We start from the raw sequence: 142372 nt of genomic DNA, 5'->3' as shown, positions 1-142372 counted from the left end.
CAAGGGATTCTCAAGAGTCTTCTCCAACACGACAGTTTGAAAGCATCAGTTCTTTGGCACTCAGCCTTCTTTATGGTCTAACTCTCCCATCCGTACATGATTACTGGAAAAACCATAGCTTTGACTACATGGACCTTTGTCAGCAAAGTGATATCTCTGCTTTTTAATATGCTGTCTGGGTTTACCATAGCTTTTCTTCCAAAGAGCAAGTATCTTTTAATTTTATAATTGATATTTATTTCCCACCAAAATATGTAGGCTTCACCTGGGATAGTCCCCTAACCAGCAATGAGCTCACCACCACTTCCCTCTATAGAGACCCAACCCACACTTCCGGCTGAGCTCTTCTGTCTCCTACCCCAGACCCTGGTTGAGGCTATGTTGAAGTCCCAGGGAGGCCCAGCTACTGTCTTCCAAGATCACAGCCAACAAGTATCTCCTCCCTCTCCAGAGAGGGTTCCAAGCTTGCTTCTCCTCGCCCTGCATTCCAGCTAGTCACACGCATGCCTCGGTGCCCTTCCTGGGTGGTGGGTTCTGGAGAACGGAAACCCAGCCTTGTGGTCTCCATAGCCTCCACACCCCCATGCCTGGGGTCCCCTCACAGCCTTGGCAGTAGACAGCCACAGAGCCATCTCAAGGAGTGCGTTCCAAATAGGCTGCGGAAGGTGCTTCCTAGGGCACCATTCCATCCTGTGCGCAGAGCCGAGGTCGAGCAAATGCCTCCATGTAGAAAACGCTGTTTAGAATGCATTACGTGCAGGGGTTTAAAGAGATGCCCGCTGCTCAGTGAATTTCAAAAAGGAGCAAGTGGGTGATGAATGGCCTTGGCTTCCTACCAGGCTAAGGAGCGAGGGGCTCTGTCTGTCTGTGGTAAATAAAGTGTGGACATATATCACCTATGGAGCCCTGCTGGAGGGAGAGCCTGTTGGACAGGGAAGCGAGGTTCCCAGTTCATTTGAGCATCACACAATGAGGCTCTCATTTTGGATGAATCATGAAAGGAGTCACAGTGGTGATGGTGGGGTCCCCTCACCCACCATGGGAGGAGGCAGGGTCTCAGCTTCATGCTCCTATGTAGAGAGGAACTTCTGGGAGGCTGCCTCAAAGCATGGACAAACGGTGATTGCTTTTTGGGTTTTTTTTTTGCCTTTCAACTAGAGTCTATGTTTAAACTTTCCCATCCAGGACAGTGCTGTGAGATGGGTCTAAGGGCTTCCCTGGTGGCTTAGATGATAAAGAATCTGCCTGCACTATGGGAAGACCAGGGTTCAATCCCTGAGTCAGGAAGATCCTCTGGAGGAGGGAATGGCAACCCACTCCAGTATGCTTGCCTGGAGAATCCCATCAACAGAGGAGCCTGGTGGGTACAGTCCATGGGGGTCACAAAGAATCAGACATGACTGACCGACTAACACTTTCACACTTTAAGCCAGTTTTAACCTAGCCTCGCTTAGTGCGGGGGTGGGGAATAAGAGTTCATCTATAGGATATTAATACCATCCTTCAGTTTCCCCACCTGCTGGAGCTCTGAGAGACTAAACCAGCGCGAGCTGTGAGCATCTGCTATCCACCACGCTCTGCATCTGGAACATTGGGTTAGGCACGGTGGGGTGAGGAGGAAGGGTGTCAGGGGGTCTGTACACACGTGTTACTATGAAGCTGCACAACCCCAAGTCCAAAGTGACAGGCTCGACCTGAGAAGATGAACTCAGGAAGGAGCTTGGTCCGCAAGTGACGAGGCAGAATCGGGAGATTTGCTCTTGCTTCAGGGACTACAGCTGGCTGTTCACAGGTTTCTTTCTTTCTGAATTACAAATCTGTCCCCGAGGTTCCTCTGGGCCCCAGGGAACTCGGAGTTGTCACGGGGCTGCACACAGACACAGAACTGAGATAAAGGATGAGCCCATCCTGCCAAGGTGAGCGTAAGTCTAATCACCCTGAAGCAAGTGATGCGGGCAATTATTCATACAGACTACTTCTGCAAAGACAGACAGCTTCTCATCGGGGATGAGGAGGCTGGGTTGATGACCTTGGGCAAGTTATTTGCTTCTGGGATCCCTCACCCCGCACCCTATCTGCAGACGAGACGCATATGCCAACCAGTGCCCGGTGAACCCTCACCACGCCTGCTACTGCAGTATTCCTACCCACGTCTGTTACTCAAAATGATGAATGATGCATGAGTGTCATGCTTCATCCCATGCAGATGGGCTAGCCCCTTGCTTAGCTCCCCTGGGCGAGCAACACTCACCACTCGGTGTTTGCAGGCCAAGGCAGGATTTCTGGCTGTGCTGCGCATTGGCACCATCTTGGTTTGCTGAGCTTGGGATTTTCCTGGTGGTTTAACGCAACTTTGTCACCTTTTTACATTAAGACAGAAGCTCTGGTGTTGTACTGCCCGGTTCAAATTCCAGTTTTACCACCTAATACCAGCATAGGGAGTGACGCCCCCTCTGTCTCAGTTTCCCTGTCTATACCATGAGGATGAGGACAATGTAAAGCACTTGATATGGCACCAGAGGGATGGCCCTGGTGATCCAGCAGTTGAAAATCTTCCAATGGAGGGGATGAGGGTTCAATCCCTGGTCAGGAAACTAGATCTCATGTGCCACAGGACACCTAAGCCCACTAGAAAAGCCAGCACATTGCAAGGAAGAGGCTGTGCAGCCAAAAAATAAGTAAATAAAGTTAACATTTAAAAAGAAAGAAATGGCACTGGACATAGAGGAAATCCTAATAACTTCCCTTCTTATTGTAGCTGTTACTGTTATCTTTCCATGCAATGAGGCTGCCTCAGTTGGTGCCCCAGAATGGCGCAGGGAAGGGTCTTATCTGCTCCTCCTCGCTGCCTGAGGTCCACAGAACAGAGCGCAGCAGCTCCTGTTGTTCACCTCTGCTTGGCGACCTTGTAGGGACTGCCTCCCTCTCTCCTGGCTTCTGGGAGAAAACGCAGCTTTCAAATCCCCAGCCATAAATCCCATATATGAGACTGCTGGGTACCTAAGATGCCCTCCCCCCACAGGAAGAAGAGGCCTCAATGGGCAGGGATGGGGGTGGGGGTGGGAGGGTTGTTCAAAACTGAGACTTTCCCCAGACTTTCCCTCTTCCTGAGGTCTCCAAGACCATTGGGTAGGAGCTGAAGTGTTAGTTGCTCAATCATGTCTGACTCTGAAACCCCATGGACTGTACCCCATCAGGCTCCTCTGTCCATGGGATTCTTCAGGCAAGAATACTGGAGTGGGTTGCCATTCCCTTCTCCAGGGAATTCCCTGGAGAATTCTTCCCGACCCAGGAATTGAACCCACATCTCCCACATTGCAGGCAGATTCTTTACCATCTGAGCCACCAAAGAAGCCCTTCCCATGATCCCCCCACTCTACTCAATGCTTGGGGCAGGGGCTGCTCTCCACCATGGCAGGGGGTGGGCATGAGCCAGGTGCTGTTTGAAACACACGAACACTACTCTCTCCACAGGTGAGTGGTAAGCAGCGAGAGCTGACGCTCCTTTTGCCGTATCAAGTTTTTCCCCAATTTGATGCATGTTTTGCTCTTCTAGCATATTGCAATTTGGATGCTAAATTTTCGTCAGAAGTACTCAATCTGTATTTAGATTTCATAAAATGTAAAGTGGAAAACACAGATCCATGCACCCAAGTTGTTCCAAACAAATTTCAAGTTTCCCAATAACCGAGTCGAGTGTTAGTTTTTAAATTTTCATTTTAATTAAGCAAAATGAAACATCTGCTTACCCGGTCGCAGGAGCCACGATTGAAGTGCTCAGAAGCCACACGTGGCTGGTGGCAGCTGGTGGGCTTGATGGTGCTGATGGAGAGAGTTCTCTCCATCATCATAGAAAGCTCTGTTTACTGGACAGCCCTGCTCTAGATCAATGCCCTGAGGGCCCCAGGGAAGATGCAGACCCTGACGGGCAGGTGGGGGGTGGGTGCCGAGAGTCCCCATCACTGACAAGCTCCTGGCCAGGTTCACAGGCCAGGCTCGGAGTAATGATGCTTGAGGGACACCCATGCATCCTGCTCCAGCCCTGCCTCCTAGGAAAGCCATCCACCCCTCCCCCACTTCCCCAGGGCTCCTGCCCTCTTCTAGTCAGGGCCAGCAAGGTCTCCAAGAATTTCTGTGAACAAGTCATAAGATAGGAAAGCTTGGGACCTCCCTGGTGGTCCTGTGGTTAAGAATCTGTCAGACGGTGTGAGTTTGATCCCTGGTCAGGGAACTAAGATCCTGTGTACCGCAGAGCAACTAACTTTAGCGCTACAACTAGAGCGGTCATCCACAATGAAAGATCCCACATTCTGCCAAAATGATCAAAAATCTTGAGCGTAGCAATTAAGACCTGGTGCAGCCAAATAGATGAATATTTTTTCAAAAAGAAAGACAGGGCTTGTACAGGTGATTCACAGTGGCCTGTGCCTCCATCAATGAGCAGCTGTAACTTTTTGCAGTCCTTTTGTGCGTTAAACTGAAAGATGCCTCTTTGTAACTTACACCCTCCCACCTTCCTTCTGCTCCCTGGAGCTGAGTGGAGCCAAGTTGTCTCAGCTGCACAATAGCCCTTTAAACCTTCGAAGGCAACTATCACATCTCCTTACAGCTTGTCTGTTTAGGACCATGGGAGGAGAAACCAGTGAGCAGCTATCAGTCATTCACACCCTAGTGAGAATGTGCTCATCTGCTTGCTTTCCTCTGTGTCTGGCAGGTGAATAAATGGTCCCAGTTCTCTGGGGACAACTTACCCCAGGCTGCAGGGCCTGCTGTTGCAGCAGGAGGATCAGTGTGTAGTAGGACAGCAACAGAATCAGGGGGTTTACAATTTCTGGCCAGCTGAGACCGGGATGGAGGTGGAGCTTCCAGAACCCTGTGTGGTTGGTCCTGATGAGGGCGGTCATCCCCAGCAGCCTGCATGCACAGAGCCACCAGGTGCTGCCATGGACCTCCCTGGTTGGGCACCCCTTCTGGGAAGCACCTACACCTTAGCCTTCTCTGCCCTCTAGAGTCCTTTCCCTGGGGGTGGGGGGATGATCAGACTCAGGGTGGAGGGTGAAATAGGGCACTCCATGGGGCCCTGGCTGCCTTGCAGCAAACCTGCTTAGATGGCCTTTCCTCCCCACTGTGCCCCAAGGGCCACACCAGGAGTGCCCATTGTGTGTTCCCTCAGCCCCCTCCCCAACTGTGGGACTCGTCACGTTGTCCAGCTGCTCATCTGCCTCCCCCGTCAGATGGTGAGAGCCATCTGCCTTGCTTGTCAGTCTCCATCCTCCTGGAGGGCACTAGAAGCCTGTCTGTAGGTGAAAAACCTCCGCAAGGCCACATCTCTCTTGTTTGTCTCTGTATCACCTGGGCCAGCACCTGGGACGCTATAGGACTTGATGAGGCTTGTGGAATGAATGATTGACAGCAGACAGCCAAAATGGAGGTAGGTGGGGCTGCTCTCCTTCTGAACAGAGGCGACTGTGGGCACAGACCACAGATTCCCACCCAGGCGTGGCGTCCTCCCAAGCTGACCACGGTCTTAGCATCAGCCTTCAGGACAAGGAAGCTGATGGACACCTCCTGTTCTCACTCTCTCTCATGTGGTCAAGAAGATACCAGTGGAAGAAGGCTTTGCTCGCCTGAAGCTGGTCCTTTTTAGGGAAAGGAAAATGCAGCCATGGCCATTTAAAGGGCAGTACCCACTCCTCAAGGGAGGCTGGACCCTCTGCCATCCATGGTAGGGACAGTCTGGTCAGTACCTGGCGTAAATGTCGTCGGGAGGCACGCAGTTCTGGAAGAAGGGTAGCTGGTAGAGGTACAGGCCCCCCAGGTGGCCGGCAGTGAAGATGGCCATGAAGACGCACAGGGTGCTAAAGGCCACGGTGCTCAAAGCCCGGCCGCACGCCCACCAGGAGCCCAGGCCCAGGAAGGCCCCAAAGTACACGGCAGAGGTCATGGAAGGGGAGATCATCCGTGGGGAGACAACCCCCACCGACATGATGGGCAGCCTTGCCTAGCCTGGAGCCCCAACTATGTCAGTCTAGGCCATGACTGAGGCCTAGACTGGCCACCACAACCACAGGCCCCAGAGAGAAGGGGGGATGCTGTAGACCCCCAAGTTTGGGTTTCCTTGGGGTGGCTCAAGCTCTTGTATCTGATCAGCAGTGGGAGTTGATAGGCCACACCCCCATGGACATTCCACGGAGCCCAGGGCTGTGGCTCTCCGTCTCTCTTCTGCCCTGGAGACCCACAGTCCAGTCCTCAGCTGGGCCTCTGTGTCCCCTTTCTCTCAACAGCTATGGCCCCGTCCCCTGAATGCCCCCAGCCCCCCAGCCACCCCAGGGTCTGTCCCCCTCCCACGGGGACCTCTTGCTACCTGCTGCACCCGGTAGAAGGGTCACCAGGACCTTCCACGTGGTGGGGAAGAAGGGCTCCAAGACACCCTTCAAGCTTGATGTGAAGGCAGCAACTTTTAGGACCCACTCCTCCCTTGTCCCCTTGGCCTCCGTAGCCTTCTCGCCACGAAGGTCAGAGCACCAGCTGGTGACATCGCCCTCAATATCGCTCTCACAATGCTGGAAAAGTCAAAGGAGAAGCCAGAAAGAACCATGGGGTCCTTCCCTGCCTGACAGATGAGCGGCTCTCTGACCTGGAAGGGTTTGGATCAAGCATCTGCGGTGCAAGCGGCCCAGAGATGGTGAATGACTTGCTGATGGCCACACAGCAGGTTCACACTGGGATGCAAGCCATGCCCCTGGGAGCCAGTCTCAGCACAACCTGCACTCTGCTCTTTGCCTTCCTCTTCGCCCTCTCATGGTGATAACCTGACTGTGAGGACAAAGCCTTGCTGAGAGGACTTCTAGCAAATTCCTAAACCTGAGGGTGGCCTTGGGGGATTTCAAGAGGTGTCGTGACCTCACCCAAGTCCATCTTCCACCTGGGCCTCTGTTACTACCCCAAATGGAAAGGGAAGTCACTGTCGTGTCCGACTCTTAGCGACCCCATGGACTGCAGCCTACCAGGCTCTGCCATCCACGGGATTTTCCAGGCAAGAGTACTGGAGTGGGGTGCCATTGCCTTCTCCGTTACTACCCCAAAGTGAGGAATAAAAGCCAAAAAGTCTCCCGGTCCTTCCAGAAACACGTGCTCAGTCACTCAGTCATGTCCAACTCTGTGACCCCAGCCCACCAGGCTCCTCTGTCCATGGGATTTTCCAGGCAAGAATACTGGAGTGGGTTGCCATTTTTCTTCTCCAGGGGATCTTCCCAACCCAGGCATCAAACCCACATCTCTTATGTCTCCTGCATTGGCAGGCAAGTTCTTTACCACTAGCGCCACTTCCAGGGATATCTGCCCTTAAATCCCCTGTGTGTGTGTGCACTCATATTTCAGCTGAAAGAATGAATCCCTAACAGTGGAACTTCAGTGGTATGGGGAGAGTCAGGGAACTTCACCAGCTCAGGAGGTATCCTTCCCAGCCCCCACCCTAAGGACCATGCCCCATAAAGTGGGCATTTCAGGCGGCAAGGGAGCCCCCCCAGGCTGGTTCTCTGCTGCCAGTTCCAGCCTCACTTCCAGTGCTCCTCCTCTGCTACTTACTGGGCAGCTGGTCCAGTCCTGCTTTGCCCAGGTGCTGGGACACAGAGCTCAGTGGACAAGCTGCCGCCGGGGGAGCCACATCCTTCCGGGAGGGTCAGGGTGCCTATCTGCCTCAGAAGTGCTGACGAGGCCTGCAGGGTGGACCATTTTTAACTTTGAGGAACTCTGCATTTCTCCTTTTTTTGTGGGAAGTGCTGATAAGGCCTGCAGGGCTGACCCTTTTTGAGGAACTCAGCATTGTCTGTTGTGAAGGCCACTCAGCATCTTGTGGGGCGCGTGGCCCCAGCCACCTCCTGGCACCCCTTCTCCTACTTACCTCCATGCTGTGTCTCTCTCCCGCCGTCTCGTCCTCCTCGTGGTCCATGGTATCGAAAGGGGAAGGTGCTGTGGTCCCAGGAGGCCTCACCAGCTCATGGCCCAGCTTGGAGGTGACCAGGCCCACACGTGCCATCCCAATGTCTGGGGCCAGGAGGCGCACAACGTCCTTCACATCCACCCAGCTGAACCTGAGTTGGGGGTGAGGGGCTGAGAGAGGGTCTAGCCTGGTTCCCTGCCCCCTCCCACCCACAACCCCCACCCATCAGTTTTGCCCCTCTTCCAAGAAGGCTGACTGTGTCCCACCTATCCTAGGAGGCTTCCCTTTGCCTCTTGCCAACCCCCAGCCCTTTCTGGATCTCCCTGTCACTTGGTTATCTTCCTCAGGTATGGGGCTTGCTTCCCCCCAGGACTCAGGTCCTCTGGGAAAGAAACCAGCCATATTCTGCTGTCTGTCTCTGAATACTTGCTTGGGTCTGGGCATCTAGACACTTCTCAATCAACAGGGGTCAGTGGTCTGAGTTTCCCCCCTGCAGCCCACCCTCATGCCCGAGTCCCCCTCACCTAACGATCCCCAGATGCTGGACGGCCTCTTCCCAAACAGCACCTGCGGAAGACACAGTGGCTCAGGCTCCAGCCTCCAAGGTGCTCTGGACACTGGGCAGCCCAGGCAGGGCTGGCCTCTCCCCTGGCCACCTCAGGACACTTAGGGACCTCGGCCCTCCCAAGAGGATGGGGATGGTCTTGTCCACATTTCCTCCTGGTGCTACGGGCAGGTAAGGGAGCATCATGCCCTCATCTCTGCCCACGACTGGCTGGTTCTTGCTGACAGTCAAACACAGACTCAGGCATCACCCAGGGCCAGAAGGGGACCCAGGAGGGCTAGTTGGGAGGGGTCTGAAGTGGAGGCAGGCAGGGGCATCTCCGGACTGAATCCTGCAGAGAAGGGTGGGGAATCACCTGGGAAGTGGTGGGGTCCCAGAAGCCAAGTGTCACCCCCGTGGATGCTGTCCCAGACAGGAAGTCAGAAATGGCCCCAGGAGCATGCTCTTTAGAAATGTAGGAAGAAAGGGCTAAAAGCACAGATTAGGGACCAAAGGGTGGGATAAAGGACCATCTCTTTCATGAGGAGCAAATGGAACTCTTCAGCTTTTCAATTATGCATGTGCATTACTTTGATAAAAAGAAAGAGCTAGAGCTGTGCTAGACTTCACGTGATGGGAGTAAGAGGTTCTGAGATGCCGAGATACGCAAGCAGGTCACATCAACTGCATCTGAGGGTCATTACTTACAGGCTGGTGAGACCATCAGTTGAGCATTCTAGGCCGTTAAAAAGAACGAGGTAAATCGGATCTACTGAGCTGGAAAGTTGTCTCCAGTGCCTCACTTCCCAGAGCCTGGTGGACTTAGTGACCTCATGCCTAGGCACAAGCATGGGAAAACACAGAGGGTCTGACCCACACAGCCCGGGAGGACCAGGTGGTCCCCAAGCGGCCAGATCATGGACGCTTGCCCTTCATGTCTTATCCATTTCATCCAGGGTTTAAATTTTTTACAGTAAGTGTGGATTTCTGTGGAATCAGAACAGAGCTTATGCCATAAAGATTTATAAAAATCAATTCAGGGGAAACAAATGTAACGTCTTATTTTGACTAGACCACCACGTGACTCAGGAAGCACTGGGGGTGGGAGGGTGGGAGGAAACAGGAGAGACGGAGGCACCAGCTTGGTGGTAAGGGAGGGGCTGTGAGAACCAGATGCATAGGGGGCCAGTCCCCTGTCTCTTCCCATCCTGGTGGTGATCCACATGTCCCACCAAATCACGCTGGAATTTCAGATGAACAATGGATAAGTTCCAGTACGTGTCTGTCCCAGGAAATATGTGGGACATCCTCATATAAAAGTGTCTTTCTTGTTTATCTGAAATTCTGATGTAACTGGGTGTCCTGTGTTTACATGTTCTAACTCCGGTGACCCTGTGACTTGGGAACCTGGGCTCTGGGAGGACGTGATGAGAACTGTGCGCCTTCCTCTGAACAAATGCCCAGCCCCCACTTTGCAAACAATTCCAGGGAGTTGACAGAACCCTGTGCAAACCCATCCATTGGTTTGGACCAGGACTCAGGAAACTTATTCTATAAAAGCACCCGATAGTAAAAATCTTCAACAAAAGCAGCGACGCACAATACGTGTACCCCGCCGGGTGTGGCCACGAACCGATAAAACTTTATGGGAATTTCAAATTTTAGTTCCCGTAAATAATTTCCTTGGGTCAAGAAAAATATTCTACTTTTGATGTGGTTTTTCTTTTTTTTCTTCTTCCCAACCATTTAAAAATGTAAAAATCCTGCTCGGGACTTGACCCTGGGGCCATGGTTTGCCCACCCTGGGTCTAGAGCCCCCAGCTGACTCCCTCCTTGGCTCCCATGCCCTCTGTGTCCTGCTGCAGCCCTGGTGCCCCATGAATGGAGAGGGCACGCGTGGTGCCCCCATGAAGCGCAAGATCTTTCAGAAGTGGCAGGGAGGGCTTTTAGGGAGACAGTTGTCATGGACGGAATAAGAGCTGGTACCAGTGTGATCTTTCTAATGATTAAATCACTCGTGGGTCCACAGCCTCGGAGTCCTTGCATCCAAGCTGCTGGGGGGCAAATGGGAAAGTGGTCTTTACCTTCGGGTCCCAGGGAGATAAAGGCAACCTGTAGGGCGCCCTGCAGCAGTAGGAAGAGGACACTGGTGGCCCACACGGCTCGCAGGAAGAGCTTGGTGCTCCCTGGAAGAGAAGAGGAGTAGGGGAATACAGGACAAGGGTGCCAGGCAGCCTGGGAAGGCCCATGCAGCTCCCTTTCTGATGCCAGGCTCTGTCCTCAGCTCTCACTGGATCCCTGGTGATGCATCCCCAAGCAGGTGGTGGCTTAACTGGGGTGTTGAGGAAAAATGAAGTGGGCCGCCCCTCCTATTTCCTGTCACCCCGTCTCCTGAGCTGTAGGACTCACAGGCACTCAGCATCCAGCCCAGCTCCACTGGACCCATAAATTTTATTATGTGGGGCCATATTGGATTTGTGGCCGTGCACATCACCACCTAGAGACACGTGACTTCCCTGTGCAGGTGTTGAGGGGGAGGGCACAGACTTGCTGGTGAGCACAGCAAAGCCTCTCCCAAGGTCAGTCCCGCTCCTCAGGGACATGAGCCCAGTGGCAACAGTGAGCTTTTCCAGAGGCTGGCCATCCTCGGTTCGAAGGGTGGTCTTCGCAGGCAGCGGGACCTGGCTTGGCCTGAGTCCTGAGCACCTGGGAGGTGCCCAGAGAACACTGGTCGAGCGAGTACATTATTTAATCAGGCCTGAGATTCAGTCCTTCTTGTTCAGGTCGCCCTCGGGGAGCCCAAATGCTCTTTTTTTTTCAAGATGTGGCCTGAGAAGGTAACTGCTCCTTAATGGCCTTTCCTGATGAAATAAAAAATGGCACTGTCCCCTCTAAACTTTTTTTTTTAACGGGACTATAAAATCCCAAATGTAGGGATTGGTGCCTTAAGTGAAGAGTAAGAACAAGCTCCCAGTGTGTTCGTTTACTGGGAAACGAGGATCCCTAGGGCCCTGGGAATATTCTATATTCATCCATCGCTCCCATCACCTCCGAAGGACTTTATGACACAGATGCTTCGGTCCCTCTGCCAGCTTTGTAAAACAAGGCATCGAAGAGTGTTTGACATTGATCCCTGGGAAGATACTGAGGAAGTTCTCTGGCTGCAGCCAAGACACATTAAAAGGCTATTTTTTTAAAAGCTGGATGACAGAGTCCACAAGTATGGCATGTGATTTTGTTCACCTCCCCTTCCCAATCCACCTGCTTGCCATCGGGGTCGCCCTACCTCTCATGCAACCAGCCGAAGGTGCCTGCAGCAGTGGGCTGAGCAGAAGAAACACCAGGTAGACCACTGAGAAGCCATTGTACCTGGATAAAACAGCTGAAGGACGGCGGGGGGAGGAAGTGAGCTGGGTCTAAGGTACCCTGAGAGCCCCGCAGTGGAAATGAAGACAAACAGGAGAGTGAGCAGGGAACAGATGTGCTGAAATCTCATTAAGAGGGTCTTAAAAATCAACCTGCCAGGATTAGGTGCTTGTTCTTTCCAAGTGGTTTTTTGAATTCTTGGGTTTTTGTTTTTTTTTTAAGAAAATAAATAATTCTATAGATCCGTCTCCCCAATCAGTTGCCTGCCTTTGAAATTAACCATTTCTCTGGCTCTCCTTCTGATTGGGATCTTGTCCCCCCTCAGTCTTTCTTAAGTGCTATTGTGCCAGGCGCAATTCGTTCAGCCACACACAATGTAACTTTGAAATGTGATGGAAAAAAAATTAGCATTTTCAGTGAACTGGAAAGAATGCATCTGATTTCAAAATGTGTACTTAAAAAAAAAGAAAAAGAGCACCCAAATTGATTCTACCAACTATGGTGCCTTTTTCTGCCAAGCCAAATCTGAAATGCATTTTTGCAAAGGGACAACTTTATTTACGAATTTTTTTTTTAGAGGAAGGAAATATGAAGATCCAGGCACAAGGAGAAAAAAAAAAAAACATCTTGAGGATTTAATATAGCTTGGATTAATCAAAGCGCCAGCTTTTAAACTGTGTGCCCCCATGGAGGGGTGAATTAATGAGCGATTTATACAATGAATATATTTTTTTCTTTAATTATCTAGGTATTTCAGATGAACCTGCTTTTTCTGACTTGAATTCTCCAGATACTTCTCTGAAATTTTAGCTTCACTTTGCATGTATAATTACAGCCTCAAGTTGTTCAGAGAGCAAGTCTCCAGGTGGAGGGAAACTTATCTGGCCCTCCTACCCTCATGCAAATCAAGCTGGTTGCTCACCACTCAATCTCAACTCTCCCCTGAATCCTTCTGCAATGAAGAATCCATTTTGAAATTATCGTTTGATCAGGGTTTCCAAGGCTGGCTTGGTGGGGAAATGAGAAGAGGTTAATCAGAATCCAGGCGCTGGACCCCATGCCTGGAAACTCAGAACCGGCAGGTCTGGGGTGGGGCCTGGAAACATGTATTTCTAAAGATCCACCTAGCAGAGTGGTCAATAACCCCTTCCTGCCTCTGCACTCACACACACAGCGAGAGCAAGAAGAAAACGCTCAGTTAGACAAGTTCACTTGTCTGCTGCCTTTCAAGGGCAATCTGTAGACCCAAGGCTGAAGCTGAAGGCTGAGAAGATAGATTTTCCCCTCTCACAGCCCAAACTCAGTTGCAATTTAGATCTCCAAGAAATGGCAGGGGTTTGGGGGGGAGCGGGGTAGACTATGGAAACAACTTGTGTTTGCAGCCTGCATGGCTCCCTAACCACACTGGGTTGGTACGCCATCGTTGTCCTGCCTTCCAGAAAATGGGGAGGGGGCTGGTGGCACATGGTGGTGGAGTTCCCAGCCCAAGCCCCCTCAGGGGTCAAAGTCAGCCTTATCTTCCCCCTGCAGCTTTGCCAAAATGGACGGCCAGGTTGTGAGAATCAAGGGAGGAGGACCACCGAGGCAGCTTGAGCTACCGGGAGCTCAGGGCGGCAGACATTAACCAGTGGGATGTCCCTTCCTCACTCAGAAACAACCAAGCCATCTTACCTGAGAGCAGGGAACACGGCAGCAGGACCCGAGGAGAAGCCTGGACATCACCTCTGAAGCCATGGGCTCTGGGCTGCCCTGCGACACCTGCATCTTTGCAGGGCGTCCTGCCTGTCCTTTCCTCAGCACCCTGCCCGCCTGGCAATGGGTGTGGAAACATTCCATAGTTACGGGCAGCTGCTCCCCCAACCCCAAGAGGCAGCCAGAGCACCTTCAGAGTCTGGAGGGGTCTGCCTCTGGGGCCGACAGCCCAGGGATCAATGTTCTCGATGCTGAAACAGCCACCTGTATACACTCACTCACCAGCATTTATCAAACACCTACTTTGTGGTGGGCACTGTTCTAATGACTGGACTTCAGCAGGGAATCAAGGAAAGCTGTCTAGTCGGTGATGACATGTACGGCTTCCAGTATTCGGTAGTTTTTGACCCATGAGGCCAGCTACCAGCCCACTGGTCCCCAGCCTTGGCTCTCCTCGGGTGCCCTCTCAGGACAACCGTGCCTGGCCTGGCCCCTTTCCCTTGTCTTGCCTCTTGGGGTGGTCCCTGCTCCTCTGACTCTGGAGTCAGATCTGGATTTGAGTTCTGTCCCTGTGATCTTGGTCTGTGTGGCCAGGAGCAAGCTGCCCACCTTCTCTGAGCCTCTGTCTGCCTGTCTGTGAAAGAGGATCATTTGAGCACCTTCCTCATGAGATCCAGTGGGGTGATGTGTGCACGTCGGTGGTCCATGCTCACCATGGTGCCAGCTGGGCTTATTCACTGTTTCCAGGGATGAGCTGGAAACCCCTGGACACACTCCACTCGTGTCCATCTATGCCCAGTAGCTTCCAACACTATCTAAAACCTCAAAGACCTACCAGAAACTTCTCCACAAACCAGCCAGATAATCTAGCTCCCCAGGCACCTGACTTTCCTAAATTCAAACCTATATCAAAGTTCTTTTCTTTGTTATTCAGTCTCTAAGTTGTGTCCGGCTCTTTGTGACCCCATGGACTGCAGCACACCAGGCTTCATTGTCTTTTACTATCTCTCAGAGCTTGCTCAAACTTATGTGCATTGACTCAGTGATGACATCCAACCGGCTCACCCTCCGTTACCCCCTTCTCCTTAGGCCCTCAATCTTTCCCGGCACCAGGGTCCTCTCCAATAGGTCCACTCTTCATATCAGGTGGCCAAAGTACTGGAGCTTCAGCTTCAGCATCAGTCCTTCCAATGAATATTCAGGGTTTATTTCCTTCAGGATTGACTGGTTTGATCTCCTTGCTGTCCAAGGGACTCTCAAGAGTCCTCTAGAACCACAATTGGATTAACTAGGCTTTCGATAGAAGAAAATAACCAACCAGTGAGGAGATGACCATGAGCTCATGCACAAGGTCCATGCTGTAACCAGCTCCAAGTGAGCGGGCACTTGGGGTATACTGAAGGTAGACAGTGGACTGGGGTCCTGTGAGACGCTGCTTACATGCACCAAGCAGTAATTCCACTTGGCACTTTCAGCCCGCCCTGCTGAAATTCCAATCGGGAAAAACCCTTAGGACCTTCTCCCTTGGAGCCCTCCATGTGTTTCCACAGTGTGATTTAGAGCTCACTTGCATCTAAGGATCCTATAAAACAGTATTGCCATCTCACTGGTTAACCAGTTTTTAGATCTTCTGAGGGGAGCTTTGTCTCAGGACCCATGTCTGACCCTAGCTGTCTGCATGGTCTCTGAGAATGAGCTGCAACCAAATGTTGATCCAGCTGAATGCTGGAGGTTCAATAGACTTACCTTATCAGCTGGAGATTTGCAGCACTTAGACATCAGAGTGGACAATACGTTCTAGGACAGAATGGAAAGTACCTTCTAAAACAGAATAGAAACTGAGGGTCATCGTCTCTGAACAGAGGTGGACAGACCCAGCCAAAGAGCACAGTGTACTTTGGGGCGCCTGCCCCACCCACCTAAGCACAAGACACCTGGATTTTCTCCTCAGCACAGTAATTAAAATCTCACTACAAAGGCCCGTTTATTTCCTTCTTTCTTGATCCGATTGCATGAGAGTCCAGGAGACCAGGTCATCAAACGTCAAACAGATTTGCAGAGGAGAAGGGGCCGTGTTGTACAGAGCTGTGTGTCCCCAGCTTCAGTGCCCAGGGATCTAGCTCTGTGCTTTGTGCTTATCTGCAGGCTTAGCTGTGCTATTGTTCACTCAATACTGTTTTGCTCTTGCGTTACTTAAATTATTTGAAAGGGAACTTTGACACTCCCATAGTGGATGGAAAAATCTATACCACTTGCCACACATAGGAAATATCCATAAAAACAAGTCCATGCTTATCAGCCTAATAACCTAGCCAGATATCAGCCTAATAACCTAGCCATAACATAGCAGCCAGAAGCAGGTTAAAGGGGTTTAAGAGTTCTAGAACAAGTCACCACCCACGACTAGAGGCTGTCATCAACACGTTGTAATTTGAAGACAACCAAAGATCACAGCATATTAGCAAAGCAAAGTGTCTTAGAAAACAACTGCAAAATGAAAAATTCCAAGATGCGGAGAGGGGCCCAGGTTTGCCCAAGGCGATACACTGGAGTCGGTTTCATAGGAATTCATCATCCTTTCCGCGTGATATGTTTTTCAGAACAAATTAGCATGGTGTGTGGTTGTTTTCTCTTTTTAAAGGAAACTTAATTTTATGTATTTATTTCTGAGCACTTATTTCTGGTTCAAAAAAATCAAAACACAGAAAAGGCTGTGCTGGCAGCACGTCCTGTGGGCTCTCTCCTCCTGGCCTCCCCCTTCCCCTCCTGGGACCCAGCCAGCCCGGTCCACTGGTCTATACAGACTAGGTGTACACAAGCCAACGCACACGTGCATATTTTTTCCTTTCTTTATAAACACAGATGGTAGCACACTGTAAACACTGCTCCCCACCGGGCCTCAACAATGTGGCCATGATGACGCATCTCCTCTCACTGTGCAATGCATCTCCGGGTCTGTTTTTAGCGCAACATGGTAATTCCATGGGCAGGGGAGGAATGGGGTTATTTTAACTGGTTCTCTATGGCGGGCATCTACGTGGTTTCCAGTCTGTTGCTATTACCAACCGATCCTCAATGAACAAACCTGTTTATTCATCACCGCCAGCCCGAGCGAGAGGACAGCGGCAGAACAAATTCCTGGCAGTGCAATTAGCATGTGTTTCAGAACACTGTTTTGCAGGTGTTTGTAATGTTCCGTCCCCGCGGATTGGAGACCTGGGCCAGGGAGGTCAAGACCAGGGGACATGAGGGCCCAAGAGTTGCTTTTTATTTTCTCCATTTCAAGAAATTGTCTCTCCCAGCCAAGGTCTTTGGAGGAAAAAAAAAAAGAAAGGATAATTCAATTTGAACTGCACACCCCCTGACTAGGTTCTCTATGAATTATGGATTTTTAAAAAGACAGAAAGGGAGGTGAGATATTGAATTTCCAAACTGGTTTTATCTTACTCAATTTAAAGTTCATCTCCTGATTCTTGTGTAGGTGTTGGCGTGCCAAGTGGCCACAGCCCTTGTCCCACAGCCCTTGTGTCCCGGCCCTGTCCCAATTAGTCGGGGGCTTTGTTTGCAGGGCCAGCAAACACCGGTTTGCCCTGTGGTCACTCAGCTGGAGCACAGCCTGCCCGCCTGTCATTATTTTTTGAGAAAGTGGAGCCCCAGTCCTCACCACCTCCTGGTGAGGCTCATCCAGGGGACTCCGGGGCTCGCAGACCATCGGGAGTTCCCTGCTTGGGTGAGGGGCTGTGTCTCAGATTGGATAGCCACAAAGGGAAGACTTTTGAAGATGGAAAACACAAGCAGTGACTCAGAAATGCAGCAGACAAGCCTCCTGAGCCAGGAGCCTGTACCACTGCTCTGAGGCCTTCTCGTTAAAACACCAGGCATGCCTAGCCAGCCCAGTGGCTCTGCACCAGCGTGATCTTCAGCTCCCCCACTGCACCATTTGGCCTTGGCTAGAGACATTTCTATTTGTCACGGACTTGGGGGAAGGAGGGGTGGGTGCTATTAGTACATCATGGGCAGAGTCTGGGGTTGCAGGTGCTCCTAGACACCCAACAGTGTCTCTGCCTGCCCCCTCCATCCTCAGAGCAGGGAATATCCCACCTGAACATCAACAGTGCCCCAGTGGAGAAATCCAGCTCTTAGCCTGGCCTTGAGATGAAATCAAAATGATCTGAGTGCTAAATGCTACCTTGGGAAGGTGGAAGCCCCAGTTCTGCCCACCCTGAGCATAAGAGATTGTGGACCCCACTCTAGTTCCCAGTTTTGGGCACATAGAAGACCCTCCCTGAATGCCAGTCTCCTGAATTTCTAGGCTGCAAAAATGTACACATTACATCAGAGGGAAGATGGATACATGGGAAAAGCAATAACTCAACACTCTCAACAATTCTTCTCCTCTGAGCTCAGAGAGCCTCTTTCCAGGACACTGTTACTTTATATTCCTACAATATCACTCAGGAAGGATTGTTCTTCTCAGTTTCCAGATAGACATATTTTCCAGAGAGCTGTTCCTGACAGCTAGTTAGTGAGGCAACCGGATCAGAATCGATAAGTCCTGGATCCCTTTTTCCTTTTTTTTTAACAAAATGAAAACAGTTCTTCTCGGATTATTAAAATGATACATGCACCTTGTTCCTTACAAAACTCAGACAGTACCAAAAACACGAGGAAGAAAAATAAAAAATTACCCAAACCTGTTCACCAAGAGATAAACAAATGTAGACATTCTAGTGCTTATCTTTCCAGCCCTTTCTCTGAGCCTGAGCATAGGCATATATTTTTACTGTTTTACCCACATCAGGGTTTCCCCACCTGGATGCTGCTGCCATTCTGGGCTGGATAATTCTCTGCTGTGAGGTGTCCTCTACATCGTAGGATGTTTAACAACATCCCTGGCCACCAGATGCTAATGGCATCTCCCTACCCCTGAGCAGTGACAACCAAATCTGTCCCTGAAAGTGAAAGTGTTAGTCACTCAGTTGTCTGATTCTTTTTGACCCCATGGACTGTAGCCTGCCAGGCTCCTCTGTCCATGGAATTCTCCAGGCAAGAATACTGGAGTGGGTTGCCATGTCCTTCTCCAGGGGCTCTTCCCAATCCAGGAATGGAACCCAGGTCTTCCGCATTGCAGGCAGATTCTCTACTATCTGAGCCACCAGGGAAGCTCAGAACTGTCCCTAGGCATTATCAAATGTCCCGGGGGCAAGAAGGAGCCAGACTGCCCTGAGTCAAAAACCATGGATATCAGTGGAATCCCATGCCAAGCGTTGGGATACTTGGCATACACACAATGTTGGGAGAGAGAAAATGGTGAAGTTTATGACTTCCGTGTCCTTTGGCATTAGCGTCAGAATTGGGCATCAAAGTCCAGCTCTGGTATTTACGAGGTAAGAGCTCTAGGAAATGAGCTGGCTTCTCTGAGCCTCAGTTTCCGGTCTGCAGACTGGGACAGGGATAGGACATTGTGCCAGGAGTGATCTCGAGGGGCCCATCCACAGACCTCACCCAGATTGGTCCCGTGTATGCCTCTCCCTGCACTTCCTGCCGCAGGGACCCCAGGACCAGAAGGAGGCTGGCCCCTGGCCAGGAGTGGGAGGCAGGCTGAAGGGTGATTTATTGCAGGCACCTAGGCGAGGGGAGCAGTGAGGGGCCTGGCGCAGACGGCGTCGTGAGGTTCTGTTTGTGGGCTTTGTTTTTTAATTCAATTCTTTTGGAAAACAGATAAGTGCACGTCTGCTTCAATCTAGTATACTAGGTTTTTTTCTTTTCGTGTAAACTTTGGTTTCTTTTGAGCTTCAGATATTAAAAAAAAAAAAAAAAAAAAGACAAATGTACTAGATCAGTGGAGGTTTAAGCAAATTGGTTTATTTCACTGCCGGGGGAATTGGGCTGGATGAGTCACTATCCTAGACTTGTCGGATTCCTACCAAGAAGTGCATGGTTTCCATGCTGATGAGGAAGACGAGGCCTGCAGCCTCCTATGGGCCAGCAAATCAGGCCCTGAGCCCATGGGCCCTTCGGGACCCTCCTTTCACGACCCCAAGTGGTCTTGGCTGGGCCTCTGCTTGCTCTGGTCTATGGTTGTGCTAAGTCCCTTCAGTCGTGTCCAACTCCTTGCTACCCTATGGACCATAGCCTACTAGGCTCCACTGTCCATGAGATTCTCCAGGCAAGAATAGTGTAGTGGGATGCCATGCCCTCCTCCAGGGGATCTTCCCAACCCAGGGATTGAGCCTGCGTCTCTTATGTCTCCTGCGTTGACAGGCAGGTTCCTTAACACTAGTGTCCCCTCCCTTGTCCATAAAATGATCCCGCAGACAGACCTGATTGTGGCCCACCCACTCCCTCTAGCATCAGTGCACCCTCTACCTTCAGAACACTAAGCTCATCCTCTCCAGGGGCTCCAGAGCCTTGAACTCTGAGCCCTGCCCACTGTTCTGCCAGCTCACCTGGCTGTCCGTGAGCCCTGCCTGCCCCCGGGTTCTCCCTCAAGGGGCCTTTGCACCTGCTGTCACACAGCTCTGCAGGCGGAGCATCCCAGCTCCCAGCCTCGAATCACCTCGTGGGGTGGGGTCTGGGGGACCATCCTGGCATGCACCCACATGTGCAGCAGTTTGGTAGGTGCTTCTGTGATCAACTAGTCTGTCTCTGGTTCGGACACAAGCACCGCCCCCCTCCCCGTCTAGTTTTGTTCTCTGTGGCATCACCAGCGTTTCACACGATGCAGGGCACAGTCAGTTAATACAGTTGGAAGGAGGGAAAGTGACCCTCGCATCTTTGAAAGAGAGATTTTTCTTTTTTACCCTCAACATCTCACTTTTCCACATTCAAGTGGGACTTGTAACATAAGCTCTCACCGTGCCCCAGGGCTCCTGGGCCCGAGGTGAGCGTCTCCCATTAGTGATGGGGAGCCGCATCCATTAAGCCACCTGCGAGGGCCGGCGGCCGCCAGCCGGCGCGTGGGCGGAGCGATGACTCAGCGCTTCCCGGCTCGGGTGTCCACGCCGCCGCCCGCCTTCCCGGGGAGCCGTCCTAGCCAGTAATGGAGAAATTATGTGAGGCGTAATTTATAGTAAAAATCAAATGAACATTAATTCTAGTGAGTCACCCATGCAGAAAGGGCACCGGCGGCTGTGGACGTGGGCTGCGGGTGAGGACGGCTGGATGTTTAATCAGAGGAAGGAGAGACTGTGCTGCCTGGTACCTAAAGTTTGGGGGGAGGGGGTGGGGACTCGAGCCCCTTTCGGTGACCACAGCCGCACATCAGCACCATCCCCGGGCTCCTGGACTCGGAGGGGACGTGGCCAGTAGCCTTTCCAGCTCCCTATTTGACAGGTGAGGACTCGAAGACCAGAGGGAGACTCTTAACTTGTCAGATGTCTGGCCCCAAAGCACCCTTCCCGACCTCGCCCATCCCTGCTGTCTCCTGGGTGGTCCCTCTCAGCAGTCCCCACCGTCAGGGCCTCCTGCACCCAGTGCTGTCTCTGCATTCCTCTCCCCTCCTCCTGGCTGGATGCTGCCACCTCTCAAGGGGCAGCTCCAACAGCTCCTCCCCCCACTTGTGTCCCGGCTTCCCCTCTGGCCTGAAATGGCCTTCTAGAAGGAACTTTCCAAAATGCAAATGGGTTGTCATTTGTCTGAAGCACTTGGGTAGTTCTTTCTTCCCTGCCCCCTCAGTCTAATCCAAGCTTGGGGTGGGACTTGGAGAGGGAGCGGCTTTGCAAGGTCAAGGCCCTTCCACTCGCTGCCCCCTCCCCCATGGGCACACTTCCCTTCTACCTAGTCATCTGGCTACCTCCTCATCTCAGGTACATGCCACCTCCTTCAAGAAGCCCTCCTTGCTTTCTCCTGGCCAAGACCCTGCTATACCATGGCCAGGGTCTGTGTCACACCTGGGCTCTACCCTCCATGAGAACAGGCTGGTGTCCAACTTGTCCTCCCCTGTGTCCCTGGGGCCCAAGTCAGAGCCTGGCTTGCAGTGGGTGTGCTTATGTCTTTTCACACTGTCTGCAGGGAGAGGTGGGTAGTGATTGGCCACAGAGAGCTGGTGATGGTGCTGGGCAACCCCGCTCTTCTTCTTCTGCCCAGAAGGGAGCTGGTTCTCAGGAAAGTTGAGGGGTGCCTTTGCTCACATGGACACCCCCTGCCCTGCCATCACAGCCCCTCCACCTGGCAGCACACCACACCCTTCCCCCCAGCCTTCCTCACATCCCGCTTAGATGTGAAGGAATAGGTCACAGATGACCACTTCCGCAGGTGGGTGCGAGTGCCCAGGATAGGGGCACGTCCTCTTTTTATCAGATGTCATTAGTCCCAAGTCAGTGATGAAAACATCCTGCTTCTTGAGAAAGGGAAAAATTTGGGGAAGGGGGATGTTGGAGGCAGACAGGGCCTCTCCTAATTTCCTTTTCCAAGCGTGTGCTCTGAGTTTTGTTCATCTTGTGGAAACTCCGACCAGCTGCCAGGAAGCCTGACCCTATGGAGTCCTGGCTATGGGGCAGGCTTTGCCAGGGAGCTGACCAGGAAGGCTCTGCAACTAGTGGTTCTGGCCCAGTGAGGTTGTGGCCTTTCCCCCAGGCTGTCCTGGTGGGCATGTTGGGGGCACCTGGAAGCTGCCAGGGTGCAAGATCCCACCACACCTGTCCTGTGCCTTAAACACAGAACCAACAACCACTCCTCATTTGCTCGCTGCCTGTCTTTGGTGCTGAAGCCCCAGGTGCCTCCTGTACCCTGACTTCCCACTCTCACCCACAGAAACCCCCTCGTAAAGGACTGTCTCCCTCGCCTCTTCTACCTGGATGTCGGCTGTGCACCTGCTGGGTGGCGGTACACCTAGGACTTGGGCCGAGCAGGGCTGAGCCCCACCGTGCAGCCTGCATCCTGGCGGAAAAGGACCCCCAAGCCCTGTAAACAGGCGAACTTTGAAGTGTGATGCAGAGACAGAGCAGCAGGAGCTGATTGGAGTGGGGGTGGGCGGAGGGCCTCGGGTGGTTCTCTCTGCAGCGCCTGGCTCCGTCCAGGAAGGCCTGGTCCTTTGTCACTCTTTCTCATGAGGCTGGGCCCAAAATTATCTCCATATGTATATATATCCATATATATTATATGTATATCCATATATATATATGGATGTATGTAAATTATGGTGTCATCTATCTTTATTTCTGTATTGCTTTTCTTTTTTTTTTACATTTTGAAGTGCCTTTATCTTTTCTTAAAGTTTTATTACAGTATAATTGATTTACAATGTTGTGTTAGTTCCAGGTACACAGCAAAGTCATTCAGTTAGATGCATACATCTGTTCATTCTTTTGCAGATTCTTTTCTCATGTAGGTTATCACAGAATCATGAGTAGAGTTCCCTGTGCTCCACAGCAGGTCCTTGTTGCTTATCTACCTTATATATAGTAGTGTGTGTGTGTTCATCCCAAGCTCCTGATTTGTCCCTCTGCCTTTGGGGAAGTTTGTTTTCGATACCTATAAGTCTGTTTCAGTTTTGTAAATAAGTTCATTTGTATCATTTTTAAAAAATTAGATTCTACATGAGTGATATCATATGCTATTTGCATTTCTCTGTCTGGCTTACTTCCCTTAATATGATCATCTCTAGGTTCATTCATGTTGCTGCAAACGGCATTATTTCGTTCTTTTTATGGCCAAGTAGTATTCCATGGTACATATATTTGTTGTTGTTTTTTTAATCACTAAGTCATATCTGACTCTTTATGACCCCATGGACTGCAGCACACCAGGCTTCCCTGTCTATCACCAACTCCCGGAGTCTGCTCAAACTCATGTCCATTGAGTCGGTTACGCCATCCAACCATCTCATCCTCTGTTGTCCACTTCTCCTCATGCCCCCAATCTTTCCCAGCATCAGGGTCTTCTCTAGCGAGTCAGCTCTTTGTATCAGGTGGCTAAAGTATTGGAGCTTCAGCTTCAGCATCAGTCCTTTCAATGAATATATTCAGGGTTGATTTCCTTTATGACTGAGTGGTTTTGTCTCCTGGCTGTCCAAAGGACTCTCAAGAGTCTTCTCCAACACCATAGTTTGAAAACATCACTTCTTCGGAGCTCAGCCTTCTTCATCTACATCTGTACATGATACTTGGAAAAACCATAGCTTTGATTTTACAGACCTTTGTTGGCAAAGTGATGTCTCTGCTTTTTAATATACTGTCTAGGTTTGTCATAGCTTTTCTTCCAAGGAACAAGTGTCTTTTAATTTCATGGCTGCAGTCACAGTCCACAGTAATTTTGGAGCCCAAGAAAGTGTCATTCTTTCCACTTTTTCCTCAGCTACTTGCTATGAAGTGATGGGACCAGATACCATGGTCTTGGTTTTTTGAATGTTGAGTTTTAAGTCAACTTTTTTCACTCTTTTCACTCTCCTCTTTCACTTTCATCAAGAGGCTCTTTAGTTCCTCTTCGCTTTCTCCCATTAGGGTGTTATCATCTGCATATCTGAGGTTACTGATATTTCTCCCTGCAGTCTTGATTCCAGCTTGTGATTCATCCAGTCCGGCATTTTGCATGATGTACTCTGCGTATAAGAGAAACAAACAGGGTGACAAATATACAGCCTTAACATCTTCTTTCCTAATTTGGAACCACCCTGTTGTTCCATGTCTGGTTCTAACTGTTGCTTCTTGGAACTGCATACAGGTTTCTCAGGAGGCAGATAAGGTAGTCTGGTATCCCCATCTCTTTAAGAGTTTTCCACAGTTTGTTGTGGTCCACATAGTCAAAGGCTGTAGCACAGAATATATTGTATATATTCACCACATCATCTTTATCCATGCCTCTCTATATTTCTTTTTTTCTCTATCGTAGTTGATTTACAATGTTGTGTTAATTTCTGCCATATAACAAAGCTATTCAGACATAGATATATAATGGAAAAGAATATGAAAAAGAATGTATGTGTATGTATATTCTTTTCCATTATGGTTTATCACAGGATATTGGATATAGTCCCTGTACTCTACGGTAGGACCTTATTGTTTATCCATTCAATGTTGAGTAGTTTTCTGTACACTTGTATTTTATCTTATTTGACTGCACTGTGCAGTTTGCAGAATCTTAGTTCCTGGACCAGAGATTGACCCAGGACCGTGACAGTGAAAGGCCAGAATCCTAATCACCAGACCACTAGGGAGCTCCCCGTACACCTAAAGTTTTAGACTTACAGAGAAACTGCCACTGCGTGTGCTCTGCACTGTCACGTGCCAAGGTATTAATAATTCATCACAACTAATGAGCCAGTGGGGCTGCCCACTAGTGGTAAAGAACCCGCCTGCCAATGCAGGAGACATGAGAGATGCGGGTCCGATCCCTGGATTGAGAAGATCCCCTGGAGGAGGGCATGGCATCCCGCGCCAGTATTCTTGCCTGGAGAATCCCATGGACAGAGGAGCCCGAAGAACTACAGTCCATGGGGTCACGAAGAGTCGGACACAACTGGAGTGAGCGCGCGCATGTGCGCGCGCATACACACACACACACACACACACACACAATGAGCCAATACTGATACATTATTATTAACTGAACTCCACCCATTATTCTGATCTCACTAGTTTTTCACTCATGCCCCTTTTCTGCTCCAGAATCTCCTGGGGGACCCTACATGACACTCAGCCGTCGCGTCTCCTTAGGTTCCTCGTGACTGAGATACTTTCTCGCATTTTCCTAGTTTTTGATGACCATTTCAGGGGTGCTGGCAGAGGTTGTGTAGGGTACCCCTGACATCTGGGCCATGGGTTTGGGGGAGGCCTTTTCATCGTATCCCGTCAGTTCCAGGCTCCCAATGCGGCCCTGCCACTGATGGGGGGCTCGGCTTGGATCGTGACGGTCCTTCCCGTCCTTTCTACAATGGACTCTGGGAGCAAGTCCCCTTGTCCTGCCCAGACTTCAGGGCTGGGGAGTTGAAGGGGCATCTGCATGAATTCTCTGGTGTTACTAACATCCGTGTGGCCTTGTAGATGTTGGTTTTATACACTGGGTTATGACTCAGTTCTACTTGGCTAGTCAGATGGTCCTAGTCTGGGTTCCACACTTGTCCTGCAGTCCTGGTCCCAGCCCAGGAATAAGCCCTTTTTTGCAAGGTGCCTGGTTCCTTTTATTGGAAAATGGTATTAGAAGCCAAAATCTGAGTGTAGGGTGTGGTTGTTGCTGCTGGGTGTCATTACTTCTCAGAGTCCTGGATAGAGCTGGGAAACCTGTGTTTGTACCCTAGCTTGTGTTGACACACCAGCCCCTATAGACACACTGTTCTGGGACCATCTCTTCATCCATCAGTCTCTACATTCAGCTAAACATCCTCAATCATCAGGACCCTTGAAGGGCATTTTTTTTCAACTTTTTATTTTGTATTGGGGTATAGCCGAAGAATTGATGCTTTTAAACTGTGGTGTTGGAGAAGACTCTTGAGAGTCCCTTGGACTGCAAGGAGATCCAACCAGTCCATTCTGAAGGAGATCAGCCCTGGGATTTCTTTGGAAGGAATGATGCTAAAGCTGAAACTCCAGTACTTTGGCCACCTCATGCGAAGAGTTGACTCATTGGAAAAGACTCTGATGCTGGGAGGGAATGGGGGCAGGAGGAGAAGGGGACGACAGAGGATGAGATGGCTGGATGGCATCACTGACTCGATGGACGTGAGTCTGAGTGAACTCCGGGAGTTGGTGATGGACAGGGAGGCCTGGCGTGCTGTGATTCATGGGGTTGCAAAGAGTCAGACACGACTGATCAACTGAACTGAACTGAACTGAATAACTGAACTGATGAACATTGGAGTGCGTATATCTTTTCAAACTCATGTTTTCTTCTTCTGGGTATATACCCAGGAGTGGGAATCCTGGATCATATGGTAGCTCTATTTTTAGTTTCTTAAGGAAATTCCATACTGTTTTCTGTAGTGGCTGCACCAATTTACATTCCCACTAACAGTGTAGGAGAGTTCCCTTTTCTCCACACTCTCCAGCATTTATTGTTCGTAGACATATTGATGATGGCCTTTCTGACCAGTGTGAGGTGATAACCTCACTGTAGTTGTGATTTGCGTTCTCCAATAATTAGCAATGTGGAGCATCTTTTCATGTGCCTGTTGACCATCTGTATGAACTATGTGGTCCATACAAACCACATTTGGAAGAAATGTCGATTTAGGTCTTCTGCCCATCTTTCGATTGGGTTGTTTTTTATGACTTTTTTAAACTTAAAAAATTTTTAAATTTGTATATATATGAATCACTTTGCTGTACGCTTGAAACTAGCACATTGTAAATAACTTATATGTTTTTCAGATTCTTTTCCCTTGTATGTTATTACAAGATACCAAATGTAGTTCCCTATGTTCTACAGTAGGTCCTGCTCTTTATCGACTTTTATATAGTAGTGTGTCTGTGTTAATTTCAAAGTCCTATTTATCTCCCACCCCACCCCACCCCACCCGCTTCAGTAACCACAAGTTTGTTTTCTGTGTCTGTGAGTCTATTTCTGTTCTGTTAATAATTTCATTTCAATCATTTTTTTAGATTCCACATATAATATGATAGTAATAGTTGTCTTTCTGACTTTCTTCACTTAATATAATAATCTCTAGGTCTATCCACATTACTAAAAATGGCATTATTTCAATTTTTATGGCTCAGAAATATTCCATTGTATACATGTACCACATCTTCTTCTTTATCCATTCATCTGTCAGTGGACATTTAGGTTGCTTCCATGTCTTAGCTATTGTAAATTATTCTGCATTGGTAAAGAATCTGCCTGTAATGCAGAAGACCTGGGTTCGATCCCTGGATCCAGAAGATCCCCTGGAAAAGGGAATGGCTACCCACTCCAGTATTCTTGCCTGAAGAATTCCATATTCAGAAGAGCCTGGCAGGTTACAGTCCATGGGGGTGGCAAAGAGTGGCACATGACTGAGTGAATGGCACTTTCACTTCCATGAACATTGAAGTGCATTTTTGTTTTTGCTTTTTTAAAAAAATTATTTTATATTATAGTATAATTGGTTTACAAAGTTGTTTTAGTTTCAGGTGTACTGGCCAGAACCTGAGTGCCAATGCAGCAGACTCGAGAGCCGTGGGTTCGATCCCTGGGTCGGGAAGATCCCCTGGAGAAGGAAATGGCAACCCACTCCAGTGTTATTGGCTGGAGAATCCCATGGACAGAGGAGCCTGGCGGGCTACAGTCCATGAGGTTGCAAAGAGTTGACGACATGGCTGAGCACACCCAAACTTGTACAGCAAAGTGATTCATTTATACATATACATACATCCATTTTTTCAGAGTCTTTTCCCATATAGGTTATTTCAGAGTATTGAATAGAGTTCCCTGGGCTATGCAATAGGTCCTTCTTGATTATCTATTTATAAATCATAGTGCATGTATGTTAATCCCAGGGGTTCCCTGGTGGTTCTGTGGTAAAGAATCTGCCTGCGAATGCAGTGCATGGGGTTGCAAAGGAGTCTGACGTGACTTAGCAACTAAACAACAACAAATATGCTAATCCTAACCTCCTTATTTGTCCCCCCCCCAAAAAAAACTATCCCCTTTGGTAGCCATAAATTTCTAAGTCTGTGAGTCTTCTTCTGGTTTGTAAATAAGTCCATTTGTATCATTTCTTTTTAGATTCTGATGTAAGTGATATCATTTGTCTTCCTCCGACGTCACTTAGAATGGCCATCTCTAGGTCCGTCCATGTTGCTGTAAATGGTATTATTTCATTCCTTTTTATGACTAATACTCCATTGTGTACATGTACCACATCTTCCCTATCTATTCATCTGTTAGTAGACATTTCGGTTACTCCCATGTCTTGACTATTGTAAATAATACTGCTAGTTTTTCTCCGGATATATGCCCAGGAGTGGGATTGCAGGATCATAGGGTAGCTCTATTTTTAGTTTCTTAAAGAATTTCCATACCGTTCTCCACACTGGCTGTACCAGTTTACATTCCCACCAATAGTGTAGAAGGGTTCTTTTTTCTCCAAACCCTCTCCAGCATTTTTTATTTGTACTTTTTAATAATGGGCACTCTGACCAGTGTGCAGGGATACCTCGCTGTAGTTTTGTTTTGTTCATTTATTTGTTTGAGCCGGGTCTTAGTTGCAGCACGCAGGACCTAGTCCCCTGACCCAGGTCAAACCCGGGCCCTCTGCAGTGGAGCACTGAGTCTTAACTGCCAGACCACTAGGGAGTCCCATCACTGTAGTTTTGCTTGCCATGCCTCTAATAAGTAGTGATGCTGAGCATCTTTTCATGTGCCTATTGGCCATCTGCATGTCTTCTTTGGAGAAATGTCTGTTTAGGTCTTCTGCCCATTTTTTGATTGGGCTGTCTTTATGATATTTTTTTAAAACATTAAAAAAAATTTTATTCACATAGATACATGAATCACTTTGCTGTACACTTGAAAATAACACCACGTTGTAAATTAATTATACATATATATTCTTTTTCAGATTCTTTTCCATTATAGGTTAATACAAGATATTGAATATAGTTCCCTCTGCTATACAGTAAACCCTTATTATCTATTTTTTCCTTTAACTAAGACTGCAAAGAGAGATGATTTATTACATACATATAGTATATATACATTCAACCACAACTGAGAAGAGAACTAGTCAAGAATGGGACTGTCACAGGTCCAAGGCAAAGCCAGGTGGATCTCGCAGAGGTGGTTGAGGTGATCAGAATGGCCGTAAATGTTCCAGACCCATTGAGACAAGTTCTAGACAGTAGGTACGCAGTCCAGCAATTTGTACCGTGTCCCTCGCCTCTGACCTCCCTGTTTCCGCTTCTGTGACTCCCATGGGTGTATCAGTGTACTTGCACCTCTGTCTCATCTTTCTTCTTTTGCGCTTCAGCCTGCACATCCTCTTCTTCCTCCACTTCACCCTCTTGGCGTGGAGGTTTCTCAGAAGATGACACTAAGGCCTAGAGTTATCTGTTTTATATACAGTGGTGTGTAGCTGTTAATCCTAAACTCATAATTTATCTCTCTCCCCCTTTTCACCCATAAATTCATTTTCTATGTCTGTAGGTCAGTTTCTGATTTGTAAATAAGTTGATTATATTACTTTTTTAGATTCCACAATATGTGATGCATAATATTTATCTTTCTCTAACTTCATTAGGTCCATCCATGTTGCAGCTAGTGGCAAGAATTCATTCAGTGTTATGACTAATACTCCATTACCTACATACACACATATATAACCATCTTCCTTGTGCATTCATCTGGTGATGGACACTTAGGTTGCTTCCTTTTCTTGGCTGTTGTAAACAATGCTGCTGTGAACAGTGGGGTGCATGTATCTGTTCAAACTAATGTTTTCTCCTTTTGGATGTATACCCACGAGTGGGAAGGCTGGATTATACGGTAGCCCCATTTTTAGTTTCTTAAGCAAACTCCATACGGTTTTCCAGAGCAGCTACACCAATTTACATCCGTACCAACAGTGTAGAGGCTTCTCTTTCCTCCACAGTCTCCAGCATTTACTGTTCGTAGACTTTTTGATGATGGCCTTTCGGACCAGTGTGAGGTGATACCTTATTGTAGTTTTGATTTGCATTTCTCTAATAATTAACAACGTGGAGCATCTTTTCATGTGCCTGTTGATGATCTGTATGGACTGTGTGTTCCATACAGACTATATTTGGAAGAAATGTCAGTTTAGGCCTTCTGCCCATTTTTTTCATTGGCTTGTTTTTTATATTTTAAAAAACTTTTTAAAAAATTTAAATTCATACATATATATCACTTTATTATATACTTGAAACTAGCACTACATTGTAAATCAATTATACATATACATTTTTTCAGACTCTTTTCCCTTATAGGTTATTACAAGATATTGAATATAGTTCCCTATGGTCCACAGTGGGCTCTTGCTGTTTACCTATTTTTATATAGTAGTGTGTGTAATCATGGGAAATAGACGGGGAAACAGTAGAAATAGTGTCAGACTTTATTTTTTTGGGCTCCAAAATCACTGCAGATGGCAATTGCAGCCATGAAATTAAAAGACACTTACTCCTTGGAAGGAAACTTATGACCAACCTAGGTAGCATATTAAAAAGCAGAGATATTACTTTGCCAACAAAGGTCCATCTAGTCAAGGCTATGGTTTTTCCAGTGGTCATGTATGGATGTGAGAGTTGGACTGTGAAGAAAGCTGAGTGCCGAAGAATTGATGCTTTTGAACTGTGGTGCTGGAGAAGACTCTTGAGAGTCCCTTGGACTGCAAGGAGATCCAACCAGTCCATCCTAAAGGAGACCAGTCCTGGGTGTTCATTGGAAGGACTGATGTTGAGGCTGAAACTCCAATACTTTGGCTACCTGATGCAAAGAGTTGACTCATTGGAAAAGACCCTGATGCTAGGAGGGATTGGGGGCAGGAGGAGAAGGGGATGACAGAGGATGAGATGGCTGGATGGCATCACTAACTCAATGGACATGAGTTTGAGCAAGCTTCAGGTGATGGTGAAGAACAGAGAAGCCTGGCATGCTGCCGTCCATGGGTTTGAAAGAGTGGGACATGACTGAGCGACTGAACAACAAAAGTGTGTATATGTTAATTCTAAACTCCTGTTTACCCCCCACCCCCAGCCCCGCTACCCCCTTTGGTAACTGTCAGTTTTTTTTTCTATGGCTGTGAGTCTATTTCTGCTCTGTAAATAATTTCATTTCAATCCTTTTTTTAGATTCCATGTATGATATCATATGATAGTTGTCTGACTTTTTTCACTTAATATGATAATCCGTAGGTACATCTGTGTTACTGCAAGTGACATTATTTCATTTTTTATGGCTTAAAAGTATTCCATTATATATATATACACACACACACATATATATATAAATATGCAATATATCTTCTATATCCATTCATCTGTCAGTGGACATTTAGGTTGCCTCCACGTCTGAGCTATTGTGAACTATGGTGCTTTGAACATTGGAGTGCATGGGGTTTTTTTTGTTTTTTTCACTTAAAAAAATTTATATTGTAGTATAGTTTATTTTGAAATTCCCTGGTGGCTTAGATGCTAAAGAATCCGCCTACAGTGCAGGAGACCCGGGTTCGATCCCTGGATCAGAAAGATCCTCTGGAGGAGGGCATGGCTACCCACTCAGTATGCTTGCCTGGAGAATCCCATGGACAGAGGAGCCTGGCAGGCTACAGTCCATGGGGTCACAAAGAGTCAGACATGACTGAGCAACTAACACCTTCACTTTCAGTTTATTTTGGAGCAGGAAATGGTAACCCACTCCACTATTCTTGCCTGGGAAAGCCCTTGGAGAGAGGAGCCTGAAAGGCTTACAGTTCCTGAGGTTGCAGAAGAGTTGGACATGACTTAGCAACTAAACCCCAACAATATAGCTGATTTACAATGTTGTTTTAGTTTCAGGTGTACAGCAAAGCGATTCAGTTACACATATATCCATTCTTTTTCAGATTCTTCTCCCATACAGGTTATTTCAGAGTAGCGCTCCCTGTGCTATACAATAGGTCCTTGTTGATTATCTGTTTTATATACGCCTGCATGCTAAGTTACTTCAGTCATGTCTGACTTTTTTGACCCCGTGGACTGTCTAGCCCACCAAGCTCCTCTGTCCATGGGATTCTCCAGGCAAGAACACTGGAGTAGGTAGCCATGCCTTCCTTCAGGAGATCTTCTCAACCCAGTGATCAAACCTACAGCTCCTGCATTGCAGGTGGATTCTTTACCACTTCAGTTCAGTTCAGTCGCTCAGTCGTGTTCGACTCTTTGCAACCCCATGAATCGCAGCACGCCAGGCCTCCCTGTCCACCACGAACTCCTGGAGTTCACTCAAACTCACGTCCATCGAGTCGGTGATGCCATCCAGCCATCTCATCCTCTGTCGTCCCCTTCTCCTCCTGCCCCCAATCCCTCTAGTATATATATATTAATCCCAACCTCCTTTTGTCCCTTCCCCTACCCATCCCCTTTGGTATCCATAAATTTTTTTGGTTTGGTCTTTGAGTAGGCCTACGTAGGTCTTTGAGTCTGTTTCTGGTTTGTAAATAAGTCCATTTGTATCATTTCTTTTTAGATTCCACATGTAAGTGATAAACATTTGTCTTTTTCTGACTTCAGTTAGTATGATCATCTCTAGGTCCATCCATTTGCTGTAAATGGTATTATTTCATTCCTTTTTATGGCTAATACTCCACTGTACACATGTACCTCATCTTCCTTATCTGTTCATCTGTTAGTGGACATTTAGGATACTCCCATGTCTTAGCTATTGTAAGTAGTACTGCTACAAACATTAGGGTGCATGTATCCTTTTGGATAATGTTTTTCTCCGGATATACGCTCAGGTGTGGGACTGCAGGGTCATATGCGTGTTGTGTTAGTTGCTCAGTCGTGTCTGACTCTTTGGAGGCTCCTCTCGCCATGGAATTCTCCAGGCAAGAACACTGGAGTGGGTAGCCTTTCCCTTGTAGCTCTTTTAGTTTTTTAAGGAACCTCCATACTGTCCTCCACAGCGGCTGCATCAGTTTATATTCCCACCAACAGTGTAGGAGGGTTCCCTTTTCTCTATACTCTCCAGCATTTATTATTTGTAGGCTTTTTGATGATGGCCATTCTAATCAGTGTGAAGCGATACCTCATTGTAGCTTTGATTTGCATTTCTCCAATAATTAGCAAAGTGGAGCATCTTTTCATGTGTCTCTTGGTTATGTGTATGGACAATGTGGTCTATATAGACCATATTTGGAAGAACTATTTAAGTCTTCTGCCCATTTTTTGATTGGGTGTTTTTTTGTGATATTTAAAAAAACTTTTTAAATTTGTTAATTCATGTATATATGAATTACTTTGCTGTACACTTGAAACTAGCACTACATTGTAAATTATACATTTTTCAGATTCCTTTCCCTTATAGGTTATTACAAGATAGTGAGTATAGTTCCCTGTGCTCTAGAGTCCTTGCTGTTTACCTATTTTTGTATACTACTGTGTATATGTTAATTCCAAACTCCTATTTCTCCCCTGCCCCCAGTCCCACTATCCCCTTTGGTAACCCTAAGTTTGTTTTCTATGCTTTTCTATGTCTGGGAATTTGTTTCTGTTCTGTAATTCTGTCTTTTTTTTTTACATCTCGCATATGATATCATGTGATAGTTGTCTTTCTTCAGTTAATATGACAATCCATCTATGGTGCTGCAGATGGCATTATTTCATCTTTATGGTTCAAAAATATTCCATTATATACATGTACCACGTCTTTATCTGTTCATCTGTCAGTGGACATTTAGGTTGCTTCTGTGTCTTAGTTATTGTAAATGATGCTGCTGTGAACGTTGGAGTGCATTTTTTTGCTTTTTAAAAAACATTTTATATTATATTGTAGTATAGTTGACTTACAATGTTGTTTTAGTTTCAAGGGTACAGCCAAGCGATTCAGTTATACATATATCCTTTCTTTTCAGATTCTTTTCCCATATAGGTTATTTCATAGTTTTGAGTAGAGTTCCCTGTGCTATACGGTGGGTCCTCGTTGATTATTTTATACATGCATGCATGCTAAGTCACTTCAGTCATGTCCAACTCTTTGCGACCCCATGGACTGTAGGCCACCAGGCTCCTGTCCCTGGGATTCTCCAGGCAAGTATACTGGAGTGGGTAGCCATTCCTTTCTCCTGGAGATCTTCTCGACCCAGTGATAGAACCTACAGCTCCTGCATTGCAGGTGGATTCTTTACCACTAGTGTATATATTAATCCCAACCTCCTTTTGTCCCTTCCCCTACCCATCCCCTTTGGTAACCATTAATTTTTTTTCTACATCTTTGAGTCTGTTTCCGGTTTATAAATAAGCCCATCTGTATCACTTCTTTTTAGATTCCATATGTAAGTGATAACATTTGTCTTTTCCTGACTTCACTTAATAAGATCTCTCTAGGTCCATCCATGTTGCTGTAAATGGTATTATTTCATTCCTTTATATGGCTAATACTCCACATGTACCACATCTTCCTTATCTGTTCACCTGTTGGTGGTCATTTAGGATACTCCCATGTCTTGGCTATTGTAAGTAGTGCTGCTACAAACATTGGGGTGCATGTATCCTTTTGGATCATGTTTTTCTCTGGATATATGCTCACGTGTAGGATTTCAGGGTCATATGGTAGCTCTATTTCTGGTTTTCTAAGGAACTTCCATCCTGTTCTCCATAGTGGCTGCACCAACTTACATTCCCACCAACAGGAGAACATTTCCCCTTTCTCCACACTATCCAGCATTTATTGTTTGTAGACTTTTCAATGGTGGCCATTTTGACCCGTGGGAGGTGTTACTTCACTGTAGTTGATTCGCATTCTCCAGAATTAGCCATGTGAAGCATCTTTTCATGTGCCTATTGACCATCTGTATGGAGTAAGTGTTCCATACAGACATTTGGAAGAAATGCTGATTTAGGGCTTTTGCCCATTTTTTGATTGGGTTTTTGTTTTTATGATATTGAGTTGCCTGAGCTGTATATTTGGAATTTAAGCTCTTGTCAGTTGCCTCATTTGCAAATATTTTGTCTTGGTCTATAGGTTTTCTTTTCATTTTGTTTCTGCATACCTTGTTTTCTTGTTTCTTTTAGGCTGCTTCACTTTTCTGCAGAATTTATCAGTTTCTAATGAGGCTTATCTTCAGTCTTACTCTTGACCTGCCCCAGAACCTCTGGTCTCCCTGTCCTGTCCACCCAAGTGCCTTTCTGCCTGGTACCCTGCTGTGGGGGCACTTGAGCCTGGTTGGTATTAACTGCTGGAGCAGAAGAGGGACAGCCATCTCCCAGGCAAACCCCCAACATGAGGTGACTGGAGGCCTGGCACTGTTCCTACAGTTCCTCCTCAGCTCCCCTTCCCAGCCTGTGGAGCCAGGCCACACCCAGCAAGGTTTGTGAATGGGCACTGGGCCCCAGGAATTGTACATCAACTCTAATTGCTGTTGTGATTGGGTGGGGGGGTGGGGAGCGGTCAGTTTCTCAGAGGAATTAATCTACTATACTGGGAACAGGGTGTCCTCCTCCTGCCTCTGCTCAGATCGCTGCATCCTGGGCCACCGCTCACCCCCACACCTCCCGCCCCTGCCCAGAGCGTCCCATCAGCTGTTGGGAGGCCACTCTGCACTTTTCAACTTCGCTGCCTCTTGCACATCCTCAAGTGTCTGAGTCTGTGTTCTGTGCCTCCATTCATCTGCCCACCCATCCCCTCATCCAACCATCACCTCAATGCCTACTCTGCTCTAAGTGTGCTCTGGGATGTAGTGTTAGGCTCCACGAGTCAGGAGCGCCTGCGGGAGGGCAGACCAGGATCTGTGTGCACGCGGTCTTGCAGGGCTCCCATGTGTGGAGCTGCGCTCCATGCACAACGAACAAAGAGAAAGAGACCCATCTACTCATTCTAAACAGGTTTATTAGGCACCTACTGAGTGCCACGTGTGGAGAAAGAAGCTGGAGGGCCATTCAGTCGGCACAGCAGCTCTGGCCATCCCCTGGGTGCTCATCCAGAACTAGAAGCCATGGACAGCAAATAGGCTTCCCCAGAGAGATCAGACGAAAGGGATGTGATGTCCAAGGAGGGCTGGACGGTGAGAGAGGCTTCCCAAGGGTGGGGAGGGCTGGCCAGGCCAGGGGTCCAGTTGGGGTGAGGGAGAAAGACCCCAAAAGCGGGTGCACAGGCAGGTGCAGACCGGCCGACAGCTGCAGGCTAAAGAATGTGAGGAGAATAGGGAGCTGTGGGTGCTCAAGGCCAAGGCTGGGGTCAGGGGCCTGCGCTCTTGGGTTTTCATCTTGATGCTCACTGGCCGCCACAGGGCAGTTGACCAGGTCGGGCCTCCATCAGGGAAGCAGGCAGACACGCGGCCAGGCCGGGCTGGCCTTCCCCTCATCCAACCCCCCACGTCCTAGCTCCTGAGTACACAGCCTGTGGGTGCTGCTCTCTCAGACCCTTCAGGAAAGCCTCCGCCCAACCCTCTGAACCAAGCACAACAGGATTGGGGGGGGCCCTCCGGAAGGGTCCTTCATGGTCACTTTCCACAAGGCGGTGCCTGACGCCCCTTCCCAGCCCTGCCCACGTGGGGCCAGGTAGTGCCCAGGTGGACATGGACCCCTCTCCCCAGCCCAAGTTTTCACACCATCATAAACCAAAGAACCCCTACCACCCCTTCAAACATGCACATGGAAACGGGCCTCCCAACTGCCCGCTTCCCTTCCCAGCTCAAAGGCGGCACCATTAACTTTGAAGAAACAGCCTTTGAACGTGGGCTTGGCAGCAGGCTCAGGGCACCATGGGAAGCAGAAGAACTTGACCGTGGCTCTGCCGTGGCCTCAACATTTCACTTCCAAAGGCTTTTCTGCGAAGGTTCTGGCACTGCCTTGGTCTGAATGACGGGTGGTGTTAACAATGTCGTCCTGCACAGGGGGCCCCAGAGAGAGGGCCATGGCCATGCCCAACCCCCACCCTACCACCCAGTGCCATGGTGATGGACAGAGACCCTGCCCAGAATCCAACAAAAGCTGCAAATGAAAATGGGGCTGGCAGCTCACCCAGGCGCCAAGCAAAAGGCTTGTCCTTAGCAGTCACAGGAAGCCCTCTTCGGCCTGTGCTCCTGTGTCCTGCCCTGCAGGCTGGCCTCCGTGACAGGTCCATGAGACTGACCATGAGGACTCTGAGCTGATGGGATGGACATCCTGCTGGGAACAGTCTCTGGGGTCTAAAGAAGAGTTAGAAACCCTCAAACGCAGCCAGACCTGGACGAGGGGCCTGGGAGCAGCCAGGACGAGTGATGCTGGCTGTGGCAGGGTGGCAGGGGGTGTGTGGTGGTGCTCTGTCCTCCACAAATCTGGCGCCCCGGGTGAGAGGGGTGGAGGACAAGCCCGTGGCCACCTCAGCCAAGGTCACTGCACCCAGTGGGCTCGTTTACTATGCAGCAGTACAAAGTGTGAGCTCTAGGGCTGTGCTGCTGTTAACTTTTTATTTTTAAACAGATGGTCTGGAGTTTCCTGCTTATCAACTAATACAGCTTGGCAATAAACTGGTACAGTAAATCCTCGTGTCTCGGGGTGGCTATGGGTGACGGGGCACCATGAATTAATCAAGCCTCTTAGAGAAGCCCAGTCGTGAACCTAAGGTCAGCTGTGATAAGGTATTTCTAAGAGGCCCGTTGCTGGCCCAGACAGGACCCCAGTCTAACTGATATCTGCAGACCCTGCAACATGGAGACCCTTAAGTATAGGTGGGTTCTATTGGAGGGTGAAGACCACACCTTACCTCCCAGGACTCTATTTTCTGAGCAAAGCTCTCCTTCAAGGGCAAGGTGAGATACCCATCAAGAAGAGGCTGAAGCACTAAGATTTCACAGCAAGGAGGGACATTAAGGAGGCTCAGTAGTACCACACAGAGTAGTGTCAGGGCTTTGTGGGGGACACAGCTGCTGATGGCTCCAAGGACACTGAAAGCAGAAAGGCTTGGGGGAGAGAGAGATAAGGGGGCAAAAGGTTAACACGATAAGCAGCCCCCTCACACACCACAACATGCCCACAGCCCCCAAGGTCACACCTGGATGGATCTTCAACTTGGTGTCCTTTTTCCATTAGCCAAAACAGCCCTCAGTGCAGCAGACATTTACGGGTGATCTTCAGGCTGCTGTCTGCTGATTTAGAGAAGTAGCCATGATTTTGAAAACGGGCCCCTTTCTCAGGTGAACGCGAGCAGGCTGTAATGAAATGGGCCGAGTGGAGCTCTCCCAGGCCTCCAACATGATCTCAGACAGATCACCTGTGTGAAGTTAACTCCTGCGGGCCTTATCCTTCTACTTGGCCAGAGAAAGGAGTCAGAGTCGTGAGGCCCTGCTGATGCTATAGAGCAGGGGTGGGGTGGGGAGCTGTATGGCGTGGCCTCCTTCACAATGGGAGGGAAAAAGCTGGTGGAACCCATGATGCGTCGTCACCCAACCATCATGCAGACAAGGAAACCCACATGGGTCACGTCACCTACCTGAGACCACAGGGCCACAGGTCCAGAGCAGGTCCAAGAAGTGTCCAGGGTGGGAGAGTGTGGGTGGGCCTAGGAACCTACCTTGGAGAGTCTCCTAAGAAAGCGGCACCACCTGTTAGGCCTGGGGCACTTTGTGCCAAGGCTGTAACCCTGGCAAGGTCAATCACCCAGAGATCAGTACTATGGGTGGGGCTCCAGCGAGATCATGGGGGTGTCCAGGAGCCCCCATCATAATGGACACACTGCACCAGGCACCCACCCACCCCGCCCCCCACCCAGCTAACCCCCAGGTACCTGCTGTTCCCATTGGGACTAGAGGTGGTGCTCGTACTGATCTCTCTCTAGGATCACTTTCCTCACTGGTCAGAAAACCCGGGAAAATCTGTATCACCCTGTTTGGAAGATGAGGATGAGCGGCCTCCTCAAAGGGGGCCAGAGGAGGGGAGGCACTGCTGGTGTCCGTAAGGCCAGCGGGGTACCCTCCCCACCATGTGGGCTCCAGGCCCCAAGGAACCAGCTCAGGAAAGACTGAGCCCCAAGAGCTGAGGAAGGGCCCAGAAGCAGCAGAGACCCTCTACTACACAGTCCACAGAAGGTCTCAGAGGGAAAGCCTCCCAGACACTGGCTTCTGGAAGCCACCCCAGCTCCAGCCTGACCCACCACCTGAGTTCAAATCTGGGCTCCCCCACTTTCCTCCTGTGTGGCCTCAGGAAAGTTATTTGACCTCTCTGTGCCTCAGCTTCCCTCTGAGACTACTGTGAAGATTGAACGAATGAACGTATTCTCCTGGGACGGAGAAGGCCCCGCTCGTTGCGTGTGCTCACTTGTGTCCGACTCTGGGACACCCATGGACTGGAGCCCGCCAGGCTCCTCTGTCCATGGGATTTTTCAGGCAAGAATACTGGAGTGGGTAGCCATTTCCTCCTCCAGGGGATCTTCCCGACTCAGGGATTGAACCCGTGTCTTCTGCATTGCAGGCAGATTCTTATACCCGCTGAGCCACCAGAGAAAAGACTCATCAGAGGGGAACAAACAAGGCAGGAGGAGAGCTTCCCTAGGCCAAGCTCCTCAAGGAAAGAGGACCTCCCAATCCCCCAGGAAGGTGTCCCTGAAGGCCTAGCAGTAGTCACAGCTGCCGTGGCTCTTCCCAGGGGCCTGGACAAGCAATAGTGAAGTCGGAACCACAGAGGACCAGGAGTAAATTCTGCACAGGAATAGGAATTACTCGAGAGCTGCCCACAGCCAAGGCCCTGAAGGCCCCAAGAGACCCCCTCCAGCACAGCGCCCTCCTCCTCTCCCTCCCCTGTGCCTTGAGCCACACCCAGACTTCAGCCTTGCCCCAGCCTCCTTGGTGCCTTCCTAACCACAGCTGAGAGGCCCAGAGCTGCACAGATGTTGGTGTAGCTGTGGTCACTACCCTGGCCCTGTGGAGTCTGTTCAGACTGCTAAGCGGCCACTGGAGAAAACCAGGCCACCTTGCTGGCCCCATGGGCTCAGCAAAGGCCCAGGGAGGGCTCACTGCCCCCTTCTTCCACTGCCTCCTCGCCAGGCCAGGCCACTCCAGGCAGGTCCATGAGCCCAGGTCTCCTGGCCCAATGTCAAGGCAAAGTCAAGGAGGCCCTGGGCAGCCGCTCAGAGGCTAATTCTGATGGCCCTCATTCCTCCCGAGATAATAATAGCTCCACTTTACTGCAGGAGGCAAGTGCAGATGCCTACAGAGGCCAGGCCTGCTCAGCCTTGACTGATGGGGCCAGGTGGTGGCGGGTCTGTGGCTCACCGACAGGGGGCGGCCGCCCCTCAGCTTCAGGGCCTGTGGACAGTGGGCCCCAGACACCCAAAGGCCCCCTTAGGCCCAGAAAAGTCAAATCTCCAAAGCTTTTGGGAAAATCTCCTATGATCGAAACGTTCGCGACGAACAGAAGTCAGACTTTAAAAAAATCTGTGCGGATGAAACACATCCTGGGTGGGTTCAGGCCTGGGGGCAGCGTCCAGCTCCCCTCTGGGGTGGTGGGCATCCACAGATGAATTTCTGCTGTTAATAACAGCGGTGGCACTTCGGGGCCTGTGCGGGAAGGGAGAAAGGTCCTAGGCAGAGGAACAGCTGCCCAGGGGGCACTGGTGGGGCGCTGAGGCAGGTGCTCAGGTCTGTTCTACAGCCAAAACCAGGGCCTGAACCAAAGCTGTATCCCCACTCCCCTCTGAGCTGGGGGTTGGGTCCTGCTGACCTCCCACCTCCAGACCTGTCCCTTGTGGGCCGTACCCTGTCCCCAGCACCCGCTCAGAGTCCTCACCTGCCCCTCCTCCGCTTGCCAGGACGTTTAGCTCACTCACATGACCTTCTCGCTACCTCTTCACATGCTGGGCTGCTTCCCAGACCTAATCCTGCCCTGCTCTCCTGACCATATCTGGCCATGGTGAGGCGGCGGCCTCCAAACCCTGCTGCCCCTCTACCCTGCCATGACTGGGCTTCCGTGTGTCCTGGGACATTAAAAATATCTGTGCAGCCTTGGCACATAAAAGCCCAGTGCCCCCAGCTGTTGGAATACAGGGCCTCACTGGCCGGCACATGCCACCGCTTCCAATAAACGTCAGCTGACCTGGAACGCGGTGGCCAAGCCCTCCACCCCATCTCACAGCTCTTAACTTGGCTCCTGTGTCAAGGGTATTGTCAGCCCAGCCCATTCCCGACCCTACAAGGAGAAGACAGGCGCAGGCTGGGGGCCTCTGCGCCATCTGTGTGCCCGGGACACAGAGCACATGCCTGGAGTGTGGTGCGGTATCCACCACAGCTGTCCCTCTGCCTGGCTGCCGACCCGGACGGGCCCCATGGCCCTGGGATTAATAGAGCACAAGGGGGCCCGGCAGCTGGCGGGGGCAAAATCTTTCCACACGGACGGTGACAACTGACATCACGCTGATTTGGGCCCCGTAGGCTCCATGTGTGCATTCTTTTGGAAAGACCACAGCTGCAACCTGCCTGCTCACTGGAAATGCGTCCACTTCGCTGGCGAAACAGAGGACATTTCCAGTGAGCAACTGGGGGCCTTTAAGAGGGAACTCAGATGTTGGGTGGTGGCTTTGGGAGACTCGGGCTCGCAGGAGTGAGGTCTGCTCCTCAGGCCAGGTCCCCTCGGTCTGTGCCGTGGTTACACATCTTGTGGGGAAGAAGAAGGGAAAGCAGGTTCATGACCTGACATGCTCACCCCCGGGGAATGGAGGAAGAGGGTGGCCTCAACAGCCCCCAAAAGAACTCAAAAAGAGTAGGGGTGAAATGAGATGATTTCTGGAATTGAGATCCTTTAAAGTCCACTCAGAGAAAAGGTAGAGGCAATCGAGGGAAGCAGGGCAGTGGGGCTGATGGCCATGCAGACGTGCTGGGGCCCTGGCACCCTCTCTGCCTCGGGGCACTTGGAAACTTCCATAACAAGTTTAAAAATATACACGTCAAAAAAGTATTCAACAGAAGTTTGCTGAGGGCCTAGTGTGTGCTGGTACTCTCTGGCAGAGAAGGGAGTGAGGCCTGGCAGGTGACGGAACATCGGGTCCCCTCCTCGCGTGCCCTGGATTGGTGTCAGATGTCCCATTCCACTGGCGCATACCTTTTAAATTCAGTGTTTAAAAATACCACAATGAGCCTTGTAACCCTCCAGCTGACCCAAGAAAGCACAGGCGGTAACCTGATCAACTGGACCCCCTGTTCCCCTGCCCACCTTCTCATGGAGGCAGTGAAGATGTCACGCGAGTTGATCTGGGTTGACCATGTGCTGCTCATGTACAGCACTTCGCCTTTATCATGCATAGACTGCTTGCTTTTGAACTTCACTATGTCTGAATACGGCCTTTCAGGCACAGGCTCTCTTTCCTGGCATTTTCTGGCAGTCGGTCAAAAACAGAAAGCGCAATGGAAGACCCGCTCCCCCACTAAACCCCTGAGTGAGAAGGGCAGCCACAGCCCTCCCAGGCCCGGGGCGCTGCTTGTGAGGCAGCTCTGCTGAGGCCAAGGGCATGGGGTGAAGCCCCCTGTTAAGCCTCATTCTTGGCTGTGTCTGCAAACGGAACTGAAGTATGTGAAGTGACAGCAAATGTCATGGTAAAAGCAGAGCAAGACAACTGCGTCTGTCGATGTATTACGAGAAGGCAAGTGTCACTGAAAGCAGACCCGCCCCAGCCACTGGGTCCCGGTGAGACTCCACAGGGCGCTGCAGTGTGGGAGAACTCTTCTTACCACATGTCCACCAGGAGAGGCCTTCCCTGGTTCTGGCGTCAAATCTAACCTGTCCCCTTTGATGGTGAGGGATACAGGAAGACCACCTGTCTTCATAACCCCTCTGGGTTCCACATGAGTATCTATCAGGGAAAGGAGGGTGCTGGACTGGATGTAGGCAGCGTCTGGGCTGATTTCCAGAGACGAGGACCACCGCTATCTGTTTTAAGAGCTATGCAATGATCTTGGCATATTATATATGTATTTAAGAAACACTCAGCCAGGAGCTAAGTGATGGTGGTATAACTGTCCTTTAAAACCAAACTCATTTATGTAAAGAAAGCAAGTGAACCTAAAGAAAACCATTCCATGGCTAGAGTGTGGCAATATGGCAAAATCATGAAGCTACAAGAGCAACAAGTTTGAGCACAAATGATCTCGACACTTCTAAGAGACTGCAAAAGCTTCTCTAATTTCTAAGCTGCTACTGAGCTCAGAAAGTTCTGACTACGTTATCTGCTTAGAAGTGGCCATTCCACACAATAGGCAGCTACCTGGCTGGACTGAGCCTCCTCGGCTCCCCGTCCTGTGCTTTGGAGCATTTCCACAGCTCTGCCAGCACAGAGCCCACCGCCCACCAAAGCTGCTGCTGAAGGAAGCCCTCAACAACAGGGCTCAGCTCTTGGTCAGGAGCCCCAAGGAACCTCTTGGAAAGCTCCCGTTTTTCTCTCCTGAGTTTGCTCTTTGCCCCAAGTTTCCATAGTGACTTCAGAAAGAAACAGACAAGCACATTACTCTTCATGCAGGCAGTTCACCCAACTCCACAAGTGCTCTCAACCACAGACCCTCTCTCATCACACACAAGCCTATTTGAAAAATACTTTGAGATGGGAATGACTTCTTTTAAACATGGTTAAAAGTAATTATATTATTAATTGTATTACCTCCCTTATGCATTTTAGTGCCACATTATTAATACTATTAAGGGAAAGCCAGGGGTCACCTGTCATCTCAGCACCCTTCTCCTCATTAGCACTGCCTTCCACACTCAAGTATGTCCCATTTGGATGACAGCGACACAGTCACCCTAGTTGTGCTCCATGACGAACTTGTCTATGCCTGCAATGAGTGGCTGGGTAGGAGCAGGGGGAGGACAGAGATTCAAAAGGCCGAAGAGCATTGTTTAAATTGCGGCCATTCCGAACTTAAACTGTCCAGATCCAGGATTAGGAAAAGAGGTCTACCGCCTGGGTTCAAAACTATCAGCTGCCACGTGGTAGCGGAGTGAACAGTGCTATTTCTACAGGAGCTCAGTTACCTTCAAGAAGAACTAAAAGTGGCCCTGACCGCAGAATACACGGCCTCTCTCTTCTCAGATCTTTTATTGAGGTTTTTCTACCCTCTGTCTTCGTGGCAGACTCTGAAATAAACTTCACTGAAATTCAGTGTTTTTTCTTGATCCATTAGAGACAAGAATAATGAAGGCCAGGTCACGACCCCACAGACCCAGCCCTAAGCCCTCACTCCCACCCTGGGGAGGTCTGGGCTTTCCAAGCCCGAAGAACAGGGTGGTGTGGAGAGTGGAGTCACATGTGCTGCTGGGGATCAAACTGGTGGCCTTGTATTGAAGGGCGGCTGAGCCAAGGCCCCGTGTCTACCTGTGACCCAGGTAGACAGTTAGATCTACCTCAGCAGTCGCAACCCTAGAGAAGCCCCTGTGAACACATACATAGGAGCAGATTGAAAGGACAGGGGCGATGGTCTTCTAACAGGGACCAAGTGCATGGGGTCGGGGGTGGGGGTGGGGTGGAACTATCAGCATGTTCTCTTCAGACAGAGATGATGACTGACAATCTAAGAGCCAGGCAGCTTCCGTGACCCAGCCAAGGGTCTCCAAGATACAGGGCCAAGTGAAAAGCCACAAAGTGGCATAGACATTACTTCCATTGTTTTTTTTAAAGCAATTTTTCTGTGGAAACTGGCCAGTATGTGAAGTTGGTAACCTCAGGGGCATTCGAGAGGTGGGTTATGGAGACAGTCACAAGTTGAGGGTTATTAAGGCAGACTTTGGCCTTTAGCTCTAGTTAGTATTTTAAACTTCTTATGTAATGTACTAGTTCATATATTCTACTTGTAATTAAACATTAAATATCTCAAAGTAATGCCAGAGAGGAGCTGCTGCTATGTCACAGGTTTCATGAAGCAGACATCTTGAGAAAACTGACTTGTCTTTCTTGTTCCTAACTTCCATATTTGGGGGACAAGCTTTAAGTAGTTAACAGGTGCTTTTGGAGTTGGGTGAATTTTTGAACCACCGGCAGAAATAAGTGTCACCAAATTATCTTCACTTTAACCTTGCCCAAGCCTTTCCTGGCTGCTGGGTGGACTCTGCCAGGCTTGATTACTAAGGGCAGGTATAGTTCTATTTCTAGCTTCCAAACCACTTCTGGTCAGTTCCTGCTCTGCTCTTTCTTTAACAAAAAGCCGGCAGAATGTCAGTTCTACAGTGATCAAGAAAAGAATGCGAAGCTGGGAACTGTCCATTTGGATGCTCACAGAAAGTAGATCTGATATCAAGGGGCTGACATCCGAGCCCTCAGCTTACAGTCTACGTCTCAGGGAAGATGCCTCACTTGTCGGAATGAACAATAAACTAAACCTGAATCACAAAAGTTCTCATCTAAGAGATGGCTTTGCCATTCCAAGCAGGTCCCACCTCTGAGCCTCAAGTCTCCCAACCTGTACTGCCAAGGAGCTAAGATTTCATCTCTCAAGGCACATGAAAAGATACCCAATATCACTGTTGCTGCTAAGTCTCTTCAGTCGTGTCCGACTCTGTGTGACCCCATAGACGGCAGCCCACCAGGCTCCCCCGTCCCTGGGATTCTCCAGGCAAGAACACTGGAGTGGGTTGCCATTTCCTTCTCCAATGCATGAAAGTGAAAAGAGAAAGTGAAGTCGCTTAGTCATGCCCGACTCTTCGTGACCCCATGGACTGCAGCCCACCAGGCTCCTCCGGCCATGGGATTTTCCAGGCAAGAGTACTGGAGTGGGGTGCCATTGCCTTCTCTGAACATCACTGTTAGGACAATGCAAAACAAAACTACAATGAAGTACCATCTCACACCAAAGAGTCTACAAATGACAAATGCGGAGAGGATGTGGAGAAAAGGGAACCCTCCTACTGCACTGCTGGTGGGAATGTGCATTGATGCAGCCACTTATGGATAACAGTATGAAGTGTCCTCAAAACACTGAAAACAGAGTCACCATATGACCCAGCAATCCCACTCCTGGCCATACATCAGGAAAAGACAAGAAGTCCAATTCGGAAAGATACATGTTACACTATTTACAATAGCCAAGACATGGAAGCAATCTAAGTTTCCTTCAAGAGATGAATGGATAAAGATACAGTACATAAGAGGCCACTAAGACACAAGACCCAACTTGACTGGCTGCCCCAACTTTACATTAGGTTCTTCTTGCCTCTCTGGGGGAAGCACAATCGCCTTCTTGGCTTCTTGACCTTGACCACCACCACCAACTGAGCTGCAGTCAATTAAGCTATCATTTCAGCAGCTCAATACCAGTTCGCTTGCTAATTCCTTTCCTCATTTCATCACCTTCACAACTCTGGAGGGTAGGTTTCTTTGGACCCTAGAAGGACCTTATTTTGCAACTGTGGAGGCAGAAGATGGGACAGGTAGTGCCACTGGTTAGCTATGAAGCAGGAGGCAAGATGTATCTCCAGCCCCAGCTGTTCCCAATACAGCTTCTTGTCTCTCATCCTAGCCTTTCTGTTGAGTTCCTCTCACAGGATACCATCTTATTTCCTTTTATTTTATTATTATTTTTGTACACTTTTGGTCATGCCACACGGCATGTGGGCTCTTAATCCCCTGAACAGGGATGCATTGGAAGCTCAGAGTCTTAACCGCTAGACCACCAGGGAAGTCCCTGTTTCCTTTTAAAACCCACCTAAGTAGCTTCAGACAAAAGACATTGAGAAAATCCCTTTAAACAAAGAAGCACAGTGAGGATGCCCCACTGCACCCATCTCCTCTAGAAAAGGAGCAATGACTCCTGTCTCTCACATAGTCTCAGGAACATGCCAACACACAAAGGAAGGGTGAAGAAGCCAGGAAAAGAGGAAGGAAGAAATAAAAACATGAATCTAACTACATGACAAGACTAACTAGAAGAAGACAAAAGGATAAACCAAAATTTATTTTTAAATTAAGAAGAAAGCCCAGAATTACCAAATAACACAGAACTGTGAAGTCCAAAAGAACATGAGTTGGAAGTTCCTGATTTTGACATTTCAGAAAACGCTAAAATGTTCAAATTACTATGGAATGCCAACCTAGGTTGCCAACGAGGTTTTTTTTTTAATATGCTGTCATTTAAAAAACTAAATAAAAACCAAATTTTAAATAAACTTCTAAAAAGTCCTCTAATATCTTCCAACAAAAAGCCCCAAGTTGCTATCAATTGTCACCCAAAAAGAAATGACACTGAAATACCGAAAGGTAGGAAGCTTCTGCAGCCTCCATCTCAAGGACAGCCCCTTCCCGGAATACGCTTAACCTGACGGAAACCCCACGACATCATCTTGATTTCTCTCACTCCACTGTGCGTTGGCATCTGGCAACCAGTGACTTAGCAGGACTCTCTCCTATGTACGGGATTCTCTTCTACAAACCTTCCCACATCCACCTCTCAGCGTTTGCTGGAGCAGCTCCTGGATGCCTCATAAACCAAGCAATTGTAAAGGGAGCAAAACAAGAGAAAGATGCACAAAAATCAATACCATTTCTATAAACAATAATCAACAGCCTGAATATAATGATAAAGCAGATTCTGCTCACAATAGCAACAAACATATCAAATGCTTGGGAAATACTTGATACATATTCATATATCAAACTCCACAAAGGATATATTAGAATTATATAAAGAAAACACAAATCCTTAATGTATGAAATAGAAACTCAAACGAAGAAGAGACCAAACTTCTGGCTGAAGGCTTAACAACGCTATTTCCCAACTTAATTTATAGATTGACTCAAAATCCAGTCAAGGCATCACCAAGGTCATTACAGAATTTGGTAAGAATGATTCTTGAATTCTATAGAGAAATAAATGGGCAAAACAATCAGAGGATTCTGAGAGCACACAGAAGATTCTTGTCCCAGAAGATCCTGAACTATAGTATGAAATGATGATTGTTAAGGCTATAAACCAACTAAAACACTGGGAAAAGACACCACAACTTAATACAGCAGAATCAAATTCGTTACCAATAGAATAATACACGGGCCCCACTACTGTCCCCGTAGTCTGAAGACAGAGTGATAGTTTTCAAAACCTTCTTGTCTCAATTTGGAACAGGACATTTTAGAGTTTCTAAGTATTCTTGCCTGGAGAATCCATGGACAGAGGAGCCTGGCAGGCTACACGGTCCATGAGGTCGCAAGAGTCGGACACGACTTAGCGACTAAACCAAACCAAGCAATACCAGAAAATTTCAAAGTGACAAAGATGAAGATTTCTTGGCAATCTAAAAAAAACCCTTTTGAATTCCTGTGTGTTTCCCTAGGGTCATCTCAAGCCCTACCTCCTCATTCCTAGGCTGTCCAAATCACAATTTGAAATTCATTAGATTCATCTTGTTCTCTCTGAGTGTGAGGATGGGGTGGCAGAGGTGCTGGCACCGGGCGCCAGAGAATTTTCCAAGTTCTTTAGTCAGGGGCCCTGGCCCACCTGCCTGGCATCCAGAAGGCCCCACGCAGCCCTCAACTTCCCAGCTGCACAGATTGTTCCAGAAAGTAATTAGGAATTCTCCAAGTCCTCACTTGCCACAAACCAATCAAACTCAGCCATTTGGAAAACAAGTCTTGTTTTTCCTTCTCTCACCAGTGAAGAGCTGGGAGGGAAATGTCAGCTCTTTCAGGAAGAAATTTCTAGACCAGCAAAGGGAAAACCTCCCAATTTACAATGATTTTAGGCTTCCCCCTCAAAAAAAAAAAAAACCCCAAAACAAAAAACAGATGGAAGTGAGAGGGTCCAGAAGTCATCACCAGTCAAGAGTGAGCTTTCACTTCTGATCTAAGAAGACCTGCTCTCTCATTCTTCCAGTTCTGGGACATTTTCATTAACCCCAGCAGTTCGTGTCTAACTGTGGGCCTGCTGAGACCTGTATAATCCTGGCCCTGGAAGTGACCTTGTCCATCCTCTGGCCCAACATCTCAGGACGAGCAGGCACAAGGGAAGAAGGGGAGGCAGGTATCCACCAGAAGCAGGAAGCAGAGGGCGGACCCCAGCAGGCCGGGGACCTGCTCATAGGGTGGCTCATAGGGGTGGCAGGTCCAGAGCACCTGCCACCCCTGCCTGGCTGACAGGTCCCACAGCCTACAGACACTCGCATCTGTGTCAGTAGGATGGCCCTCCCCTGACTGCCTTGGGGAAAAACAAAGCCAAGTGCAAATAACAAACAAATACCTTAGAATCCTCCTCAACTCAAGCACCACCACCATGAATGAGGCTGATTCCCTAGTTATCAGAACAGACTGATTACAGAGCCCAGCGTCATTTGCCTGAAGATAATTGCCTCAATTCTCCACTTCACTTTGCCCATATAGAAACAGTCCCAATCTACCCAAGCCTCAGTGACTAGGCGTGTAAAATTGGTCTAATCACATCTTGAAGAGCTTGGGCTCAAATGATGGCTCCGAGCGCCAGCCTGAACCATGACACCAGCAGACTCTCTCCCTCCCTCTGGCGCGCCACTGCCTCACCCCGCCCCCAGCCAGGACCAAGCCTGGAGAGGTGAGTCAGACCCTCAGCAGAGCAGAGAAAAACAACGTGGAGGCTCTCTGTTAATGCCAGTGGCCAGGGGACAAGGTGGGAGTCAGGGTGAGCTGAACAAAAGCAAAGCGGCGTGCCGAGGACACTCCTGACGGCTGAGCGTCCTCTGCCATCAGTAGCGCTTTCACCCACCGCCCACCATCCCCACGAGGGGCTGCCACGGAGGGCAAAGGGTGCAGCTCACACTACATCACCTGGGCCGTGGGCAGCGCTGGCCATGGAAAAGCACCAGGCAGGCTGGGGCAGGGCAGGTGACCGAGCCCAGTCCTCATTTCTCCAGGACAGAGTAGGCAGAGAGCCAGAGTCCAATGTGAACCTGGGACCACACCACACGAAAGCTAAGAGCCAGAGTCAAGACAGAGAAAGGGAGGCGTCCCGCCTCAGGAGGCCCTGGCCACCCAAGCTTACACCCTGCCTGGGGGAAGGGCCTTCCAGACACTTTCTGTTCGATCAGTAGCCTAGAAATTGCTCCGCCCATGACAGGAGCAGGTGGGCAGGCGGGTGGATGCAGGGTTGGTGGGAGAACCTCGAGAGAGCACAAAGCTAAGGCGAACGAAGGCCACTCGTGAGAGGACAACACCAGCAGCGCTGCACGGGGACACACAATAGAGAATCGCAATCCCAACAACAGAAGCCAGCCAGGTCAAAAAGATGATGACTTCCTCCTGTTGTCTGCTTCTGCTCTGGATGGGAGTGCTCCCAAAATCACAAAATCAGGGGCCTGGCCCTGTGGCCCTTTCTACTGGTGAGAGCCAATCAATGCCGGTACTGCTTGAGTAAGTTACATGGTGCCCAGAGAAGCGAGACAAACCCAGACCTCTGTAGGGGGCAGGCAGGAGGGCTGACGCCAAATTCCCAGGGCTGGAGGGGTTGAGCCTTCTGGCTGATTGCCACAGTCAGGGGCGAGTAGCACTTCAAACTCCCTGAATTCATTTCTACCCAAAGGAAAGTTTGAAAAGCTCTCCATCTTCAAAAATAACCTTTTCGAATGATTGTCCAAAAAATATGTTCAAGAGTGATTGTACCCACTTGCCTGGAGGAGCAGAACCGATCTTTTATCTTCCGTCTCATCTTGGAAAATGTACTGGTGTTGAGGGGACCTGTGACAATGCCCCAGCAAGCCTTCTGAGAATTCCTGTGAGTCATCTGTCTCCCCAGAGGTACCAGAGCAGGGCTTTGCACACAGTAGGCACGTGGGTTGAAAGCCTTCTAATGGGCTCCAAACAAAAGAAAAGAAAAGAAAGCCTCAAAGTCAGACGAGGGAAGACCCCACCTCCTGCAGAAACCCACCAGATGGACACTCCCTGACATAACCACTGCCCGCTGGCTTCCCTCCCTGGTTTGCCCATCTGGGAAGGATTGAGGATTTGCCACCTGTTGGCAATCCACTCTCTAATAATTGGGGGCGTTTCCCACTGACGTGCATGTTGTCAAATGGCAGGGCTTGGTCCCCTCTCAATCACCTCCATCTCCCCACAGGCCTGGAAGACTGTCCTGGTCATAGAAGTGACTCAATGTGCAATTGCTATACAGCTAATTTCATTTTTAATTTCTGAGACAGCTCAGGGCAGGGAGGCAAAGAGGCCCAATATAATGAATAGACAGACGGCTAATTTCTCTGCCAGTGAGTTGTGGAGCAGAGAGCCACAGAGTCCCACCTTGGTTACAAAAGGCCCACCCACCACTGGCTGAGGCTTCCCAGTTAACACCTGTTTGCTTGTGTCCTAAAACTGCCACCCAGACATTCCTTCCTGCCATTGAGCCACCTGCACTTTCATATGCCTCTGAAATAGAAGCCGAGTTGGAAGAACACGTCCATTGATAGAGCCCTCAGCTCCTCTCCCAGGGCCTCCAGACCCCTTTCATGAAATCAGATTCTGACTTGAAAAGAACTCAGTGAGCGTGGGGTTCTAATCCACCCGGCTCAGGAGTCCTGGGGAAAACATCTCCAATATGTGGTCCTCTGTCTTTTGATTTAATGCTGCTCCTGACAAAGAGCCAACCACCTCCTGACAGCCGTTGCATTTCACAGTCCTAATTGTTTGAATACTCTTCCTTGGGCTGAGCTGACATAGCCTGCTGGAACTATGTTCTGTAGGTTCTAATTCTACCCTCCCAAGCCACATAAAAGACATCTTAGTGCCTCTTCCCCAGGATGATCCTGTAAAGGGCTGGAGACAATACTCTTCAGAATGAACTGGGAACGGCACTTCCCTATCCCATGGGCTCAGGGGCCACCCTCCGGCCGAGCCCCGCAGGTGACATACATCCACACTTTATTTACCACAGACAGACAGCCCCTCGCTCCTTAGCCTGGTAACAACCCGAGGTCGTTCATCACCACTTGCTCCTTTTTGAAATTCATCCTGCAGCAAGCACTTTTAAAGTCATACACGTAATGCATTTTAAAGAGCGTTTTCTGCACGGAGCCATTTGCTTGGCCTCGGCACTAAGTGCGAGATGGAACAGTATTTTAGTGTGGTCCTCCTGCTCTCGGAGCCCGTGTCAAATGAACGCCAGAAACGTACCTGTAACTATACATGATTGGGGCTCTAAATGCGGTGCTTTGTTAAATGTTCGTTTGTTGATTAAAATGCATCTTGCAAAGAAAGTGCATTTCTAATGCAGACTGTAGTCCAAAACTATGTATTATGTAATGCACATTTTTTAATAATGCAGGCAATCTCGTGTATCTGTATTAGTGGATCAGCTCTGAGCTGCCATCTCCATTACAGGCAGAAAGCACTCCTGCAAAACGAAGTACTTTCTTATGTCCACTAAAGAATCATAATCCCCCTCATTGCTGACAGCTGGCATTTGTCTCCATTGAAAGGGCATTCAGCAGCACCCACATCTGCCTGATTTTTTCCCAATGTGCCCTGAGAACCACTTGAGTGATGTCTTTATGTTCCACTCACTGTCAGGGGGGCTGCACTGATTGAAAGAAAGAAAGCAGATGGGTCAACGTGAGCAGAACCTTTGGAAATGTCTCAGGGTGGGGCTGAGAGATCAGGATTTGAGATCTATAGCTCCAAAGGACCCTGTCCCCTGTCCTGTAATAACATCCATATGTCACAGATCCAGGCATCTGTGACAGTAAACCCCTTTCGGTCGCTCTGGACCAAGGAGGAGGAAGAGAGCACGACAAGAATGCAGACATGTGCCCTTTGACGAGGTTTGCAAATCGATTCCACTTTATTAGACTGATCAGTATTTTAATGCTACAAATGAACTCAATGAACTCAAGACACAAGACAGGCACTGCTGAGAAGCCAGGTCAGGAACATTCAAGACCATTCACAGCCAAGACGCAGATATAAAACCTTCACATGTCCAAAACAGTGGCTAGGATCTCACTAAGGTCTTAACTCTGGGCTTCACAGCTCTAAGGCGAACATGGAAGGAAAGGGGTGTGTGCCCCACCATGCTGAGGAACCACTGTGGATGCAGGGCACTCTACTGTGGACTACCACAAAAGGTAAAGCAGAATCACCTCATAGAGGAGGGACCACCCTGATGGTCCCGTGGTTAAGAATCCGCCTGCCAATGTAGGGGACACGGGTTCAGTCCCTGGTTTGGGAAGATCCCACGTGGCATGGAGGAACTAAGCCTGTGTGCTACAACCACTGAGCAACAGAAGTCACCTCAATGAGACGCCCAAGCACCATAACAAAGAGTAGCCCCCGCTTCCCACAACTAGAGAAAGTCCAAGTGCAGGAATAAAGACCCAGCAGAGCCATAAAGAAAGAAAGAAAAGAAGAAGAATTACCTCATGGACTCTTGAAGTCTCTGCCACGTTGACTCAAAGACAAGAAAAACCACCTGTGCCACTTGGAAGCTTGTTGGTACTTGCAGACTTGAGGAAGATGGTTTTGCTGAGTTGTACCACGGGTGGACCTGTCACTAGGGCAAAAGGGATGCTCTGTATCTGAATAAGGTGGGCAGAAGCAGCAGTCAAGTTGCAACTGGAACCCCTGAGCTTCCAAAGTACTACCCTTTCCTAAGCAAGGACCACTCCAGGGACCCCCTCCAGGAGAACATGGACCTCGTTTGATTTTCCAGGGCCAAGAGATGGTCTCATCTCCTTTGGGGTTCAACGATATGACCTAGGGGGTCTAGCTGTCCCGTAGCCCTAATACTCTGGTTGACCCAATAAATTTTCTCATATTGTAGAATGCATACTGAATCAAACAATGCTGATGGGTAAGGAGTGAGTCCTGAGTGGTTTAATGCTCTGATTAACATAAGATTAGTCCTAAAGATTCTCTCCTTAATATGAGATTGCCTTTCCTTTCCTCTTCTTCCTACTCTACCACCTTCAGCACCTAGAACAGAGGTTGGCAAGAGCTAGGCATTCAATATTTGTTGAATGACTGCACTTTGTTGAAAACCTGTTTATGAAAAGAGCTGTGAACGGTACCCTGCGGTTTCCTTGATAGCCGAACGCCCTGCAGCGCCCTCCAGGGTCGGCGAACTGGTTTGCACGTACTGAACCATCAGCACAGATCTTCCTTGAGGGATGTTCTGGGCAAAGAGAGACTTTCAGCCCTCGTTCTGCGCTAGAGCTCAGGGTGGCCCACCAACGGGTTTGGGGACGTGTAAACCATCACCTCGTCTGTCTGTGGGCGTCCTTCTTAGCGAAGATGCTTATCTAACCATTCCGTAATTAATTAGTCGCTTCAGACCGCATTGGGGAAGGATCTGGAAACGTCTCAAATTACAGTTTCTAGACCAGATCTGCCAAAGGTGTCTCACGATTAATGATTGCCTGAGATTACCCTTTTCCAACTATAATATTAAGCCCTTGGAAAATGCCCTGGACTGGATAGTTAATAGTGACGTACAGACGCTCATTCCTCCAGAAGACAGAATATCGGCAAATTTTTTAGCTGCTTCAGGCTTTGTTCAATTTATCAATAACCCTGGAGAAGCTGGGGAGGGGTCCGGACACCATGGAGAACCCATGCCCCGCTGCGCACACACTCTAACCTGTGGCTCGCTGGCTCGCTGGCTCGCTTGCTCCATGGCACCCGCCTGGTCCCCCCGCCGCTCGCGTCGTCCAAAACCTTTCAAACAAGGTTCCCTCCTGCCACCTGCCGGTCCACTAGGGTCTGAGCCGAGGCTCCGCGCCACCGCGCAACGCGCGGGGACCCGCCCCCGCCTCCCTACTGCACATGCCCGGCAGAAGTCCGGGCGCGCAACTTTGCAGAACCTCTCAGCCCCGTCTGTCTTCGCCTCAGTCTCCTCTTTCCTCTCCCAGGCGAGAGGACCAGCGGAGACACCTCTCCGGAGTCTTAGGCTGCAGAGTCTAAGACTTAGAGAGAGGGGCCCCGGAGGAGACGGACTTTCCCACCCCTTTTCCCATCCCTTCTTTATGCCCAGAGAGGCAAGCAGAGGTGCGGAGCTTTAGAAAGTTGAGTGGTCAGGAAGGTAGGTGCTTCCCTTTTTCCCCTCGAGCCGAGGTGGGGCTGGGACCGCCGGACCCAGCTTCTTCCCTCGCGAGGGGCACCTTTTTCGGCTCTAGCGGCCGATGCGCTTCGGAGCTGCTCTCTGCAGAGCCAGAGGGTGGGTCGGATTCGCCGAGTGTGCGTGAGGATGGATCGTAGATCCCGACCTCAGCTAGGGCGCCGAGCTCGCCACAATTACAACGATCTGTGCCCACCCATAGGCCGCCGGGCAGCCACCGCGCTCCTCTGGCTCTCCTGCTCCATCGCGCTCCTCCGCGCCCTTGCCACCTCCAGCACCCGCGCCCAGCAGCGCGCGGCTGCCCAGCGCCGGACCTTCCTGAACGCCCACCACCGCTCTGCAGCCCAGGTATTCCCCGAGCCCCCTGAATCTGACCACGAGGACACAGATTTCGAGCCCTCCCTTCCCGAGTGCCCAGAGTACCAGGAAGAAGAGTTCGACTACGAATCCGAGACCGAGTCCGAGTCTGAAATCGAGTCCGAGACCGAATTCGAGACCGAGTCTGACACCGCCCCCACCACTGAGCCGGAGACCGAGCCCGAGGACGAGCCGGGCCCCGTGGTGCCCAAGCGCCCCACCTTCCACCAGTCTCTCACCGAGCGTCTCAGCGCCCTGAGGCTGCGGAGCCCCGACGCCTCCCCGAGTCGTGCGCCGCCCAGTACTCAGGAGTCTGAGAGCCCCAGACAAGGGGAGGAGCCCGAGGACAAGGATCCGAGGGACCCCGAAGAGTCAGAGGAGCCCAAGGAGGAGGAGAAGCAGCAGCAGCACCGCTGCAAGCCCAAGAAGCCCACCCGCCGCGACCCATCCCCAGAGTCCCCTTCCAAAAGGGGGGCAATCCCCATCCGGCGTCACTAATGGAAGACGCGCCCCGGATTCTCCTTGTGTTCTTTGACCCAGGTTGGTTGCCCACCGTTAAACTGGCGAGTCTGGGGTCGGTGCAGGACCGGCGGGAGGAAGGGAGGGAGGAAAGGCAGGTTAGAGGGAAAGCGGGAAGAGAGCGGGCTCAGTGAGCCAGCCCGGGAGGGGCAGGGGCACAGGGCCAACTGGGAAGGGCTCCCCAGACCTCCCCCAGGGTGCCGGTGGGCGCCCAGGTGGCTAAACGCTTGTTGGACGGTGGGGCGTCTTTGCGCCCCTCTGGAAACAGCCAGAGGTCTCCGAGCTGGTGTCCAGGACGCGCGACTGAATCCCGGGCGCACCCCAGGTTTCGAGCTGCACACCCAGAAGGCACGGGTAAGTCACTTATTTTACGTGCATTTTTCCCTCCTAGAGAAACTAGTCTCAAACCAGTTGGCCATGGCGGGTGCCAAAAACGTGGTTCGGAAGTGCTCGCGCCAACTTTCGGAAAGCAGGGCCGCTGCGCTGTAGCGACACTGTTGCAATGTGCGAAAAGTAATCAGGCAGGGATTGGGTGAGAACTCCGGAGAGTTGCCTGCTCCCGGAAAGTCTCTCTCGCGCGCGGCGATTAAAGCACTTGGAGCCTGGAGCCCAGGACCCGTTGCTGCCAATTTGGAGCCGCGGGACCTCAGCGCCAGTGCCCCTCGCGGCTGTGCGCCAGTCCTGGCCGCCACAGCCCGTCCCCGGGCGCTCGCGGGGCCAGAGACCGCTGCAAAGAGCGTGCGCACCTGCCTGTGCGCCTCGTAGCCGACCTCTCCGAGCCAGCCGGCGGTTTCCCACGAATCACCTGTGCTTGGAGGGCAAGCAGAGGAGGTACGGGAGTCTCAGGAGGTGCCCGACGGGCTACCAGGGTTGGGGGCACGGACACAGTCGTGTCGCGGTATCGCCAACCTTTTGGCGCAGCTGGTCTGATGGCGACGCTGGATACATCTTGGCTGGAGAGGTCCCGGGCTTTTTGCGCAGCTGCCTGGGGATGTTAGATAGTAGCTAAAAAGTCAGCGAGGTGGTCACGAGCCGAAAGGTAAAGCGGAACAAGGAACAGGCTGGAGACGGAGTCGCGCCTATCATCAGGGAACCCCACAACGCACCCGTAAAGAGCGCATAGCCAAAGAGCGCATTCCGAAGAGCGCAGCACCCGCCGAGCTGGGGAAAGGTGTAGGAGCCGCCGCAAGTCCCTGGGCAGTTAGTTGAGAGAAGGAAAGGGCCAGAGGCTACGGCAGCCTCAGGGAGGGGAGGGCAGGCGGCACGTACCGGCCATTTTTGGCTTGGGTGGGGCTAAGTTTGGAATCTGTAACCTGAAGGCAAAGCTGGAGCACGGAAGCGGCCGCAATCCGGTAACGCATCTTCGGTGCGTAAAGTGTGCCTTTCTCGCCAATCCTGGGGGGAGAGACTGGTTAGTGAAAATGTATTTACAAAACCTCCCCCGATTTGGAAATTGATCTTTTTCTTGGTGCGCGTTCGTCTCGTTTGGTGCCGGTTTGAGCTATTCAGATGAGAAGAATTTGGGGGGAAAGTGAGGCGTTTGGAAACTTGAAAAGGCGGGTCGGGTTCTTAGACTCCTAAAATAAGGTTTCGGCGTATATTCAGAACATATCTTAAGGGGTCTTCCTTCCAGGTCTCCGCCCGGGGGAAGGCGTCGCGCAGCCCCAAAACTTAGCTCTGGTGGGCTGCGGCGCTGACTAATAGCTCTTGGATGCTGCCTTGATCTTACCTAGTAAACAGCGGCGAGGGGGCTTCCTTGGGCAGCGGGGTAAGTGTCCAGAAGTCTGGAGGCTGCCTAGGACTTGGGGGTCCGGCATGCCCTGTCTTTGGCTTGAAAGCATTAAACTACCTAGGTGAAATGGGGGTCCCCAAAGCTAACGTTTCTACTTAGTGTAAAAACGGCGGCGCAGTGTTCCTATTGGAGGCATTGGACGTGCTGGCTTTTTCTCTGTTTTTGTCTTGGAAGCCTGAGCTCACCCAGTAAAAGGTCTCTGGTGAATAGGCGGCTGCGGTCAGGATGCCCTTGGCTTTTCAGTGTGGGGGCTGCCCTCCCAGGTTGGAGTCTAGGGGAACTGTTTTCCTGCAGAGCTGGGTTTTCCATTAGAGAAACATGTTGCTTTAGCATATAAAAGTTGAAAAAAAAGTCTTCAGTGCAACGCCCACACCTGTCACCCCAGTCTCGGGCTGTTTTTTAAACAGAAGCCTGCGCGGGAGAGGGTGACTTTCTTAACTGTAGGCATTTTACCAGGTTAGTTGGGGCGGCTGGGTCCCCCCTTCCAGGAACGCACTGTGGGCCATCTTTCAGACATTCCTCCATGAACTACCTGATTGAGAAAACCTGTTACCCTCCCCCCACTCAGTTCCCTTCCCCCACCCCCTCCCTCCTTCCATCCTGATTCCAGGGTGGAAGAGTCATTAGGAACATACAGAACACCTGAGGAACATACCAAACCCCTGTGAGGAGGACCCCCACCCCACGGAGAGGGGCTTTTGCTACACACAGGATTCAAAAAGCCCTCTTTCTACCTACGGCACTAGTGTTTAGCTGCCTTTCTCTGCCAGAAGCGTTTCTGGCAAGTTCTCCAAGCATTCCCCACTCTCTCGTCTCCCAACTAGCCCTTTGTCTTGCCCTGCAGCACTGAGGTATTAGCATTTGAATGGCCTTATTTGCCCTTGCAATTTAGGAAATTGGCTCCCAAAAAGCAGCCCTTAGAGTTGACCACAGGGGTGAATTACCAGCCAGTTACTAGGTTTCAACTGGAGAGGAAGAAAGGAAGAGGAAGGGAAAACTAGTAAAATAAAGCTGGTTAAATGGTCTGCTCCAATATTCAGGATTTTTTGTTTTGCTACATTAATCATTTGCTTAATAAAAATGTGCTTTTTCTTGGACAAAAGTGTTCTTTTAAGTGAACTTGAGTTGGAAAATCATGCATCAGTGTTCAAATACTATGTGGTGTCAACAATCTGATGCAGGTTTATTTCTGAGGTTTGGCAAAGAAAACATTTAATCTGTGTTTATCAGAATTCGGGAATTGGGAATTTTAAAGTTTGGAATTGTTTTAAGATAATGTCTGTTTAATGCACTAGAAACTTTTCCCCTGGAACTGCTATCACCCCTTTACTCTTTAGCCTCAGTTTTAGCAGTTTTGATAGAAGGTTTAATGAGGAAGAAAGCTGAAACGTCAAGGCTGGTAAGAAATGAGCTTTAAAAAAAAATGCATGGATTTTACTCAGTTTTTCTATATTATCACTGCGCTTCAGGTAAAGGGAGGCTACAGAGAGGAAACTGAGCAAAAATCTTGGTGGCTGGGAAAGTATGTCTCTTAACAGAAAGATTACAAACAAATCACTATAATCAAATCAAACTTCCAGAGTGATGTCATATGCCAACTCAAGGACTGCCCTTCCCTTAAAAATTGTCCAGCAAAAAGGCGATGAGATTCTCAAATTACATCTTTAATCCCGTTTTAGAATGAGGGCTGGAATTCCTCATCCTGTTCTTCGGGTTTGCCATTAATGTCGCTGTTTTCTAAATTCTGATGCCCCAGAGCTGGACAGCTGGGTCTAAGACCTCAGGCTCATCGACCACACCTGCCTGCAGGCTGAGGTCAGGCCCAGTGGTCTCTGCCTCAGTTTCTTCATATGGAACATGAAGGAGCTGAAGAGTGGGTCCTAGCATCCCTTTCTGCTCCCAGTACCTGCAGGGTGACTAAGTAAAGCCCAGAGTTTCCCAGTTTGACTCAGATCAATGATTTTAATGCTAAAGGAGCCCCACCCCCCCAAATGAAAGGTTGATAAAATAAAAACACCAGTTGTGAAGAATTCTTTCTCTTTTGTGTTTGTCTAATTTGATTTTCTCAAATCTGATTTTGCATTAGGGGCAAAAATGGTGCAGAAGCAAGTCAGAAAAAAAAAAAAATCCGTAAATAGGATTTAGAGAATTCAGGCAGACAGGTTAGAGAATTCGGGATTCCACCACAACCTCTTACTAACAAGGATGGGGGGTGGGGTGGGTGCCTAGATTTCTGAAGAGCAGCTGTTAAGCTTAAGAGTTACTGTCTGTTGTAGGTGTGCTGTTGCTCATCTGCCCTCCTTCATCGCAGGGTCAGAAGATAGGCTTTTCAGGGTGGGGGCAGGCAGCCTGGAGATGCTCGCCGTTTGGGGAGAGAGCAGACAAATACTCCCAACCTCAAACTGACCACAAGTGCAGAGTATATGTTCTAGTAACACTTAAAAGTGTCCTGATGAGGACTGACCTGAAAAATTGGCTCAGAGGCTGCAGCTAATTAGGATAAACCAGTTTTCTTTCAACCTTCCCCCCCCCCCCCCCCATGATCGTTCCCTCCCAGGAGCTTTTTCAGACATTTTTTTCCTGAATTAGTCCTCATTCATGAAATGTGAATACCACAGATTCAGAGATACACCATGTATCTGCCTCTCTACTGTGGGCTCCTGGAATAGCTAAGGTTTTTTTGCACTCTCCCCCAAACCAATCTTAACTCTGTTGCAAATGCATGAGATTGTTTTTTTAAAAGTGTTTAAGAAAAACTAATTTATGTCAAATTAAGTGATTTAACATCCCATTTTTGTTCTGTATTTTAACCTTGTTGGGGGGGGGCTACGTATTACAAGGCTATATATAACATGAATTTTACTGATGTTTGTTTTCTTTAAATCTCATGTTTTTTCCCCCAAGACCCCCCCCGATACTGGTGCTAGTGAATTCACATGGCAGAGAAGTCCAAGTGAACAGCCTAGTGACTTAGTTCTTCCAAGGCCAAGAGTATGCAGTGCGGGGCCACTGTCACCTGCTGAAAGCACCCAGCCAATAAATGCAGGACACCTGAGAGGAGCTGGCACTGCAGCACCCCCACCTCCCCATTCCAGGGCATGCAGTGCTGTAATTCAGTGGGAGATTTGAGGACTACAAAAGGAAAGTGTAGGGGAAGTCAAAGGAAAAAGGAAAGATGGAGGGAGATGAGACACCTGAGAAGAAAGGAGGCTGAGGTTTGGAGATGGGGATCACAAAACCTGTGTTACGGCTAGAAAGAACAGGCTGAAGCAAGAGATTTGGGGAGGAAAAGGTTTAGAGGAGCCTCCATGGCAGTCTTCAACATCAGCTTAGTATTAGGAAGAGCGTTTTTCACAGCTGAGGGTGACGGTGGGTTAGTCACCCTACAGTCACTGTCCCCCTGAGAGTCTCTTACAGGCCTGGCCCAGAAATTTCAATTTCATAGATGCAGTCGAGCTGTCATATATACACCTCAAATGCTTCAATCAAATGGGAAGATTTACAACCTAGGAAACCTTGCTTTATATGGTTTAAATCCTAAGTCCTGGATTCTGGATCAGGGAGAGTCCCTGAATCTCAAACTTGAGGGGTGTGAGGATCACAGAGTCCAAGACTGCCCCCCACCCACCCCCAAGCTGAAGAAGACAAATTTCTCCTCCCCCAGGCAAGAGCCGGCTTCTGAGTGCCCTGGCTTATGTTGCTGTCTCAATTAGATTTCATTAGGAGACTTTGCTCTGGGTAATTGAGGTTGTGCACAAAGGTGAAATATACCATTCCCCTTACAAAGTCAAGAGGAATAAGTCATGCAGCCAAGAAGCCCCTCGGGGCCTGGAATTTCCACCAAGAATTACCGAAATTTCAAATAGAGCTTCCACTAAAGCCAAATGTCTCTTCTGGGATTTCCTCCCACCATTCCTACCCCCAACTTTTGCCCCTCTTAGTCCCCGTTCCAGGGTGACATTGTTCCTCTAATCTGGAATAGCCACTTCCTCCCCTGGAATTCTCAGCTGCACCGTCAGCCAGCCTAGAGGAGGAATCCACAGCTCCGTCCAGGTGGCTGTAAAGAATGTCTGGACCCACCCTACAAGCCCAAGGGGGTCAGGTGCCAGCCTCGTGTCTGGCTGCAGAATGGGGTGGCCGTTCCAAGATCAGGGCCACCAAGGACAGCTAATGAGCTGAACGAAGGGGCTAGCTGAACGAAGAGGGCTGGATTCTTGGTGGGAACCCTTGGTCCCTGGGGCTTTTTAATCTGAGATCAAGTCTTTTCACACCTCTGGCTGCCATTGTCTGTAACATCCGCTCTGCGCCTGCTCCTGAGCCTCATCCATTGGAGACATTTTCCCTGCACTTGGCATTTGCTGAAATAGCTTGGTCACGCAGACCCTTCTGCAGACAGCAGTAGACTGCTGCTGCCTCCACCGGCTGAGGCTGGCAGAGGAGATGCTGGGAGGTAAAAGGATGGGCACAGCGAGTCCTAATTGAACAGTAATTAATTGAACAGCATCAAAGTCTTATTGCTACTCAGTCAGCACTCAGAAAACATTTGTCACTGGGAGGCTGAGAAACATAATCGTTGCCTGAATTCTCTTCCCTTTGTCCTTTCATTTCTGCCTTTGCCTTTTCCTCACAACTGGTGAAAAGATTCTCCTTTCCTCACCTGACAGTAACCCACTGCCAGCTAATGACACATGGGGGCTGCAGAGAAGGCTTTGCAAACTGCCCCACTGCCAAGCATCCCCCCACCTTCCGGGAGGAAATGCCACCACCAGAGGAAGAGGGATCGTTAATTTGTCCTGGTTTCTGCTCTCTTCTCTCTTGCCTACCTCTCCTCCCTCTCAAGGGACCCTTTTCCACTTTGCTTTCTCTTTATTGGATACAGGGATGAACTAAAACAGAAAGCTGATAGGCAGCTACTTACAGTCTGGATAGGCTTTAGCAATGAAGAAGAACTTCCAGACGTAAGTACACTGACGATCGTTCACTGATTATGACGTGTGCTGCCATGGAGGCGTCAATAGAGCAGAAGACGGAGTTGGTGGGCGGGCGGGCAGGGAGTCATGTGGGGCCGCCAAGGAAGGGGGCCACGTCCCTGCAGGTGACATTGGTGCCGTTTAAGAGTCAACAGTGAAGAAATACTGTCTTTCCATTTGGGGTTACTTCTTTACAAAAAGCCAGCTCATCACTCCTGTGGCACCTGGGCTGTCAGGTCTGAACAGACTGACTTCCTTAGAAACGCAGTGTTTGACTGAAACATGTGTAGTATTTCCCATCCTTTCTCAATGCATGAAGTGTAGAAACCCTATTCTTTTTAAGTAGTTGAGGATACACAATTTTCAAGAAACCTCCAGCTGGCTTCTGACAGCCCAGGCTTTCCTCCTCTCAGAGTACCATTTCACTGCAGACCCTAGCACAAGCCCTGCTGGGTGGGCGCCAAACCCCAGCCTGCAGCTTCACCCCAGTTCAGTCTTTCTTCAGGCACCCTCCCTAGTCTCTGCCTTCCTCTTCTGGGCTACATGAACCCATTAACTAATGTTCCTTCCTCCTTCGTGCTCATTTCTAAAAATATTTACCTTTTCCCTGACAGAAATCCATTCAGAATTGGAAATGATGCCTAAGGTGATACTTTGCAATTATAAAATCATAGTGGCAGATCTTAAAAACTGTGCCCTCTGGCCACCTCCATCCAGGTCAAGGCCATGTTTCTATCTTGGCCAACAAGGTCACCAGCCCTGAATGGGCTCGCCAGACAGTCCCACCAATCTGAGTGGCCACCAGTTAGCCCCTCTCAGCTGATCACCCCCAGCTCTTACCATATGGGTGTCTTGGGTCCCTGTGGCGAGGCTACCCAGCTGCCTTTCAGGTTAGCCAGCTCTTCCAACATCTGGCTACCCTTCTGCTAGTCTCTCAAGTCCCACTTCTGATTTGTGATGAAGCTTCAGCTCTGATCCCCACTCATCCAAGAGATTTGGGGTTTTCAGATTCTAGTAGCCAGTCACTACAGTGAAATAAACAAGAGTGGACAAAAGGGGGACACTGGAATTAAATGCCGCAATCTTTTCTTCCTGATCCTAATTTACCTTCAAATTAAGGTAATTGCTACTTGAGTCTAAGGGTCCTTTCTCAGCCCACAGCAGTGGTTTCAACTGGGGGTGGTTTTGCCTCCCAGAAGACACTTGGCAAAATTTAGAGACATTTTTGGTTGCTACAACGAAGGGGATGCTACTGGCATCTAGTGGGTAGAGGCCAGGGATGCTCCTAGACATCCTCCAGTGCCCAGGACAGTCCCCACAGCACAGAACTCCCTGGCCCCAGAAGGCAACTTGTGTAAAGGCAGAGAAACCGCCATCTAGACGAGCTATGCTGACCAATTCTTAAATTCTTCCCTCTGGCGGCTCCCACCCGGCCCTTCCTAGGCCCAACACTCTTTCCTGTTATGTCCCCCCTTTTTCTCTCCAGTGCTCCAAGTGTTTGAGAGTCTATCACCAAATTTATTTCTCCCCTTGAAGATTTTATCTGATCGAGTGATTTCATATCCTAATAAGGATAACTGTCACTTTGAATTTGGGGTCTTGTCTTGACTTTGGTCCCGTCCTCCTAAATAATAGGCTGAAAGAAATCTCCACCCAGACTGTACCTCCTTCTCCCCTCTGTCAGGTCCAAAACCAGACTGGCTAGGCACCATGCCAGCTTTTCTCCAGGTCCTGACTTCTCCATCCCAGGTGCCAGACCTGGGCTCCCCTGCCCCTTGCATGTTGCACCGGGGAGTTGCTGGAGGGTCCTCTGGGATCCCTCTGAGTCCCTTCCTCCAGTCTTCTTGCCTCCTTCACTGTGCCTGTTTCTCTCTCCCTTAAAGGTCATGACCGGCCAGGGCCTCCTTTGTTCTCTTCGGCAGGGCCATCCTCCACACTTCCCCAATCCCGCCCTAAAACAAGGCTCAAATCCTCACTTGGAGGATTAAAAAAAAAAAGTTCAATATCTGTTCCATTTCCTACCAAAGAAGCCTCCAAACTGCTTGCCCTGCTATTCCATGGCATCCTCAGAGAAACACTATCAGTATTCCCTGCCTCTCTCTCCCACTGTTCCCCCAGGCCCGGCCGGGTGACCTGTTCTCTTTATCTAGCCGTGTGCCACGTTTCTTACTATTGGATCTTTGTTCGTGGTAGGCCGAAGTCTCCCATCCCCCCACTTTTGCTCACAGCCTAGCCATCCATCCCTTCGTGGAGGCCCATCTGCAACTCCATTTTCTCCATCAAAGTCCCCCCCGCCCCCGCCCCGTTGAGGGGTCTTTTCTTTCATTTTTATGTTGCTTAGCCTCTAGGAAGGAAGATACTGTCGGCCTGATCCTCATCCCATCAGTGCGTGTGCTCTCCTGGCAAATAATCCAGGTGCTACAGGCTCCTGGGGATGCAGAACAGACACTCTGCACCCATTCCTGTTGAACGGTGCTGTAGGAAAGAGCCTCGGTGACGTGGGCTGCGCGCGAGGCCTGGCGAGTGTAAACCGTCCCTTTAGGGCCCCCATCGCGGCCTCCTTGAGGCTCCAAACCGCGACGCCTACTGACCTTCCACTTCGGCAGGGCTCAGCATCCCCACGACCTCAACTCCTTATCCATCTGGGGCTGTTCCTCTGCATCGGGGCAGTGAGCCCCCTCTCTCCTCAGGGTCTTGGCCCTCTACCTGCAGGCCCTTCGCCGCCTCCTCGCCTCGCCCTGGCAGCGGATCCCTCTTAGGGGTTTGCCCACCGCCATCAGCGAGAACGAGGGCTGCTCCCTGAGAGACCCCACCTCCCCTTTCAGCCTCGGTGACCTGGGGCATCAGGAAGTGACCCCACAGCGCCAGCCGGCCTCGTGGCAGCCCAGGCCTGGCCGCCATACGCCCGCCCACCAACCGCTCTTAACCACCCCAGCGGCACAACCTCTTAGGGCGTTCCAACGCGGCGCCCCCTATTGGACCTCCCACTCATATCCGGTTTCCGGTCTGACGCCCCCCGCTCATTCGCTAGGCAGCCTTGATTGGCGTGACCCCAGCCCAATGGCTGACCCAGCACTGGGGTCGGAGGGGAGTGAGTTGACTGTTGCGACCCAGTTGGCACATTCCGTGGATGCTCAAAAGGTTGAGCCGTTACGTGTGGGGGTAGTTGTCCAAAGTTTGGACCAAAGTTCAGTGTTGGTACTTGGAAGTGTGTTGACCCGAAGAGCTGAGATTATACGCCCTTGGGGTGGGGGTGGGGGGCTCCAAACGTTACCCGGGGTCCGACTTTGTCAGTTTTCCTCGGCACAGCTCATCCGCATGGGTGGTGGTTTACGGGGGGCAGTGATGCGCGGTGGCTCTGACCCCCTCGTTCAAAGAGGGATGTGTTAGGTTTAGCGAGGTGGCAGTGTGTGTGCGTACGTGGTTCGCCTGACTGTGGCTCGTAGATACAGCGATCCAGGCGATGCGACCTAAGCGATGCGCCCCGCTTGCCGCAGCCCACCTTGCACGTACCCCGCCATCCCTCCCCACGCCCTAAGGCCAAGTGATCACCTCCTTCTTGCCCAGCTACCTTCCATCTAAAAGTGGCTCATGGGTCCATGTCACCCACTGGCGAGACAGATATGCTTGAGTCCCGGGTCTTACATGAACCACACGCAGCAAATTTTTCCTGGGGCTCAAATCCCTCCGCAGACCCCCAAACCTTGATCTGTGTCCATGCACACGCCAAGCCCACCCAGGTGGTGTTGGCATTTATCCCTGCCGGCTCTGAGCCCACCACGCACTACAGCGACGGCGATGGGAGCTCAAGCCGGACGAGTGCCGGGTTTGTGGCCGGACTTAGTGCCGCCTCAGCGGGCTCAGGCATTCGAAAAGTAAAGCAGCTGTTCTGGGGGACCCATAGCGAGACGAGAAGAACTTGAAGGGGGCTGGAGAGGGGCTAGAGGAGCTGACTGATCAACCCCGCAGCCGGTGCCCGAAGCGGGGAACAAGCGCACAGCGGTCGCAGCTGCCCGCACGGCACGGTTTGTATCTTTGGGTTCGGTGCGCACGGGGTTTTTCAGTCTCCGAGACCACCTTAAACCGGCCATAAATCTCAACTGAAATTCCATTTAGCCCTTTCCCAGAACAACAGGACCTCTGGAACTCTGGGGCCTTCAGTCTGTGGGGTCCCTGTGTGCGTCCCGCAACCCCCAGTTCCGTGCCGCGGCAGCTACCGCTTGGGAGGGTCTTGGTAGTAGATACCCAAGACCCTCTTACTCCCTTGTATTTATCGTCGTCCCCATGAACGGGGAAGAACCCTGCCTGCGTCACCCTAGGCCACTGCAGAGACCCCAGAATGTGGTGGGGATGGGGGACATTGATGTGCTAATTTATAGGAGCCAGCCTCGGCAACCGGCAAACAAAAGCCGTAGAAGCGATGTAAAGTACCCCCAACACATTTTAAAAACAAATTGCATGCTCACACTCGTCAGCCCCTTTGCCCTCGCCACTTGTCTGCTCCGCCGGTGGGCTCACGACCACCTGTCGCATCCCCGCGCGCTCCTGCACCCCCTTTGCACGCGCCCGAAGCCTTGCGCTCCAGACTCGGGACTTAGGATCTGAGGATGCCCAGGGCTGGGGGCTGCGGCTCAGAGGTTCAGGGGTAGTTTGGGGTTACGAAACACTCCTGCAGTCCCCCCTCCCCCCGAGGAGAGTCTGTTGGGTCTGGGAGGGAGGGGTTCAGCTCCTGCGCTCCCGCAGCCCGGGGCCCACGTCTTGCGTCACGTGTCCTGCAACGCAGGAGAGCGCTCTCTCTGACCAGGGGAGAAGAGAGGAGAAACACTCCAAATCAGTCAGGGAGAGGACTGGAAGGAGCCAAAACGTCCCTGCGAGGCCTGCGCGCATCAGCCCCCTTACCCAAAGTCTGGGGCTCCCGGAGCCTGGCGCCGGCTCCCAGAGCCATCTCGACACTGAACCTGCGTCCTCTGGTGGCCGAAAAAGAGCACGACGAGCGATTTTCGGACCGAATCGGCGCGCTCCTCTGATCCAAGCAGGCGGGGCTGGCCTGGGACTGAGCAAAAGAGAAAGAAGGGGACAAGTAAGGCCAAAGGTGGTGGTGGTGGGGGGGGGCAGGAGCAGCCTGAGGGGAGAAAAAGTGATCAGAAAGGAGCCAAGACTCAACCAGCAAAAATAGACTTGTTTTTGCCATGGTCTGGGGTTCAAGGCCTTGAACCCCTGAACCCCTAGACCTCACTAGGGTTGGAAAGTGAGGTCGGAGAACTTTCCAGCTGGTACTTTGATTTAAATTTTTTGAAAATATTTTTTTCACCCTAGTTCGGTTGGGTGCTCCGTCTCACGGGGCCCCAAGTTTATTTTAAGAAGCCGCCACCGTGTTATGGGCGTGCGCAACTGCCTCGACGGCAATAATATGTCAGGACAACGCAATAACCCCCCTGAACTCGGGGAACAGCCCGAGCAACCACCTTTGGAGGCCCCAGGGGCAGCTGCCCCCGGTGCTGGGCCTGGCCCAGCCGAAGAGATGGAGACCCCACCGCCTCACAGCGAGCCCATCCCCATCGAGACTGAAGGCGAAGCCTGTGGACCCCCAGAGGTCTCCAGACCCAACTTCCAGGACCTCGGCCAGGCCATCAAGGAAGCTGGAGCCCATGGAGGGTACAGCCCACCTCCCGAGGAAGCCATGCCCTTCGAGGTCGAGCAGGCCAGCTTGGGAAGCTTCTGGCCTACCCTGGAGCATCCTGGAGACACCACTGGGACCAGTGCAGGCCTTGAGGCCTTCAGCCCACCGGTCATGGAGCCCGGAGCCTCCCCTGAGGCCGTTCCAAGCCTGGGAAGCTACAGCCCTCCACCAGAAGAAGCTATGCCTTTTGAGTTTGAGCAGCCAGACCAGGGAGAGAACCAACCTCCCTTGCAGGTCTCAGACCTTGCTCCAGGAGGCCCAGGTTCGGTGGTCTTCAGGGCTCCTCCCGAGGAGCCCCGAGCCATCAGACCTGAAAACGCAGGCATCAGAGGAGGATGCAGCCCTCCCCTCGAGGAGGATCTGCCATTCGAGTTTGATGGAGCAGCCTTGGGGAACGACAGCCCACCTCCTGGGCTCCCCCGAGCTATCCCACAGATCGACGGCGGTGGGGGCAGCCAGATCACGACAGTCGCGGTCTCGAGTGCGATCCTCCTCACTCCCGCCGCGAACGAGCCCCCCCTCTGGGTCCCCGGCATCATCGGCAGCCCATCTCGAGAGGCTGTCAGACCTCTTCCACACTTCGCGGGAGACAGCCCCCCGATGGAGGTCTCCAGACCCCCGCGCGAGGTTGGCAGCGCCCCCGTTGGGGTCGATGACGCTCCCGGCGACATGGACAGCCCCCCAGTCGCGCTTGATGATCTGCGCATCGAGGTCTCCGGAGCTCCCGTTGAGAGAGAGCAAGCAGAGGGAGAGAGACCCCCAGCCGAGGGAGAAGCAGCCGAGATGGAGGGAGGCTCAGCCACCACAGCCGCAGAGGGAGGCAAGGTCCCCGATCCCGGGGACGGAGCCCCTGCCGCCGCCACCGAGGCAGCACTGGCCGCTCCAGCCGCCGAGGCAGCCTCGGCTGCTCCAGAACCCCCTGCCGCCGGAGCAGCCCCTGCCGCTCCTGCTGCCCCAGCCGCTCCTGCCGCCCCTGCCGCCCCAGCCGCTCCTGCCGCTGGGGCAGCCCCGGCCGCTCTTGTCACCAGGGGAGCCCCTGTTGGCCGGGCGGCTCCTGTCCCCCGGGCAGCCACTGTCCCCCGGGCAGCCACTGTCCCCCGGGCAGCCTCCGTCCCCCGGGCAGCCTCCGTCCCCCGGGCCACTCCTATCACCTGGGCAAAGCCCACCTCGGGAGCGCGACCCGAGATCAGTTTCCTTAGACCCCCCAGCCCGGAGATCCAGGCTGCCGATCCGCCTGTTCCGCAGCCTCCGCGCGCATCTGCCTGGCGGGGCAGGTCAGAGCCCAGCTGCTGCTACCTCTACAACGATCAGATATCGGTCAGCAGCGACAGCGAAGACGAATCCGACGATGGGACCTTCGGATGCCGCCGCTGGTTTTCGTCCAAGCGAAACCGCCGCCACCGAAAGCCCCGGAGCAACTTGCTCCCCAACTTCCTCGTCAGGGCCTTCCGAGGCTGCGTCTTCGGATCCGAGAGCCCCCAGTTCAGAGGCTCCTTCAGCCCCAAGGTCAAGAAGGTTGCCTTGGCGGAGAAGCGCAGACAGGACCGCAAGGAAAACGCGGGGAAGCGTGGCCAGAAGTGGTCCGAGAAGAGACACAGCCAGTTCACCAAGCAACTCCAGAACAAGAAGATGGACAACTCGCATACGCAGCGCATGCTGTTTCTAGGTAATGCGGCGGACTTTGCCCGTGGGGAGCAGGGCCACCCTGGAACCCCGGGAGCGGGTGGCAGGGCTGCCCGATGGGCCTCCGGGCCTGGCGGCGGGAGGGGGGTGTCTGGGCCGAGGCGGGAAGAACCTGCCAGAAAGTTCCAGCATGGGGCCCTAACTTTGCCCTGGGAGCGGGAGGGATCTTGGGTGGGCTTGGGTGGGGGAGTGTGTGCCCTTTGGGAGATAAACATGGCGCAATACAACACTTGAGGGTCGTTTCCAGCTGGACAAACCAGTGCCAGCGATCGTAAGACCACGTCGGCGAGTCGTGGGGTGGGGGACGGCAAGAAAGGCGGGGGCTTCAGGTGAGCCAGGAACTGCGGGGCGGGGTGGTGGTGTCTGGGGGGTGGGGCGCTCAGGGGTCGCTCATGCTAGCTGGCTGGGGCCATCGGTGGGTTGGGGGTTGATGGAGAACGTGCGTCCCTGCCTCGCCCAGCTCAGCTTCCTGGTATCAGACAGCTTGTTGTGGGTGTGCATTGGTGTCCACATTGTGTCCGCCTGTGCATGGTATCCTCAAGTGTTCTCCAACCCCCATCCCTGGCACCCCCTAAATTACCCGCCGACTGTGTACTTGTACCGGGGAATGGGCTGTCTTGTGTTTTGCGCCATTGCGCGGGCAAAAACTTTCCGTGAACACACAACACTCCGGCGGTACCTGTGTGCTGGCGCTGGCGCTCTGCAGCGGGCGGCGCGAAACTGGCGGCGCGAAAAGCCTGAGAAAGTAGCGGGAGATGCCTGGGAGGATGTGGGGCCGCTGGCTGAGCTGGGGGCGGGGGCCGCCTCCGGGCGGCCTCCATAACCTATTTTCTGTCTGTCTTTCTCTCTTTTTTCCCCTTTGCGCTAAGCGTTTCCTCACTTCTTATTCGTTCGCCAAACCCTCCCGCCTTTACGGTTGAAAACCAGACACGCAGGTATCTGGGGCTGCGCGCAAAAATTTGGTATTCTGCACACATTCAGCTTACCTGGTGGGGGATGAAGGGAGGAGGGGCAAAAAAACCCTACAAACCACACCGGGACTGGTTCCAGGGGATGGGCGTGGCTATGTTTAAGAACTATGAAATCATTTTTTTTTAACCTAGGGAAGAGCCTGAGGTAAGCCAATCCTTTACCCGTTTACCAAATACAGTAGGAGGGGCTTGGTTCTAAGAGAGAGGTTATGCGTTGGGAGTTGAATGCCCATCTTGTGTTTGAAATGCAATTAAAATAAAACTTTTTAAAACATGCTTCCAGTGTATTTTAAGTGTGTGGATAAAATGTGAAAAAACTGTGAGACATGTAAATGTTTACATGTGAATTTTTTCAAGCAGCTTTAGCTGGGGGCAGAGAGGCTCAAAGGTAAGACCCTCTGCATATGGGCTTGGGATACAAAAACATTAAAAGATCTGTTAATAATTCCATTGGGAGGATACCGTTGACGGCCCTGGCCTCCGCCCTCCTCCTCCCCTCACCTTTCCAACAGCCTCCTCCTCCCCCCGAAACAAGACCCTCTGCTGCATCTCCCCAGTCCCTCCCTGGCCCCGCCCAGTCCCCCTCCCTCCTTCCGCCTCCCCTAGATTCTCCTTAGCTCAAATCTGGGTCTTGATTCCTGTGCCACAGTTAATCAGAGCAGCAATTAGCAAAGATCTGAATGTGTGGCTTAAGTGAAGATTTCAAAAGTGAAACTCCACAATCCTAATTTCTTTATTTTGCTTATTCTCTAAGCCCTCTCAAGGAATTTAAAGGTTACAATTTTTCAGGCTGTGCTACATTTGTTAAATATTTTGTAATGTGCCATATAACTGTGTGCTATTGTGATGTGTGCTTCTCACAAGTCACAGTTTTAAATGTGATGGTCATTTTATTCTTGCCCACCCAGGGAAATAAGGACAGCATCATTTCCCTCAAAAACATCCAGGAGGGAGGTAGTTTTACACTTCAGATGCCCTAACTGCACTAAAGGCCCAGAGCCTCAAACGACAGTGTGTTCTTCTCCTGCGGACAGCTGATTTTGCCACAACAGTTCCATGTCAACATTCCAAACATAGCACTGGGTAGCACACCTGTGATGGGGAGGGGCCATAACTAGGGGCAGACAGGAGAGCCAAGGCACAGTGTGCACTTGATGCCTAGTTGGCAGTGTCCCTCACATGCTGCAGCCTCAGTTGCCTCATTTGTAAAAATCTTTCAAGCAGATCTTCACTAAATTCTCCTTTGCTCCATTCCCGGAATCCCCTATTCTGGGGCTTTAGGGTGGGGAGCATCATCCACTTAAATCAAGACTGGAGGCTTCTGCCATAGGTTATACAAACATCTACCCTGCAGCAAACAGTTCATGTCTGAGGCTGAGCCTTAAAGAACATTAGAAGTTTCCCTTGCTTACTCTTATTTTGATGCAGGGGAGAAAATTTGCCTTATAAAGAAGATTAGCTGGGCTCACCTGCATCACCCTGGCCCTACACCCAGGTCGAGCACCTTTGCATGCAGTGTAGTCCAGTGAGCCTTGAGCCCTGTCTATCAGGAAAACCTGAATTCAGAAAGCCAGGTTGCCTGCCGTGTCCATGTGGCTTGTTGAGCCAGGCTGCAATCTGATAAGATTTTGTTTTGTTTTGTTTTTTTGCTGAAGTGACAAGAGAGGTACCCCACTGGATCTGAATGACTGATTGGGGACGGGGAGAGAAGGCAGGGTGAAGACCCATGTACATGTAGGACAAACGTTTTCACTAATATTTAAATCCTAACACATAAGACATCCGTACATGCCCACCCCGGAAAATGCAGACCAAATGACCATCTTTTTGATAATTTGTGACATACAGATTCAACTGCTGCTTTAACAATGTGTGTGCATTCTGTGTATATAGCTTCCCCATTTTTATTGCCCAAACAGCTTAAACACATTATAGAGAATCTTAAAAAGATAAATGGTTAGATAGTCGATAACATGACTGAAATTCTAGAATGGCTAAAAAAAAGTGAAGCCCATTTCTTACTCAACACTATCCAATGGTAGGTTTATTTCCACGTTTCTGTTGCCTTTCTGAGTAATTTCAGTGGCTTAAACATGTTTTTTTGGAAACCTAATTTGGGTGATTCTGTCATTTTCCTTTAAGAATTGAAGGGACTGCTAGGTTAGAATTTCTTAGTAGCTACTACATTTATTAAAATTGTGCAGGTAAATGCTATATATATAATAATGGCTATTCTGCCATGACACTTTATTTATACAGTGAGTCTCAATTGTATGATCATTTATGCCACCAAGCACAACAATGAGGGCTCCATCTCATCCTGCTAGAGTACCCCTTTCCTTTTTTTTTTTTCTTTTCCTTTTTCAGTTCAGCCCTTTTTTCCTTATTCAAAATGCCTCCACTGAGTCATTTGCTGCAGTGAGAAAGTCATGGCTTATCAGGCCAAAAATCTCTTCCTTGCCTTTTAAAATCCAATTTCCTACAGATTCTCCTTCAAATAAAACCATTTTTCTATATAGCTATGTTAATTTTTATCATTTGCCTACATTACAGATACCTTGGAAAACTGGTATTAAGCAAAAAAAAATAAGGTTTGTTACTTTTTTGTTTATTCCTCCCACCTCCTTACTTCCCCACCCCCAGCTTGAAAGGAACAGCTTCACTGCCTTCAAAGTTATTAGTAACCTGTAATAGTAATGATTACACATAATGATAGCACATTCTTACTGTATTTTTAAAATGCCTTTGCAACAGTCTTGGGCAATAAAAATGTGATGGGACCCCATTTCATAGGCAAATAAACCAAAAGCCTAGTGATTAAATGTCAGGTACTTTTGCTCAACTCTGCAAGATCAGTGAGGGAGTCTCAAGTTTCTAATTCACTGCTTGTCCCCAGAATGCGGTGATACGCTACAAGGCGTCGTTTTGTAAGTGTGCTGTGTGTTCCCTAATTCCCTTGTCGGATGACAGGTGTCCAGCAGTCTTCTGCTTCCTGAATTATAGCCAGAACCAGACAGATCCCTGCTTATAAATGTCCACTGTGTGTCCGTGAAACGTGAGCCTCCCCATTTCTGGAATACCTGTCACTGTTCTGGTGGTGTTTTGTTTCCACATTTGTTGTAACCCATCTGCCAACACCACTGCCTTAGTTTGTTTGTTGGACTTCTTTTTTTAAAAGCAGGTTTTCCTTAAAGTCTTTTAAAAATTCCCCAGAAGTATTCGTTAGCGAGGTCTAAAGTTTTTCTCTTTACTCAGGTTTCTATTAAAAAAATATATATATATATATATCATCATCATCATCATTTAAAAATAGTTGCTTTTATGCCTAGCCCCCTCCATTTTTAGTGTTCCAGTGTAATAGACTTGTTTAGAATCTCCTGGCCTGGATCTAATGACCCTATTAAAATAACTCTTGCTCAATATTCTTCATAGTGATTATTTTTTAAAAAGTATTCCTTCCTTTTAGTCAGGGTTAATTCCTTCTTAGTGAGAGTCAGTGCATAATCTTAGAAATCACCTTTGACTTTTATGGAGGAAGGTTGATATTAAGCAAAAAAGAAAAAAAAAATCTTTTTTAGAGAAGGTAACCTAACTGACTAGATTTGAAATTCTCCATATCAACCATGCATCTTTTTAGAGTCGATTTCCCCACCATATGAAACGTACCTCTCACCCCCAGCAGAACTGTGACCCTCCAAATCCCTCCCCATGAAGTGATTTTGGGAAGATGTGTAGATTGCAAAAGCAAACTGTCCTCTACACTTCTTGGGTTCTTTAACCTGTGCCAGAGGTGGAGTTCATCCCAGCTCACCTTGTGCCTCTTGGCCTTCCTAATGGAATGTGAAATTAACATGCCCATTGTCCATTTCAAAATCTAATTCCTCTGAAAGTGTAGGGATTTTCAAAATAGAAAGGGCAGGGCCAATTGATGTGACAGGGTCCCCACTAACAATGAAAAAAGTTAGTTGAGGAGGAAACTGCAAGCACTGGTCAGCCTAATTAACCCTGTCCAGCCCTGGTGGCCCCCCCAAGAAGAGGAACTCAGACTCTGGCCCTGTTAACACCAACCTCAACAGATTTCATTGAATGAGACTGAAAGAGTCTTTGTTCCATCAGATTCCTGTTCTGGCCCATGGTCACGCGGGGCATAAGATGGTGAAAGTCGGGCCGGGGTCTCTCTTTGGGATTCCTCTAAAGGGTCAACTAGTCCAAGTGGCCTTTATAGAACTGGGGAAGGCTAACGGGAAGCCCCAGATACAAACTGACCATTGGCGTAGGCCAAGGAGCCTGTGAAAAGGGAGGGGAGGGGTGTTTCCAGAAGAATCAGAGAAGGATGTGTCCTTTTCCTTCATTGTCTAAAATGGGCATCAGGTACTAAAAACTGAGAGGAGCCTTTAACTAAGTGCTTGGCACATATAAGTGTCCGATAAATGGCAGCCATTATTTTTAGGAGTCTACTTGTCTTCCTGGATTTTTCTCTCCTTGGTCCAAGTGAGGGTTTTTATTTGCTTGTTTGTTTCATATTTTCTTGGCTTGTGGGATCTTAGTTCCCCTACCGGGGATCGGATCCACACCCCCTGCATTGGCAATGCAGAGTCTTAACCACTGAGCCACCAGGGAAGTCACTGCTTATTTTCTTTGTTTACGGTATTCCCTGTGAGACTTAAAATTCTAAAAATCCTAGGCACCCATCCTGTCTTTCCCATCTCAACATTTCCGAATACACTCTTTATACAGGTTTTATAAACAAGAGTCAACCCAAGCAGTAGACCGACACATTTATGATGGTGTGGAGTCACTGTTAGGTGAGTGACAAGATGAGGTGGGAGCTTATTTTTCACCTGTCCTGAGAAAGTATTACCTACTCCCCTCTTGGATCCCCCGCTGCCGCCCCCCCACCTCCTCCTCTTTATTAGCCCTTATCTATAAATCATATCACTACTGTGGTTGAGCCCGGGGTCCTGAGCACTGATTGCTCTGTGCTTATTACACATGCAAAAAAAAAAAAAAAGATTGTCTCTAGTTTTCCTTCCGACAGCCAGATGGAGAAGGCGGCCAGCCACTGGGAATGGAAGATGAGAAGACCCTCCGAGAATGAGGTAGGGAACAACACGCAAAAATACCCACGTTTGACTTTTCCTGGTTGCTGATGACATGCTCAGCTGAGACCTGAGACGCTCTGGTCTCTGACAAACAGCAAACCCTTGAGAGGCGCAGCCCCCTCCAGTCAGAATTCCTGGAGTACTTTCACCCAGGCAGCAACTGGGGGCTGTAACAGAGAAGGACAGTAGGGGACTGATCCGTGACAGAGCAGTGAACGTAAGGGAGCATGCGCTGCCATCCTGCCTTAGAGGAAGAATGCACTGCAGGGTAATTTGTTAAACCTCAGGAGAATTCTCAAGCCTTTTGACTCGTGGAGTTCTGCCCACAGAACTTGAACATGAGATCTTACTGAACGTTTCTTAATGATTCAAATTGGGGCGAGGAGGGAGGTATAAAGGCATAAATTGTTATCGGATCCCAAATTTATTATGAGTCAGTCAATGTTTCTGAAGTTGTCACACACACTTGGTGTGTAGGACAGAGTGAGTACCTTAAACTTCCCTTAATGAGTTGATAATGGGAAGGGAACTCTCGTACTCACTTTTGAAGGCGTGCCACAGACAAGCTTTCCCAACCTCTATATCAGCACACAGCGCCAATTCTTCTAAGGGAAAAAGAACTTGATTTATCCAGCTTTCACCTCTTCCCTTTGATCAGAAGACCAGAGCACCTCACTTCTCTTTCCTCTCTGAGCAGTTTTGCCTTGCCTCAAACTGATTGCTAATTTGCAAATGACTGTGAAGATATATATATATATACATTTTTTTTTTTTACAGGGAACCTTCATTCAGGTAAGTTTATAGCTGTGGGATTTTTAAAAAGAAACAGTAATTCCTGTGATGAGGCACACAGACTAAAAGCACACACTGTAATGTAGTCCATGGCCAAGACAGGCTGCTTGCCAGGGCTCTGCTGAAGGATACAGAGCGAGGTCCTGCATCTCAGCAAGTCTCCATCCAGGCCCCACTGACCTGGGGGACCACAGGCCTGGGCCTCTGTTTCTTTAGCCATGCAAGTAGCTAACTGGTCCATCTGAAAAAGAAAACAAACCAACCTGTTGAAATAGGCCGTGTCACTTATGAGGTACACAGCCACTGAAATTGCTGGGGCACATGGACACTCTGTTTTAAGAAGATGCTGCTTGTTTATCTGCGGTTCCGTAAGGTACCTCCTAAGTCTTTTTGGCCTTTGTAGTTTCTGAAGTTATAGAAAGTGTCCATGTTAATTCTCAATCAGTGTTCTCTGGATAGGTCTGGGAGGCCCACAGTCTACTTCATTAACTTATTCATAAAATCATATATGTCATTCAGGGGTCCTTCCACCCACTGCCCACCCCCAAATATGAATTGTTTTTTTTACTGACTGACTCTAGAAGGGCCAAGAGATGGTGGGAGTGAGTTGGTATTTCAGGTGACCACTAGATGGTGAGGTGGTACAGGCAGAAGAAAGGTGTCGAATCTGTAGTGACAGCGAGAGGGGAAGAGGAGAACCAGCCAAGACAGAGGAGGGTCCCTATTCCCTGCAGCCCCACCCCAGGACAAAGCCCAGGTTCTGGTCAAAACCCCTTTGGTTGGTAAGGCCCTGGAGCTTTGGTCAAACCTAGTCTCTTATTCTTAAACTGTGACTTCTCCTTGCTGGCTCTCTGCTGGGATTTTAGCATTTTCAGGGGACTCTGTATAACAGAGGGGTCCTCCACAGGCAGACCACTGACATGTTGCCATGGAGACCAACCTGTGTAATGTAGAATGTGTGGGAGCATCTCTAACCTCTGCCTACTAGATGCCAGTAACACACATATACACACAATATACACATACACACAATACACACACACACATACACAAAAATACATACACATACACACACACAATACACATGCACACATACACACAGACACATAAACATACACACATACACACAAACATATACACATACACACAAACATACATGAATGTACACATATACAAACATGCACACAGACACATGCATACATATACATACAAACACAAATGTACACACATATACACACAATATACATGTACACAGATGCACACAAACACACACATATACATACATGCATACATATATATATACACTAACATATATACCTTCTCCAGGGGATCTTCCCAACCAAGGGATCGAACCCGGGTCTCCAGCATTGCAGGCAGACGCTTTAACCGCTGAGCTATCAGGGAAGCCCACGCATACATACATATACACACAAACATACACACATTTACAGACACACACACACACACACACACACACCCCACCCACCACCACCACATACACACAGTGTGACAATCAGAACTGCCTCCAATCATTGCCAAGTGTCCCCTGAAAGCAGGGGAGCAGAAACCACCCCCAGTTGAGAACCACTGCCTTCACATCAACATCAAATCCTAGGAAAGGCAGAGCTCATACAGATCATAACCTGACCACCTTAAAAAGAAAGCTGTTATCTTCAGAGAAAAAGTTGCTAACTTCAGTTACTAGTAACCACTCAGAAATGTTAATTCCAGTCTGGGTGATCCTACATTCTCCGGTAGAACTGATTTCCAAAAAATCTCTGAGAAGAAGGTGACCTCCGGAGGTTCACTAGATGACCCTAAATGGAAGAGAAAAGGAAATTATTCCAGGGAAGGAAATAATGAATCGGTCTAAGATTGCTGATTACGCAAGTCATTCTGTAGCTAATCAATAGTAGATCAGGGCATAAATAGATTTTAACCCTTCAGTGATCTCATCTACCACTTAGGGGTTCTTTAGGGGCTTCTGTCTGAAGCAGGCAGGGGATGGGATTCTCCCTATCTGATGTGCATAAATTGATTCACTCTGCATCAGACAGGAGTATGGTCAGGATAGTAAGGACTGGTACTCAGATGGCTGCTGGTCACATAACAGCTCTAGGTGGCTGGGGCCCCACCTGTGTGTGTCCCACAAAAAAAACACAAACAGAGCCTGTGATTGGTAATGTGTGCACTGCAGCCATAGGGTGTAAGCCCTGCTAGCTGGGTCACTGTAGTCCTAGCCCTATGGGAACCAGCCCACCGCATGGGGGTGACCCCTAACCGTTAGGACTTGAGATTTCAAGGCAGGAAGTTGTAGGGGTGGGTAGGGGGCAGTGGAAGGAATGCCTCTGAATGACTGTACTGATGAAGGTAAAATAAGATCTTTTAGAAATAAGACATACTTGTGCCAACAGAAGTGAGAACCCAAGGACGTTTCCTGTTCAAGAGTTGCACTTGGTTTTTGGTAAGATGGTAGATGCACCCACCCGTCCATACCCCCATTGCTAGGGCAGATTCTATAACCAATATCGTGGAATAATCATAACAGGACTAAGTGATTTTTAAAATTTTTTACAGATTATTTTTTTACTCAAGTATAGTTGAATAAGTCATTTTATTTTTAAATAGTGGTCTAGCAACCCCCAGCTTGCACCTAACCAGCCCCCCTCCCCGCCCAATTAACCCTTACAGAAGGAGACTTTTTGCTTCTTTATTATATTTTGAGCCTAAAACACTTACATGTTTGCCCCCTTCTGGTCTTCCAAAAGAGCTATTACAGATTCATTTGAGATTTATTATTTTTAAAGAATTTTTTTTTTCATTTTCTTTAGCAAACTTGGAATTTGGGGCCCTTAAGTTAATTGCAAAGTCTAGAAGGGAAAAAAAAAAAAAGAACCCTACTCTCCATTCTACACACCTATGAGAACTTAGATTTTTGCTTTTACTATTAAGATTACTTTAGGATAAAGGGTGAAAACTGGTTGGTAGTTTAATAAATTATCTACTGGACATTTTAAAAAAAAATAGGTTCCAAATTTAGTTAAGCAAAGTGCTCTCTAACTAAGATCTGCTTATTGCAGAATCCTCGAAATTACCCAAGGCATGTTTTTTTTCTGAATGTTGATTTTGACTTTTTGCCTGGGACCAAGTGCAACATCTTTCCAAGGAAATGCTTAGAAGGCTCCGGGCAGAACCCAAAACAAATGCCAGACGCTAGGGGAAAAATTTTAAAAGTTGGATTGTCATAAAACTAATAGCTGTTTATAATTCCACACTTAGGTGATTTCATTTCTTCCTTTTTAGCTGCTAAAAGGGAAGCATATTAAGATTATTTTGTTTTGCAAACAAATGGCTAGTTTTAAGATGGACACTTGACGGAGGGTTCTCTTTTCCAGTTGGAGGGTTTCCTGATTCCAGAGGGCTCTCGGGATCTTTATCATTGGGAGGTTTGGTCCGGGGTGGACTTGTTGTGTTCATCCTTTGCCATGCTCCCAAGTTACCCGGATTGTGGAGGGGGTGGGCAGAGAAGGTCTGGCTTCTCTGGAGGGTCCCAGGATCATGGAAAGGGTACACTGGGTGAACATTAGCAGGCTCTCATTTCCAGAACCTTGGTTGATTCCACTGCTCTATTCAAGGATTCCATGAATTTGCCAAGTGACAGCCAGGAAAGGCCAAAACTTGATTCTTAAAGTACCAACAAGCTTCCTCGTCCTGAAGATTCTGCCATGGTCAGGGGAAATACTTAAACTTGGTGGGCAGTCCTAGAGAGAGCCAGGAGGTGCATCTGTCAGTGTTCAACTTTATGTAGAAAGAGGTAATGACCCAAGGGACAAAGCCAAATCCCTTGCAGACGTCTTATCCTGAGATTTAAGTTGACAGGTGGCACAGGTCTCGCTTTTTATTCTTTCTGACCCTAAAACCTTGATTCCCCAGAGATAGGGTCTGACTTCCCATATTAAGGCAGGCTCCAAGCTGGGCGCTGACCTTTCATTCTGCCAGGAAGTAAGGGTCGGGGAAAGGCCACCAGGACTGCTTCATTGGAGAAGGGCGGGGAAGGGGGGAGCTGTCCTATTCTCCCCGGAGGTCTGCCCAGCTCAAACCTGGGGTCAGAAATCAGCCTCTTAAGAGATTCCCTCATTTTTTCTTTGCTTTCTCGTTTTCTCTTCCTCTCTTTTGAAATTAAAAAAAAAATTCTTATTTTAGGGAGGTTTCTGAGCAAGCAATACCTTTTTTTTTCTTTCTTTTTTTTAAGGGAAAGGGGCCAGAACACCAACTATTTAGGGCTGGGAAGTGGAGACAATAAAATAAAGCAAGGCTGTTCAGATCTGGCTGGCAGATGGCGCTCGGCTTTTACAATTGAGAGCCTGGCTTTCCAGAATTCATAGGGAGCTTGCGCCCAAGACAGAATTCCGCAGCCCCCTCCCCTAATCCTCTTTTCCAGGGTCACAGTCCCCGCCCCTCAAGGCCCAGGGATCATTTTCTTTTTTTTTTTAAGGTTTTCCAGTGGAACAATGGATCTCTAAGGACAGATATCCCTTTTAATTAGTGGTTCTGTTAGACCATGGCCCGTGCAAAAAAACACTATCACAGTGACCTCTAACCTCCCAGCCCTTTTGCATGCCCTGGGTCTTCCAGGAACCAGTTCTGAGACCTTGGGCAAATTGCTTATCTTATGGGTTCCAGTTTTTCTCATCTGAAAAAGGAGAGGACTGTCCTTTTCACTTTAAACTTCTTTAACTATCTTCTTAAAAGTTTTAATAGGACAGGTATGCCAAATAACCATCCTGCCCCACCACACTTACACACACACACACACACACACACACACACACACACACACACACGTCTTTCTCTCTTTTCTCTTAAAGCATCCTTTCCAAAATAGCAGCTTGTACAGGAAATATTAGGCCTGCCTTTTGCCCTTTGGTACCGAATTAATAATTTCTGGGTACCCGTCATTGGGAGAACTTCTGCAGGATGCACAAGAGGGTTGGATTCTTTCTCACCCCAATCCAGGGCTAGAAAAGAAATTCAGAGGTGGCAGAGGTCCTTTTGTCCATCAGAGAAACCCTGGGAGGTTCCTGGAGGAGTTAGCATTTGAGACAATATGGGAAGATGCTGGGAGATGAGGGAGTAGATTTTGGGATAGATACTCAGTGCTGTCTTATAGAGAAGATACTGGTTGAGGGTAAATCCTTACAGTTTTTTCCATTCACGAGAAAATGGTTGGGGTTTTTGAGGGTCTCTGAGATTTCAGGGCTAGTTTTTCTTTTCTCCCCTTTATGACCTTTCTCTGCCTCTCAGGGCTGCAAGCCTGTTGAGCTTTCAGGGGCATTCTTACTAAGAAGAGTTTTCCCCAGCTGAGGACCCCCACCCTCCATCTCAGGCCCAACCCTGGGCTTAAAGGAAGGTCACGTCCGTCATGATGAGGCCAAGTCCCGTGGAGAGACAGTGAGATCTGATGGTGTCCAGGGCCAACTTCCTTGGTTCCAACAGAATGGGCACCCCTTCCATTTCTCTTCTCCCCTCCCTGCAGCAGCTGTAAAATCATGAGGTCATCTATTTGAGAAGGGCCACGTGAACTTTCTCCCATGCCAGGACCTACCAAATCCTGTCACAGGAGTTCATTCCTGTTCAACAAAACCTACCCTCCACACACCATTCTTAAATACACCCTCTCCCCTTCCCCTTTATAGCTGAAAAAAAATAAATGAAACTGAATAAAATAGACTCTACGCCAACAAGTTTCTCTTAAACTCCCAATTTCCTGGGGCTCCTTTAAAGTTTTTTTTTTCCTGCCCCCACCTTCCAATCCATAGCCCTGAACTTTGGACAAGGCAGGTTAACAAGGCTCTCCCCTTCCCCCAGATGGGGGTTCCTCTGGATGTGGGGTCCCTTGGAAAGCAGGGCAGGTGGGCTCCCCTGTTAAAGACACCTTTTCCGGGCCAGTAGAATTCTCCCCCACCAGAGGTCAGCAGAGAGCTCAGAATGACTGGGATGCCCACAGGAAGTGGGATCACTTAGAATTTTCTAGATGAAATGTAGCAAGGCCTACGGAAAAAAGCCCCAGGTTTTAGGGGGTGGGTACCTCAGATTAGGGTCTCATCCTGTTCTGGGTCCCTGGGAGTTTAGTTTTAACACCAGTGCTGCCATTTTGTACTTTAGGGAGACAGGGAGCTTAGGTCCATTCATTTGGTGGGTTTCTCTACCAGTTTTCCCCCCCTGGACAGCACACACATCTTTACCTTCTGGGGGGCCATGTCCTCTTAGAACCCAGTCTCCCACATCGGGCCAAACTACCCACTTTCGCTGCCCACAGGACTGGGAATCCACACCCCACACTTTCTCTGACCCCTTTCCCTTTTTCTTCCAGAAGTTGTACTTATTGTTAAAATGACATTATAATATTACAGGAAATCCACCCCCCGCCCTGCCCTTATCCTGTCAGGGTTTTATATCTCCTTATCTCCTCCTGTTCTCTACCCAGACATATGGATGTTTCTAAAGAGGGTACTGATGGCGGTGCGCAAACAACTTCACCTTTAACTCACCCCCCCACCCAACACTCACTGACTTCCTGAGCGCATTTCCCACATTCTCCATTGTGTCTTTTCAGGGTTCTTTTACTTGCTCAGCGCTTTCCCCTGGGGTGGGACAAGGGGGGAAGGAATCTGAATTCCTTTCTTTTCTGAACTTTTGTGAACTCAGAAGTGGAAAAACCAGCTCCCCTCCAAGCCAGTTCTTTCTAGAGGAAAGAGAGAAAAAGAAGGTACAAAAGGAAAGAGAGAGAGCAACATAGAGATGAAATTAAAAGTTTGAAAGAGAAGGAAAGAGGGGAAAGAGAAAGAAAGAAAAAGTACTTTTGCGAAATGTAGCTCTCAACGGGAGCCATAGTCCCTGCCCTCTAGGAACTTAGAATCTGGGAGGAGGAGGAGGAGGAGGAGGAGAGGGGTCTGGTTACAAGGAATGGAAGCTGCACTAGGTCGAGGATGGAGCGCTGTCAGTCCAGGCTGAACGGCCAGCGCAGCTGAGGGGCCAGGCTGCCCTTGACTGAAGGCCTGGGGTGCAGGCCCAGGAATCCGAAGGGCGGGTGAGGAACGACACAACACATCGCTCCCTCCCCATCCCACCACCCTTCAGGACCCCCCCCAGTAGGACAGGGACGGGGGGCTGGTGCCGAATGCCAAGACCAATGCCCCTACCTCCCTTCCCCACCATCCCCTGAGCTGTGACCTCCACTCTTTCTACCACAGTTGGCCCTTTTTCACTTGCTAGAACATTCTCCTGACCCTAAAATGATTCCTCTATTTTTTTCCCCTTAATTAGTAATAAGCCCCCTTCTGGCACAGCCTGATTTTCTGAGTGTTTTCACAAGCCTTACCCAACTGAGTGGTTTGATTTTTAAGAAATCTGGCACCCGTTGGACCTTTTTGACCTTAAAAAAAAAAAAAAGCCAATCTTTATGAGTTCTTTGATTTGATAACTACTCAAAACAAAGCAAAGTAAATTTTCAAGTTGAAAGTGAACACCCTGTATATTACGTATACCTCTCAGACGTTGAGGAAATCCTCAGAAGTTTATAGGTTAGTGTCCTCCAGAACTTGGCTCCTGCCAGACCCAGTATAGGCATTGTGTGCTTTTTTTTTCCTTCCTTCCTCCCTTCCTTCCTTTCTTCCTTCCCCACACTTTTGAAAAACAAGTTTTATTCTCCTGGGTATGTTCATTAGAGAGAGGAGACAATTCTGTTCTGTGAGGAAGGCGGAGGGGGCTTCTGCAAGAGGAGACAAGATTGATTGCTTTGAGCTGGGGGGGCCCTCAAGCATATCACACCCAGATGCAAATCTCTCAGGCTATTAAAAAAAAAAACAAAACACAAAGGCTGATTTTAGCTTCCTGGCATTACTGGGGAAAATATTCCGTCAGCTGCCTCTGTGTCCTGTGCTTGATTCATTAGCTCAAGCAAAAAAAATAAAATTAAATTAAAATCTTATCCTAATTTGTTGTAGTAGGACCCCAGTCTCCCCAGTTTCGGCCTAAAGCAAAAATCAACAACCAAAAAACATAGTCCACAGAGGCAGAAGACTTTTGCTAGGTTGAACAGGATTCATTTGTTCTCAAGGTTTTAACTTCCCTCCACCAGGAAAAGTTCACCCTTTTCCCAAGCCCCCAAGTTAGAAACGTGTTACTAATTGATTGGAGCTAAATTTGCATTGCTTTGAAACCCAGCAGAATGGCCGATTAAGGGGCGAGAGGGGGGGGGAAATGTAATTGCTAGCCTAATAGCCCAGAAAGCGGCCTCACCACCAATATGCTTATCGAATGGGCCTTCTGTGACCTTTAAGAATCTTTGGCGGGGGGGAGTGGTGGTGTGGGAGAGAAAAGAATCCTTAGGGGTAAAGGGTCATCATGGCTGTTCTTCAAAAAAAAAAAAAAAAGAAAAGAAAAGCTTGTTGGGAAATGTTTAATGGGAATTTAGCATAAAATGACACACCTAATTGAAGGAAATCATGGTTCCAAGTGAAAACAGTTGTCACGAATTAATTTTTGACTATTGGCAGATCTGAGGTTTACCTCATATGTAGACTGTGTCCAACTTGGCAAAGAGCATGGAATACTGCCCAGTTCTCAGTGCAAATGCTCCCATTTTCTCTCACTGATAAGTCACTGCCTAATTGGGGGGTTAAATGAGATGTCGAAATGGCTGTGTTTCCTTTTTGCCTTTCTAGTAGCATCTCTTAAGTTGCAGTAGCCAAGCATGTGTCTGCCAGGCCTCTCAGAAGCATGAAATCTTTGCTGGGTCGGTGAGTTTGCCTTCATTTGGGCATTTTTGTTTATTCATTCATTCACTCAATATACACTAATAATGTGCCCTTCCCCATGGGGAAGACAAAGGTATAAGGCATTGCTGCTCTCTTTGGTCTTAACAATCAAAACAATCCCAGGAAGCTAACCATGCACCATTGCTGCTGGGTGATTAAATAGGAAATAGACATGGCAGGTAAGAAAAGATAGAAAGGTTGTCAAAAAACACAGATGTTGGTGGCCTTCCAACCCTTCCTCAATCTAGTTGAGCAAAGCAAATCAATGGTCACATAAAATATGTTGAGTCCTGATAATGAGACTGTAGAAAACCCAGAAGGATCAAAACAGATGTCCATGTGTAGATTCGACAGGCACACGGTTCAGATTTCCACATCAGTCCAGGACTGAACAGTTGTAGGTAAACAGCAGGGGTGGGACCTTCTCGAGGCCCAGTGTGGGTCTCAGAGAAGCTACCGAACCAGGTCTTTCTTTAGGAGGTGTTGCTGAGGGTTTGCTGGGCGAACTGAGGGGTGGACTTGCTTTCAGAAGGGACTCCAGAGGCCTGACCCTGGGATAGTGAAGCTCCTTCTTCATCCATCTCCTTTAGCCAGCTCCTTCTCTCTTCTCTGATTTGTCTGGAGCCTGAGCCTTTCAGGATCTTCTGGGACTGAAAATCCTCTTAAGGGAAAGCCTTAAATTCTTCCACCTAAGCTTAGAATCTTCTGTTTATGTCTAGGATTTGTATTCTGAGGGGTGGGGTGAAAAAGCATTCACAGTTTGCATCCAGAGGTCCTGAGGTACTGTGAAGTGTTTTCATCTTAGCTTGGGTCCTCCATCTTAGCTTCTGGGATCCCCTCCATTTTGGTTTTAGTCAGTCCTCCATTTTAGGTCCTCAGCTGCCCTCCATTTTTGCTCCAGTCCACCATCTTAGGTCCTGGCCTGCCCTCCATCCTAGCTTCTGTCTTCCATCTTAGCTTCTGGGCTCTGGGACTCTTTTTCCTATTTTCCTAATGGAAATAGAGATACTCATTATTCAGGTTAGTATAATTAACCCCCAGTCTTTGCGGAAAGAAAAGTGCAGAGTTAATTGCAGAATTTAATTTCCAGCTTTTCTCTCACAAATACTTTTCAGTCATCTCTTCAGAGCCTTGGAAGAGTTGTTTTATCTATAGGGCTCTTGTAATACTCAGCATAGGATATGCGGTTTTTATAAAAATACGTGTGTGTGTATACAGATAGGTAAATAGAGAATTCTTATTTTAGATATAAGAGGAGGGAAGTGCTTTTGTGAAGGCGATTGAACTGAAGGAACTCCCCAGACAACAGGGACTGATTTCAGGAGTCAAATTCAGATTTACAGAATTAATAAGTTTGGGCTTCTCCTTGTTTGTGACATTTTCATACTTTTCACCTGAGAGGCACACTTCGAAATCAATGTGAATGAAAACCCATTTTCAGGGCATAATGTGAAGCTTGTTTACCAGCTCAGGGGGAAAAAAAAAAATCAGTTTGCCAAGTCACTTTGAAAACGTCCTTTATTACAAGTGGCTGCCTCTGTAAATGAATTAGTTATGTGCAATTACTTCCCCACCGCGGCCTGATGCTCTCTTGAATCCGGACCACTCTGCTAGGATACCTTGAAAACGTTGTCCATCCTGAGAGAACTGATTGTTAAGAGATGGGGCCACCAGGGCGCCAAGAACTGCAGTGAGCAAATGGTCCCACTGCTGGGACTCGGGGGCCCCCGGCTGCAGAGTCCCTTTCAAGGACATCTGGACAGCTGAGGCTGAGAAGACTGGATTTTGCTTCCTTCCTGCTCAGGGATGAGCCTGTAGCAAATTGGAGAAGGGGGCTTCTGGCCCCAGGCCTCCTCACCTCCCTGCAGGTGGTTGTGTTCTGTTCAGTTAATCCCATTAGCTAGCAAAGGCTTATGGGGCTACCCTTAAGGGACATTTGCATTTTAATAAAGAGCTCTCTGAGGCCAGAGACCTGAAAGAGTCACGTTTTTAATAGTGAAATAGAATTCTAACGAGAGGCTGGGGAGGGAACATTTGGGCAGTTGACACCCGAATGCTTCCCCCACCCCCAGCTCTGTGCACCCCCAAGCAGTGAATTCAGCAAATTGGCTCCCTGCCCCCACCGCCCCGTGACCCCAGGGCTTGCTCCCCGCACCGCCCCCCCCCACCCCTCCACCAGCTCTCCAGGTACAGCTCAGCGGATGTAGGAGGGGGCCTCATCCAAGTGGCAGAGTCAGGTCCACATCGAAGCTTCAGGTGCCTGACTCATTCCGGCTCAGGCCGGTAATAACAAGCCCCATGTTTTTCTCCAGCGTCCACTTCTCTGACACACAGAATAGTCAGGAAGTAAAAGATTCGAGTACTATACAGCTGCTTTGCTTTCTCTAAAAAGAAAAAAGAAAAGTCGGGGGTGGGGAGGGAGAAAGGAGCAAGGAGGCAGGAGACTAGGCCGGCAAATAATGATGCCGCAAAAACAAGCTTATTGCTGGTGTGTTACATAAACAGCCCCACCATCCTTTGCTGCAGCCCAGGGAAGAAGCTGTGCTGTAGTGACACTTGGGCTAGTTTCACACCTGAGCTTGGAGTTACTCAGAGGTGCATTAACAACTAATGATTCAATCGAGGGAGGCCTGGATTGCCATTTTGACTTGCCACATATTAGCATACCCTTCTAGAAACCCGGAACCTTCCAGTTAAGCTCCCCAGTGAAACTCAGAAGGGGCCTTTCCAAGATGCCTGATATTTAGGAAAAGGAAATTAAGCTAATTGTGAAAGCGCCTGACATGTTTCCTTAATATCTAGGTAGTTGAAGGCTAGGATTGAATATTATGAATTCCTCACATGATAAGTGTTTGAATATATGTCATGGCTTCCACACATGGTTTTCCAAAGGTGCAGCTCAGAACTACTCAGGGCCCTGGCTTACTCTGCCTTCTTTTTTTTCTTTTCTTTTTAATCTCCTTTCTTTCCTTTTTCTGCCCCCCCCCCCCAAATGTTACTGCATTGCTCACCTGAAATGTCCTTTTCAGAAAGTTCTCTGATAGCTCACAGGCTGGTGACGTCTTCACAAAATGAGAGGAGCTGAGATTGCCAGAGAGGGCCCTGGGCACTGCAGTGGCTGTGACAGGCAGGAGTGTCACCCGGCGGAGCTCTGTAGCCCTCGGCAGGCAGGAGGAGGGGGGCGCATTTCATTATGCGTGGAAGTTATAGCTTTATTTCAAACACAAACATGCAGGCCAGCAAGGATATTAAATACGCAGTCACGCTTTCCCTCTGGGCGAGGAAGGCGCTCGGATTTTGTCTTCGTTCCAAGCAGCTTCCTTCTGCCCCTTAGATAAGTCAACAGGGAGAATCGACCTCCAAGTGTGGCTACATTGCGACCCCCTGACAACGCCTGGGAGGGAGGGAGCCGGCATGATGGAGCTGAGGGCACCCTTGCTGACGGGGAAGACGGCCTCACAGCACCTTGGCTGCTGCCGCAGAGAGGCCGGCTCCAAAAACATCGATTTTTCTCCCCACTCTCCCAAGGTTAGGATTCTGCTTAGAACTCTCCGCTTCCTGCTAAAATTTCCATCACCAAAGGGCCTGATTTCAGGCAGAGAAAGGACCACTTTAGCAAATGAGAGGAGAGGAAAGCTGAGGGTCATTTCAACTGCGGCAAAAATCAGCCATGCCATTTTCCCTGACAGCACTTTAATTATGATGAAAGAACAAGATGGGTTTTGGTTGTTTTTTTTTTTTAAACCAAGGAGGCTTGTGCTGGGGGGAAGGGAGGGGGCTCTGAAGAGATATGAGGGGAGTGCCAAGCGGGCTGTCACTGCACAGTGATGGATACGCTGAAGGAGGGAGGGAAGCCCCCTGCCCGTGGTCCCGGGTCCCTGCCCCAGTTGTGCTGGTCAGGCCGGCTGTTTGTAGCCAGGGCTGAGCCTGGCCTGGGAAGAGCCCACAGGACAGGCCTTAGCCAGTGCCTCCTGAATGCTGGCTTCTCCTTTCCCCTCTGTCGAGTGAACTGTGACTTTAACCTCGAGCTGGGGGAGTCTCGCTAGTGTTCTGCTCCACTGGCTTTTAAAGCAGCTGAGGGGTTTTCAGTGGTCACATATCTCATTGTTGAAAATGGTGGTTTGTTTTTTTTTTTTCTTTTTAAAGTCAGGTTCTAGGGCCTGGGAGCTGCAGAGGAGGCCAGAGAGAACCCTGCAGGTCTGAGGGCTGAGGCCCGAGCTGTAGCAATGGGAAAAGAGGTGGAAAGCAGATGTTAATCAGTTTCTTTCAGCTCTGGCAAGAATCAGGGAAAAGGCCCATTTCCCCTTCCACCCACCCTGCCTTGACCTTCGACCTTGAGCTCTCAGGAACTCCTCCCCCACCCACCCCCCCAGCCCCTGAAGGTGGCCCTGGGATTCAGACTGGCAGTATTTAGAGAAAAAGAAAAGTGAATTCCAGACTCACTCTCAGCTGAAAAGAGCCTTAGCTCCTGGGCTTGGGAATGTGAGGAAGAGAGCAACATGGATCCATGGGGATCCTGCCCATGGGGCCCAGGAATGGAGGGAGGTAGTGGGGCATTATTTCAGCCCCCTCCTCCATTTTAGAACCTTTTCATGTCCTGCAGACACCAGGTACTGGCTGCTGGAGAGCCTCTAGGACAGAACTACACAAAGCAGGAGACGTGCTGTGACCCTGACTTTGTGCCTCTGAATTACCCAGTGTCTGTTACACATGCAGGCAGAGCACCCCGGAGGCTGCGGTAAACACTCAGGGCCGTAGTTCCCCCAGCCCTCGGGGGTGGGGTGCTCTACGCCAGCAGGTTCTTCCAAACAGTCCATGACTTTTCCAGGGTCCCTTCTGCCCCTCTGTGAACCGTCAGGCTGATACAGACCCTTCCGGTTGTGATGACAATTACCAGGCAGAGGGTAGTGAGACAGCAGGGACCTAGGGCTCTATGGCAGGAGAATAATGGGCGTTTCCCAGTGAAGCCACTTTATTTCTTGCACTTCGCCGAGAGAATTCACAAGCCAAGTGCAACACCCGCAGGATCTCACGGGAGGTGGCAGTGGTCTCAGGGTGCAGAGACGCCTCCTTTTTCTAGAACAACTGCAGTGTCCCCATCTGAGCCCCGCCAAAAGGCAGATTCTTTATCTAGATGCTCGGCGACTCTGCCTGCTGCAGAGATGGAGGAACTGTGATCCTGCTGATTTCAATGGACCGGTTGAGAAAACACGAGAGAAAAACAAATCTTTTTCTCAGTTTTCTCTTTTCTGCTTGGGAAACAATATTAGGGGCTGGCAGTTGGGTCTGCATGGAGAAAGATACAGGGGCAGCATCCTGACCTTCCGCTGTGTTGGGGGTCTGTAGGTATTTTAGAGGGATTTTAGTTGGGAGGGGGAAAAAAACATACAAATAAGATACAGAGTCTATGGGGTCAAAGCAGGCCACATTAGGAGATTGTACCTTTTCAGTGTCTGAATAAGAATCGTCTGAGAGGATTTTGGGTCTCTCTTAGAAATAAATAGGCACTTTGGAAAAGGAAAATATCCTGTTCTTTAAGAAACGGGGGTGATCGGTTAATGCCAGGTGGCCGTGATCTTAATCCTGTCTGAAGAATTGGTCTCATTTTTCATGTCAAAATTAATATTGGTTGAGATTAGATGGCTTCTTAATTTAGACCATTTGCATTTTACAGAGTGCTTAAAAGTGGTGGTGGTGGTGGGAGGTGGGCGTCAAGCCATTTTATGACGGCACCAGAGCCAAATAAATAGGACCATATAAAAAGGTTATATTGATAACCTTTTACAACATCCATTCTTTTTGCCCTGTCTTCGCTCTGGCAAACTTTGAGTCATTAGCACAACCTGAAAACTCGGATTTTCCTTGCTCGAAAAATGTAACGCTTCCTACTATAGTATGTTTTTTCTTGTCGCCCACAAACTTCCTCTTCTGGTGACCCTTCTGACTTTTTGTGTTCTTGACACTGAAGCATCCAATCAATTTGGTCAAAAGTCCAGTTGTGAAAAAGCATCTGGATGTTTTGTCCCCAGACAGCCAGTTTGTGGAATATTTGAGGATCAGCTCATCTGACCCCTCCCCTGACATTCCTCCCCCGCTCCCGCCCCACAAGTAGACTTATTTTTAGGGATCAGAGGAGACAGACCTAGAAAGCCAGCCTGCTCTTTGAGGAATGAGGAACTAGAAGGGGCATGAATAAGACGTGAGACCCTCGTGCTTTCTCTGCAGTGGCCACCTGGAGTCTGCTGCAGAGGGGCAGAGGGTCACCAGTCTTCACAGGCAGGCACACAGAGGGCAGTCTTTGTGATTAGGCTCTTGGCAGCACCATTGTCAGGGTCAAGATTTATCTGGTGCCTGTGGCCACCTTAGCATGAAAAGGAGGCTGAAGCTACCTGCCCTCATTTTGTCTTAGATTACCACCAGCTCAGGGCAGCTAGTGAAAAATACGGACGAGGAGTATTGCTTTCATAGGAAAAAAAAAATTGGTCATGATTCAGTTTCTTGAAAAAGTGCCCCCCCCCGATCCTTTATTCTCAGTCACCAAAACTAGGACTTGATCGTCAATCTCTTCTCTTTCTTTCTCATTTGGCTAGCTGATTCAGACTCTCTGGGCTTCAGTTTCTTTCAATAGCCAGGCAGGTGGGGTAGGAAGGGGATGCTAGCGGGGGCAGAGGAAGGGGGAAGGGCTCCTTGGCACCCCTCCCTCCTGGACTTCAGTCTCAGGCAGAGTAGTTCTATTTGCAGACAGCTCAGCCAAAGCAGAGCATTGCTATCACCCCCAGATGCTGTTTCCAATCGATCTTACTCATTTTCCCTCTGGGGTGCAGGCAGGGCAGAACCCAAATCTGCTCAGACTTCCCAAGCCACCCAGCCTTGATCTTTTATTTTTATTTTATAGTCACAGAACCTTGAAGATACTTTTTTAGCAGTTTAACCACATACCGAGAATTCCAGGGGGAAAAGGTCAAGAATTGATAATTTTCATTTATTAAGAGTTCATTAAGCAGACCTCTGAATTCTAATAATGACAAATCAATGTCACATTGCTAAGAGGAAAAAAGTGACAGCTGGGTGGTTTCACAGAACTCAGGTGTTGGGAGGAAGGTACAGCAAGGGCTCACCTATAGAGTGATTTTGTTTGTTTCCCTGGGGTTTTCATGTTGCTAGTACCTTTTTTGGTGTTTGTAGTTTTACTGAAAACGCATATAGTTTTCTCTCACTATCTCTTCTACTTTGGCATCCATTTTAGAAATTAAATTTTTGTTGTAGAGTTCTAAACTTTAGCTTTCTTCTTCTTTTTTACAAAGTTCCCTTCTCTGCCTTCTGCACCCTCAGTAAATCTAGAGGATATATAGTTATGCCAAGGTGAGGAATACACATCTATTTAGCACATTTAAGAATGTGCAAGGCAAATGAAATATAAAGTTATCTTATATCTGAGATGAAAACATTAAGTGTCCTTGGGGATCACCCTAGTTAGTTCACAATTTGGGTTTTTTTTTTCCCCTGTTGCATTCAACTAACTTGTGGCAGATCACTGAAATGTATTTAAGCTGATTACTGATTTTTTCTCAAAACTATTTAAGAAATTCACTTTGAAGGCTGAGAAAGACTTTCAGTTCCCCTGCTCTGGAGCGCCCCCCTGAGGTCTGGGTTAATAATAACACCATGATAGGAATTTGCAGCTAACTAGTCGGTCTTTGTGCCCAGTCTTGAGTAAACTCAGAGAGTTGGTGATGGACAGGGAGACCTGGCGTGCTGCAGTCCATGGGGTCGCACACCACTGAGCGACTGAACTGAACTTGAGTTAGGTCTTTCTAGACTTTAGGATGCTTTGAATGGTTATGAGTAAACAGTATCCATTTAGCTTGAAGATTAGATGTCTCTGCATCCCAACTAAGTTTTATATCAGCTTCCTCTGAAAGATTCTTTCACGAGCTTTTTGAAGCAGCTCCCAGGGAATCCAATTATGAAAGCATCCTGTACTCAGAAGGTAGAGGTTCACCTTTTCAGAATAAGGGAGCAGCAGCTGCAACCATCATCTTCATGAGAAGCATCCTTATTGGAACCAGGCCCCAAAATGGGACATTTGTCAACTTCTGGAGGTGGTTCTCTGTTCATCAGCCACCTGGCACCATCTTGCCAAAAGATAGGGACCCCATGCCTTTGTGGCTGGTGGCATAGACGAAAGAAAGCTTCATCTGGGCTCCTTCTTGACTACCCAGCCTTCTTCTTGCCCTCTCCAAACCACTAGGACACCCTATAGGCATTTTGCTCAGGCCAGACTTTTGACAATGCAGAGTTGCTCACTTCACACCAGAGCTCCCAAGGTTTGGTCTGGAGCCTTCACTGGCTTTCCTCAAAAATCAGCTGCCTTCATGAGTGACTGCTGATGTCTAACCCCTGGTCAGATGAAGGGACCTAGTGAAACCTTTGCCCTGCCACCCCACTCTCAAGGTGTTCATGTCTTCTATCGATGAAGGGCTAGTTTTCATTTCTTGGTGTTAGGTCACTGCAACCCTGGGATAAAAATAGGTATAGTTAGTATGTTACAGATTAGACTCCGAATTTCCAGCTTTGTGCCACTTCCTCTAGTAATACCAATTTTGGTGACACATTTCCTAGAATCCCAGGCTGGCTTCATTTGCTAAAATCCTCCAAGGACAGATCTGTTTGCTTTAAAACCTAGAAGGATTTCAAATCAGACTTCTCAGCTCCCACTTCCTCTTCCCCGTCTTCTGTCTTGATTTTCTCGTTTTCTATTCAGGGAGCAGGGGCCCCATCCACCCCCTCCCCACCCAAGGCTGGCGTTCTTGTTGACGGCTGAGCACACGTGGTCTTCGATGTGCAAAAGGCCCTTTCCTGGCTGGCTCCAGAGTTGCCACCAACGAGTTGAGGGGGAAAACTTGAGTTAGGCCTCACAATTTCAGCCAAGCTGGGCATACATCGAGTACACCTGTCACTTGAACCAGTGTCCAAAATGCAGCCCTAAGGGTCACAGCTGTGGCATTATTTCAGCATGAGCAATTCAGTATTTAATGTTCCTTGGAAAAATAAATCATTCCAAGTGGCTACTGTTCACCTATTAACCCTTAGAGGATTTCATAGAAGGAGCACGGGGATGCCATCCATAATCTTCTTGGCCAGCAACATGCACTTCCCAGTTCTGTCTTTTAAAAGACCATTCCTTATATAATAGAGAACAGGGAGTTGCAAAAACAGCATCCTCTTGCTTTGTGGCAGGCGCAGCCTTCCGGGGTGAGAAGTTAGACTTTCTTTTTCTCTCATTTATATTTTTACCTGCGTGGTACATAGCTTTCTACACAGTGGCATTCCATTTCTTTCCTCTTTTCATGGTAGCTTATATTAGCCTGCTATCACTGGCAAGTCTTATTTTACAATTAAGCGCTGTGTGTGTGGGGGGGGTGGGGTGGGGGGCAGTTCATCATTAATCAGATCTTGGGATTTCATGTGAACGGCCCCCCAGAGCGACCCACATTTTAAATGTATCCTCTTTTCTGTCACCTGGGTCTTCATAAATGAATTGTCCGTCTGCAGTTAATCCAAACAGTGCAAATCATTCTGAAGGCTGAGTGGTCCCCCTTCTGAAAGAAATTGGCTATATTTAGTTTTTTAAGCAAGCCTGCTTTGTGTTCTTTGTAAAGTCAGCGACATTCTTTCAATTTTTTCGGTGTAATTAGCACAAAAGGAGCCGTAATCTGAGAAGGTAGTAGAGACTTCAGCGACCAAGAAACAGGAATGTTCGAGAAAGCGGGCAGAGGCCGCCTTCCCAGTTCTGGGCGGCAGGCAGAGGCCCTGGGACGTGGCTGTGGGCACAGCTGAGGTCTGTAGCTCGTGAAAACATCTCCTTTCCATCTGATTCCAGCCTGATTGCAAATGCCCGTTGTTTCAGCTGGCTAGTTCTCTCTTCCTCATAACTTCCAGAGGTCGGCAAAGACCTGAGGAGCTGCTGTAGCATCTGGGCTTTGCTGAGTTGAGTAGCTCCTGGCTCATCAGGCAGAGGGCTGTGCACACCGCCCAGTCCTCCATGGACCGCCGGCAGAGGCGAGGGCACTCTCTGGGCAAATACTGAGTTGTGACCAAACAGAGGCTAAACAGAGATGGATGGGGGAGGGGCAAAGCTGGGGCTTCTCTGGGAACCAAGCATTTGTGCCCCTCAAAATAAAAACCCAGGGAAGGAGGCGGAGCTAAACTATAATTACACATTTTTCTATTTCATTTTCAACATGTGTGGGCAAACACAGAAAGATGAAAATATATCCACAGTTTTAGATAAATGTGTGACTAATTATGTCCCATTAATTGCTTAATTCTGGGTTTACCAACAACAGATGGAAGTGGGTTTGGTGGTGGGGGGCGTCGAAGGCAAGTAACACCCACAGCCCCATCAGAATCTTACTTGTCCCAAACTGAGGCTAGTAACTAATTGCAAGCCTGTTTGAAAACAGTCATCTACACTTGGTTGGTAGGTAAATACAGTAAAAACACCAAGATGGTAAAAGTTGTATTTAGCAGTTATTTCCTTTATACACAAAACAGCACTTAATTAAAGGAAATTTATTACCTGATTCATCCAGAATATTTAACGCTCTAAACACTTAATTATATGGGGCTAAACTTGAAGAATTGAATACAATGGGAAAAAAAAATCCCAAAATCTTTAAAATCAGAACAATTAAAGGATTTCTTTTTAGAAAGTTATCTTATTAGGACTTTAGGGCTCTCTTGATTGCACCAACTTGCTTTTTGTTTTTTCCTGTTGGTACTTGTTTAATAAGATGTTGAATCAAAATGCCATTTAACTAAGACATCTTGTGAACAAAGACACAAGTGAGCTGACCCGGTACCTATTGTTAACTAGTCCTCCCTGCATTATTTTCCATCCTGGATGAATTTCTATCCTAAAGGCCAAATTAAAAGTTTGAAGCAACAGGCTTTCCCATTACCTAACAAAAGTTAATTTGGTTTAGGAAAATTAACTCTTCTGCTATAGAGTGGTAACAGTTTTACATACCTCACCCCTCAATTAGGACCTCCAGTAAGAGAGTCCGTTGATCTGTGGTTGATGTCAGTAAGCCCCTCATCCAAATTATGTACCTTGAATCTTTGCAGGGCTATCATGTGTATCATTATTAAGGTTTCAGTTTTTAAAAGGAACAGTGTAGACTCTACTTTATTGTGTCCCTCTTTCAAAGTGTTTGGTGACTTTGTTAAAAGTCCAGTCCTGGGAATGTCATGAGAAAGGCACTAAGGGTCTTGGGAACTGGGCATCATAGAGACCAGGACATTCCTCTCTTTGATGGTGTCCATCCATCAGAGTCAGGAAAGATCCATCAAGACACTAAAGACCCAATTTCCCTCATTTTGTGAACCGTGCTTTTAAAATGTTTGATCCGTATCCCAAAGCCACTGGCTCAAAAAATTGGGTCCAAACACATTGGCCAATGTGCCTCCATATTTTGTTTTGATTAGAGTGTATTCTAAGTTAAAAATAAATTATTTTAGAATTAATAGGAATCAAATTGGGGAATTTCATGTGGCCCTGTAGTTAGTTCCTTGATATCAGCTTTTGAAAGGAAGTTTTGCTAACTTGAACACCATGTTTAGCTTTGAATGCAAGTTTAGGGTTACCTTGTGGTTGTCACCGTTAACTGGTGAGTGTGACAAGGAAAAAAATGCCCTAGATAAGCAGTACATTAGATTTTTAAGAACTTTATGGGATTAAGTAATAGAACCTTCTCATCAGGGATTAACTAGGAAGGCTTTTTACAATACCTGCTTCATCATGTGTATAGTACAGGTTTCAAGTCACATTCATTTGCAACAACAATTTCTAGTTGTTGCAAATTTCTAATTAGTTCTAATTTCTAACTAGTCATTCTAGTTAAAGTGCAAAATGTACTTTAAAAGACAGAAAGTACCATTGAAGTACTAAACATTATTATTAAAAACTTACAGCTAAAAGGTTTCTGTTTCAGTGGAAACCTATTTGTTTCCTAGGCTATTAAAATAATATCATAATTTTATTTTCTCTGGAACCTCACATGACCCATCTAATGAAAGTCCAAGAAGAACACATGCTTGTCCAAAAACTTAATTACACCATTAAGTGTAAAAACGTTTTCAAGATTCTGAGCTATAGCGAGTATATTGCTTCTAAAAGCAGACGAGGCATTCTTTCTCAGACAGGAAGATGCAAAAAAGCCAAGGAACACATCCACCCATAAATATGAAGTTTACAAGACCACTAAAAAAGAAAAAGAAACCCCTTGCCAATCCATCCATTGTTGTAAAGTATGCTTTGCTGGAGGGAACTGTTGATCAGTGTGTATAGCATGGGACCCCCGCTCTGTTTCACAAAGTCATAGCCGGGGGTGACCTAGTGTTTAGGTTACGGGTGTGTTATTATCCCCACTTGCTGGCTTTGGCAGGGAGCAGGTCACCTGAACCAGGCACTTTACACCCGGGACATTCTGGCCCTTTGCCCCTCTTCAGAGCTTGAAATTTCCACGACTTCCATCTCTCCCTGAGCCAAACAAGAGGCCCCTTCCACTGGAAAACTCTCCAGTCTGGACTCTTCCAAGAATTATGCTAATGGATTGCTCCACTCACAAAGCATAAACCAGGCACTTAAAATGGTAACAACCTATTAAAATAAATCACTAATTCATATGAAAAGGTCATGCATGGTGGCCTCTGAACCTGAAAGCCTTTTTTAAATTTTTTTTAAATTAAAACTTTTAAGGCCCTGGGTAGGTCAACTGCTAGAGTGAAAACTGTAGACAGTATCAGCTCACATGCCAATTAAGTACAATCTCATCTTTCACTTTGTGTCGGGTAAAAACAGAAAGCCGAACAGACCACAAACGAGCTTGTGTTTCAGAGCTCTTAGTGGCCTTTGCTTACCTGTAAACCATTGATTCCACCTGCTGTCATATATTTACAAAGTAAATGCTGTATTTGTTCATCAGTGGTTGGTCATAATATAGGTGAAAGCTACACTAAAAAAAAAGAAAAAAAAATTTTTTTTTTCCAAGAATGGCCTGCCAGGTTAGAAGTTGAAATGGCTGAAGCCTGACCTTGCTTTATACATTCTAGGACAATAGTCTTGATTGTACTTGCCTGGAATATGTGTCAGCATATGACATGGGACAGCTTCACTCCTTTCAAAGTTCAGGCGGCATATTTATCTAAAAGGGGGGAGATGGTAACCCAACTCAGGGATTTCCAAATAAGAAGACTTTTCATTATATTCTTTGTAGTAATGTGTAGCTCCTGGCATAAGTATCAAGGTTGTATTGGTTACTATTTACCTTGTTCCTCTTAAATACAATGTATTTGCTCTTCAGCCACATTAGAAGCAGGAAAGGAAGATGCTTTGGAACAAATGGAGCTTAACTAAAATCTGGCCTGTTCCTCCTCCTCATAAGCCTTCACCAATTTTTAAAAATGACAGTCGATCAATTAATCAAATTCAAGCAAGAGGTTTTTATTTAATAGGTAAAGATAAAAACTCAATCTTTAGGTAGTCTCTAATCTAGCTGGTGAATGACTAAGTCATAGTTTCAGGCAGCCTTACTGTGGAATTTATTTATGAGAACATTCTGGTCTATAGGGTGAATATTTTTATCCGTTTTTGTTTTGGTGGATGACAGTTCCTTTGAGGTTTCTGTCGACAGAAGGTGTATATTTGTGTGGAAAGAGAGGACATATCCAGAGCGTGATCAGAACCTGGCTGATTTGGGAATGGGGGTGGAAGGGCAAACACAGCAACTTTTCTGCAGAGTCCGACAATGTCTGGGCCCCGCTGTCAGGAGAGGCAGCAGATATAGATAGACCATGAGAGTCTGGAGTGAAGATTTCGCTTCCTGTTCTTAATTCCGAGTGTTCTCTGCTGACTTTGAATTGCCCTGCCATCTCTCAGGTTCACGAAGTGAGGCCTTGCAGAAGGGGGGTGGGCGTGGGGTTTGGAGGTGTACCTGATGGGGTCAACAACAAATAATAGGGGGCACCTTCATCTGTCACACTTTTTCTTATTTTGAGTTGAGCAAACTGGGGGAAGGGGGGAATTTCAACAGTCCCGTTGAATGATTAACAGTGCCTTTCTATTTTCAAAGAAAAACTATAGGGACAATTTACTCAAGGCCTCTGACCCAACCAATCAATCACCCCACCCCCTAGGTATGTTAGCTGTGTTTCCATTTACAAATAGACTGTTTTCCTCTTTTTAACCTCCCAACTTTTATCCAAAGTTTTAATGACTGTTTCAAAGTGAAAGAAAATTAAAGAACGGAGAGAGTAGTAGTCGTGACTACTTGTGAATTTGGGTTGATTGGCCCGTGACCCGTGAACCACCAAAGGCAGTTGCCAAGGTCTTAGACTGGACGTCCTGGCTACTCTTGACTCACCTGGGTACCAGGTGGGCTGCTGGGACCAAACTTTTATTGAATGAATGAATGAATTGTACCCAAGCAGACACCCGCTTGACTTCAAACGACTCAACCAAGGTCCCAGGAAAAGCGAGCCACCGCCCAGCCGTTGAGGACTGACTCGGTGTCACTGCCCTTAACCCACTGCGCTGGGTCTGCAGTATCCTTAAATGGGACAGTGCTGGGGTGGGGTGGGGGAAACACTTGAAAGTTTTTAAACAATTCTCAAACAAATTCGTGATCAATAAACTACTTTTCCATCTGTTCCAGAACACCCCCAGCCACCGCGGCCCGCGGGCCCAGCCACGGATAACTGGGACACCCTGGCCCACCACCTCGCCAACCCGGGAGGACTCCAAGGGCGCCGACCCCGTGACCTGGCCACCAGCGCTCGGCTCTCGCGTCGCCGGCTTCACCTGGCGATGATGCTCGTTCCGCGCTCATATCACACCGCACATCGCCTATCACGCGCCGCGATTAATTAGTGCGGACACCTACCTCCGCGGGTGCGCGCCGCTGGGAGGGAGGGCTGGGTGGCCGGCCCCGCGCACGCTAACCGGGAAGCGGGAGGTAAGGAGGCGCGCAGCCGGGCGAGCGCCGCCGTCGCACACTTTGCACGCCGCCCAGGGCTACACCACTCACCGAAAATTGGGAGGCAGGTCTGGGAGGCGGGGTCCGGCGCCCACCGCCTTGGGCGCCCCCAAGCCCCCCAGCGCCGCATCCCCCACGCCCCGCGCCCACACCTGTGTGGCCCCCCGCACCCGCCCGCACCCCCGGGGTGCGCGGCAGCCCGTTTGGGCACGTCCCCGGCGGGCCGATTTTTCGGCTTCCCCTTCGGTTTATAGGGGCCGCCGCGGTGGGTCCGTCCTCTGAAAAGAGGCTGGGGCGTCATCGGGCCGCTTAGGAGCGCTGCTCTCCGGCTGCACGCTCAGTCGCGTCGGCACCGCGGAGCGGGCTGCGTCAGGTGGCCAGCCCGGCGCGCTGCTCGCTAGCTGGCTCTCCGGCTCCGGGCGGCGGCGCCGTGGCTGGAGCGAAGCCTCCCGGCGCGGGGCGGCGGCGGGCGGCCGGCAGGCAGGCAGGCAGGCACTGCCTTGCGTGTGAGTGCACCTCACTCACATGTAAGTCCGGGGGCACCGTGGCCTCCCGCGGAAGTGCGAGGCGCCCGGCGCGGGGCAACAGCCACCCGGGCCGGGACAGGGCAGGGGCGCCTCGGCGCTACCGCCCTGCCCGAGCCTTCGGGGCACCCCCCAATTCTCTCTCTTCTCTTCTCTTTTCTCCATTGGCGTACCCAAGAGCCTAACCAAGGAGCGCCTGAGGGTAACAGCAAACTCGTGCCATCGCGCCTTCTGCACTTTTTCTTTTTTGAGTTGTTTGACATTTCTCGGTGCTTTTTGATTTCTCGTATTGTTGGGTGCTTTTTGGTTTGTTCTCACCCCTTTTTCGTTTGCTCATCCGTTTTGGCGCTAACTCTTAGGCAGCCAGCCCAGCAGCCCGGACGAAACCCAGCAGCCGCGCTCCGCGGCCCCTGGGACAGAGCCGCGGGGATCGCAACAGACTCCCCCGACACGGGGCGCACGGGGTCCGGCCAGCCCGAGGCCGGGGGCAAACAGGGCGCCCGGGCCAGGCGAGAGCCAGGCACCCCGAGGTGGCCGAGCCGTCATGCTGAAGATGGCCATGAAACTCAAAGCTCGAGCGTTGGAGAGCGAGAGGAAGACAGCGTTGGCTGCGGCCGAGGTGGCTGCCGAAGCTGCGGCGGTGGCTGCAGCGCTGGCCGAGCAGCGCGCGTCGCGGAAGAAAGGGGTAGCCGAGAAGCCCCCGAAGAAGTCGGAGCAAGAGGCGCCCGGCGAGAAGTTGCTGACCGAAAAAGAGAGGCGGAAGATGGAGAAGAAGCTGCTGGAGAAGAGAAGAAAAGAGGAGAAGAAGAAGGAGAAGGAGAGGAAGAAGTTGGAGAAGATGCAGAAGAAGATGAAGAAGAAGGGGCTAGAAGCCCAGGAGGAGGCCCGAGGCCCGGAGGTCGCCGCCGCAGCCGGCGCCGCCGCCGCCGTCGAGGGCGCCGCGGAGGGCGCCGCCGGGGTCGGCGTGGGCGCCGGCGCCGGGGCCACGAGTAGGATCTGGATTGAGTGGGACACGGACTCGAGTGACGAGGACGACGACTACGACGACGAGGAGGACGACGACGACTACGACGACTTGATCGACGCCCTGCGAGGCTTCAGGAGCGCCGTGTGGGGGTCCGGGCGGCTGGAGATGAGCGCGCTGAGCGCCCACCTGCCGCTGCTGACCTTCCTGGTCTTCTCCGTGCGCAACCCCGCGTGGGTGCTGGACTTTCTGCTGCACCCAAGCCCGGACGAGGGCCGCGGCTGCGGCTTCTTTTTTGGGGCGACCTGCTGCTTCCGAATGTTCCTGGGCTGCGCCTTCTTCTCCTTCGTGGGCGGCCCGGCCAAGGCCAAGCGCAGAGAACGAGGGCACTCCGGGGCCTCGGGTGCCTTCGGATCCCGCCCTGGCGCCCGTCGCCGGGGGCGCGAGGAGCGGCTCATCTAAGTCGGACCCCCTCCCCCTCCCCCAGACACCACCATCGCTGTGTAGTGTGGAGTTTTATTGAGTATTTGTGTATGTGTGTTTGGACACATTTTCCTTTTCGGTTGCTCTGTCCTTTGGTTCGTGCTCGCCTCGCTTTTTCCACACTTCCCTGCTCTCTAGCTCTCTCTATGTCTCTCACTTCTTTTCGAAAATTTTCCTAAGTCCGGGCTCTGGCTCGCACTCCCTCCCCTTCCGCCCACCCCGGCCCCTCGGCGGCGCCCGCGGGAGGGGAGGGGGGCGCTCGGCCTCGGGGGCCGCAGGGCGACGCGGCCCGGGGGGTGGAGCGTTGGCGTCGTGCGAGGGGTCGTCACCGGCTCGGAGACGCCCCCTCTCCCCCCGGAGGCCGGCCCCGCTTGGGGCCCAAGCCAGGGGGGGCGAGGGGGCGTCTCCCGGGCCTGTCCCGTCCCGGGCCGGACGCGGGCGGAGGGACCCCCCTCCCCGGGTACCCGGGGGGGCGCCTCCCTCCGCCAGCTCCCGCCCTCCCCGCCGCCGCGGCCGCTCCTCATCCCTCCTCCTCCTCCTCCTTCCACCCCCCTCGCCGCCGCCGCCTCCGCCTCCCCCCGCCTCCCCCCGCCCGCCGCGGAGCTCTGGGTCGGGGCGGCGGCGGGGCTCCGGCCGAGGCAATAAGAGCGGCGGCGGCGGCAGCGGCGGCAGCAGCGCCCGCAGCTCCGTCTAAGGTCCGCCTCGCTCCGCGGCGGCCATCAGACCCTTGGGCTCAGGCTCGAGGGGCTGGGAGCTGCGCGCTCCGCTCAGGCACAGCGACACCGCCCTCCCCGCGCGCTCCTCCCCGAGGAGCCGAGTCCGCGCCCGGCCCGCCCGCCCGGCGCTGCCCCGGCCCTCTCGGCCCGCGTGAGGCCGCCCGCGCCCGGCCCCGCCGCCGCCGCCGCCATGGGCTGTCTCGGAAACAGCAAGACCGAGGACCAGCGCAACGAGGAGAAGGCGCAGCGCGAGGCCAACAAGAAGATCGAGAAGCAGCTGCAGAAGGACAAGCAGGTCTACCGGGCCACGCACCGTCTGCTGCTGCTGGGTAAGGGCGGGGCGGGGGGCGCCGGCCCCGGCCCGGCCCGGGGGGGCCCCTCGGGGCGCCCCGCAGGCCGCGCGCGCCGAGCCCGTCCCCCGCCCCGGGCGCGCGCTCCCGAGCCCGCCGCCCGCCCGCGGGCTCAGCCTCCGGGGGGCGAGGCCGGAAGGGGGACCCCGGGGCGCCATTCGGCCGGGCGGGGGCCTGAAATGGGGCGGGGGGCCGTGGCGACGCGGGCGCGGGGCTCTCTGCCCTGTCTGCCCGCTCCCGGTCGCTCTCCCGTCCTCCCCGCGCCCTCCCCTCTCTCTCTTTCTCTCTCCGCGAGGCCTACACGGCGCCGGGGCTTCGGGTGCGTGTTGGGGAGGGGGAGGGGGAGTCCCACAGGGCTCGGGAGACTGCGACAAAAAGAGGGTTTCGGGGACAGGAAATGGGGTGGCGGGCCACGGGAGGGGGACCCGCCTCCGTGGGGTGTGTGATTTGTCGGGAGAGGGACAGGGAAAAAGCCAGCCAGCGGGGTGGGGGGGGAACGCCGCGGTGGCGGAGGGGGCATCGTCGAGGGGAGGTTCGGCGGGGGAAGTGGCCGCGGAGAGTCGGGGGGGGCGGGTGACATCAGCCCCTCGGAAGGGCTCCGGGTGGTAAAGGTGGTGCAGCGAGGGGGAGGGGGCGCGGGGGAGTCGTGGCGCCGGAGCCGAGGGGGGGGCGGGGGGCGGGAGGAGGCTGCGCGGCGGGCGCTGGGCGCGACTTGGTGCGTTTGGGGCAGGACACCCTGTGTGCGCGGAGCAGACGTGTCCCGGGCCGGGCCGGGCCGGGCCGTGGAAGGAAGCGAAGGAGAATCGAATAAAATAAGGCCGAAAAAAAAAAAAATGGAGTTAGTACGCTGAAGTGCCCAGTGAAGCCAAATGACACGTCATTTTACAGTATGACCTTTTTTTCCCCTTCCAGATATGCAGGCTTTTTGAAAAGCAAAGAAGAGAATTAATTGTAGCAGCTGCCGCCCACCCCCCCCGCAGCAGCGTCCCCCCCCCCATAAACCATTAGCACACACACATTTTCCTGTTAGTCGGCCACATTGAGAGCGCTTTGTGAAAAAAGGAAAAAAAAAAAGACATGCACAAATCAAAACTGGAAAATGACATTTGTCTGTAAATGGCTTCTTGGTCTGGAAATGGCGTGGTTTTTTTTTTTTTTTTTTGTCCTTTTCAAGGTGGGGGGGGGAATCCAGCGCACTTGAAGGAAAAGACTTTTTTTCCAGGTGGAAGGAGAGGAGAATACATGAATTAGTTGTTTGTCAAGTGACATTTGGTTGGTTGGTTTTGGGTTTTCTCTTTTGATTGCGGTTTTTCCTCTTTGGCAAAAAAAAAAAAAAAAACGTGGGGGGGGGGGCTGTTAACTCTAAGGAGATGGCCTTTCCCCCATTTTTCTTAAAGGTGCTGATTTGGAAAAATAAATAAATAAAAGAAGCATAAAAGAAATTGTTGAAATGACCAGAAGAATTACACAAGCATTAATTAGTATGGAAGTTTTCCATTTCCTTAGTAATTTGGCTATCTGAGTGAATTTGCTAGGTTAAGACCTAGTTCAGGGTCACATATCAACAAAACAGCTTGATTATAAAGAATAAAATGTAAAGGGCTGTTTTTCCGTTGTGGTGGTGTCTCCTTTGCTTTTGGGGGACGGGTCATGTCTTTGTTCTCCTAGGTCCAGATTTATGTAAAGCAGAAAATTAAGTGAAAATAAGTCTCTTTGGTGTTTATGCATTTGCAATTACAGTAATTAAATGGTACATATGTTGAGCTGTTGTCAAAAACTTCTAAAAGTGGAATTATGGTGTGTGAATATTAATTGTGTATAATTTGATTTCAAAGTAAAAGCCTAGAAAAGTCTAGAATCTTCCCCAGGAACACTCTTGCTATCTGAATAATTTAAAACAAGTGTGATGCGAATGGTACCTTAAATTTCTGACACCTTTGCACAGTGGTCATAGTCTCCCTTTAATTTGAGACTGATGACTCTGAATGCACCTGGCATCACTCAGCTAACCTGCCCCAGGTGTCCTAGTCCTATTATCATAGAAAGCCTCTGGCGTGGGGCTCTGCAGCCCGGGTCAGTGCCATGCGTTTTACATCTTTAAATGGTGATTCTCACTCTCACCGAGTGATGCCCCTTACCCAAAAAAAGAGGAAACGTGATGATGCCCTTTTTCATAAAAGAGGATCATCTTTTTAAATTTAATGGAATAAAATTTGAATTATAGAGCCACAAAAGATCTTGCAGTAGTTTTTCAGTTTCTCTGATTTCCTAAATGTGGAAACTGAGGCACGGACCTCTGTGTGCATGCAAAAGAGAGGTGCTACGAATTTTAACACAAAAGAAGAATATTGGAGATTCTGATTAATATTATGTACCATTAATATTTTAATTTGTGAGAGTTAGGCTCATTAAGATAGAATGTTTGCTTTGAAATCAATGTTTCTGTGGAAACTAATTTTAACTTTTTACAGATATTGATTACAGCCTTGTGAAAAGGCAAGAGAAGGAGGAATGCTTTGCTCTCTGGGCAGTAAAACAAAACAATAAAAAGTGAAGAGGGGCTAAAAAACCAAATAGGTTTGTGTGGGAGGGGGACAAAAATTGTCCACTCAGGATTATTTGTTGGAGAGAGGATCCATTTACAGAGGCCGAGAAACTAGCAATCCTCCTCCTAGCTTGGTGGAACTATGTTTTTTCCATAAAACATGTTTTTACAAATTTAAGGTGATTTCAAATGGGGCATACGCCCTTTTTCTAGCTCTGTTAGTCGTGAAGGGCTTGGAATCATTGAAAATTCAGTCGTTTTCAGGAATATTTTCCCTTATGATTAAAGTCTTGTCCTTTTTAACATGTTATTAATAGGGTTGTTCTCAAGCACTATATTTAAATATTTTTCAAGAATACAGCAAATCGATGGTCTTTCATCTCTCCCCCCCCCCCCATGGTTGTTATATCCAGAGAGAGTTTACCTTAGAAAAATAAAGTTTGCAGTAAAAGGGGGGAGGGGTGTGGAGAAGTGGATCAAACGGCATATTGGGCTAAGGGGGTGATTTTTAAGTAGCCCAGGGGACAAGAGCCCTGCAGACAAAACAGCTACTTTAAGAAAATGTTGGAGAGCTGCTGCGTCAGTTTAGATCTGGGGGCACCATAGGAGTCTGGGCATTGTCTGTGAACCCTGGGGTATTTTAACCATGAAACAGCTGACAAACAATGAATTAATGTGCCCATATACATTAAGGTGTACGTTTTTACCAGTGAATGCTCGTAGTTCAAAGATCCAGTTTCATAGTTATAACTGTAATTTTCCTACCTCTCCCCACCATGACAAAATTGCATCATTCTTTCTGTGCCCACCCCACAAATTTTAAAACAACTAAAAGAAAACACCTAAACAAACCAAAACCTTTAATTCTTGTTTGTTGTTCTGATGGTGAAATACTGCAGGTACACACAAAGTTGGATGTTTATTTCATTTTTTCTGCGTCGAAATGTCAAGGAAATTTGCACGTCTCGTATTTTGCTTGTGTTTTGCGTGTTGCTTCTATGGAGAAAACAGCAGTAGTGTCTCTCTCTCTCTCTCTCCCCCCCTCTCTCTCCTCCTTGCCCAAAGTGTGTAAAATGTCTCTTTCTTAACCTGAGACTTACTTTCATTTTCTAGGTGCTGGAGAATCTGGTAAAAGCACCATTGTGAAGCAAATGAGGATCCTGCATGTTAATGGGTTTAATGGAGAGTAAGTGTCAAATCTGTACCAAGGGCACGGTCAGAGTACCACATTTTATACTAACCTTTAGGAAGTTTAGGTAGCTTTTAGGGGCTGGGCAGCCAATGTCCACTTAATATTTTCAGCCTACATATCAGGAAAGAGCTCTTTAGGGGCTGTTTTCCTCCTTTTTTACTCTTTGGTGCAGCAACAAACAGTAATAGTTATAAAGCCCCTGCATTGGCCCCGTGACAGGTCTGCGGTAGGTTTTGGTGCAGTGGGTCTCCAACGTGGCTAACACCGGCCCTGGCCATCCCTTTGCCTAGCCACGCTGACCACTGCAGAGCTGGTCCCCACCCCCAGCACATTTCAGCGCAATGCACCAGTGCAGGATGTTTTAAACTATTAGGGAAACATTGTTTCAATAATATTCTCACATAAAACAAAGTGCAAAGAGTCAGCCTTGTTAGTAATTCATCATCCCCCCCCCCCCTTTGGAATTATCATGGGCAAATCATCATTGCCCTTTTTAAAAATCAATGATCTTGCCTAAAGAAAAGATAAAGATATTTAAATGATGGAAAGGCTGGGAATTAGGTACTTCTGGCCAGACCTAGGGGCACTTTTGCCTTTGAAAAGTCCTTCAAGGCATCTTGCTTTAGGACAATGTGACAATACCGCAGTGAGAATAAAGATGAAAAGAGAGAGTGCATATATGAAGATGTAAGCTATAGGAGAAGAATGCAAATAAGGGGCATAGGTCTCCCCAGACCCACTTCTACTTTCACGAGGGTGAGAGGGCTGGTAAGGGTAGTTAACCTTACAAACACTTGCAGGCACTAGTTTGTAGTTAACTAGTTGGTTAACAGTCCTATTCTTTTTCTTAAATCTGGGTTCAATTTAAAATTGCATTCCCCTTTAGTTTCCAAAGGGGAGGCTGAGTCAGAGGGGCATAGTTTTAATTCAGTTATGCACCAACTGCTCCCTCCAGTGAACTAATAAAGACCAGTTACTGTCTCCTACTATGCACTACACAAGGGGAAACAGATGAATTTTATCACCTGTTAGAAGTAAAAACTGCAGGAGGCAGCTCTTTATGGAAAATTCCAGAATTTCTTAGATCAAATAATCATGGAGGGGGAAGGTAGAGAAAAGGATGACATCATCCATACAAATGGACATTTAGTTTAGGATGCTTTTTAAGTTTAAAATTCAGAGGGATGAGCTCTTTTACCAGTTTTATGAATGGCTCTCCCGATGAGTTAACGGTATGCAACTAACTACATGTTGATTAAGTCACGTTAACATGTCACAAACAAATTCTGAAATTCTTAATTTGACACACCTTTCAGTAAAGCCCTGCCACCAGAGACTGTTATCTTTCAATTAAAACAAAAAGCCTGAAATAGGCTTTTTGCTGTGATTTTGTAATTTAAAGAAAAACCTTGCATAATTTTCCCCCCAGCAACTTTCCGGGGAGCGCTGCTTCAGGAGGCTTGTTAAGCAAAAATAATTTGACCATGTACCCTCTAGATAAATATTTTGATTAAAACTGGATGTGGCCTGCATTTTTAAAAGGATGCAGCAGCCACTGTTTACCTTAGCTCAGGTCCAATAGAAGATAGGACATCCTTGAAATAATTCACTTAAAGTTTTATTACTCTGTGGATTGCCGTAAATTTTTTTAATTTTTAGAGAAAAGTTTCTCCCCTCTAAGTGAGCCTGTCTGTAATGCAGACGAGGCATTTAAACCAGCACTTCTCTTTTCTGGGTTTTTTTTTTTTTTTGTCCTCCCCGCCCCCCCCCCAAAAGAGGAAGAGACATTCCCAGTTTGCCTGTTTGTAGAGGAAACCATAGGTAATCTCTGAGGATGTTAAATTTAGCCTGTGAAAGTGACATACAGGGGAATTCTTTATGTGAGCCTAGAAACCTTATTTTTATCTCGTACAAATGAGCCTCCTTTTTTCTTTTTCCTCGCTGCGGTATTGCAACAAAGGCGGTTTCCTTCTCCACTAGGAATTCCCTGCCAAGTGAGGACATCCGTCCACCCAAGGGGATTCTGTGTGGTGGCTCAGGGTCTCTGCCTCCTTGCTCCGTAAACGTGCGCTTTGTCAGGACTGGGCTGAGCTATTACATTTGCCTTAACTGTCCGCAGACTGCTGTGCCGAGTACCTCTGCAGAGTAACCATGGCATATTAATCTGACCTTCACAAACACAGAGGTCAAATGCGGATTTTCCTAACTCAATGCTAGCTAACTCTGTTACATTTGGGGGTGGGGGGAGTGCCATTAACACTGGATGAGCTAATAAGCTAATCAATTACAAAACCTGGTAGACAGCTTAAGCCATCCTGTCCCTCCCACCTTTAAGGAGGAGTTCCTGCCAATCACGAAGATTGGGTTTGGGGAGGGAAGGGCTTGGTGGTAGTGGGTTTTATTCTTTTAATCTTTTTTTTTTTTTTTTTGCTGTGTGCCTCACAGTCCAGGCACACTTTTAATTGATGACAGTTTGTGGGGAACAATTACATAGAAATAAAAACATAGGTAGCTGCCCAAGTCCAAGAAGGGAGGAAATTAATAACGCACCAGAAAATCACGGGCCAAAAATCATGGACCTTTTGTGTGTTCAGTACAACACGGCGACTGAGGTCTGGAACCATCAGGGGCCTTACGCGCTGCTATATTCTCCAAAGAACTGTGAGATAAATCACTGTGTTAGCTCCCTGATGCATGTACATTTAGTGAAAGCACAAGAAAATAATTATGCGTCCCTCCTGTACCTGACGAAGTCTCCAGAGGGTTCTGCTAATGTTGCAGTGAAGGTGTGGAATTCTTCCCTCCATGGCCTGCAGTCTCAGTAGAGGTGCCAATTTAGCCAGGAAGGCGACCTAAGAATTAACGGGAGGATGGCGGCCGTTTGTGTAGGAATGTAGGGAGGCTGTGTGGGGTTTTTGTGAAATTGCGGTGCCTTGCAGATTAGGTGAGCTTTCAATCTCTCTTTAAAAGGGGCGGCGAAGAGGACCCGCAGGCTGCAAGGAGCAACAGCGATGGGTAGGAACATTCAAAAACAGAAAAACTTTTTTTTAACACACACACCTGACACACACAAAGCTCATACTGGGAAACAGGACACACAGACCCGGGAAGAAAACCAAAATCATTTAAGGGCCATCAGCCATCTTGGTATATACATCTGCAAACAACACAATTTCTTGTCATTTCAGAGCAAGTGAAGTGCAAAACAGGGTGGTTTTTTTTTTTTTTTTTTTGCCATCCTTAAAGTATAATTAGATCCAGCTGGGGGAAAGCTATAGATTTCAGCATTAAGACGGTCAGTTTAGGATTTCAAAAATTGATGGTTTCTATCCCCCACCCCCAGCTCTCCATTTGAATTGGCTACTTGTTTTAAAAACTGTCTACTTGTTTTTAAACCTGCTAAATTCTGTCTACCCTGTGGCTGGTCTGATGTTAAAATTTCAGACCTCTTTGGGGGGGGGGGAAAATCTTTTTTACCTCTATTAAAATACGTGGTGCCGCACCGTCCTTAATTGGGCGGGGGGAAATAAATACTTGGCACCTTGAGGAGGGAGGTCATTGTTGAGAATGATCTGGAAAAGTCTCTGGTCTTTTTAAAACTGTCATTTTATCCAGTGGATAGGAAATTAATGATGGCCTCCATCTTTTTCCACTCATTATCAAATTATTTTTTTTCTGCACTTCCTGCATCCGCACTGCCCATCACACTCATGCACACATACATACACGCATGCCAGGTAACCCTCTCCAAACACTGCTCTTCGTATTCAGCATGCAGTGAGGGAGCAGCTCTTTGTCCTGAGAACATGAAGAGCCAACTGACCTAGCCTAGGGCACCTCAAAAATAGCTTCTGTGGCTCGGGAGGGGAGGGGCAAAGGAGACTGGGGGGTCGGGACCAAGTAACTGACACATGTTTGTTCATCTGTTTTTTTTAGACTATATAACCCCTAGATGATGGCTTCAATTTCTCATCTTCCCGGCTATGTCCTATCACACTTTGCATGCTGGAATTGCCCGTCTTAGGAACTTCTAATAAGAATACTATTCTGTTGTGGGGGGGTGGGGGGATGGGGCCCCAACACCTAACCTCTAAAGATAACTGAAAAAAAAAAAAAAAATTTAAAAAACAAACAAAAAGCAACAAAAAAAGTAACCCCTAATTGACAAATATGTAGTGTATCAACCACCCAAAGCATCTACATAAACAGTGATTGACAGCTTACTGTACCAAAAGTTGGCATTTGAGAGCTATGACCCCTCTCTATTGAACCCACTTCCCTATTGAACCACCTCCTGTATACTTCCTAGATGCTATGCTAGATCCCTGACTGAATCCTACTAATACCTACTAACGGCCTGCTCTTCTATCTGTGACTCTGTTCTACAAGTAAAACTTAAGTATTAGGCCTGCTCTTCTATCTGTGACTCTGTTCTACAAGTAAAACTTAAGTATTAGGCCTGCTCTTCTATCTGTGACTCTGTTCTACAAGTAAAACTTAAGTATTAACAAATGTGATAAATAAAAATTCTCTGCATGTCTCAGCAATCCCTGTATCTTGCGTCTGTCTTCTGTCTTTCTTCTTTCGTCTGTCTGCCCACCAAAAAAAAAAAAAGCATAAAGATAAAAGATATAGAAGTCAGTATACAACATAGCCTTCCCCTAACACACGGGGGAGGGGGTGACCATCTCTTAAAATTTGAACCCAGCATATAAAGCAGCCCTGATCGCAGGCTTTATACATGTTGGAGGGGAGGGGCAGTTATAAAATCCAAACGGTTCTTCCAGCCCCCACTTTTCATCCATCAGAATTCTGTATGTAGTTGATATACATTTTGGCTTTCATTACGTCAAAGACATACGAAGAACTTTATCAGAGAATGTCACAATCAATGTTAAATTCATTAAGCGATAGTAAAAATTACAGTAAACCTGCCAACCCCCAGTATAATATCTCCATCTACATAGTAATTGCTTCAATGGAGGAATTTTTGTTTTAGTATTACACACCCGAATTAGATTTCAGATTTCTATTTTAGCTGTTTTATACTTGATATACTCCCACACCTATTCACATACGTAGATGAATACTGAGCACATTCTCAGAATATCCGTATTTAAGACTGGAAGTTTTCCAATTACCATACTACTACTTAGACCAAAATATCAAACTGAATGAAAGAACCAGGTTCCTGGAAATAACTTTTCTCTTGTTTTGGGCTCATTTGGGCATTAATATCCAGACATACATAATTTTAACTATTGTGGGACCTTAAAACCAAAGCTCCAAGGCTCTCATTACCATGGAAATGGAGCTTCTTTCTAATGGATGGGAATGGGACTGTCCTGTGGGGTTTTAACTTTGAATTTCTGTGTGCAACTTGGGAACAAACACAAGTCCGTTTAAAACTCCAGCATCTAAATACCTGATTTAGGCCGTAGCGCCAAGTCGGGACACGATTAGGAATTTCAGAAACGCACCAAACTCTCAGAGGGGTTCAAGATGAGATCCCTTTACATTGATGCTGGTTGCATTAAGAGTCGGGTTTGGAGCACAAATCTCCCACTCCTGGTTGGCGGCACAGCTCTCCTGGAGTTCTCCCGCCTTGCAGCACTTTTATTAAAGAGCTATGAGGGGGTTGGTTCCTGGTACCATCTGTAGACTTGCACCCGCAAAACATACACCTCTTCAGCCCCTGATGAGGGCAGTACCTCTAAACTAGCTCCCCCCATTCAGATACGAGACGGGCAGGGTCTCGGAGGCCAGTTGCACCCTGGGGAAGGGATGAAATGAGATCATTTGGAAAACGAGGGCCCACTGCTCAAACGAATATGCAAAAGGATTATTTTGAAAGGGTGAAAGGCCAAGTTCTCCAGGGGGTGGGGCTTTGCAGGTGATCACATGGCCACACACCCCACCCCACCCCACCCCCGGCCCAGGAGCCGCCTCCCCCTCCCCACGTCACACTGACCTCCCGGGCTAAGCTGCTCTTGTTAACATCCCCTCCCCGCGTGTCCTCTACGCTACTGTCCTATCGTGTCCTGCCCCTGAGGGGCTACGTGTTTAATTACCTCCATCCCAGTACTCTAGGTGAATTAACCCCGTGAATACATCAACAACTGGATTCCAGAGGTTTCTTTAAAAAAACCCCAGCAAGAAAAATATAAGCCCTGTCCCCCTCCTGCCTCTGTCACCGGGACCCTCCGTCCCCTCCCCTGAGGACAGCACCTTCCATCTTTGTGACACCACTGTCACCTCCTAGGACCTGATACTCAGTATGTGTGTCGTGGGTGTGGTCCAATCCCCTAGCCCACAGGTGACCCACTCTGGGCAATACTGTGGCAAGAACACAGCCCCAAAGAACCTTCCCTGGCTGTGTTTGATGATGGACAGTGTCTGAAGACACACGGGGATAAGCACAATGACAGGGTTCCCCAGAGTCAAAGGGCCTTTACCTGTGTCCCCAGGGACGCTGAAAGTGGCTGGTTCCACACAGACCACACCTGCCCTCCCAGGTGTGCAAGTTAAAATCAATTAAAAACTGATGAAGGCACTAACATCTACTTAACTGTGGGGCATAGGCCACACCGCCTCCCTCCCCTTCCCCCCATAAGTCCCAGATCTTAAAGACTTCCAGGGAGGGGTGGCAGAATTCCATTTTACTCTGTTCACATTGAGGGATCAATGTATATTAACATCAACTAGAAATATTGTCCACTGCTGCTGGCCGCATCGAGGGACAGTGACTTCCAATAAATAAAAACGGGGCCCTTAAGTCTGTAATTAACACTACCACCTGCGTTTCATTCACTGCTGGTCCCTATGCTAATCCAGTGACTGAAGAAGCCGCAAGGCACACCATGACCTTTTCCCACCTCCTTAACCCTACAATAACACTTCCCCGCCCCCACCAAAAGCTTCGGGACAGGGATGCCTGGCGTGCTGCAGTCCTTGGGGTTGCAAAGAGTCAGACACAACTGAGCAACTGACCCTCCAATAGGGATGCTAATAAAGGCCAATAGGAACTTTTAGGAAGTGCTGGTATGCAGTGGGGGCCACAAGAGGGTGGAAGCCCCTCTGAATAGTAAATAACCAGTCCACACTTCTGGTACAGTAGCCACAATCCTTATCTAGATGCTTGGGGTTCTGCCCCACTTGGGCGTGTCCTCAGGACACAATGGGTGGTTATCATTTGAAACCACCATTATTCGGGAACCTCCAACCTCAGCCCAGATCTGAACCCACCACTCCTTCAAGAACAGAATACTATTTTAGTTGGAAAGTCGTGGTTGAAACGACACTGTGAGTCAACGTGATGCAATATGATTTTTTTTTTTTCTTTTCAATCCCACTGTAGTGAGAAGGCCACCAAAGTGCAGGACATCAAAAACAACCTGAAAGAGGCCATTGAAGTACGTGCCTGGTCCTTTTCTGTCCTTTCTTTTAGCCTCCCTTTCAGACAGCGCTCTCCCCCTGACCTTTGCTCCATCATTTTCAGACCATCGTGGCCGCCATGAGCAACCTGGTGCCCCCTGTGGAGCTGGCCAACCCAGAGAACCAGTTCAGAGTGGATTACATTCTGAGCGTGATGAACGTGCCGGACTTTGATTTCCCTCCCGTAAGCCAAGCCTGCACCCCCTCCCCACACCACCAGGGACCCCCTTCCGCTACTCTGCCACAAAACTCAGTTTGCACACTGCCAGCAAAACCTAGTTCTTTGACACTGTTAGGAAACAGTTAACCCATTAAGAATCCTTATTCTTAAAATGACAGCAACAGCTAGCAGTAAGCATTAGGGCTTTAGTCAAGATGGAGGAGCAGAGTCCTGTCACCCCGTGTGTAAGTCTTGACTCACTCCTCTCCACAAGTAAACATCCCAGTTCAATACCGCCATTCCCACTGCACTGGACTGTAAATTTTCACAGAAGAAAAAGTCATGACTTGTGGCAGCCTTAATTACTCCCGTATACACATCTTGTGACAAAGTACTATATGTTGAGTATGGCACAGAAATGCTAATTGTCTAGCTGATTGAAACTATTCTGAGATACCAAGGAATGAGAGATGAAGTGCCAGCTCTGAGATTTATAAATGGGAGATATTCTCATTTTAAACAATTTGCCATTTAACTTTTATTAATTTTTTCTAAAATCAGTCCTTGCCTTGGGCTAAATGAAGTCTTTTCTCATTAATTAAAAATAAATTACAAAAGGCCCTCACCTAAATGTCATAACACAGGGATTGTCTTCTGTGTTCCCTGGCTGACGTGCAGGACGCTTTTTGCACAGATTTGTCGGCTCCGTAAAGAACTATTTTTAGGGAACAGAGAACTGCCCATGCCCTAAGCATATATGTTTTGACCCTTAGTGAGGGAAGAATAGTTTATAAGAGGGGAACAGGAAACAAAATGGAAAGATGGGCAAGTTTATAAGGTCCAGAAGGAAAAGACTCGTCTGCAGCAAAAACAATGACTTATTGTCGCCTTTTGTCAGGATTTCGTGGGAATTTGTGTTTGTATATTTTAAATGGGTTTGGCTGCAAACTTCTCCTATCCAGGAAGCAGTATTAATAAGTATGGCTAGGTAAATTCTCTTAAATAGGAAAAAATAAAAGAAGAGTCGAGCAGTAAACACAGCATACATAATGCCCAACACAGGCTTTTCTGTGGTTCTGTAGCTCTAATAGAAAAAACGAAGCCCATTAAAAATGCACTACGATGGTGACTCTTGAAGGGTCCTCCCATTTAGCTTTTGACCCTTTTCTTGCTGCATTCACATTGCAGAAAAACCTTTTCTTCCCTTGTAAGGGGAGATTGCCCCCATATAATTAAAAATGTTTTTACTCAAATGACATATGAACTGTGACCTATTGCAGTTTTAAAACCAGGCAGAGGTCATTTGCTCCTTTGATTGATAGGCATTGACTGACAAGGTCAGATTTGCCAACGGCTCCCAATTATAATATTTTTGCTAAAATTCGCATTTTCCTGGAAGGAAAATTGCGGTCTCACCACATCTTCATAAATGAGACGTCTTATCTCCATGACATCAAATCATTTATTGGCAAAGTCTCCTAATTAGCTTGTATTCCTCCTAGGTAAGCAATTGGGTGAAGAAAGAAACTTATTCAGTAGTTTAGTTTGGCCCTTCATCCCATTCCCAAAAAGTATAGGATGAAAACTACCCAAGACCAGTAATCCACAATAAGAGATGAGCTGGTCTCAATTTCCAAGTATGTGTAGCACGTTGAAGTTCTTTATGAACACTCACTCCTTAGTTTGCCTCGAAACAGGGAATAATTGCACCCAGGGTTGGTGGCAGGGTGAACTCTGGTCTCACTGGGAGCAGCCCCCGTGTCTAAACATTCCCTCTCTTGTTCACTTCCAGGAATTCTACGAGCATGCCAAGGCTCTCTGGGAGGATGAAGGGGTGCGTGCCTGCTATGAGCGCTCCAACGAGTACCAGCTGATTGACTGCGCCCAGTAGTAAGTACACGGTCTCCACAGCAGCGTGCGCGCATGGGCGCGCGCACACACACACAAAAACGCATAGAGAACATCCTAAAAACCACAACTCACACTGTTCAAGTTACTTCTTTTCAGAGAAGCCAGCCAGTTATTCCCACCTGCAGTTTGAAAGTTCTAGTCTGATTCACTGGTTTTATAAAGCCCTTAATTGCACTTTTTAGTGCAGTGACATTATTTTTATACAAACAGGTAATGCCTGGTAGAGCAAATGATAATTATCTGCAGTAAAGTGATGTTCATAATTAATTACCTTGAAGTAATTAATTGAATTGACCTCCAAGCATGTGGGGAGATAGGACAGCTTTCACACTTTGGATAAGGTAGAAGTATTATATTTTATTGCTGTAATTTAAAACATGACAAAGAAGAACAGTGTGGCAAAAATATGCCTCCCCCTTCCTTCATGGCCAGTCCGTTGCTTTGCTGTTTCCTCTATCAGGGACGTGACTGTAGTAGCTGCCGGAGTCCAGTATGTCTAGTTCATCTAGAGTTGGGTATTGCGTTGAATTCCATTTCCTATCCTTATTGATTCATTCACACTGGGCTTAATTTGAGGATGCTCCCCCCATGGGGTCCTTGCTGTGTCCCTTCATGGGCTCTCTTCCAGTGGATGTGATAAACACAGCTGGAAAGTTGCCTTTTAAATAGTTTACGACCTTCCTTATCCTGTACATAATATAGCAAATATGTGATGTTCAGAGCCATAAAAGATATTTTAAAGGTATCGTTTGTTTGCTGATGTTGCACAAATGTACTCAGCGGTCTCAGTTATCATATATTCTCAAGTTGGATTGTCTTTTATGACTGGGGGAAGGGCAAGAGATATTTGTGATGTTTCAGCCTCTCTTATGTAAGTAACTGAAACACACAATTTTGTTATTGAAAATATTAAGTAACCAGGAACATGGTACCCGGCTGGCTCACAAAAAGCTAAAATTGCATTACTTAGGAGCCCCACGCCTGAGGAACTTATGAAAACCACTTGAATAAACAGGAGGGAGGAAGAGGTGACAGCACTCCAACTGCAAACACAAAGCAAGGGCCCCAGATTCTTGTATCTACACATCACAAGAGCTTATGTTAGGGGCTGTGAAGCCTATTAATTTCTCTCTCCCTGACCCTGCTTTCCCATTGGAAGTGCATTTGATTATTTTCAATTGTCACACATATAGCTGTTTTGTGATTTCATATACAAGCAAATCTGTATATTTTTTCAACAAGTAAGAAAAAAAAAGTCCATCTTGGCCAGTCTCTGTGACCGCCCCCCCCAACCCCCACCCCCCTCTTCAACAAAGTCTCTGATTTTCTCAAAAGTTTGTGCTTAAAGCTGGAAGTGCTAATTATAGTAAGGCAAAACAAATGGAAATCCTGGAATTGTTTGCCTTTTGTAGTTTGGATCCAAGTCAGAAGTACAGGTACAAGATTAGAAGGATTTAACCACCCCAGTTTGGAGTGCTCTGGGAGGGGGGAGGGTGTAACAACTTCATTAATTAACAGTTTAGCCAGCTTTTTTTTTTTTTTTAATCTCACACCATTTAAAAGTTTTTTTTTGTTGTTATTATTTTTTAAAGCAACACTCAATTACTCCTGCAACTTGATCTGAAAAAGGCAACATTTGCAGTTTATGGAAAGTTTTAAGGCAACTCTAAGAAAAAGAGAACACAGCTCAACTTTTATAAAATGTCTTCCCCAGCCCGATGCTTGGAAAGCAGCTCTGCCCTGCAGTGACCAGTGTGTGTCTGGTTTCACTGCCTTTATGTTAAAAAGTTGATCTACTGCTATCTTGCCCATTTCTTAAGGTGCCTGTTTTTATTTGTTGAGCCCGGGTTTGGCTGGCCCCACTCCAGATGTCTCTCTCACAAGATTTGGTGCTGATGATCTATTTTTAGAACTGTGGTTCTGTTGCCATGGCAACATGCTGGAGGCCAGGGCGGCTGGGGAGCTATTTCTGGACTGGTACTGTAATGTAAGACTGATTGGGCAAGTTAGTATATCCTCTAAGCCAGACTAACTTTAAACTGGTAAAAAGGAAGGAGGAAAGAAGAAAAAAAAAAGGTACAGAATTTCTTTAAATAGACTTTTCTTTGTGATTTTTCTTCTCTGATTAGCCCACTTTAAAATAATTCCAGACCCCTCCCCCCAAGGAGGAAAAAGAAAAAAGCTGGTTTTAACATTAACACAGTAATTAGTGTTTTAAAAGTTATTTTCCTAACAGTGTTATCTAGTCTGGCAACACAAGCAAGGTACTTTTTGCTTTGGGGACAGTGTATAGCTGTGGAAAGGGAGGTAGAAAACACTGCTTTTCCCTTATAAAGCTTTCTCATCGTTAAGGATGGCCCCTAAGATCTCCACCCCTCCACTGTGCAGGCTCCCAGCCTGAATAAGGGCCCCTAACCTGGGTGGCTCTGAGGGTTTTTGAAAACGCTAAAGTTTAATATCTGGACTGTGCTATTTCATAGACGAAGTAGAACGGAAGGGAACGTTGTGTCTGTTTCCTGTTCAGTGTGGTAAGGGCCTGGCCCCTTCTTACAAGTAGAAGGAAGGGATACCCTTTCTGAGTAACTCAGACAATCTCATTTTCATTAGTCTCTTGGGAGGGAAAAAAATCCTTGCTGCTCTTAAATGTGCCATTTTTTTTTTCCATTTTTTAAAACTCTGCATGACAGGAAGGGTACAATTTTCATCCTACTTGCCATTTTAATCAAAGCCAAACAATTTGAATTTAACTCAGTCATTATCAAATGGCACAAAATCAATCAGCTGATTGATCTGCACAGAACCAGCCTTTTAAAATTAAAACAAGGCCAGGAGAGCCCACTCCTAGTTCTGGATTCCTAGACCTACTATTGCTCAGCCAAGTACATTTATCTTGTATTCTCTTTGCTTTAACCTCTCTAAAGCATAAGCTTGGAATCATAAGCTTAATGAACACAGAAAATTCCCACCGACTTAATGCCATGTAACTGTGGGGTGGTCATTTCCATCAGCTGGTCTTTGCAGAGAGGCAGGGATAGTGGGTGGGCAGAGTGGCATGAGCACGTGGTCACCGTGGTGCATCTTTTCCTCCCAGCTTCCTGGACAAGATTGATGTCATCAAGCAGGATGACTACGTGCCCAGCGACCAGGTATGCACACGTTCTCACAAGCAGAGGACTCGGAGCCCTCTGTCCCAACTAATTGGCAACTCCAGATTGGCAATTATAAATGAGTTTTAGTTGGTTTCGGTGAGATCCCTTGACCCAAGATTCTGTTTTAGGATCTGCTCCGCTGCCGTGTCCTGACTTCTGGAATCTTTGAGACCAAGTTCCAGGTGGACAAAGTCAACTTCCAGTAAGTAAACGGTTCCCTTTAAAAAAAAAAAAAAAAGATATCTTGACATTCCCTCTGGTAGGGAGAGCGGTGGACCAGTGTTGGCCCTTGGAGTGACCAGGTATCATTTCTCTCCTGCAGCATGTTTGACGTGGGCGGCCAGCGCGATGAACGCCGCAAATGGATCCAATGCTTCAATGGTACGGAAGCCATGGGCTTCTCTGCTCTCTAAGGACAGTTTGCTTTTCTAATTGTTAAAGATCACTTTCTCTGCTAACATGTGTTATGTTTGCTTTATTGTGCTGAAGATGTGACTGCCATCATCTTCGTGGTTGCCAGCAGCAGCTACAACATGGTCATTCGGGAGGACAACCAGACCAACCGCCTGCAGGAGGCTCTGAACCTCTTCAAGAGCATCTGGAATAACAGGTTTGTGCAGTGCCCGCCGCCCACCTCCATCTCCTCCCTACTGATGTCAAGGTCAATAGAAAAGAATCTTGTACAAGTTCTTGTACAAGCATCTCAAACTACTTGCAAAAAGAATACTCTCTTCCTGGGCAATAAACCCGCTTCCCTCTTTCTTAGATGGCTGCGCACCATCTCTGTGATTCTGTTCCTCAACAAGCAAGATCTGCTGGCTGAGAAAGTCCTTGCTGGAAAATCGAAGATTGAGGACTACTTTCCAGAATTTGCTCGCTACACTACTCCTGAGGATGGTACGTATGGCCTTCTGCAGTTGATTAGTGCCCATTGGTCCCACAGGGTCTTGCATATGTTAAAGATTTCTGTTCTTGATTTTAAAAATGAATGATCTCTAAGAATGGAACTCTGCTTCCCCAGCCACCACCACCACACTATAAGGGGTCTATAGGGGGAACAAAAGAATCTCATTCTTATTACTTAAGTAACAAAATATTTATATTCTTTACAGCGACTCCCGAGCCCGGAGAGGACCCACGCGTGACCCGGGCCAAGTACTTCATTCGAGATGAATTTCTGGTGAGTAGAGACTGTTGTTTACTTAATTCTAAATCTGAGGATCAAACCATCCAGTTCCTCCATGTTATTTCACTGATAGCCAGCATGACTCTTAGCCTTTGGGCCCTTCAGTTGGGGATTGTTTCAACATGATGTCAATAACTGGTGGGCAGAGCTTGGTAGATGACATCCACTGGTGAGTTACTGGCGAGGGGGCACTGACCACGGTTCCTTTGTCCCCACAGAGAATCAGCACTGCTAGTGGAGACGGGCGCCACTACTGCTACCCTCACTTCACCTGCGCTGTGGACACCGAGAACATCCGCCGTGTGTTCAACGACTGCCGTGACATCATCCAGCGCATGCACCTCCGTCAGTATGAGCTGCTCTAAGAAGGGAACCTCCAGATTTAATTAAGGCCTTAAGCGCAATTAATTAAAAGTAAGATATAATTGTACACGCAGTTGATCACCCACCATAGGGCATGATTAACAAAGCAACCTTTCCTTTCCCTCAAGTGATTTTGCGAAACCCCCTTCACCTTACAGCTTGCTTAAATATTCCAAATTTAGAAAGCTTAAGGCGGCCTATAGATTAAGATTAAGAAAAAAAGGCCACAAATGTTCCCTTCTCTCTTTAAGTAACTACAATAATAGCAGCAAACAGAAATAAATAAATGAAATAAATGAAACAAATGAAATAAATATCGTGTTGTGCAGCATTAAAAAAATCAAAATAAAAATTAAATGTGAGCAAAGATGTGACTCCTGTGAATTATTTGCGGTTTCAAGCACACACACACACTGTTCAGGGTTTGCTGCTACTGCTAAGTCACTTCAGTCGTGTCTGACTCTGTGCGACCCCATAGACAGCAGCCTACCAGGCTCCCCCGTCCCTGGGATTCTCCAGGCAAGAACACTGGAGTGGGTTGCCATTTCCTTCTCCAGTGCATGAAAGGGAAAAGTGAAAGTGAAGTCGCTCAATCACGTCCGACTCTTCGCAACCCCATGTTCAGGGTTTGGACTACATCAAAAGTTAGGAGGCCCCCGTATTTAGGTGACAAGGCCCCAAGGTTATAAGTGGGTGTAAAATCTTGCCATACCTTTTGTTGACCTAATCTTGGGTTTCTGAAAATGGTTTTCAGACAATATCAAATGTTCACCCTGTCCTCCTCCCAAACCCATGCCCTGAAGAAAACCACTAAGGTCCATCAAAAAATTCTATACTTTGATCATTGCTGCCCTATCCAAGTATTCTACCAATTTATACCTTTATATACTATCTCATGGTGTGTCTACTTACCTACTCTCCCCAAAATAGGTGTCTGCTTTTCAGCTCTCTGTCCATCCAGCATCTCAATTGGGTGGGAGTAATTTAGTAATGCAGGTTCAAATCAAGTGGATTTACTCAAGAAATAGTGTACAATGTATATTAAATCATCACACTGTACACACTATATTAAAATTTGTCAATTATAACAGTAAAAATGATGGGAGGGGTGTGGGAGGTAGGGGGTGGGAAGGAATAAACCTGGTACAAAGCTATCAAATAGTTAAATGGTGTAGTGATTTGGGGGAAAATTAGGCTGGATCCCTATCTCATTCCACATGTAAATGAACTCAATGTGCAGCAAACATGTATGTTTAAATACATAAAGTTACTTTAAAAATGGCTATCTTTACAATTAAAATCTTGGTTTATAGATGGCCTCTCTAAGTGTGACCTAAGATTTAAAAAATTTAAATGGGGGGAGGACTGTAAAAAAATTAAATATGAGTGGGGGCAGGGGTGGGGACTGGGTAAAAAGTAAGAAAGGATTCATTTTCCTAAGAGGCAAAGAGCTCTTAAGCATTAATAAGCAAGCCCATCACAAAAATGGGCAAGGTACATGAACAAGCAATTTTACTGTTTTAAGGTACAAATAACTAATTACCTCTACACCTCATCTCATACACAGATGAACTCAGTGGGTCAAACACATATGTTTAAATATAAAAATGTACTTTAAAAAAAATGGTGATTTAAAAAATGGTGATTTTTACAATTAAAATCTTAGTTTATAGAAGACCTCTCTAAGCGTGACCTAAGTTTACAAAATATAAAGTGGGTGGGGAGATGGGAGAGGACTGTACATAAAATATGGATCAGGGAGGGGGTAGGGGTGGAAATTGGGTAACAATATGTAAGAAAGGATTAATTATCCTAATTAGCAAAGAGCTCTTAAGAATTAATAAGCAAGCCATCATAAAAATGGGCAAGATACATGAACAAGCAATTTTACTTTTAAAAAAGGTACAAATAACTATCTCTACCTCATCCCACACACAAATGAACCCAGTGTTGGTCAAACACATGTTTAAATACAAACGTACTTTTAAAATGGCAATTTTTACAATTAAAATCTTATGGAAGGCCCCTCTAAGCATGACCTCAGATTAAAAAAATATAAAATGGGGGTGGGGAGGTGGGGTGGGAGATGGCTATACAAAACTTAAATAAGAACGGGGTTGGGGTGGAAACGGTAAAAATATGTAAGAAAGGATTAATTTCCCTAATAAGCAAAGAGCTCTTATTTAATAAGCCATCACAAAAATGGGCAAGATACATGAACAAGCAATTTTACTTTTTAAAAAAGTGCAAATAACTAATTATCTCTACATCATCCCATACACAAATGAACTCTGTGTTGGTCAAACACATATGTTTAAATACAAACATGTACTTTTAGAATGGTGATTTTTACAACTGAAATCTTATGGCCCATCTAAGCATGACCTAAAATTTAAAAAACGTATAGTGGGGGTCGGGGATGGGGTAGGAAAGGGCTGTATAAAACGTAAGATCAAATATGAATGGGGGTGGGAGTGGAACTGGGTAAAAATACGTAAGAAAGGATTAATTTTCCTAACAAGCAAAGAACCCCTAAGAGTTAATAAGCAAGCAATCACAAAAATGGGCAAGGTATATGAACAAGCAATTTTACTTTTTAAAAAGGTACAAATAACTATCCCTACCCTCATTCCATACACAAATGGACTCAATGTGGGTCAAAAACATATTTAAATATAAAAATATATCTTTAAAATGGCTACCTTAAAGATAAAATATTGGTTTAAAGAAGGTAATAAGCGTGACATAAGATTTAAAAACCATAAAGGGGGGTTGGCTGAGCAGAATGCAAAACTTAAATATGAATGGGGGTGGGGATGGAGACTGGGTAAAAATCTGTAACAACAGGTTAATTTCCCTAATAAGCAAAGAGTTCTTAAGAATAAACAAGCCCATCACAAAAATGGGCAAGGTACAGGAACAAGCAATTTTACTTTCTAAAAAGGTACAACTAACATTGGGGAAACCATGCAACTTTACTCATAATGAAGTGAAATACAAATAAAAATCTTGCACCATTGCTGGGGGAGGGAATGGGCACCAGCACTCAATAGGTCGCACACCAAACTCACTGAATCCTTGACGGGTCATGACTTGGACCTAAGATCCTCTTGGGCTCCCTATAGTTCTTCATCCCCAGGCTCATCCCTTAAGCTCATGGTCACCCATGGTGTGGCTTCCTAGAAGGTTGGGAGGGAGAGACCAGCTCACCCCCAGCATCAACCATTGCACCCTCTGAAACAGGCCAAATGGGACATCAGTTAAGTTGACTCTACCTCAGGCCCAAACCCTACTTCCTGTTCTATTTTCCAGGTCAAATTAATCCCAGCCAATTAATCCTTAAGCTCAGTACTGCAGAGGTGAGCAAAGAGTGTGCCACCGAGGGCAAGAAAAGTAGCAAACACCCCCTATCCATTAACCTTCCCAAAGTTCCTATGTAACATTCATTCCACATACAAATTGTGTGCTTACTAGAGAGATTTCATCACAAAATGACACTCAAAAGCCGCCCAAATGAACATACAATCGACATGAGTGCTTGCTATCCAGATACAGCCAAAGACCCACCCCTTAAATTTGCATAATCCTCCAAAGTACCCCAAATAAACACTAAACCCTGGGCAACAATTACAGGACCAGCCCAACCATAAAAACACCCAGCCAGGTAAAGTGCTGGCAGAGAAGAGTTCCCAAGCCCCTCTTCCAAGATGGCCAGCTGGAGGCCCCACCCATCCAGAGATTCTAGAACCTTCTTGGAATAATCCACATTAGGTTGCTATAGCGCTGGCCACATATCCATCACAATTAGAAAACAAACTCTCAGGCTATAGAACATGTATATGTGAAAAATGCAATCCCAGAACCCCAGGCCCTGCTGATCAAAACTGGCAGAGACTATGATGACGTCCAGAAGGATGGTAATAAAAGTCACAGTTATCCAGCATCCACCGGGCACCCATCAGCGCCTAACCAGGCAGGGTCCACTTTTTTTTACCAATGACTAAACACAGCCTAGAGAGGCCAAAGTAACTTGCCCCAAGAAAGATTAGTAAGCAGGGAAGATGGGCTTCAAATTCAGGTAGCCAAAGCCCACTGCTTGGCTGCTATCATATCCTGTAGTTCTAGAAGATACAGGAAAAGAGAGAGGGTCTCCTGCTAGTCTTTCCAGATGTCAGTTGTGGAGAGACCATGACCCATGGTCTCCATTGGATTCCATAGCCGGTGGTGATGGGGGTAGGGAGATTCGTGAGTAGGCAGCAGAGTGGAAGGGAGGAGTGCCCTCCTCCCTCAGAGTGGCACTGGACACACACCCCCAACCCAGGGATTGAACCTGCATCTCCTATGTTTCCTGCATTGCAGGCAGATTCTTTACCACTAATAATAAACCACTAAGTGGCCTGATGAAGCTTTAGTTTGAAGGTCTAGAATTTTTACCCATCTTCACTTTCAAAATTATCCCCAAAGAAATGGCCACCACAGCACAGCCCTTCTATGTCAAATGGTATTCTCTTATCATAATAGTTTCTTGGACATTTTTTGGTCTTTTTATTCAACAAATAGAGAGCAGAGAATCTATGGCAGCCACTGGGAGTTCAGCTCTCATGGGGTTTACGTCTATCAGGGGAGACATGCATTTACCAAATAAATAATTGAATTACAGATGAAGACAAGGCCTCTGGGCTAGTAAACAGGTTGGGGGAAATGGGGAATGGGAACGGTTGGAGGGATTCCACTTCAGATAGAATAGCCAGGGAGGGCTTTTTGGAGGAGGAGGCTTTTCTTACTGGAATACAAAGGATAAGAAGGAGCTAGTCATTTAAGTATGAGTTACCAGTAGCAAACATCACTCTTCTTTATCGATACTGATTATTAAAATATTATTAGCATTTATGGAGCACTTTACTGGCACTTTATGTGCCAGACAGTGTCCTAGGCCCTTTATAGGGTTTATTCCACTTAATCATTTTGAAACCCTAGGAGGATGTACCCTATCATCCATGTAAGATGTGCACAATCTGTTATCCCACTGAACAAAAAAAAAAGGTAAAATATATCTAAAACATTGTGAATAATTTATGCAAACTATGCTTTTAACACTGGTTACACTATAAAGGTCATGCAATATTCACTTAATTAGTGTAACTGCTACTCAGGTTGCTAACAGAGAGTTGGGAAATTTAGTGTCTCTACGATAATTTTTCTGTGTATCAACATTTATGTACCATGAACAAAACAGTTATCTGATTTTGCCTGTCTTGTTCTCTGTATCAGTTAGGAATGTATTCAGCCACATATAACGGAACCTGACTTGGAGTGGAACAAACAGGCTTACATCTCTCACCAAGAATTCTGGAGGTAGGTGTTTCCTGGTTTTATCTTAGCAGCTCATCAAACCGCAGAGCCAATGCCTCCACAATTCTCTTGGCTTCTCTCTCCTGGTTGCAAAATGGTATATCTTAGCCTTAAGCAGAAAGGAGAACAGGACGTCCCAATCAGCTTTTTCATCTGGAATGCACATGCTTTGTAGATGCCCTTCATTCTCTCTACCATGTGAAATATACAGAGATACCAGGATAGCAAGATGGTTATAAGGCTAGATAAATAGCTAGCCAGCCAGCCAGAAAAGTATCTGTTCAATAACACTATTGCACATTCATGCACACACACACACACACACGGATTTGTAATCTTTTGTTGCACGGACCTTAATGGAATATCTCCACCCAGAACCTGTTGTTTTTAAGGATTAGGGAATACAACAGGTAAAACATTCAAATCATAAAGGACTAACTTGCATAATTATAAATCAGTAAATCAGTTTGAAAGCTTGGATGAAATAGATAATTTTCCAGAAAACATTGGTTAATCAAAATTGACTGGAGATAAACAAAAAAAAAGACGTAAGTGCACCATATAACATAGAAAAAAAAATTACAGAGCCTAGAGAACACTATGACCAAAGGGCTTCAGGCTCTTGTGGGAAGCTAGAGAGTTCAAGAAAATATGAAAGTGGTTTCTGGGGTGCCAGTGTCTGTTTCTTGATACAAATGCTGATTAAGCAAGCATATTCTATTTGAGAAAATTCACAGAACTATCTACCTATGATTTGATTTTTTTTCAGTAATGTATACTTAAAAAAAGAATCTAGGATGAAAGGGAAGAAAGGATTCTTTATATATAATGAGGAAATGGAAAAAGGCAGACCCAGGTAGTTATATAGGGGAATTCTACTAAACCTTTAAAGTTCAAATAATTCCAATACTACTTAAATTATTCAAGCATATAACCAAAGGAAAATTTTCAAAATTATTTTTATAAAGTAAAACACTGATTCTAAAACATGCCAAAGATTGCATCCAAAAATAAAATTACAGACCAATCTCATTTAAGAATATCAATCATAAAACTTTAAAATATAAGCAAGCTGAATCCAATATTATCCAATCTAATATTAGATTAAAAAAATAAAACATCATGCCTAGGTAAGATTTATTCTTTGAATTCAAGGTTGGTTCAATATTGGCAAAGCAGTAATATTTGCCAGAATTTAATACCTATTTATATTTTTTAATAATCCAATAAAATAGTGATCAATGGATGCCCCTTAATATGATGAATTTATGTAGCATATACATAACATTAATTATATTATATAAATGTTATATATAGATAAATTATTATATATGATACATCTATAAAACATATTTTTCTCCAATACTCAACAATTTACTTGATGAAAAACATCTAAAACTTTTCCACCAATGTCAGAAATAAGAATCAAAAAAGACAAGTTTGCCTCACATTGCCATACTATATCATTTTATTGAGCATATAAGCCAATTCAATTAGACACAAGAAAAAATTAGAGGTTTGAGAATTGGAAAGAAGTAACGCACAAATGATATAATTAAATAACTTAACTCCCCCAGAAAGTTCACAGAAAAACAATTTCTAAAAATTGAGAATTTAGCAAAGAACAGAGTTCTAAGATGAACATGTAAAAATCAATAGCCTTTCAAATTTGATTTTCCTTCTGAATGATCTACCCAACAGCTGACTTGAACAACATAACAAACACATAGACACTAAGACTTAACAGATATGTGCCACTGAATAAATATCATTCTCAAACGCACATGAAATATTCTCCAGGATAAATCATGTCATAAAACATATCGCAATGAATTTAACATTAAAATCATTCTAAGTATCTTTTCCATCTAAAATGGAATGAAGCTAGAAATCAAAACAGTAAGAAAATGAGAAAATTCACAAATAGGTGGACACTACACACATTCTTGAACGATGATTGAGTCAAAGAGAAAATTAAAAGGAATTTTAAAACTGTGTTGGGATAAACAAAAATGAAAATATAACACGCCATAACTTACAGGATGCAGTAAAAGCAGCACCAAGAGGAGTGTTTATAATGACGGATTCCAACATTGAAAAAGAGGAGAGACCTCAAACAAACAACAGAACTTCACATCTCAAAGAACTAGAGGAAGAACAAACTCAGCTGAAAGCTACCAAAAGAAAAGATACAATAATGATTAGAGCAGAAGTAAATCAAACAAAGGGCACAAATCAAATAGAGAATAGAAAAACGGGGGGAAACTAGGAATTGGTTTTTTGAAAATATAAACAAAACCAACAAACCCTTAGTGAAACTAACAGGAAAAAAAGACTCAAATTTTAAAAATCAGAAATGAAAGAGGAGCCATTACAACAGATGCCTCAGCTATTAAAAAGATAGTAAGGGATTATTATGAACAATTATATGACAGTAAACTGGATAACTTAGATGAAATATATAAATTCTTAGAAACATACAACCCGCCAAAACTAAATCTAGAAGAGACAGAAATTCTGAACAGACGAATAACAAATCAAGCAGATTGAATTAGTAATCAAATCCTTGCCAACAAAGAAAAGCCCAGGGCTAGATGGTGTCATGGGTGAATTCTACTAAACATTCATAGAGAAATTCATACCGATTCTTCTTAAACTCTTCCAAAATAACAGAGGAAGAAGGAACACTTCCAAACTCATTTTATGAGGCCAGCATCTGATACCCTGATACCAAACCCAGATAAAGACACCAAAAGAGAGAATTCCCTCGTGCCCCAGTGTAGGATTCTGCTTTCACTGCTAGGGCCTGGGTTCAATCCATGGTCAGAGAACTAAGATCCTGTAAGCCACATGACATAGCCAAAACTACAGACCAATATCCCTGATGAACATAGATGCAAAAATCCTCAAAACACTAATGAACCAAATTTAATAATGCATTAAAAAGATCATATACCATGAACCAGTGGGATTTATCCCTGGGATATAAAGATAGTTCAGCATGAAGAGTAAAAATCACATGACCATCTCAATCAAGGCAGAAAAACATTTGACAAATGTCAACATCCATTCATGATTTAAAACTCTCATCAGGGGCTTCCCTGGTGGCTCAGTGCTAAAGAATCCACCTGCCAATGCAGGAGATGTGGGTTCAATCCCTTGTCCGGGAAGATCCCACATACCTCACAGCAACTAAGCCTGTGTGCCACAACTGCTGAGCCTGCGCTCTAGAGCCCAAGAACCACAACTACTGAGCCCATGTGCCACAACCACGGAGGCCCACCTGCCCCACGTCTGTGCTCTGCAAAGAGACACCACTGCAATAAGAAAGCCCGGCTACTGCAGTGAAGAGTAGCCCCTGCTCATTGCAACTAGAGAAAAGCCCGGGCAGTAACTGAGACCCAGTACAGCCATAAATAGATAAATAAAAAATATTTTTTTAATCTCTCAACAAAATCAGTGTAGAAAGAACTTTCCTCAATACAATGAGGCCACCAAGGAAAACACAGCTAATACCGTAATAAATGGGGAAAAACTGAAAGCTTTTCCTCTAAGATTCAGTATAAAACAAAGATGCCCACTATCATCTGTTTTGTTCAGCATAGTACTAGAAGTTGTGGCCAGAGTATTGGACAGGAAAAAGAAATAAAAGTCATCCAGACTGGAAGGGAGGAAGCAAAATTAATTGTGTTTGCAGATGACATGATAGTATATGTAGAAAATTCTCAAAACTCAACAAAAAACAAAAAAACTGTTAGAACTAGTATGATTCAGTAAAGTTGCAAGATAAAAAACATATTAAAAATGAGTCTTAGTTCTATACAAGCAACACATTATCCTACGAGGAAATAGAGAAAACAATTCCATCACAATAGCAAGAAGGAAAAAACAACAACTTAGAAATAAACCAGAGTTGAAAGACTGGTACACTAAAAATTACAAACCACTGATGAAGGAAATTAAAGAAAACATAGGTGAGTGGAAAGACATGCTATTTTCATGGATTAGAAGAATATTATTAAAATGCACGTACTACCCAAAACGGATCTATAGATTCAGCACTGCTGCTAAGTCACGTCAGTCGTGTCCGACTCTGTGCGACCCCATAGGTGGCAGCCCACCAGGCTCCCGTCCCTGGGATTCTCCAGGCAACAATATTGGAGTGGGTTGCCATTTTCTTCTCCAGTGCATGAAAGTGAAAAGTGAAAGTGAAGTCGCTCAGTCGAGTCCGACTCTTTGCAACCCAACCCCATGGACTGTAGCCTACCAGGCTCCTCCGTCCATGGGATTTCCCAGGCAAGAGCACTGGAGTGGGGTGCCATTGCCTTCTCTTAGATTCAGCACATTCACTATCAAAACCCCAAAGACATTCTTTACAGAAATAGAAAAAAAAAATCCTAAAATTAACATGGAACAAAAGACCCCCAAATAGCAAAAACAATTTGAATAAGATCAACAAAACGGGGGTAACACACTTTCTTTTTAAAAATACACTGCAGGGACCTTCCTGGTGGTCTCTATGGTAAGACTGTGTGCTCCTAAGGCATGGGGCCTAAGTTTGATCACTGGTCAGGGAACTAAATCCCACAAGCTGCAACAAGAAGATCAAAGATCCTGCATGCTGCAACTGAGACCCTGCACAGCCAAATAGACAAATATTCTAAAAAACACATTACAAAGCTACAGTAATAAAAACAGTAATATATATGTAATAGATATGTAATTATGTAATACATACTTATTTGATATATATTATATAATGTATATAATTTTATTTTTATATACTATATAATATATGCCCATATAACATAACTGTTTATTTTACATTATATGTATTTCATATCTATGGTTATGCTTCTATGAGTTTCACTCTGTTGGATTGATCCCACACATAAGGGAGATCACCCAGTACTTGTCTTTTTGTGTCTAGCTTATTTCACTTAGCATAATGTCATCCAGGTTCATTCACATTATCATAAACAACAGGATTTATTTCTTTTCTTTTTAAGCTGAATAATATTCCATTGCATATACAATCTTTTTTAAATCCATCAGTAAATAGATCAATTTAGATTGTGTCCATATCTTAGCTATTGTGACTAATGCTGCAGTGAATGGGGGAGGGTTATCTCAAGACACTGATTGTATTTCTTTCCGCAAGTACCCAGAAGTAGGACTACCGGACCATATGGTAGCTCTATTTTTAATTTTTCAAAGAACCTCCATACTGTTTTCCATAATGGCCACCCCAATTTACACCCAATCAATAGTGTGTTCAGTTCAGTTCAGTCGCTCAGTCGTGTCTGACTCTTTGCGACCCCATGAATCGCAGCACGCCAGGCCTCCCTGTCCATCACCAACTCCTGGAGTTCACTCAGACTCACGTCCATTAAGTCGGTGATGCCATCCAGCCATCTCATCCTCTGTCGTCCCCTTTTCCTCCTGCCCCCAATCCCTCCCAGCATCAGAGTCTTTTCCAATGAGTCAACTCTTCACATGTGGTGGCCAAAGTACTCTAGTGTGTAAGTGTTCCCTATTCTCCACATCCTCACCAACACTTACATTTTACCTTTTCGATAATAGTCACTCAGACAGGGGTGAGGCAGTATCTCATGGTAGTTTTGATTTGCATTTCCCACATGATTATTGATAATGAATGTGTTTTCATACGCTGTTGGCTGTGTGTGTGTCTACTTTTGAGAAATATCTATTCATGTCCTTTGCCTATTTTATATTCAGGTTATTCAATTCCTTTTTTTGAGTTTTATGAGTTCCTTACCAATTTTGCATATTAACCACTTATGCACATCTATTCTTCTATTCCCTACATTGTCTTTTCCCTCTGTTGAGTGTTTCTGTGCTCAACCTTTTTGGTTAAATGCAGTCTCACTCACCTATTTTTGCTTTTGTTGCCTGTGCTTTCAGTATCCAAAGAATCACCACCCAGACCATTATAAAAAACTTTTTTCCTATGTTTTCCTATATTAGTTTTATGGCTTCAGGTCTTATGTTTAAGTCTTTAATCTATTCTGAGTTGACTTTTTTTTTTTTTTTTACCATTTTTAAAATTGAAGTATAGTTAATTTGCAATGTTGTGCTGGTTTCAGGTGTACAGCTGTCTATGGACAAATAGATAAAAGAAAATACTGTATATGCAATGGAATATTATCCAACCTTTAAAAAAAGAAGTAAATCCTGTCATTTATGATAATATGAATGAACCTAGGTGACATTATGCCAAGTGAAATAAGCTACACAAAAAGGCAAGTACTGGGAGATCTTCCTTATGTGTGGGATCTAACAGAGTTAAACTCATAGAAGCAGAGGGTTAGGATTTGTGGTTGCCAGGAGTTGGGGTTATGCAGGGAAGGGGAGGGATAGTTTAGGAGGTAAAGTTTCAGCTATGCAAATGAATAAGTTTGGGGATCTGATGTACACAATATGACTGTAGTTAATACTGCACTGTGCTTTGAATTTGCTAGGAGAGTGGACCCTAAGTGTTCTCACTACAAAGAAAAAACAGAAAAGAAAACATAACTATGTGAGATGATGAATATGTTAATGAACTTGATTATGGTGATAGTCTCACAACATATATATATACCAAAACATACATACATTTTCCATAGTCCATGGAATTCTCCAAGCCAGAATACTGGAGTGGGTAGCTGTTGCAGAATCTCCCCAACCCAGGGATTGAACCCAGGTCTCCTGCATTGCAGGCGGATTCTTTACTAACTGAGCAACCAGGGAAGCCCAGGAATGCTGGAGTGGGTAGCCTATCACTTCTCCAGAGGATCTTCCCAACCCAGAAATTGAACCAGAGTTGCTTGTATTGTAGGCAGATTCTTTACCAGCTGAGCTACCAGGGAAGTCCTTCCATTATCTATTACACCTCAGTAAAAATGGGGAAATTCAATTAGCATGTGAAACGTAAAACAACAAAGCTTTTAGGAGAAAACACGGGAAACTACTGCTTGGATAGGACTCACAAGTTGTATTTCATTTATATGACTTTTTAAATTTTATATTGGAGCATAGGGCTTCCCTTGTGGTTCAGATGGTAAATAGTCTGCTTGCAACGCAGGAGACCTGGTTTCGATCCCTGGGTCGGGAAGATCCCCTGGAGGAAGGCAGGGTGATCCACTCCAGTATTCTTACCTGGAGAATCCCATGGACAGAGAAGCCTGGTGGACTACAGTCCATGGGGCTGGATAGGGTTGGACATGACTGAGCAACACACACACACACATAGCCAATTAACAATATGGTGGTAGTTTCAGTTGGACAGCAAAGGGACTCAGCCACGTACAGACATGTATCCATTCTCCCTTGTACATAACTATTAAATTTTGCCTAATTCATAGGTTTCTCCCTCTCTTCCTTTTTTTTTTCTCAAACAACTCTTATTACAATTTATTTAGTTGTTGAAGGAAAAGGGTTATTTGTCCTCTAGAGTTTTCCCTAGTTTAGATTTTGCCACCCTGCAGTTCAGACCTATTTGGAATTCTTATTTGAACAAAACAAAAATTATGAAAAAAGTAAAAATAGAAATATAAAAAGTAATGAAATTATCAGGGAAATCTGAACACATGGATATTTGACAATATTGTAAAAATTAGTGTTAACTTTTTAATATGTGACGAGGGAATTATGGTTTTATTTTTAAAGGAGCTGTAATATTTTAGGTGTACACACTAAAGCAAAATAATATGACGTTCCAAAGGAATCTAATGGGCTGGGGGTGGGAGTTGTAGCAGCAGGAGTCTGGTAATTCCTTAACAACAGGCTCTTCCAGCACAGCAGTGGGAGCAGGGGAGAAGGCTTGATTTGTAGCCCTTGCCAATTTCCATGATGTAAATACTCCCACTATGGTTGGCTGCAAACTCCCAGCAGTGTGTCATTGAACACAGAATTGGGAAGAGAATCTTGGGTCTTGGAACGGAACATGGAACTGGGTCTTGGCAGGCAGAGCAAGTCAGCTCCAGGACATGACTGGTATCGGGCAGAGGTCAAACAAGATTAGCTTCGAGTCCATCCTGGTTGAACCTGAAAGATGAGTCCTTGAGGGTTCATTAATTATTCTAATTTAAAAAATTGAGACATAATTGACATACAATGTTATATTTGCTTCAGGTGTGCAATGTAATGATTTGACTTATTTATTGCACAATGATCACCACAATAAATTTAACAGCCATCCATCACCACATAGTTAAAAATTTTTTGTGATGAGAACTTTCAAGATCTCTCAGCAACTTTCAAATAGACAATAATCTTATTAATAATAGTCATCGTGTTGTATGACACCCCCATCTAATTCTGTATATGCTCATTTTGTATCAAAATTTTAAAAACAAGAAAAAAGAAAGAAAAATCCTAAATCTCAAGATTAAACTTTAATTTTTTTTTTAGACTTCCAGGGTAATGAGTGGCCATTGCAAATAATTATAAACAAGAATTAGGACTTCCCTTATGGTCCAGTGGTTAGAAATCTGCCTGCCAGTGCAGGGGACATGGATTCGACCCCTGGTCCACAAAGATCCAACATGCCGTGGAGCAACTAAACCCATGAGCCACAACAACTGAGCCTGTGTGCTCTAGATAGGGCCCATAGCCAGTAGCAAGAGAAGCCACTGCAATGAGAAGCCATGCATCACAGCTAGAGAGTAGCAGCCATTCTCCGCCGCTTGAGAAGGCCAACTCACAGCAAGGAAGACTCAGGGCAGCCAAAAATCGATACGTTTATGAAAAAAAAAAAGAATTACATGTAATCACATCAGTGGTCCATGAGAGACTTGCCAAAGTAAATTAACGACAAAAGTGAGAGCTACGGTATTACTCAGTGCCCACTACCTGCTTGACCTTGTTTAGTGCTTTACAAGGAATAACCCAAGGGGCTATTGTCATCCGTGTTTCACAAACAAGGAACCCGACAACCAGACAGCTGAACAACTTCCTTGGTCTACAATCAAGCAGCCATAAGGGGTAGTACTGGGATTCAAATCCAGATAATCAGGCTCCAGAGCCTGTGATTTTAAACTCTGACCTAAGACACTTGATTCCACACCCAAATTTGTTGGATTGGAGATAAATCAGTGATGTTGCTGAAAGACAGTCAATATGTGTTGTACTGTACTCAGTCGCATCCAACTCTATGTGACCCAGCCCGCCAGGCCCCTCTGTCCATGGAACTCTCCAGGCAAGAATACTGGAGTGGGGTTGCCATTTCCTTCTCCGGGGGATTTCCCCGACCTAGGGATTGAACCCAAGTCTCTTGCCTCTCCTGCATTAGCAGGTGGAATCTTTACCACTGCTCCCCCTGGGAAGTCAACATGCCGTCCAGGAAATCCTTTCCCCATTACTGATTCACTCTGTGGACCTGTGCTGGACCAAATGATGTGCAAGGAGCTCAAGCTGCTGAGCACAACCCCAAGGAAGTCTGGATGCCCTCCATGTCTTTAGAGCACATATTTTGAGACACAAATGTGGTTTTGTAATTAGGGACTTTGGGTCTTGCTGTGTAGGTGGTCTCCAGCCTTGCATCCCAGATTTCTTCCTCTCTAAAGTGAGAAATACCAACTGAGAGCCATGATTCTGGCTGGGAGGGCACACTTGGGAGTAGGTTTAGGAAAAGAGTGAAAGAAAGAAATACTTCCATCTAAGAATCTGGAATCAACGGCCTTGACCATACAGCCCAGAAGAGCACTTGTCATTCAAAGTCATGAAGAGTTTGAAGATGAAATACCTGGAGAAACAGGAGGGCCTTTCCATGAATCATCTCTTGAAATTAATGAGATCATCACGGTGGCTCTTTCAATAAAAGAAATGTGAATGTAGACCTCCCTGACCCTACCTACCAAAATTTTTCTCATGGCTCTCAAGATTCTAATGCCTTAGGTTCTTTAAGTTTGATGAACCCTTTAATGTAGTTTCATTCAGATGATTTGATGATGCATTTTCCCCTTAATTTCAAGCCAAAAAAACTTTTTTAGTACCAGATTGCAAATAGACTGGCCACTAAAAAGCTGTAGATCAGAGAAAGAGAAGCTCCTAAAGAAAAAAGTTATGACCAACCTAGATAGCGTATTCAAAAGCAGAGACATTACTTTGCCAACAAAGGTCCATCTAGTCAAGGCTATCGTTTTTCCAGTAGTCATGTATGGATGTGAGAGTTGGACTGTGAAGAAAGCTGAGCGCCGAAGAATTGATGCTTTTGAACTGTGGTGCTGGAGAAGACTCTTGAGAGTCCCTTGGACTGCAAGGAGATCCAACCAGTCCATCCTAAAGGAGATCAGTCCTGGGTGTTCATTGGAAGGACTGATGCTGAAGCTGAAACTCCAGTACTTTGGCCACCTCATGCGAAGAGTTGACTCATTGGAAAAGACCCTGATGCTGGGAGGAATTGGGGGCAGGAGGAGAAGGGGACAACAGAGGATGAGATGGCTGGATGGCATCACTGACTTGATGGACGTGAGTTTGAGTGAACTCCGGGAGTTGGTGATAGACAGGGAGGCCTGGCGTGCTGCAGTTCATGGGGTCGCAAAGAGTCGGACACGACTGAGCGTGAACTGAACTGAAAGAAAAAAATGGTAAAAAGGTGAGGGGGAAATCAAACTGGTGCAGAAAGTTTTAAGGAGAATTTCAAGTTTTCTCGCCTTCTCAAAAGAAAAAAAAAGAATTATTGTCACTGAAGTAGCTGGAAGAATTCTTATTTGTCTCTAGGAACCAGAATCCAATGAATACATATTGCAGAAATGAATACATATTGCAAAAGAGAGGGACCTTTCTTTAATTAGTAACTGTGAAATCTAAAAACCAGTAGATAATCCAGGTTAAATTCAAAATGATAGTACATGATAACAAAGCATTAAACCTTTACCCATAAAATTATAACTCATCATACAATCCATTGACAAATCACCCCATAAAGAATTCCATAATTGCTTCTCTCTGCAACTATAAACATCTCCATTTTCTTCATATGGAGGTTCAAATATTCTTATAATAGTTTCAGCAATAAATCGAAGTTGTTGTAGTAGTAGCTTACCCTTTGCCTTATGGCTTTTAGTTTTATTAAGTAGTATTAATAATAGTAGTAGAGACACAATGAGGTCCCTGGTATGTGCCTGTGATGAGTTCAATCGATCAAGGTTCAACCCTTGATGAAATCCATCGTGTCTTCAAAGTAAAACTGTTCTTTCTATATAAAAGAGGATTTGTTTCACATCTACATACTGAAGAGAAAAATTAAACTTATGTCACTTTTTACCCCCCAATTAGGAGTTTTAAATTCAGACATGGAATTAACTCACCCTCACATATGACCATGATAAGAGTTTTTCCAGGCTTGATTCAGCAAATCTGCAGCAACTCAAACCTTTATTGTAAGATTTTAAATGCAGGTGAGTTTCAGGAGTCAGTTTCTGCCCTTGTCCTCAAAATAAGCAATTCTGCCAGTTTTCCTCTGCATTCCATTGTGGCTTTAGGTTCATCAAAGCTGGTTCCACCAGTTGGTGCCATCTGAGGAATCTTATTACCTTGGGCTTACTTCTGCCTCATTTAGTTCTTCCCCCAAATGATACTGATCCTGTTTCCAGACCCTGATGCTTGATGCACCTCTTTACAAATGAAGAGATGAACTGAATTGTAGTAAACAAGATCCAGACCACAGAACGTGGGGTTTAGGGACAGAAGGCAAAGGATGAGCATCACAAATCAGCCAGTATGTTTTTCTAGTTAATAGAACAAAGGAGAAGAGCCTTCAGTAACTCATTGGGAATTGAAGAGGCATTTGAGAGCACTAGGTCTCTTCCTGGTTCGTTTATTTTTTTTAAAGGCCTTGGCAGAATAGTAATAAAAGGACACTTCCTTAACATCACTGGGAGTGAGAATGGATCCGACAGCCAGCAATACTCAACCTTCTTGAAGTCAGGAACAACAAATTTCTGTTCTCATCACTGTTATATAATTTTGTTCTGAAAACTGCACTTCTAGAACAATTAGACAAAACAATAATAACAAATGGAATTAAATACACGAGAAAGTGGAAGGTACCATTCTCATTTTGTGTGGATGAGATGATTGTATGACGTAAGAAAATCCCAAAGAAAGCTTGCAAGAAAATCCCAAAGAAAGCTTGCTGAGTGTACTACAGTATGAAATTAACACGAGCACTGGGCACTAAGTGCTTTAGTACTCACCTGCTACATACCAGTAGAAGATAACATCTATGGAGTCGTTACCCTGGGCCAGGCACTGTTTAATTCTTTGCTACTCATAAACTATACAACTATAGCAATAAAATTTTATACTTACTGAGTGTTTATTATGGGCTAGGCCTTGTCAAAATACTTCAATACGTTTGACAATTGTAAGAGGCTTTAAATCCTGTTTGTGTCATATGATATTATAGATTAAAAATGTGTTGTTACTACATATATAACATAGCTTATAATTACACATATATGTGAATTTACACATTATCTATTAAATTATATATAATGTGTTATACTATGCATTATAAATTTTATTACCAATTAGTCATGGTTAGATTTTTACATTAGTACATACTTATATAACATTTCTCATGCTATAATTACATATATATAAAGTAATATATTACCAATTATATAATTTATTATGCTATATTTTGTTATATAGATTAATATCTACTCGTGTGTTACATTTAGGGCCTCCTGTGTGCCAAAGCGGGAGATGCATGAGACTCGGGTTCGATCCCTGCATTGGGACTGTCCCCTGGAGAAGGGAATGGCAACCCGCCCCAGTATTCTCGCCTGGAAAATTCCGTGAACAGATGAGCCTGGCAGGCTACAGTCCATAGGGCCACAAAGAGTTAGATATGACTGAGCACACACAGCAATATGCTACGTTACTACATAGTTATATATTTCATATCATAGTTACATGTGTATAATGGATACAATTGTACACATTAAGTTATATATAACTAAACTACATCATACATTATGTTTTCAATCACACCATCTATGGAGGAGGAAAGTGAGGTACAGGAAGGCATCCTTCATTTGAGGTCGCGAGGCTCCTGGAACTCCCATGCCACTCTGCTCTGGCTCCAGAATCACTCTTTATTTTTGGCTGCGCTGGGGGCCACAGCGCATGCAGGATCTTAGTTCCCACACTGGTGATCGAACTGGTGCCCTCTGCAGTGGCAGCGCTAGTCCTAACCACCGGACCACAGGGAAGCCCCCAGAACCCCTGCTCCTCACCTCTGCGCTCCCTGCCACCCTCTCTGGCGCCGCTGAGCTCTCCACTGACTGTGGGGACCTCTACCTGCTCTGTGCCTGGAAAGAGACAGGCACGGACAGACACTCTTGCATCTCCTGCATTGGCAGGTGGATTCTTTACCATTTCCTGGTGGGCTGCCGTCTGTGGGGTCGCACAGAGTCGGACACGACTGAAGTGCCTTAGCAGCCACCAGGGAAGCCCTAATGTTTCTTCCAAGGGTCAAAAGCTCAATGAGCATGTCATGTGTGATTTTAAAATTCCAAATGGCCCCATTCTCCCAGCTACATGGTACTGAAGGTGGGAGGAACGTATGGAAAGGCAGGGCGCGTGCAGGACACAGAAAGGGAGGCAAGGCCATTGGATTTCTTCCCTCAGGATTGTGAGGAAAGAACCACTGGTGACAGATGCTGCAGAGGAAGCATGTTGGGGGAGCAGCAGCTGGACCACTTTGGAGCTGAAATGGTAACCAGGAACTGATGGGAGGAGCCAGGTGGCCGAGCTGGGCAAATGGAGCTGATAAGCAGGTAAGCAGAGGAGACACCCAGGAGAAAGGTCTGGTGGGCAGCTTCTGGGCTCTCACCAGCCTCCCAGGTCCTTGCCTCTGTGGGTGGTCTGCATTCCCCTCAGCCACCACTCCATTTCCTCCCCTCCCCCCCACACACCTTGATTACTTCCAGGGAGTCTATATTTCTTGGTGGCACTAGTAGTAAAGAACTCACATGCCCGTGCAGGAGATTTAAGAGACACAGGTTCAGTCCCTGGGTTGGGAAGATTCCCTGGAGAAGGGCATGGCAACCCACTCCAGTATTCTTGCCTGGAAAATTCCACGGACAGAGGAGCCTGGTGGGCTACAGTCCTTGCAGTTGCAAGGAGACAGACACGACTGAAGCAACTGAGGGCACACACACATATTTCTTGCAATAATTGGTGTGTGTGTTAGTCGCTCAGTCGTGCCCGACTCTGCGATCCCACGGACATAGAAGTCCATGGAATTTTCCAGCCAAGAAGACTGGAGTGGGGTGCCATTCCCTTCTCCAGGGGATCTTCTCAAACCACGGTCTCCTGCATTGCAGATTGTTTACCGTCAATAATTAGACCCACCCTGAAAACCACCTGATGGTTGGGGACAGAGTAATCGCACTCAGAGTTTATAGCACACGTATCAACACCAATACTAACCTCTTAGAAAGTAAAACCAGAAAAAGGTACAAACCACCACAACAAGAAAAATTATAAAATATTTAAGAACAAATTTAACAAGCGCAGGTTTTTATTAGATGAAACTGTAACTTTACTGAAATACAGAAAAGAAAATTGGAATAAATGGAAAAAAAAAAAAAACACCTTCCTTGTGCTTGGCTAGGAGGATTCCACATTGAAAGATGACAATTCTCTCTAAACCAACCTCTAAATGTAACACAACCTCAGAGTACACTTTTTTTTTTTTTTTTGTCGCTCCATGTGGCTTGTGGGATCTTGGTTCCTCAACCAGGAATCCAACCCATGGCCCCTGCCATGGAAGGGCAGAGTCCTAACCACCGGACCTCTAGGAAATTTCTTACCCTGATTTTTTTTTCCCTACTCTGATTTTTTGAAAGCAGCTAAATTATGCTATGTAGCTCACCCTGGAGATTGTATCATACAAAAGAAAAGCAGATAAAATTCTGAAAATGAAGGTTATGGACAGGAGACTTGCCAACTAGATATAAATAATAATCTAAATATTACAACCATGTGATAAAGAGAAGGAGCATTAGAACAAAACACAAGTCCAGAGAAGAGACTAAAGTATTTGGAAATCTCATATATGATCCAAGTGGTATTTGAATGCATTGGTCAGGATTCGTCAGTTACATGTTAACAGAAACTCAACATGAAATAGCTGAAGCAAAGCAGGGATTGGATGGAGATTCGTAACACTACAGGAAG

The 142372-nt window shown here is 47.4% G+C and overlaps 3 protein-coding genes and 1 long non-coding RNA gene across 25 annotated transcripts; 2 read left to right on the top strand and 2 right to left on the bottom strand.

Moving 5' to 3' along the window:
• Nucleotides 1-35982: 35982 nt before the first annotated feature.
• Nucleotides 35983-66299, bottom strand: LOC133259480 (uncharacterized). 10 transcript variants are annotated; one of them, XR_009740417.1, is made up of 8 exons: nt 64425-66299; nt 63601-63785; nt 62709-62879; nt 53426-53559; nt 38877-38974; nt 38145-38301; nt 37857-38052; nt 35983-37299 (listed from the first exon to the last, which is right to left on the bottom strand). It is a non-coding gene; the product is annotated as an uncharacterized LOC133259480 (long non-coding RNA). The 10 variants fall into 10 exon arrangements; XR_009740413.1 differs by lacking the exon at nt 38877-38974 and adding an exon at nt 50686-50873 and having other exon boundaries at nt 65352-66299; XR_009740415.1 differs by lacking the exon at nt 38877-38974 and adding an exon at nt 50686-50865 and having other exon boundaries at nt 65352-66299.
• Nucleotides 55252-111659, top strand: LOC133259478 (neuroendocrine secretory protein 55). The gene is made up of 3 exons (XM_061437048.1): nt 55252-56019; nt 107541-107613; nt 111556-111659. The coding sequence occupies exon 1, from the start codon at nt 55252-55254 to the stop codon at nt 55975-55977; it is 726 nt and encodes a 241-aa protein (XP_061293032.1). The 3' UTR covers nt 55978-56019; nt 107541-107613; nt 111556-111659.
• Nucleotides 55937-122189, top strand: GNAS (GNAS complex locus). Of its 9 annotated transcripts, XM_061437045.1 has the most exons (15): nt 68123-70041; nt 74456-74459; nt 103798-103861; nt 107541-107613; nt 110590-110634; nt 114977-115031; nt 115118-115237; nt 117006-117103; nt 120216-120270; nt 120402-120475; nt 120596-120654; nt 120763-120883; nt 121040-121170; nt 121386-121453; nt 121678-122189. In XM_061437045.1, exons 1-15 carry the CDS (start codon nt 68138-68140, stop codon nt 121822-121824), a joined length of 3018 nt encoding a protein of 1005 aa, XP_061293029.1. In that variant the 5' UTR covers nt 68123-68137; the 3' UTR covers nt 121825-122189. The 9 variants fall into 9 exon arrangements, with proteins under 9 accessions (XP_061293028.1, XP_061293029.1, XP_061293021.1 ...); XM_061437044.1 differs by lacking the exons at nt 68123-70041; nt 74456-74459; nt 103798-103861 and adding an exon at nt 55937-56019; XM_061437037.1 differs by lacking the exons at nt 74456-74459; nt 103798-103861 and having other exon boundaries at nt 68123-70106.
• LOC133259479 (uncharacterized) lies at nt 84230-101146 on the bottom strand. 5 transcript variants are annotated; one of them, XR_009740408.1, is made up of 4 exons: nt 100753-100956; nt 98732-99015; nt 88819-88958; nt 84230-86797 (listed from the first exon to the last, which is right to left on the bottom strand). XR_009740408.1 is itself a non-coding variant. In XM_061437051.1 (3 exons), exons 1-3 carry the CDS (start codon nt 101144-101146, stop codon nt 88147-88149), a joined length of 579 nt encoding a protein of 192 aa, XP_061293035.1. In that variant the 3' UTR covers nt 84230-88146. The 5 variants fall into 5 exon arrangements, 2 of the variants coding, with proteins under 2 accessions (XP_061293035.1, XP_061293034.1); XR_009740407.1 differs by having other exon boundaries at nt 98732-100922; XR_009740409.1 differs by lacking the exon at nt 98732-99015 and having other exon boundaries at nt 88819-88966; nt 100753-100920.
• Nucleotides 122190-142372: the final 20183 nt, after the last annotated feature.

Source organism: Bos javanicus, chromosome 13 (genome assembly GCF_032452875.1).
Source record: "Bos javanicus breed banteng chromosome 13, ARS-OSU_banteng_1.0, whole genome shotgun sequence".
NCBI classification, from domain to species: Eukaryota; Metazoa; Chordata; class Mammalia; order Artiodactyla; family Bovidae; genus Bos; species Bos javanicus.
The sequence above is the reverse complement of the archived record's forward strand: the minus strand, read 5'-3'. Positions and strand labels throughout refer to the sequence as shown.

What these genes read in the sequence shown, in the direction of transcription:
- LOC133259478 (XM_061437048.1), top strand. Translation starts at nt 55,252, where the DNA reads ATGGATCGTAGATCCCGACCTCAGCTAGGGCGCCGAGCTCGCCACAAT.
- GNAS (XM_061437045.1), top strand. Translation starts at nt 68,138, where the DNA reads ATGGGCGTGCGCAACTGCCTCGACGGCAATAATATGTCAGGACAACGC. An exon ending in GTTAATGGGTTTAATGGAGA is followed by an intron (nt 107,614 to 110,589) that starts GTAAGTGTCAAA and finishes TCTCTTTAAAAG; the next exon opens with GGGCGGCGAAGAGGACCCGC. An exon ending in GCAAGGAGCAACAGCGATGG is followed by an intron (nt 110,635 to 114,976) that starts GTAGGAACATTC and finishes ATCCCACTGTAG; the next exon opens with TGAGAAGGCCACCAAAGTGC.
- LOC133259479 (XM_061437050.1), bottom strand. Translation starts at nt 101,146, where the DNA reads ATGACGCCCCAGCCTCTTTTCAGAGGACGGACCCACCGCGGCGGCCCC. An exon ending in AGCGGCGCGCACCCGCGGAG is followed by an intron (nt 88,959 to 100,752) that starts GTAGGTGTCCGC and finishes CGAGGGCTACAG; the next exon opens with AGCTCCGCCGGGTGACACTC. An exon ending in TTCTGAAAAGGACATTTCAG is followed by an intron (nt 86,798 to 88,818) that starts GTGAGCAATGCA and finishes TATTTCCATTAG; the next exon opens with GAAAATAGGAAAAAGAGTCC.